This window comes from Medicago truncatula, chromosome 6 (genome assembly GCF_003473485.1).
Source record: "Medicago truncatula cultivar Jemalong A17 chromosome 6, MtrunA17r5.0-ANR, whole genome shotgun sequence".
Classification (NCBI taxonomy): Eukaryota; Viridiplantae; Streptophyta; class Magnoliopsida; order Fabales; family Fabaceae; genus Medicago; species Medicago truncatula.
In genome coordinates, this window is record NC_053047.1 from 2,221,617 (window position 1) to 2,338,037 (window position 116,421).

Sequence of the window (116,421 nt, forward strand, 5' to 3'; positions counted from 1 at the left end):
CGGGTGGCGGGGGAGCCTTATTTTTTCTTTTCTAAGTTAAATGTGATCATCAATGATGTTATTTTTTATATTATTTTCTTTCTTAATTCTCAAAATATACACCGAAATACTGACTTTGCCCTCTAGGGGGGTGTATTGGATTAGGATTTTAAAGGACAATTTTTGTTTAAAAAAATCTTGAGGATTTTAAAAGACTTTGCAAGATTTTGATGACTTTGATGATTTTAAAATACTATTAAGGATTTCAATGGATTTAATTCATAAGATTTTAAAGGATTTGAAATGATTTTATGGATTTCAAGAGATTTCAACAGATTTTATAAATTTTAAGAAATAATTGAAAAAAATATCATAACACACTCTCTTTCACAAAATCTCAATAAAAGACTCTTTTATTGATTTTATTTTATTTTTTACGGGAGAACTAGAGCTACAAAATCCAATAAAGACTCTTTAATTTATTTTATTTTATTTTTTACGGGAGAGCTAGAGAGAGAGAGAGTGAAGGAATAAGAGAGAGAGAGAGAGAGAGAGGTTTTTTACGGGAGAGCTAGAGAGAGGTTTTTTACGGGAGGGAGAGAGAGAGAGAGAGAGAGAGAGGGAAGGAAGGGGGAGAGAGAGAGAGAGAGAGAGAGAGAGAGAGAGAGAGAGAGGAAAAGAGAGAGTAAGAGAGAAGGGAGGAGAGAGAGAGATAGTAAAATTTTAAAAGAAAAAAAAATCCTAAGAAATCTCATGTTTTCATGAAAGACTTTTTCATGCTAAAATTTCACTAGAAAATCCCACAAAATCCATCAAAATCTTATTTATTAAACAATCCTTCGAAATTTGAATGATTTTCAATACCAGTAGACTTTTTTTAAGTGATCAAGAGTCTTGATTGAATACCACAAGACTTTTTTTAAATGACAAAGAATCTTGATTGAATAACACAAGACTTTTTTTAAATTGAAAAGAGTCTTGATTGAATACCACAAGACTTTTTCATGATAAAAAAGTCTTTTAAAATCCCTTAGAATCATGATCCAATACACCCCCTAAATCTCTCTCCAAAATCCGCAAGCCAAACATGCCCTAAAAACTTCACTATTCTTGATCAACATATTTGTGTTCTCTTCTCTCATCTTTTTTTTCAAATTCGATGAGTCAAATTGTGTGTTAAATGTATTTGACATAATTGTTCATTTTAACTATTTTCAACTCCAACAAGTTTGAATGTGTTAGGTCCAGTGTTTTAAAATCCGGACCGGTAATCGACCCAATCAATGTAGTGGGTCATCGGTCGGACCGCATGACTGCCGACCCAGTCTATATAAATTTTAGAAAAATATGCATGAGTAAAATTTTTTTTTTTTTTTGATAGATAGACGAAATGGCAAAGCCATTATAAAACTCACACACACAAGTGGAGGTACCGGGGTTCGAACCCCGGTTATGACATCCGACCTAACAATTTTGGCATTTTGCCAGTTGAGCTAGGATTTCTAGATCGCATGAGTAAAATTTAATATATAACTATAAATTTTCAGCATTGTTTCATTTTATTCCTAAAAATATTGTTTTCATTTTAATTCTCATATATTAAACTAAACTCTTAATATATATCAAATTCATAATAACAAGAATAAAATTAACAATATATTTTATCCACAGGAAAAAAATTAATAAAAAGAATTTCACAAAACATAATCAATAAAAAAAATTGTGTTGGCCGTTGTAATTGATCCAAGGAGAAGGCTATTGAATAAGAAAATCGAATTATATTTATATAATTGAATTAAATAGAACTAAAACAAACGCTGGCCTCACCGTATGGGTGAACATTAGCATGTTTTTGGTCTGCAGTTCCACTCTCTCTGTGGGAAATATCTTTGCTAATTTTGATAATTATGTATTCATCTGTTAAACCAGTCTGATTTGCACCGGGTGGGCTATATCGGGTCACCGGTTGAACCGTTAACCCACCCGGGTCACACCGGGCTGATTGCAGATCTGGTCCACTGACTGAACCGAACCGGACACCCTATCGATTTCCGGTCGGACCGATCTGATTGTCCGATTTGGTTAGAGTTTTAAAACACTGGTTACGTTTGGCTTATAAGTTCTGCTCGTTCGACCTCCCCTTGCACTTGGCTAACAAGTTCATCCTTTATTGATAATAAAACACAACTGATATGCTACACATAGGTAAAATTATGCGAACTTTGTTAACAAATATCACATGTTCATTGTTTGCATTTATTGTCTTCCCAATCATTTGTAATTATTTGTGGTTTATCAATTAGTATCATACAGCTTTCAATCTTAGTGCAAAATTTGAACCTGTATTTTTATATGGATTTCAAACTTCAATTGTACCATGTTTTTTTTTTTTTTTTTAAACTCTTAGTCTTACAATTTTATGTCCCAAAAGAAAACAATTAATTTGAAGTTTGAAATTCTATATGAAAACATGAGTGAATGATTAAAATGACATAAAAATATTAAATAAATAAATAAATCTTCATTTAAAATTAAATTAAAAGACCATAAAAGTAATTTTTTCAAAATCGTAAACTCAAAATACTCCAAAATTCTTTTGTCATTTTCTTACGTCAATTTACTGTAGGTCCATCAAAAAAGATAAATGTGGAAAAGAAATAGTGGCTCACTCTTGATGGTGGACTAGTTGATAATAACCCAACTTTCAATCATAGTGTAACATTTGAACCCGTGTTTTCGCATGAATTTCAAATATATGATTTTCTTTCTTTGTAAACTCTTACTCTTAAATATATTTTACATCCCCAAAAAAAATTAATTTGAAGATTGAAATTCTATACGAAAACATGGGTAAATAATTAAAATGACATAAAAAATATTAAATAAATAAATCGTCATTTAAAATTAAATCAAAAGACCATAAAAGTAATTTTGTAAAAATGGTAAGCTTAAAATACTCTAAAATTCTTCTGTCATTTTCTTATCTCAATTTACTGTAGGTCCATCAAAAAAGATAAATGGGAAAAAGAAATAGTAGCTCACTCCTAATGGTGGACTAGTTGATAATAACCCAACTTTTAATCATAGTGTAACATTTGAAACCGTGTTTTCTTATGAATTTCAAACTTCGAATCTACGATTTTCTTTCTTTATAAACTCTCACTCTTAAATATATTTAATGTCGCAAAAAAAGAATTGAAGATTGAAATTCTATATGAAAACATGGGTGAATAAATAAAATGACATAAAGAATATTAAATAAATAAATAAATCATCATTTAAAATTAAATTAAAAGACCATAAAAGTAATTTTGTCAAAATGGAAAATTCAAAATACTCCAAAATTCTTCTGTCATTTTCTTATATCAATTTATTGTAGGTCCATTGAAAAAGATAAATGTGGAAAAGAAATAGTAGCTCACTCCTAATGGTGGACTAGTTGATAATAACTCAACTTTCAATCATACTGTAACATTTGAACCTGAGTTTTCGTATGAATTTCAACCTTTAAATCTATGATTTTTTTCTTTATAAACTCTTACTCTTAAATATATTTTACGTCCCAAAAAAAAAACGATTAATTTGAAGATTGAAATTCTATATGAAAACATGGGTGAAGGATTAAAATGACAAAAAAAATTAAATAAATCGTCATTTAAAATTAAATTAAAAGACCACAAAAGTAATTTTGTCAAAATGGTAAACTCAAAATACTTCAAAATTCTTCTGTCATTTTCTTATCTCAATTTACTGTAGGTCCATCGAAAAAGATAAATGTGGAAAAGAAACAGTAACTCACTCCTAATGATGGACTAGTTGATAATAACCCAACTTTCAATCATAGTGTAATATTTGTATCCGTGTTTCAAATCTATGATTTTCTTTCTTTGTAAAGTCTTACTCTTAAATATATTTTGCACCAAAAAAATAAAATTAATTTGAAGATTGAAATTCTATATGAAAACATGGGTGAATCATTAAATATAAATATTATTAAATAAATAAATAAATTGTCATTTAAAATTAAATGATAAAAGTAATTTTGTCAAAATGGTAAACTCAAAATACTCCAATATTCTTTAGTCATTTTCTTATGTCAATTTACTGTAGGTCCATCGAAAAAGATAAATGTGGAAAAGAAACATTAGCTCACTCCTAGTAATGGACTAGTTGATAATAACCCAACTTTATCAATAATTTTCTTACTAGTCTTCCTTAAAAAAAAAAAAAAAAAAATTCTTACTAGTCTTCTATTGGTGGAGACTTTCCACCTTTCAATTTGTGTCCGACAATTATATATATCAGTTTGAAATCAAACTCTTGGTGGAAAAATTAATATTTTTTTTATGTCATTTTCGTTGTTTTAATCAATTTGTATGTAGATTTTCAAGATTCAATTCTATGTTTTTATTTTGATACGAGCTTTTAATTTTTAAATATATAGTCCATCATTCATATTTTATATGAATTTTAGATTATTTTTGTTGACAAAAGTAAACGATATTCATTCATTTAAATTGATAGAGTACATCGATGCAATACAAATTTAAATTCGCTAAAAACAAAAAAGATAAATTAGTGAACAAACTCACAATATCCATGTTAATAACATAAAACGGCAAAGTTTTTGTGCCTACAAATATGACTAATATGACTATATTCAAGTATCTAGAATACTCATGTCTCCGGATCTGCAACGTTGACAATGCCAAAGTCATTGTCATTGATCGGATCTGCACTTGCTCAAAGCTAATCTTTCAACCTGAATCAAATAAACACTGCACTAAGACGGGAAATAAAAAACAAATAGAGTCATTCAGAGACGACGAAATCACAAAAACAAACGAAAGAAAACAGAAAATATGTGAAATCACTTATTCAATTATGACAGAAGGGAAAACAACTCAGAGGGTTGATTTTTGGGTCAAAATCGATCCTAAATCACCCCTCTAACAAGAAAAAGAAGAAGAAGATAACGACTAAGGTTTGAGAAGGAGAGAAGAGAGATGATATGAATTTTAGAATTGACACTTAATATAATTCATATGTAGACATACCAAAAAGACAAAAATGACGTGAAAAAAAAACCGTTAAAGGACTATAAATATAAGTTTGCCATAATTAATGTTACCTACACCACATAAACATATTAAATATAATAAGCTTTTTTGTTTTCTTACTTAACTTTTAATCTCCATTTATATGTTGTATGTTTTTTACGTGAGGAAGTTGTAATTGTATTTTGTACACGTATGTCTCCACAAACAATTTCACGCCTCTCCATCTTTTTCTTTGTTTCAATCAAAACTTATAATTTTTAGATACTTTGAAGTTTAATTAGGTAACGGTATCCACAGGAAAAACAAATTTAGGATTTTAAATTATTTTAAAATCAATAAAAATAAAAGAATGGCATATCATTGACTGAATAAAAGTTACATACTCAACCAAATTCCATGAATACATCTATCTATCTATCTATCTATCTATATATATATATATATTAAGCTAATACTAATGGCACATCTATATCCACTAATCTCCTACAAATCACAACACAACCTCGTCTAACTATAATGGATTTTGTTCTTAGCAACCTAATAAACTCAACAACAATTGCACTCCTTTATTTCATTATTCCCCTATGTTTGTTTCTATTTGGATTCTCAAAATTTGTTCATAGCAAAACCAAAGAGGCACCAATAGCCGAAGGTGCATGGCCAATACTTGGTCACCTCTCACTTTTTAGTGGCACACAATCACCCCATAGGGTCTTAGGTACCTTAGCTGATAAATATGGACCATTATTCACCATCAAGCTTGGTTCTAAACGTGCTTTAATTCTCAACAATTGGGAAATGGCCAAGGAATGTTTTACTACACACGACATGGTCGTTTCGTCTCGTCCCAAGCTTGTTGCAACGAAACACTTGGGCTATAATGGAGCAATGTTTGGTTTTGGTCCGTATGGTCCTTATTGGCGCCAACTTCGCAAGATTGTAACCCTAGAGGTCCTCACAAATCGTCGAATCGAACAACAACAACATGTTCGTGTTTCTGAGGTTCGAGCATCGATTAAAGAGCTATTTGACGTCTGGTCTACCAAAAATAACGAGTCGTATTCATCAAACTACGTGTTAGTAGAGTTGGATCAATGGTTTACACATTTAACATTCAACATGGTTCTTCGAATGGTTGTTGGGAAAAGATATTTTGGTCTAATAACTAGTTCGGAGGAAGACGAATCTAAAATATGTGTGAAAGCTTTGAAGAAATTGATGCATTTGTTTGGGGTAATTACGGTGGGAGATGTTATTCCTTGCTTGAATTTTTGTGATTTTGGTGGTTATGTGAAGGCCATGAAAGAAACTTCCAAGGAGTTGGATAAGATTGTTGATGAGTGGTTGAAAGAGCATCGCCATGAAAGGACTAATTTGGTTGAAAAACTTGATGATCAAGGTAATCAAGATATCATGGATGTGTTGCTTTCATTGCTTGATGGAACAACCATCGAAGGGTTTGATGGTGATACCATAATCAAAGCCACGATATTGGTATGTATATTTTACTTGTGACCTCGCTATATTTGATAAAAGTGGTAAATAGATTAGATAATTTATAACTAAAAATTTATAGCAAAACTTAGTTATAATATATTTTCAAGGGTGCTTGCTTAGAGATTTAAAAGGAGAGTTCAATGGTGGACTTTCACCATTTTTAATAAAATAACGAATTTTGTTAAGAAAATAAATAAAGTGGGAGAGAAAACGATGAATTTTCAACTTCAAACATTTGTATTGAGTTCCATATTAGAAACACTCATATTTGTAATTTTTTTTGGGTGATGTCCGGATACGAACTCCAAACCTTGAATATATTATACATTGTCCTTACTAACTTAGCTAAACTCACAACGACATACTCATATTTTTAATTGTTTAGTGAATCACGCTTTCGACTAACAAGTGCTTTCACCTTTCAATATGGACCTTTTAAAAAATGTTTCAAAGCGGACCATTGAAGTTATAACCACACTTATTAGGATTTTTTTTTGGATTGTAAATGTTAGTATTTAGTTTAATACTTACTTCTTTTTCCGAAACATACTTATTAGGATATTTGCACTTAATTTGCAGACACTGTTTGCTGGAGGAAGTGACACAACCAGTGTCACCCTTACATGGGCACTATGTTTGCTATTGAACAATCCTCTTGTAATGGAAAAAGCAAAAGAAGAACTCGACGCTCAAATTGGCAAAGAGAGATGTGTATGTGAGTCAGATATAAATAAATTGACATACCTTCAAGCTATAGTCAAAGAAACACTACGATTATATCCACCCGCTCCTCTTTCAGGACCTCGTGAATTCTCGGAGAATTGTACTTTAGGAGGTTATCATGTTATAAAGGGAACTCGATTAATCACAAATCTTTGGAGGATTAACACGGATCCTAATATTTGGCCAGATCCATTAGAGTTCAAACCAGAAAGATTTCTTACCACTCATAAAGATGTTGATGTTAGGGGTAGTAATTTTGTGCTATTGCCATTTGGAAGTGGTAGAAGGATATGCCCTGGAATATCACTTGGACTTCAAATGCTGCATTTCATTCTAGCTAGTTTTTTGCATTCCTTTGATATCTTAAATCCAACCCCTGAACTTGTTGATATGAGTGAATCCTTTGGATTAACAAACACTAAAGCTACTCCTCTTAAGATTCTCATTAAACCACATTTGTCTATCAATTGTTATGAAATCATGTGATTTTGTTAGACAATATGTTATAGAATTATTAGTTTTAGTGTTTGTTTTAAGGAGTTATAATGTTTTGTTCGAATATTATAACATAATTTGATCAATATAGCCGATCCCACTTAATGGAATAAGACTTTGTTGTTGTTGTTGTTAATGTTGCATAGAACAATGTTTTGTTATAACCATATTAAAAGTAGTTTTACCATTCTAGCCTTTAGTATATAATTATTTAGCTTCTCTTGTAATGTTAAACTTTGAATTAATTAGATTAAAAACTCTAGCATCCTTTCTTCTTCATTTCACTTCTTCTTTATGGAGGTAGCCAAATAACCGCATTTAGTCAAAAGCGCTAAGAAAATCTTTCTATGAGAAGTCTATAATATCGCCCGGCGTGGCGTCCAACGACCCAGAAACGCTATAATCGGTTTGTGTATGACTTTTTTAATAGCGTTTTAGTTAAAAGCAATATTAAAGTGACACTATTGTTTATATAAAAATTGCAGTATTGTGTAAGCGAACAAAGAAACTCTTCCATGGACACAACCCTCAACGAAAAACACTTGAGCACACTCACATCAAATAAAAAAAATTAAATAAGAATAAAACTAGATAATGTTGATTGATGTGATTATATTATTTTTGTTTTAATTTTTTGATTTGATGTGAGTGTGCCCAAATATTTTTTATTTAGGGTTGATTATATTATTTTGTTTTAATTTTTCCATTTGACGTGAGTGTGCCCAAATATTTTTCATTTAGAGTTGTGAACATATAGTTCCTAGTTATATTATTTAATCTTTAATTTGGACATTTAAATTTGTTGGTCAACTTAGCATGGTTTGGTCCTTTTGTTGGGAAAAATGAAGAAGAGAACTATATGTGCTATAACAATTAACAAATCAAGGACCACAATCTCTCTAGGACTCTTTATGTGTTCAAATTTAGTGCAAATAACGTTTTGGTCCTTATCAAGGACCACATGTAGTAGTGCAATAACTGTTGGCCCCACCACGTGTGGGTATTGTTTCCAGCCAAAGACAATTACTACAAGTAATTGTAAATAGTCTTCTACCTATTTAATGCAAGGATGTATTTTTCTATAAATAGGAAAACTATGGTATAGCTTACGGTGGAGAGACATGGCTATAGTCTTCTATCTATTTAAAAGAAAATTATTTTCAATTAAATTCACTAAAAAATTATACACTACGCCTTTTTTTGTTTGAATAATGCTAGATTTTTTTTTGAAGAAAAATAATGCTAGATTTTTAATAATGCAAGTTTAACAAATACTACACCATTATTTGCGTGCTAAATAAAACACCATTATTTGCTGTATATTCTAATGTAAAATTTCACTTACAAAGAGAAACTCTTTGCTTTTCTTCTTCAATATTTATAACATACTCTAAATTAAAGAAATTGAGTGAAAAATTAAGTTTCAAAGGATTAAATTATGGAAAATGCTAGATATCAACGATGATTTTATAAGAAAGATTCAAGAATGACATGGCACAATAATCACCCTTAGATTTCAGTCTCATTTATTAACCTTTCATAAAAAAAAAATACATAACACCCACAACCCCATGATTTCCGGCCAAGCTGAGATTTTATTGGCTAACATTAATTTCAGGACAATTTCTTGATAAAATCTAAGGGTGATTATTCTGCCATGCCATTCTTAAAAAAATTTTGATAAAATCTTTCTTGATATATAACATTGCTCTTATGTTTCTCATATAATTTATTAAAGACAATTTTGTAAAACAACTCATAATATCTCTTTCCCACGTAAAATTAGTAGTTAACAGTGTCAACGCTAAAGAGTAGTTCACATTTATGCTAGAACCATTATGCATAGGAGTTTTATTCATTGATTTTTGGTAGTTTTCATTGGAGATCTTACTTAATGGTTTGTTGTAGTACGTGGCAATGAGTTGTCATGTGGTTAGATCTGAAACCCCTTTTTTTTCATCATTATAATTTTAATGTAACAATATTATCTGTTTGTTTATATATATATATATATATATATATATATATATATATATATATATTAAAGCACTAAGTATAAATCTAGGTTAAGGTAATTTTGTATGAAGAAACTGCCAAATTGTGGCAGTTGAACCACTAAAACACTCTTCATGTAGTCTGAATCACTGTTGTATTTGTTTATAGTCAAAGATACATACATTTATGACTTGCATGAAAATGAAAAAATAATGAGAAGACAAAGATAAAAGTTGTTTGGTGCCATACAAATTAAAGAGAGGCGTGCCACCCATATCAGCAGTAGTAGTACTACACCCATCTAATATACAAAAGTAAAATAGTTTTACATTATACACAAATGTATTTTTCATCTTTAAAACAATAAATTTAATCATATCTTATTTAATTAGATGATATTATTCATTTATCCAATGAACCAACATTGTTTTAGGGAAGAAACTAACATATGCAATAATTATTTCAATTATACTTTAGAATTTATGACAAAAATAATAATGTTTATGTTGAGATACTATAGTTTGTGTCAAGATAACTATAGTTTGTGCATTCTTCTTTATCATAAATGCAAGGTATAATATATTGAATTGGGAGTGATGAAAGTAGTATTAATTAATGTTATAATTGAAAAAAAGTAATTAATATTGTATTGAAAAGTGAAATTGGTCAATTTTTCTGGCACAATTTTTTTTTGCAAATGGTTCAGTTATTAAGGGACGGAGGAAGTAGTATTTTTCTTTTTTCCCAGTCTTTGCAGTTCCAAGGAACCTGATTATTAACCTCAAACTAATAATTTATTATTTTATTTTAATGTTTAAGGGATGTAACATTGGTGCTATTAAGACAGCACAGAAGGCCGTTAAATCTGCCCTTGGTTAGAGCTATTTTGACTTTTCTCATTTCTCTCTTTTCAATTACTTGCGATCAATGTTTATTTATTTGAAAATTTAAACCACCAAGAAGTAGCTTTGCATATACGTTTTTGCATATCTGTAATTGCCAGGGGGACATAGAATAGAAGTTTTATAAATTTTATCTTACTTTTGCAGATGAGGAGGGTGAAGAGAAGCTGTGATCTGAAGCTGGTTGCTACTACCATGTTGCATTTCATATTTTATCATTTTTGAAATTCTGTTTTATTAATTTGAATTTAACTACCTAGCAGATGCCCCACATTTGTTGGGGAATAAAAAACACCTTGATGTTGTGTGACCATCTATTTGAATCTATTTGCTTGATAATTTGATTTACTTTTTTCGGTTCAACAATATTTGTCTACAGTATTATTATTCATGAACACATGATCACTTCACATAATTCTACTTTTGACATGTCACAATTTTATGCTTCCTACAGCCTCAAGTATACAATACACAGTAGTGCACACACTATAGATAGACACAAACCTTTAACTGGTTACACAAAGATTGAAGCTCATAATTGTGTATATTTGATTTATAATCATCCCTTCTCTATCTTCCTTATGCTATATAAGCCCCACGCCCATCCTCTCTTATCAATTGAATCGTGACTACAATTCCTTCAACTTCTATTATATCACATAGAATTCCTTCAATTTATACTATGCCACTATTGAAACCCTCTTTGTCCATTGTTACTGCTCTAAGTGCGTGCATTCTTCACAAACCATCTTATTTTTATGTAATCACAACATCTTTAAATGTTGTATTTGCCATGACATGAAAAAATAAATTTCCTAAATATATACTACTCCATCCGTCTTAAATTATATGTTGTTTTGGAAGAAAAAATAAATTGTCCCAAACTATATGTTGTTTCCCATATAATTCAATAGTTTCACTTATATTTCACATATAATTTATTAAAGATAATTTTGTAAAACAACTCATAATATCTCTTTCCCACGTAAAATTAGTAGTTAACAGTGTCAACGCTAAAGAGTAGTTCACATTTATGCTAGAACCATTATGCATAGGAGTTTTATTCATTGATTTTTGGTAGTTTTCATTGGAGATCTTACTTAATAGTTTGTTGCAGTACGTGGCAATGAGTTGTCATGTGGTTAGATCCGAAACCCCTTTTTTCCATCATTATAATTCTAATGTAACAATATTATCTCTTTGTTTATATATATATATATATATATATATATATATATATATATATGTATGTATATATATATTAAAGCACTAAGTATAAATCTAGGTTAAGGTAATTTTGTATGAAGAAACTGCCAAATTGTGGCAGTTGAACCACTAAAACACTCTTCATGCAGTCTGAACCACTGTTGTATTTGTTTATAGTGAAAGAAACATACATTTATGACTTGCATGAAAATGGAAAAATAATGAGAAGGCAAAGATAAAAGTTGTTTGGTGCCATACAAATTAAAGAGAGGCGTGCCACCCATATCAGCAGTAGTAGTACTACACCCATCTAATATACAAAAGTAAAATAGTTTTACATTATACACAAATGTATTTTTCATCTTTAAAACAATAAATTTAATCATATCTTATTTAATTAGATGATGATATTATTCATTTATCCAATGAACCAACATTGTTTTAGGGAAGAAACTAACATATGCAATAATTATTTCAATTATACTTTAGAATTTATGACAAAAATAATAATGTTTATGTTGAGATACTATAGTTTGTGTCAAGATAACTATAGTTTGTGCATTCTTCTTTATCATAAATGCAAAGTAGAATATATTGAATTGAGAGTGATGAAAGTAGTATTAATTAGTGTTATAATTGAAGAAAGGTAATTAATATTGTATTGAAAAGTGAAATTGGTCAATTTTTCTGGCACAATATTTTTTTTGCAAATGGCTTAATTATTAAGGGACGGAGGAAGTAGTATTTTTCTTTTTTCCCAGTCTTTGCAGTTCCAAGGAACCTGATTATTAACCTCAAACTAATAATTTATTATTTTATTTTAATGTTTAAGGGATGTAACATTGGTGCTATTAAGACAGCACAGAAGGCCGTTAAATCTGCCCTTGGTTAGAGCTATTTTGACTTTTCTCATTTCTCTCTTTTCAATTACTTGCGATCAATGTTTATTTATTTGAAAATTTAAACCACCAAGAAGTAGCTTTGCATATACGTTTTTGCATATCTGTAATTGGCAGGGGGACATAGAATAGAATTTTTATAAATTTTATCTTACTTTTGCAGATGAGGAGGATGAAGAGAAGCTGTGATCTGAAGTTGTTTGCTACTACCATGTTGCATTTCATATTTTATCATTTTTGGAATTCTGTTTTATTAATTTGAATTTAACTACCTAGCAGATGCCCCACATTTGTTGGGGAATAAAAAACACCTTGATGTTGTGTGACCATCTATTTGAATCTGTTTGCTTGATAATTTGATTTACTTTTTTCGGTTCAACAATATTTATCTACAGTATTGTTATTCATCAACACAACATCACTTCACATAATTCTACTTTTGACATGTCACAATTTTATGCTTCCTACAGCCTCAAGTATACAATACACAGTAGTGCACACACTATAGATAGACACAAACCTTTAACTGGTTACACAAAGATTGAAGCTCACAATTGTGTATATTTGATTGATAATCATCCCTTCTCTATCTTCCTTATGCTATATAAGCCCCACGCCCATCCTCTCTTATCAATTGAATCGTGACTACAATTCTTTCAACTTCTATTATATCACATAGAATTCCTTCAATTTCTACTATGCCACTATTGAAACCCTCTTTGTCCATTGTTACTGCTCTAAGTGCGTGCATTCTTCACGAACCATCTTATTTTTATGTAATCACAACATCTTTAAATGTTGTATTTGCCATGACATGAAAAAATAAATTTCCTAAATATATACTACTCCATCCGTCTTAAATTATATGTTGTTTTGGAAGAAAAAATAAATTGTCCCAAACTATATGTTGTTTCCCACATAATTCAATAGTTTCACTTATATTTCACATATAATTTATTAAAGATAATTTTGTAAAACAACTCATAATATCTCTTTCCCACGTAAAATTAGTAGTTAATAGTTTCAACGCTAAAGAGTAGTTCACATTTATGCTAGAACAATTATGCATAGGAGTTTTATTCATTGATTTTTGGTAGTTTCCATTGGAGATCTTACTTAATGGTTTGTTGTAGTACGTGGCAATGAGTTGTCATGTGGTTAGATCTGAAACCCCTTTTTTTTCATCATTATAATTTTAATGTAACAATATTATCTGTTTGTTTATATATATATATATATATATATATATATATATATATATATATATATATTAAAGCACTAAGTATAAATCTAGGTTAAGGTAATTTTGTATGAAGAAACTGCCAAATTGTGGCAGTTGAACCACTAAAACACTCTTCATGTAGTCTGAATCACTGTTGTATTTGTTTATAGTCAAAGATACATACATTTATGACTTGCATGAAAATGAAAAAATAATGAGAAGACAAAGATAAAAGTTGTTTGGTGCCATACAAATTAAAGAGAGGCGTGCCACCCATATCAGCAGTAGTAGTACTACACCCATCTAATATACAAAAGTAAAATAGTTTTACATTATACACAAATGTATTTTTCATCTTTAAAACAATAAATTTAATCATATCTTATTTAATTAGATGATATTATTCATTTATCCAATGAACCAACATTGTTTTAGGGAAGAAATTAACATATGCAATAATTATTTCAATTATACTTTAGAATTTATGACAAAAATAATAATGTTTATGTTGAGATACTATAGTTTGTGTCAAGATAACTATAGTTTGTGCATTCTTCTTTATCATAAATGCAAGGTATAATATATTGAATTGGGAGTGATGAAAGTAGTATTAATTAATGTTATAATTGAAAAAAAGTAATTAATATTGTATTGAAAAGTGAAATTGGTCAATTTTTCTGGCACAATTTTTTTTTGCAAATGGTTCAGTTATTAAGGGACGGAGGAAGTAGTATTTTTCTTTTTTCCCAGTCTTTGCAGTTCCAAGGAACCTGATTATTAACCTCAAACTAATAATTTATTATTTTATTTTAATGTTTAAGGGATGTAACATTGGTGCTATTAAGACAGCACAGAAGGCCGTTAAATCTGCCCTTGGTTAGAGCTATTTTGACTTTTCTCATTTCTCTCTTTTCAATTACTTGCGATCAATGTTTATTTATTTGAAAATTTAAACCACCAAGAAGTAGCTTTGCATATACGTTTTTGCATATCTGTAATTGCCAGGGGGACATAGAATAGAAGTTTTATAAATTTTATCTTACTTTTGCAGATGAGGAGGGTGAAGAGAAGCTGTGATCTGAAGCTGGTTGCTACTACCATGTTGCATTTCATATTTTATCATTTTTGAAATTCTGTTTTATTAATTTGAATTTAACTACCTAGCAGATGCCCCACATTTGTTGGGGAATAAAAAACACCTTGATGTTGTGTGACCATCTATTTGAATCTATTTGCTTGATAATTTGATTTACTTTTTTCGGTTCAACAATATTTGTCTACAGTATTATTATTCATCAACACATGATCACTTCACATAATTCTACTTTTGACATGTCACAATTTTATGCTTCCTACAACCTCAAGTATACAATACACAATAGTGCACACACTATAGATAGACACAAACCTTTAACTGGTTACACAAAGATTGAAGCTCATAATTGTGTATATTTTATTTATAATCTTCCCTTCTCTATCTTCCTTATGCTATATAAGCCCCACGCCCATCCTCTCTTATCAATTGAATCGTGACTACAATTCCTTCAACTTCTATTATATCATATAGAATTCCTTCAATTTCTACTATGCCACTATTGAAACCCTCTTTGTCCATTGTTACTGCTCTAAGTGCGTGCATTCTTCACAAACCATCTTATTTTTATGTAATCACAACATCTTTAAATGTTGTATTTGCCATGACATGAAAAAATAAATTTCCTAAATATATACTACTCCATCCGTCTTAAATTATATGTTGTTTTGGAAGAAAAAAAAAATTGTCCCAAACTATATGTTGTTTCCCACATAACTCAATACTTTCACTTATATTTCTCATATAATTTATTAAAGATAATTTTGTAAAACAACTCATAATATCTCTTTTCCACGTAAAATTAGTAGTTAACAGTGTCAAACGCTAAAGAGTAGTTCACATTTATGCTAGAACAATTATGCTAGGAGTTTTATTCATTGATTTTTGGTAGTTTCCATTGGAGATCTTACTTAATGGTTTGTTGTAGTACGTGGCAATGAGTTGTCATGTGGTTAGATCCGAAACCCCTTTTTTCCATCATTATAATTCTAATGTAACACTATTTTATCATAACATAGACAATACCTATTGTGCAAATTTAGATCTAATGGAACTATATTTGATATTAGGTATTCACTCCCATTATCGTGATGATTGTGGCTCATGGCTCATGATGTCAAAATACTCATGGAGTAGGAATAATAGGATACAAATAGACATGAGTAGCAGTTTTTCAATGGAAAATTTCATAGCAAGAACAAACTTTGGATAAGTTATAAACTGACCAAACATATCTTTGATATTGATGTCAAATTTACCAAAACTATTGAACACTATGGTCACCCAAGCACCAAGATCTATGTTATAGAAATCACTAAGTGCATGTCATCCTTTTTTCAAAAAAATCATACCATTGATCCTTTTTACATCCTTGAAATAAAACGAAAGCATTAAACAAATTCAGTCATATTACTATATTCGTACTCGAAGGAAGAAAAATATAAATGCATACTTACATAATGAGCATCAAACTCATTTAATATGTCCTATATTTAACTCGCATATCATTGACAATCTTATGCAATTCGATAACAGGTTCCATATCTAAAGGATCTATAAAAAGAACAAAAGTAAATATTCAGTCAATCTATCAAGAAAATATAAGCCAAACCCAAGTTTCAATACATTTATAAAGGAGTTTGGGTGTTATTATTATAAGCTATGCCTGAGATGTGTCATCGCGGTTCCTGGAATAAAAATTCACACTTCAGAAAGACAAATCAAATTTTATCTTTGCACATATACTTGGTCGAAAACAACAGCTTGAGTCTTGAATGTATCAAAATAAAACTAAGATTTTTCTGATGTCCATATGCAATAAATTCACTGTTCACCACATAAGAAAATCTCATTGTAAAAAAACAAATTCAGTTTAAGCTACTGTATTATAGTCAATAAAAAGTTATCAGAAAATTTGAAGTTCTACTTAAATATGATGGTGATGTACAAATTGATGATAAAACCAATAAGAAAGTAGAGGATCATCTTGAGAAAATACACTTTGTACTCACCGGTTGTCTTTGAGCATGCATTTCAATCATTAGCCAACAGGCCTTCGATCAAATATCAGTTTGACCTTTGATTCCAATGTGAAATTATAAATACTTCACGTCTCAGCTAATGAAACTACAAAAATGATATCAAACACTTTAATCAATAACTTTTATTAGCGCCTAAGGAGCTAATATATGATACATACACACACACTCATATAGTGACTTCCACCACAACAGAAAGGCCAACTATCACAATTTAGTTGTCAATAATTAAGATGCAAATATATGTCTATCATGTACATTAAATAGGCATAAGTTTAAACATATGCAGAAGAACATGGGTGGTGAAAGTGAAATCCAAAGAGGCAATACATCAAACATGTAAAAGGGAAAGCAACTAAAAGTTGAACAACATAATTTTAAGAGTAACTTTTTTATCATCTTGTTTAAGCAATTCCTTCTATTGGAAATACTTAAATGAAGTTCTAAATAATTTTTTAAAAAAATGGCAGAAAAAGAAGTTTCACAAATCATATTTATTTTCCACTTACTTCATTCTTCCTTTAAGTGATATATGAAATTCAGTCTTAGTTTCTTGATAAAACATACATTCCAATAATAATAGTCATAAATTGGTTTATCTCATTCTTAATCCTAAACCTAGCCACTTTAACTCATACCAGGAAGTGTTATCAAATTTCCATACCAGTAATTCTTCTTTCAAGGTTGTACCATCATCACTTTGTATTGCTTCCAGTTTTGAAACCTGTAGAAGATCACAAACACACAAAATTAACTTATGCAACTTAATTTTACAATTACATTCTTTAAAGCTTATCACAACATGTATAGTTAGTTTAATACAAAAAATCAATGAGAGAGGAGAAGAGCAGTGAATGAGAGAGAAGATCGTTGATGAAAAGAAAAACCTTCCGCGACCGTGCCGATTCACTAAGAACTCCAACTTCTTCAAGCTCCTTTCCTATCAAATCGGAAAAATCAATCAAAACAACACCGGTGATACCAAAACCCTAATCACAAAATTAAAATCAATCAAAATGTAACGAAACTGAAAACGCATACAGAGGGATCGAAGCTCATATAAATGTTGTTGCATAGAAGCATTCTCCTTCAATAAAACTTGAAGATGCTTATTGCCTTGGTGAGGCTGGCCGGCGATGAAGAGAACACCCAACCCTAAGACATGAAGAGCCACACGAGAAACAATGAGAGAGAGAGAGAGGGAGAATTGAATAAAAATGTTGGAAAATGAAGAAAAAAAATAACGTGTGAGAAGAGAAGAGGCTTTTTTTAGAGAGGAACTGAAATGAGAGAGAAGAGAAGAGGGACTGAAAATTGATGACTTAAGAGAGAAAAATGGGCGTGAGAGAGCAAGAGCAAAATGCAAGGAAATAGGTTTGTTTGGTTCAGATGCTTTTGCATATAGGGAAGTGGGTAACTACATGTCTTGGAAAGAAGGGAGCACAATTCCAATAGGTGGGATATTTGAATTTCAAAATCTGCATTTAATTAGCCACATGAGCACACATTCCAAAAAGGTACATGATTTGAAATTAAAAAATGGCATTAAGTTAGGTTAAAGCATTAGTTTCCCGCTCAAAACATAGGATTAGGATTTTTGATGTTTTGTTTGCATTGTAGTTTAGGATTAGATAATAAGATAAGATACAAGACTTTAATAATGCATGTTTAACATATACTTTTTTTTTTTTTTGGTAGATAGACGAAATGGCAAAGTCATTATAAACTCACACACACACAAGTGGAGGTACCGGGGTTCGAACCCCGGTCATGACATCCGGCCTAACAATTTCGGCATTTTGCCAGTTGAGCTAGGACTTCTGGATCATGTTTAACATATACTACTACCCCATTATTTGCTATATTCTAATGTAAACATTTCACTTACAAATAGAAACTCTTTGTTTTTCTTCTCCAATATTTACAACATACTCTAATATAAAGAAATTGAGTGAAAATTTGCACCAGCCACGTAGTCTCACAAAGGACACACCCACATCAAGTTTCAAACGATTAATTACGGTACAACGTACCCAATGAAAAATTAAGATTCACAGTATATACTCATTATTACGCTATAGTCGTCACATTTACCACTTTTTTTTTAATTGCTATGGCTATCGTACTCGTGAGTAACCATAGTTGGTTTTTATGCTGAGCTGGATTTGTAACAAACTTATGTTCTAGAATATCTACTACCTCCATTTCTTAATTTATAATACTCTTTTAACTGAAAAATTGAAGCAAATATTAAAAAAAAATATTGGAATTGGAATATAGTACTATAATATCAGTAACGGAAACAAATTATTATTTTTTTAAAAGGAAAAACAAATAATTTATTCTAATGCTTAGAAGCATTTAGAAATCCTTAGGTTATAACAAACCCATCAATTTTACGGATAGCATTTGTGTGACAATAAGTTGGGTGACATTGATCAATCACAATGTCACAATGTTTGTGAAAGAGAGCGAAACATAAGCATTATGGTATTGTGATTATTCAATGTCACCTAACTCTATGTCACACAAGTGCTACCCCAATTTTACGTACTAGTGTGCGACCCTACTCTTTTACTCTACGTACGTGATAAAAAATGAGAAGAAATTTGTTTGGTAAAGTCCATTTAAACATATACATATAAATAGAAAAGGTATGAAAAAGAAAATGCTAAATTGCACTTTTGTATTTTGGTTTCTTAACTATTTAATTAGTATCGCTTTGGTCGCTTAATTAAAATTTGATTTATTTTGGTATCTTAACTTTCTCTCCTTACATATTTTGGTCCTTTCCGTTAGTTTTAATTCAAAAACGTTTGGTTTTCTTCATCTTCTTCATCTTCATATCATCTCAATCAACCTTCAACAACAAAAATCAAAGAAAAATTCCAGAAGAAAATGCATTTTTGGCTGTTTCTGGCACCTAGCACCCCCTCATATAAAGAGTTGTTTAAAGGTATAATTGGGATAATGAGAAAGTAAGTATATATATATATATATATTTGTATCGTGTTTGTTATATTTTTTAAATGATAAAGGAAAAAAACTCAGACATATATATATATATTCATAAGATATAATTTTAAGAAGAGTTCAAAAAATTAAGAAGGGGTAAAATTGAACTTTTGATAGACATTAAATTTGATAATTAGAGAATAGATGCTACATTGATATTTTTAAATGATAATTATTTTGAGACAATTATTTTTTTCTTCATAAAGTGACATTTAAAAATAGACAAAGAGAGTAATTAAAAAGGACCATAATTCATTAGCTTTGTGGGTCACATTAACTAGTGATTTTGTGGCTTTTTGTTTTGTTTTTGAAATTGTGATTTTTTTAGGGGAAACGGTGATTCTGAGTATTGTTAGATTTTTGTTTGTTTTGAAATTGTGATTTTGTGTATTGAGTTTAATGGCTAAGGCTAAGTTCACTGATTTATTTACCATGAAGTAGTTTTGTCGGCTGTGATGATGCTTCCTGAGCCCCCTCTCGATTTGTATTGTTAGTAGAGACTTAAAAAGGATTTTTGTCCTTCCTGAACCCTCTAAGTTTAATGATTTATGGGAAATGCATAAGTCCTTGGCCAAATTATATTTTTAGTCCCTTAATTTAATTTCAGGTAATAGTTTAGTCCTTTATCTTTTTTTCATTTCAATTTGGTCCTTTTTGTCCATTTTCATATGAATTTTTAAGCTTAAAATTCATGATTTTATTTTCTTATGGTCTTTCAGTCTTCAAATCTATTATCCTCTTCTATGTTTGCATAAGAATATTAGATTTGAAGCTTGAAAATGTATATGAAAAAGGACAAAAAGGATCAAATTGAAATGAAAAAAAGATAAAGGACCAAACTGTTACCTGAAATTAAGTTAAGGGACTAAAAGTGTAATTTTGCCTAAGACATTTAATGTATAAATTAATGAGTGAAAACTGAAAATAATCTGTTGTAAATATATATCGGACACATGTTGGCTGTGATGTAATAGATCCGTTCATGGACATTTGTAGACGCATAACATCAGAGCAATCAATTATATTTAAAGGACATTAAATGTTACATGACCAAACAATTACAGAGAAGATCTTCTACCTAACCTAATCAAAGAAATTAGGCTAAATATGGAGAGAAATCAATAACTCTTACAAGAGAAGAATAGTCTCTCTCTTTACGGTTGAATTCCATTTTTGATGATAGCACATTCCTTCCAATTTTTTGGCCTGTTGTTGTCAGGTTTGTCTCATTCTTTTCGTTTAAAGGGTCTTTTAATTTATCTTTTTCGCTTTTCTTGAGTTGTAGAAGATGTATTTAGTTTAGCGTTCCAAAATCCTTTAATGCTATTAGTTTTCTGATTTTAATTGCTCATGTTTATTTAGTTGATGAATTGTTATGTGTGTTGATATGGAATTGGAGATATGCACATTGCCTAAGATTCAATCTGGAACAATTTCTTAACTAAGAAAACTTCATATCTTCTATGTGGTTTAATCATGTTTAAAATACTATACCATTAATTGTTATTGATTTGTAAATTAGTAAATTCTTAATCCTTGTTTGTGTTTGTCCCCTTGCTAAATAGGGAAATCTTTTAATACATTTGTATTTTTTCCAGTTTATGTTATAGTCCAAAAATTGTTTATCTGCACCTATTTGGTTGTCAGAGTTGCCTCTGATGTTGTCTGGTTTGTTTTTACTGAAAAATTTATGTCATTTTAATGACTTTTATTATTATATTCATTGTTCGAATGATGTTTTCCCTCCCCACCGAGTTATGAATTTTATATGAGTAAATAGTCAATTTCCCCATTGAAATTGTAAGTTTCATCAATTACCCCCCTGAAATTAACAAAACTTCAATTACCCCCTTGAAATTTCACAACGTTAGTCAATTTACCCCCTTCGTCAAATTTTTCTGTTAGTGAACATGACGTTTTGCAAATACCCCCTGACGTTTTGCACTTATGTGCAAAATGCCCCCAAACTTAAAAATTTATATTATTTTTTTCTTAAAAACAAACAATTAATAGTTAAATATTAAAACTAACTATTAATTTTGGAATTTGGGAAAACTACATGCATATATACATCAAAATAGGCTTCAAAATGGGGAAAAATATGTATTTTTTAAAGTGACAATAATGGGATGATTTGTGAATTAATATTGGGGGTTGTGTAGTTTAAATGGTTTGAGCAAATTGTTGAAGGAGTTGGAGGAGTTAAAAGACTAAGATGGTGAAGGAGAAAATATAAATTTAAATCTGATTATTAATTTGTTTATAAACCTCTAAAAATAATAATTTGTCTATTAGAAATAACCATTATTGTCACTTTAAAAATACACATTTTTTCCTATTTTGATGTATATATGCATGTTGTTTTTCCAAACTCCAAAATTAATAGTTAGCTTTAATATTTAACTATTAATTGTTTGTTTTTAAGAAAAAAAATAATATAAATTTTTAAGTTTGGGGAGCATTTTGCACATAAGTGCAAAACTTCAGGGGGTTATTTGCAAAACGTCATGTTCACTAACAGAAAAATTTGACGGAGGGGGTAAATTGACTAACGTTGTGAAATTTCAGGGGGGTAATTGAAGTTTTGTTAATTTCAGGGGGTAATTGATGAAACTTACAATTTCAGGGGGGAAATTGACTATTTACTCAATTTTATATATATCACACAATGCTCATCTCATAGCCATTAGGTGCAGAATATGTTGCTATTTTGATTGGTATCTTGCTTTGATTGTGTTTCTTTGGTTCCATGATTTGAGAATGAGTAGGCATGCTGATTTTGTTGAAGACCAGATAATAACAAAATTGAATGATTTATGTTCTTCAAATGAGGAAGTAGTTTTAATTGTTATTGCTTGCTACTTTGGAGTTGAAGAGGGAATTGATATGTGGCTTTCTGAGAAGGAAACTATTTTCCTTCTTAGTGATTGTGTATCAATGATGGTTGCACATGATACTTGTGATGTGTTGATGTCATTGGTAGGTTTTATGCAATGCACATTGCAGGTTGCTGTTTTATTCAAGTGTTTTTTTGTGTTTTAATGTTTTGATTATTTTGGTTATGTTATGATTTTGTTTTTTACTAGGATGGAGGATCTTCTTTGTATCCTAATGAGATGGAAGATTTATTTGGTGAGGTATTTTGTGTGCTTGATAATTAGCTTTATCTAAAGATTGTTGGTTGACTTAAGCAGTTGTATTTTCATTTTAGGAACTGCCTCAACATGTTGAGGTTGCTCAAGTTGTTGAATCTCCTCATGATACATTTGATTTGTCTATCTCCAATGGTATATAAGTCAAGAAGGGGGGAGACTCCAGTGTTGTTGGAGGAGTTGTTGGTGGGGATGTAAAACAAAGCCGTAAGAGGAGATATAAGGAAGCTTTTGTAGTGGATGATGGCATGGAGTCACTTATTCAATTGATATATGGAAGGGTTGTTGAAAATGAATGACTTTTGTTTGTGGATGTCGTTTGTGTTATTGTACCTTGGATTAATCCCACGTGAAAGAAGTCGTGTGACACTTTTCAGTGTTCCTTGGAGCATGTCTCATTGCATTGTTGTTGTTAAGATGTACCATTATACTTATAATTCTGTGGTGGAAAGTTTGTTATCAATTACAATCACCTAAGATGCTAAAAAGGATAATATCATTTTTATAAATGATGAGATTATGCTTTTCTTATGAAGCGGTATTTCTTTTTCGGTTACGGTGGTATTTTCTAAGGGTGCTCTCACGTAGTGTGTATATATTAGGCTTAATTACATTTTTGGTCCTCGTGTTTTGGCCTACTCACGAAACTGGTCATGCCCTTTTAAAACAGAACAAAACGGTCCTTCAATTATCATTTTTGTTGCATTTTTCGTCCTACCCCCCATTTTATTCTCCAGAAACGCAGAGAAATGATAGTTTTAGGCGGTTTTAGACCTACCCCTATGCTCAACCATGAAATCAACAAGGAATAAAACATGTGGGCACAAGGAATCTATCTTTATATCTAATCCTAACAAATATGTTTACCCTAATTCCAACCCTAAACCTAATTGTTTTTGGCTCCAATGAATGTTGACCGTTGATTTCAATCAAAACACATCTCAGCCGTTGAGATCAAGCATAATGATCTGCTATTTACAATGCTTTCTATTGCATTGTAAATGACAAATAATGTCGTATATTTCCAATACATGGTGTTGATATCTATCTCATTGGAACCATTACTCTAACCTAACCCACCGGCCACCCCCTCTTTGCGATTCCTCAGCTCACTCCCACCGCCAAGAGTGTAGGGGAGCTCCACCGTAACACTGCCCTTTTTGACCAATTCCTCATACTAAAGTCTTTCAGCTAGCCGCAATTGTCCCTGATTTCGACCCCACAATGTCTTCTTCCTCTGATTCAGTCTCATCTTCTGACTCCATTTGAAATCTTGACATGCTCAGTCTCATCTATTGATACATCACTCATGTCAAGTATCAATTTACAGTGCATCTGATTTTGTTTAAATTTAATGATACTCACCGATTTCCGATAATGTGATTTGCAGCAGCGCTTAATTGAGTGTGGAGATTCATCGAAAACTGATGTGAAGTCAAAGGATGAAGAGATAACACCAACTAGCAAAGTTGTCGGCAAGAGACTATCTGACACTGTGGGATCAGAAATGGTCGAAGATGATGCTAGTCAAGTATCAACCAACAAACCAGTAGTCAAGTGCATCAAGACTGAGAAGGATTAGCATGAGTTGAGCAGCATGGCAAGCAACTGTTTATTTTTCTGCAGTGTGTTTTGATTTTTTTGCAGTTGGGTTGTTTTTAAGTATTTTGGATTTTGGTGTTGTAATTTTAAGCCCTTTTTGCTGAACCATGTTTTCGTATTTATATCAATCGATTTATAATATAATATATTGAGCGTTGCTCTATATGAAATTGTCAATGGTGAATTTATCCCTTTCAGGACTTAATATAAATTATAGATCAGTTATATAAGTTAAATGCTTTGCTAGGTTTTCACTGGAATCTTGACACATCATTGTCGTTACCCATTATACATTGTGCTGCCGTCTGTGAATCATTATCAACCTGATATGCTAGAGGTGGAATTACTCAATTATGTTTCACACATCAGTTGCAGTTCAAGTTTCTTCGTCATTTTGTAAGTTATTTTCAGTTTGGTTCAAGTGCAGATTACGTTTTGCTCAGTTTTTCGTGAACAATGAGCATGCTTACATACATAAAACCCATAACTTCTCAAGATTGTAAGTTGCACTGTGTTGATTCATTGCACCCTTATTTCTGTTGTGAAGGTGCATTTGGCAGCACCAAATCAGATAATTAAGTCTAGCAAATTGTAGTCGTGACAAAAATGGCTCTAAAGACTATTAAATAAAGTTCAAAATAGAATCAGTTTGTAGATGTGTAGCATATAGTTAGTTTTTTTGTGAATGATGTTATAAATTATAAATTAAATATAAATAATCGAAATAGGAAAATCCTATTGATGTTCCTCTCCACACTTTTTTCGTCAACTCTTTGTATTTAAACAAAAGCGATCTGATTAATCTCAGTGTTTGTAGTACGACTTTATGGTATATATCATTTCGCTTTTCAATTCTAAGTGTACTGATATACAACAGAAAATTTTAACTTATAAATCCCGTTGCATTGTTATCAACGTAGGTGCCATTTCAGATTTTTATGCATTTGATATAGCAGTACCTTTATTTGATATGCTTCTGTCAATAAATTAAAAAAAAAAATAGAGAACCATAATGATAAAAACTATAAAGTGTTAATGATCTAATTATCTAATTTGCAGTTCATATTAACGTCTTATAAGTGTAATTTAAGTTAGAGTCATGCTATATAGCACGATAAACCTTAGGCACGAATACACACGACAGATGGAACAACACGTAATTTGTTGGGCAATAAGAGATATAACACTTCACATGGCAAGATTCAACTCACATAACACTTTATCAACAACAAATATTCAATGTTGGGACTTATCCTGCACCGATTGCTAAAGTTCTATAGTCAATAAGACAAAACATGAGATAAGACAACATGAAGGCCATACTTAAGTGGTTTGGTGAAGTGGCAAAAAAATGAGCCTTAATGTGATTCCTCATAAACAAATCAATTACTTACACACTAAGTAAATGAATCATTTTAAAGTACATAAAAATTAAAAGAAAAGAAGTTTGGCATTGTCGTGCATTTGGATTGGTGCTCAATGTAATTAATAGTACAGGTGCCTTCTCTTTTCTTACAACTGTGGTTGTCCCCATATTAATTGTACACTATTAGGTAGGAATTAATTAGTAATAAACATGGTGATTGCATAAACACAACCACAAATGAGTGTATAAGGAAGTTTTCCCGAACATGTAACCATTTTATGATATTATGTGACTTTTTTAGTTATCACACTACAATTATGCATCGTAGTTTCTTTATGTTATATATATTTTTTTGCATTATATAAATATTCATAATGTATATGACCCGTACGGCAGCACAAGTAGATGTACTAGTTCTATTCAGCACACTAACCAAAAAAACCCTAATTTGAAACATATTTTAGAAATTAGGGTTTTTTTTGGTTAGTGTGTTGAATAAAGTGGATTCTTTGTACCCACATGCTTTATTCCTTGTTTATTTCATGGTTGAGCATAGGGGGAAGGTCTAAAACTGTCATTTCTCTGTGTTTTGGAGAATAAAATGAGGGGTAGGACGAAAAATGCAACAAAAATGATAATTGAAGGACCGTTTTGTTCTGTTTTAAAAAGGCAAGACTAGTTTCGTGAGTAGACCAAAACACGAAGACCAAAAGTGTAATTAAACTTATATATTATCATTCTATAGGTAAAGCCATCTATTTTTTCGTTTCATTAGTGAAATTTCGCCTTCAAAATAATTGTTCTCCCTCAGTCCCCTACTATGAATCACATAACACATAGTAGAAGACTTAAATATAAATTTCATAAGATTTTACTGAATTGATGCAAGAATGTTTACAAGAAATTGATCCCAAAAGAATTGGTGCAAATATATATCCAAGAAATTTATAACTGCCATGATTTTTGTTTTTGTTCGTGTGTCGTGGTGACCTTGAGTAGTCTGTGACCGACGGTAACTGCCATGGTTTTCATTTTTAGAATCGAAGATGAACATGATTTGTTTGTATTTTTTTATCATCGCGTTGAGTTTGTCAGTTTTGTACTGAGTGTCGCTTACACCCGTGCAACGCGCGGGCAGCACACTAGTATAAACTACATGAAAATTAAGATAACCATGAGACGAAGTTCCTCGTCGGTTCTCTCTTTCTTTGTTGCGCTGCTTTTACTTGTTGTTCCTCCAAAAATTTAACGCTACTTGAATTGGGTAGTATCATGGTGTGGTATATTCCTACTTTTAAAAAGATATTACTTCATTGCTTACACCTACACAAATTTAAACTATTATCCAAATTTTCAACTCTTAAAAAAAATATGTTGGCCCCAACGAAGCTAATTATGATATACCCAAAATAAAAGAAACAAACACATCAAAAAACAAACGGAGAAGAAGTAAATGAATTTTCCTAACACTACCATCGTTTTGTCAAGTCTCATAATAATAAATAAAAGAGTATGATAAAAGAATAATCTTGTTCAATGTTTTTATTACACTGCTATGACGTAACACTATAGCAGCCAATTTTATGACATCAAAACTTGATAATTTGTGTGTGATTTGATAAATATGGTGCAAGATAATGTACGCAAATTGATGAAAAATAATTTAATGCTGAGAAGAGAGTGATGGATTTGATTCCAAATTAAAAGAGTCAGACAAAATAATACTGCTTTAAACAAAGAGACTTGATTAAGATGGATTAAAAAACTATGCAATTGGACATGAAAACCCTTTATGCTATAGCTAGTGGATTCTATTAACAAATACAATTGGTTGTATTTCGCTCGCCACCTTTAAGAAATTTTTCTAGCTCGAGCGAAAATTAAAAGCATAAAAAATGAATGTTTGGATTCACTATTTTACAACTTTGAATAATTTTCACCTATACACATTTTTGTAGCTTTTTTTTACTGATGTGACACAACGACTATTATAGGATTAGATGATATTGCAGAATTAATCTTAAAACAACCATTTCCTAGCTACATCAATAAAATAAAAAACCTTTAAAATTGAGTGAAGGTAGAATATATTGAAAGTTATGAAATAAGTAGATTAAAAATTCAATTTTAAGAAGGGTTAAATAAGTATTTAGTCCGTACAAAATTATGAGCTTTTAAGTTTAATCACCCAAAAAAATTATTCACCTGTAGTCCCTATTTACTATTTTGAGGAATAGAAATATTCATTTTTAAAAAAAAGTTTTTAAAATAGAGACTTTCATTACAATTTGGAATATAATGGAGAACTAAAATTATAATTAAATTTAATATGAACAACACTTAAGGCTCGTAATTTTGTAGGGATTAAAAATATATTTAACAATTTAAAAATTAAAAAGATTAAAACCATAATTTAGTTGAAATAAAAGGACAAAAATCATTTAAACCTTTTAAATTTAGACAAAGTGAAACACAACTTCTACCAATAAAAAATCAGAAAGTGCTTGAAACAACCAAAAGAAAAGCAAGAGGTGTGAAGTAGTCGTAAGCAAATACCTCATGGTAAACAACTTATAGAATCTATTAGTAGTATAAGTTTAAAAGATGTAACGAAGCAAGTAGTATGAAGTGTTCGTAAGCAAATACATCATAATACATACATGGATACTATAGAATTATATTTTAAACATACTTGGCTCCTTCCCTGAGTGTGGGGATGAAAAATTCATCTGTTAGTTAATGAGTTTTATTAAAGATCAAATTATTCGAAAATATCTGAATTTAAGTTTTGGATAAAATATATTTTTTGTTAGACTATACATACCCCACGAGTCACGGCTGAACTCTGAATTATCGTGACTTCTTTTTCCAAGAACTTGAAGATTAACAAAAACAATTAACATTTGTCATTTGAAAGAGAAAAATAATTAAAACAAACACACCCTAAGGAAATTGGGAGGTATAAAGTTCTCATGAAGGTGCGAATAAAATAATTAATATTAATATCCACAAATATCGCTTTATTAGTCATTTCCATGAATAGTTTAAATATTAACCAAACACATTTTCTCACAGGAATAAAATTTCCATCGTTATATTCTCAGAAAAATTATCCCCAAAATTATATTTTGTAAACTTGAAACAAACACCCCCTAATTAAGTTTACACTAGAGATTATATGAGATGGAAATAAATTAATTTGATTCACCAGAGTTTACTGCAAGTGTGATGAAACATCGAATTATCAATGTAATCTTATGAGAACCGAAAAATTAACACACACAAAAATAAAACTTGTCATTTAAAGAAAAATCATAATTTAATTTATGGATGAAACATCAAAATTATCAATGTAATCTTCTTATGAGAACCAAAAAATTAACACACACAAAAATAAAACATTTGTCATTTAAAGAAAAATGAAAACTATAAATGCAAATAAATAGTGTTATTTCGTCTAAAAATAGATAAAAAAAAAAAAAAAGTTTGCTATAAATACCTTTATAGACACACTCTTTGCCCCTACAAAAACAAGTTGACCAAGAAGAGGTTTTAATCATCCATTAATTGATTTCAATATTTAAGGATGTCCCATGCAGCTTGCTTCAGTCATGATGCCAAATCTGACTTGCAAAGAAATCTTGCAGATTTCCACCCTTGCGTTTGGGGAGATTATTTCATTCAATATGATTCAGAATCTGTGGTATGTACATATTGCTATTTATTCCATTAAATCATAGATATTACAAACTGATTAGACTTAAATGATAAATGAGTTTCATATAAGAGCAAACTCTTTGGAAGAAGTCGAACTCAATTCCTAAATACAACAATTATTTATCATCCTTCAAAAAAAAAAAAAAAACAATTATTTATCATACTTTATTTATCTTCCGTTCAAACCCTAAATTAAACATCAAAAAGTTGAGCCCTTGGAAATGTCTTTTTTTGTTATCTCTATTTTTTCATCAATAAATGTCTTTTTATTGCTTCAAAATATAAATTCTCAAACACTTGCAGGAGCTTGATCAGAATATCTCAGCACAAATTGATGCACTAAAAAAGGAAGTGAGAAACATGTTTAATATCTCAAAAACTGAAAAGCCCTCAGAAAAAATTAACTTAATTGATTCGATATGTCGTTTGGGTGTGAGCTATCATTACGAAAATGAGATTGATGAAGTTATGCAATACATTCACAAGAGCTATGTTGAAAATGGAGAAATAACTCTTCAAGACAACCTTTGCACTCTTTCTGTTCTATTCAGGCTGTTGAGGCAACAAGGATTTCATGTGTCACCCAGTATGCATCAAACTAATTTACATTTGTTCTTTTGAATTAATTCATGGTCTACTTACAATAATTAATTGAAAAAATTGAGAAGCACACTTAGTTCACACACACAAAAAAAATTACTATACGCAAGAAAAATTCGTACTTTGTACATTCTAAGTCCTAAACCCTAAACCTAGTCTCTAATTTTTTGTCATCTCTAATTTTTTGGTGGTAACTCAAATATATAGATGTGTTCAACCAATTCAAGGATGAACAAGGAAACTTTAGTGAAAGACTTATCACAGATGTTGAGGGGATGTTAAGCTTGTATGAAGCCTCACATATGATGGTTCATGGAGAGGAGATCTTGGAAAAGGCATTGGCTTTTACTTCAACTCACCTCGAGTCCATTGTTACCCAATTGAGTCCTTTTCTTGCAGCACAAGTCAAACATAGCTTAAAGCAGGCTCTCCATAGGAACTTCCATAGGCTAGAGGCACGAAGGTACATTTCAATCTATGAGAAAGATCCTTCACACAATGAAACTCTACTCACTTTGGCAAAATTGGATTTCAATATTCTCCAATGTCTTCATCGAAAGGAATTCGGAAAAATTTGCAAGTAAGTACTTCAATAACACACGATCAAAATCCTTTGAAACGAAACAATATTAACAGGAATATTACTTACAAAATTAATCTGTTTATATAACTTTTTTGCTTTTGAACTTTATAGATGGTGGAAGGAAATCGATATCCCTAAAAACCTACCATATGTACGAGATAGGATTGTGGAAATGTGTTTTTGGGTCTTGGCTGTATATTTTGAGCCCCAATATTCTCAAGCAAGGATAAAATTGACAAAATTAGGTGCCTTATTATCGATCATTGATGATACATATGATGCATACGGAAGCATTGATGAACTCGAACTTTTTACCAAGGCAATTGAAAGGTTGATTAATGCATCATAGTTACATAAATTTTCTTCACATTTCTTTTTCCTTGCTTATAAAAAAAATTCATGGTTGTAATGAAAGTGTGGTTTTCAGGTGGGATATTAGCAGCATGGACGGTCTTCCTAACTACATGAAATTAATTTATATATCAGTCTTGAAGGTTTTGGAAGAAGTAGAAGAAGATATGACCAAAGAAGGAAGGCTATACACCCTTAAATACTATATAAAAGAAGTATGAGTTTGTTCTTTCTTTTAAATACTAATTATTAGCAAAAACTTATCATGAACGATATTCTGTTTCTACATAGTAATTGATAGGCAAATATAACTTATATTAGAAATTAATCTCAATTTTTTTTTTAGAAAAATATTTTATTATTTTAGTGATTTTGTAATAAAACTAATAAATAATTTTAGAATTGAGTGAATATGTAAAGGGGGCTGGTAATTCGAGTTCGGTCGTGAGGTAATTATAACTTGATCAAGAATTATTTCAAACAGGAATAAAACTTTGTTCTCCATATATAATCATTCGTCTTTTGAATCCTAATAAGGAAGAAAAACAGCAACATAACAACTAGCATATTAATATTATTTATAATTAAGAAAAAAAAAATACTTGTTTGAAGTATATTGGAAATCCCCCGGACAAACCTTGCTAAAAATCAGAAAGAGATGTACTCCTCAACAAAGTTGCTACTGCGAAATCCTAATTAATGAGATAGTAAGAGATCTCTTCCAACTTAATCAGATATTATGAGTTCAAATTCAACCCTAAAAATATGTCAGTATTAAATTTGTTCAGCTGGAAGAGCTTTGCAGAGATATCTGATTCACACAAACAATGACATCCGTCCGATCTTTTGATATGTTTTAAAATATAATTTTTTATTTTTTTTATATTGTGTTGATGACAGTTCCAAATGGTTGTCCAAGCTTATGTAACTGAAGCTAGATGGTTCAACAATAACTATGTACCAACGGTAGAAGAATACTTGCAAATATCAAAAATAACATGTTGTCATTCATTACTCACAACAAGTTCTTACATTGGCATGGGTGAGACAGCTACAGAGAACATTTTCAAGTGGGTATCTAATTGGCCAAAAATTGTTGATGCAATTTCTACTATTTGTAGACTAATGGATGAAATTGTGACCAGTGAGGTATTTATATATCACATCTATATCTAGATATATAGAAAATTTAAGCTTTATTTCTCTCTAATGTAAGTTTTTTACACAATAGAAATTGTTGCATTGATTTTTTTTTTTATTACATAGTTTGAACGTAAAAGAGGACATGTTTGCTCATTGCTGGATTGCTATATGAAGCAATATGGTATGTCAAGGGAAGCTGCTATTCAAGAATGCAAAAAGGAAATTGCAATTGCTTGGAAAGTTGTAAATTCGGAATGTCTTAGGCCAACCAAAGTTCCAATGCCGTTTCTAACCCGCGCTCTCAACCTTGCGCGTTTTATGGATGTAGTTTACAAAGATGAAGATAACTACACACGTTCTGAAGGACTAATGAAGTCATATATCAAAGCTGTTCTTGTTGATCCAGTTCCAATTTGATCATTAATTTTTATGTTTTGTGCTTTATGTTTCAAGTTTGAATTAGAAAAATGCATGTGTGCTTTATGTGCTGCTTGGTTCACAATATTTGAACAATTTATGCTATTTTGATGTAATATCTAGGCTTAATTATGCACTTTGGTCAAGTCTGTTGCAAACAGAAAGATATCTTATTTTGATGTAATATACGAACAAGTTATGTGTAATTTGAAACAGTTATGCACTATCTAGGGCAAGTTATGCTATTTCAAATTCTTGTTAATTAGATAACTTATTTGCTACCTAAATTGTGTACCAATCATGTCTAAATTTTAATTATACCAATCATGTCTAATTGCAGGTATATAATCATTCACGTAACAATTGTCACAAAATCAAAGAAATTGTAAATATTTCTACACATTTCGAACAACATCAATTTCATTAAACTTCAAAACCCCTACAATCCGATTCTGAATTAAATTGATGTCACTTTTCATACTGAATAATACCTTTATATGCATTGTGTACCAAATACCTTTTTAAGCATTATATTTGCAGATTCTTCTTCGAAGTAATCCATTATAGGTAAACCATATATACAATCAAAAAACAGTTATAGGCAACTCATTGTCATAATGCTCTTGGAATTGCACATATTAATTGCCAATTATTTAAACTTAATGGGATTTGAACGAAGAACACTTGTACTCCTGTTTATGTTATTTAATCTTTTATTTGGACATCTTGATTTGTTGGTCAACTTAGCATGGTTTGGTCCTTATTTGTTCGAAATTAAGAAAAATAAAAAGAGAAAAAAACACAAACAACAAAATCCAACTCCAAAGCACCATGGCAATAGCAGACAAAAAAATTAACATCAAACACACGAGTTTTTAACCCCATAAGCTTCTTTAAACATGAAAAATAAATAAAAATTAATGACCGTGCATCAACACTAGTTTTTAGTCATGTTTATTTCGTGTTTATGACAATTAGAGAGTCATCTGCTTGTAATTCATGGTGAAATTAGATCAAAACAGGAATAAGAGCCCAAAAGAAGAAAAGAGAAAAATATTCCTAAATATGAAGAATCGTGCCACGATGAGCAAAGATCGTGCCATGTTGCAAGGATGTGGAATTCAAGGATACTTTCTGGAAACTTCGTGGCACGATGAACTGTGAAACGTGCCGCGATGGTTTGATGAATTTGCAGTCACGTCAGATTAATGAAGTGATCGTGCCACGATTGTCCCGTAACGTGGCACGATGATGGGCTTTCTGAAACCCTAAAATTCTTTCTATATAAAGCCACTTGAGGCCAAGGATTAGGGTACTGATTATTACTTCAATTTTGAGCATAGAAGACACCAGGAGACTAAAGAACAAGCCATGAATCTCATACCAACTCATAGTTGGTTCGAATTTATGTATGTTTACTCTTGTTTATGCTTATGATCGTTTTGATATGAGTATCTAAACTCTTAGATTGATTGAGCCATGATGAACCTATTGTAATATATGGATCAGTAGTTGAAGCTCTCTTTATTATCAATATTATTCAGTCTTTATTCATAATTATTTGTGTTCATTGTTTTTCATATGATTATTTGCATGACTATTAACTCTAGATTCTTTCAATAACATAAATTGATCTTAGAAATTGAATGACTACTAACCCTAGCTTTTAATCCTGAAATAGTAATTCTATTTAATTCAACATAGGAACCTAGAGATAGGAAATTGAGGGTTATGACATATAAATTAACGTTCTGACATAGCTTTCGCAGTTATTCAATCGGTTTAATAGATTAAAAGGTTATAACTTATGAAATGGTTTTCAGTCAAGAGATTAATCAAAAGTACTTAGTTAATTTGTCGTAAAGATTGAATATTAATTGAGAATAAAGGGAGGTAGACTACTCATATAGAGCAATAGCAGATTCACCGGCTTAAAATTCTTTCTATATAATGTCAGTTGCGGCCAAGGATTAGGGTATTGATTATTACTTCAATTTTGAGCATAGAAGACAGCAGGAGACTGAAGAACAAGCCCTGAATCTCATACCAACTCATAGTTAGTTCGGATTTATGTATGTTTACTCTTGTTTATGCTTATGATCGTTTTGATATGAGTAGCTAAACTCTTAGATTGATTGAGCCATGATGAACCTATTGTAATATATGGATCAGTAGTTGAAGCTCTCTTTATTATCAATATTATTCATAATTATTTGTGTTCATTGCTTTTCATATGATTGTTTGCATGACTATTGATCCTAGCTTCTTTCAATAACATAAATTGATCTTAGGAATTGAATGACTACTAACACCAGCTTTTAATCATGAAATATCAATTCTGTTTAATTCAACGTAGGAACCTAGAGATAAGAAATTGAGGGTTATGACCTATGAATTAACGTTCTGACATAGCTTCCGCAGTTATTCAATCGATTTAAGAGATTAAAAGGTTATAACTTAGGAAATGGTTTTGAGTCAAGAGATTGATCAAAAGTACTTAGTTAATTTGTCGTAAAGATTGAATAGTAATTGAGAATAAAGGGAGGTAGACTACTCATATAGAGCAATAGCGGATTAACCGGCTTAATCATTCATCTCGAAGTAATTTTCTCTCGCATTTTATTTACTGTTTATTAAACCCAACTCTACTGCCTAGGGCAAACCAAATATCTTTTACGTATCATAAACGATAACGTCATTGCTATAATTGAGATTAATACAGTCCTTGTGGAATAATATTTATTACTACTTCGATAGTTTTTGGTACACTTGCCAAATATCTATCAAAAATCACAGGACCAAGTCCGATAAAATCTTCCATGGTGTAACCAAAGTCGTCTAATAATACTAAGAAACAACAATGATCACCACCAATGGTGAAAAACAGTTAAAAGGGAAAACCAACACAAGAAAGGAGAATACTTAGGTATCGTTCCCTACACACTATTCGCTCAGTTTTTCACATGAATGCACCTAAACATTGTCGTTTAAAAATGATTTGGATTAATGGCGGTTGGGCAGTTTTAATAATTTATTTTGTAACTAAAGTTATGAACCGGATGAACACTAGCTATTCGAAGAACTGCACATAAGTATTTTTGCAAGAGAAAACCTCTACCAAACAACCTAAAGAGAAGGTAAAACTAGTAATACAATATATATAAAAAAATTCAAATAGAAACGATTGTGGGGAGACAAGGATCAAAACGTTTTATATGTGCAAAAGCCATAAGCAAGCGTTATTTTTTATTATTAGCAAAGAAAGTAAATTTTACCCTTTTTGTTATTTGATTTTACCATTTTTTTTACCCTTTTTATTATACACGCAGGCCATCATCAGAAGACGGCGAAATAAAATTTCTGGTTTGAATGTGGAAAACATGGTGCACGAATGCAAGCACTCTCAAAAGGGAAGCCTCAAAGTTTTTTATGCATCTATCCCAATCAAATGATCCCTGTAAACCTCTCATATAGTTTACAACTGGATAATATTCCATCTCTTGGCATTAGCTTGATGGACCAGCTTCTCTTGCCTGTCACTATGGAAAGGATTAAAGATTCTATTTTCCCTATGCACTCTTACAAAGCCCTAGGACATGATGGATTTCAACCGATATTTTACAAAATTTGTTGGCATATTGTTGGGCATGATGTATGGGAAATGGTGTCTGCCTGTTTGGTGCTTTTTCTTCCGGCGTTATTGATCATACTCTTGTAGAGACCTTGGTTGTTCTCATCCTGAAAATTGATATTGCCAAGAGTTTCAAAGAGTTTCGTCCTATCGGCTTATGCAACGTGCTTTTAAAGACAATTTCAAAAGTTCTAGTTAGACGTATCATCAGACCTTTCTTGGATGATTTTATTGGTCCTCTTCACAGCTCTTTCATTCCCAATAGAGGTACTTCTGATAACACAATTATTGCTCAAGAGATTTCTCACTGTATGCGCAGGAAAAAAGGTAACAAATGATTTTTATTATTTATAGTGGACTTTGAGAAGACTTATGATTGGGTAGATTGGAATTTCCTAAGGTTAACCCTTTCGGAATTTGGGTTTCCTCCCTCCACAATTAATTTGATCATGAGTTGTATTACCTTTTCTTCACTTTCTTTTAAGTGGAATGGTGAAAAACTTGATAGTTTCAAACCGTAGAGGGGTTTACCACAAGAAGATCCACTCTACCTTATTTATTTATTCTTTGCTTGGAGTTATCTCTCATGATACAACATGTTACTAGCAACATCTGGAAGTCGATCAAAATTTCCCAAGAAGATGTGCTACAAGATTATTCCTTCCGGACTATAGTTTTGGACTAGGTACTTAAGATTTACATATATACTCGGCTACCTAAACCCCGATAATTTCAACTTAAGAAACATTTTTTTTGCACATTAACATTGATCATAAAAAAATAAAAAATAATTAATTTTTATATAAGGGATAAGCTGTTTTTATAAATTATCTTAAAAAACTTATTAAAATAAGCTAAAATCAGCTTATAAACAATGTTATAATGAGAAATGATAATTGTACAACCACTTTATTACAACTTTTTGATAACTTTCTCTTTCATACTTACATTATATTTTTATTCTCTTTTTTTTTTTTTTTCTCTCTCTCTCTCTCTATTGTTTTGGACTAATAAGAAGAGAGAAAATAAAAATTGTCATCAAAATTGTTTCAAATGATTGTACATATATCAGTACTCTTTTTCTTCAACGAAAGTCAATATAAACATGTTGTCTAGGGTTCTACGAAAGTTCCAAATTTCATTTATCATCTTTTACTAGAAATGACATAGTGTGTTTCGTCTTGTACTCTCGTCCCAAATGAGTGAAGCTGTCCTTGTCCTAATGTCAGTCACTGTATTTGATATTTTGATCATTGTTGTGTGGCTGTGATCCAACAAGAAAGGAGATTAGCTCAAAATATTCAACACTTATCAATTCAATAGATTATGCATGTCCATATGTGGAAAAGAAACAAGAGCATACTCAAAAATCAAATCAAATCATTTATAATATATGCCTTATTTCCACGTTTATAATTTTAAGAGAATGTTTTTTTCTTCTCTCCTTCTTCCTTCTGTTTTCACTCTTGTCCTCATTCTTCTTCATCTCTTCCTCTTATCGTTTTGTTTCTCTTTTCATGATTAAATGCTAACACTATTTAGCATTTTAGTAAAACTGAGGTTGCACTAGTAAAGCTAGAAACATTGCATAAATAAAGTCAAAAAATTAACTACTGATATTCAACATCCTATAAAGACGTATTACTTATCCAAATTGATTTTTTTTTTTTTTTTAAAAAGGCAACAAATTGATTTTATTTACCTACCATTGTTTGTTAAAATCTTGGCCACAATTGTTATTTACTTTAGGAATATTTCAACCACGAACAAAATTAATGCACATTATTTGACAAACAATTCTTCGTACCCGCCATTGCATGAATTGGAGCCATATAAAAAATAACGCAAAAAGGAAATCAATTCTCCATATAAAAAATTGGAGCCATTTCATAAATCTACTGACAAATAATCTTCTTTTAGGTATTATTTTCTCTACATACTTTTTTATTTTCTTCACGGGTAACTCTTGATTACAAAGAAAAAACATTAAATCAGAGAAAGTTTTATCTTCCGTAGTATGTAAAAATTAGATTTGGAGACACGAATGTAATGGAAGAGGTGGTGTGGGAGGAGAGAGAGATGAAAAATAGATTTGAAAGGATGAAAACAAACAATAACATAATTTAAAATAGGATCGGATGGAGTACTTAATTTAAAATGCTTAAAGAATGCCCCGATACCCAAGGCATCTACAAATGCCACCTCCTAAAGAGCACCACACAATTCCCACTCATAGCATCATCTCAAGAGACAATCAGTTGCCGCGGCAAAACTTTAATTTTCTCCACCAATTCTTTCGCCTTTTTAATTATATTTTTGAAAATACAATCATTTCTCACTTTCTAAATTATCAAAATAGCCACACTATCCGTATCCCTTTCCAACGTTCCCAATGAATAAACAAATTTTGGGGGCATGATAAAATTGTTACCAAACCACCACATCAAATTCAACCAAACATTAATTGACATATCACAATGTAAAAATAAACGCGCGAACGAGTCTCTTCCATCAACACACCAACCACAATTCTACCCATTATCCGGAGGTAAAACATTCCTTCTCGCTAGATTAACTCTTGTTGGAGTCCTATCAAGAAGTAGCTTACACAAGAAAGCTACCACTTCCGATGGCGCCGATGACTTCCAAATTTCACCAAAAACTCTCATTTCCTCTTCCGTACGCTCCTCCTCCCAAAGCAACAAGTCTTCCAATTTGTTATACATCGACTTCAACGAAAAATAATTCATCTTCCTCTAAACTCCAACTCCACTTATCAAGATATAGATGCCTCACAAAATTTCCTAAATCTTGCAATAAATTAATGAAAATATCGTTTTCCCAATCAAAATATTGACACCTCCAAACAAGGCCCCAACTCCACCGGTTATGTCATTATTCCACATCTCATCCACCGTTACCTCTTGTTGATTGAACATAGCAAAAAGTCTCGGATATTTATGTATGAACGGTACCTCCCCTTTCCACACCACCTTCCAAAAACTAATATTACATCTATTTCTAACTTTCTTAACCACCTCCGCATTAAACCATAAATGCCCCGCCCCACCTTCCAAATTAATAATGTCCTTCCATCAGCTCGAAGCATATCTAATCCAAGAATTTGTACCTCCCTCCAACAACCCATTTACTCTCTTTCCCTATTTCTCCTCCAAAACATTCTTCCAAAGGGCATTTTTTTTACTCAACAACCTTAATCTCCATTTAAGCAATAGACTCAAATTCACCAATTTAACATGTCTTACACCCAGCCCTTCATTTTCCTTCGGTTGACACACGCTCTTCCACTTAACCCAATTAATTTCCCTCCCTCCGGCCACACCCTTCAAAGAAACTTGTGTTGGATTCTAACAATCTTCCTCCCCATCTTTTTCAACATTTTACCACTCTAACGTCATTGTTTGTTTTTATTGTTTTGTTAATCATTTGAAATGAGTTGATGTTTTTTTTTTTTTTGAAACGAAATGAGTTGATGTTCTAACAGTTGGTTACATACAACTTTCAGTCCTTCTGTAAAAAAACAAAAAAAAAAAAAAAAAATCAATCCTAGTGCAAAGTTTGAACCCGTGTTTTCATATGGATTTCAAACTGCAAATATATGATTTTATTTACTTGTGAGCTTTTAGTCTTAAATATATTTTATATCCGAAAACAAACAATTAATTTGACGCCTAAAAATTCAATATAAAAATATGAGTGAATGATCAAAATGACATGAAAAAAATTTAAATAAATAAACTGTTATATGAAATTAAATTAAAAGACCACAATAATAATTTTGTCAAAATAGTAAACTATAAATTCTTGTCATTTTTTCTTTTGTCATTTTCCTCATCTCAAATTATTGTAGGTCCATCGAAAAAGCTACACGTGGAAAAGAAACTTAATAATGGAAACAGTAGTTTTGTCAAAAATAATGGAAATAGTAGCTCTATCTCTTTCTACTCTTTTCCTCTATCTATCATTCTCTCTATTTTTAAGTACTTAGATGAGTCATATATGTAAATATTATTTATTTATAATTTTATCTAATAACTATTTAATCACTTCAACAAAGTGTCTCACACCAATTGACCCACAAATCATCTATCAATAATTTTATATAATTATATTTTATTTATTTTATACCATTACACGTGATAGTTATCAAGTTTGAACCATACAATTGTCTTTCTTTATCATTAAAATATTGGAAGCATAGCAATTTTGGAGAGGGCCAATGGTAGTAATATTAATTTTATCTTCCTATAAATATTTTTTTTTTCACAAAATTTCACCTTCTACATATTGTTCTTTTGTTATCTTTTAATCTCCAATCATATTTGCATTTTCTTTTGTCAAATGGATCCCAACTAGTGGAACTCTACTATAATTATATGCAAACCCCAATCGATGATGGTTCTCGATATTTTCAATCTTTGACGTATCTACGACCACCACTCCTTAAAGTGACAGTTCTTAATATCCCAAATCTTTTATGTTTCAATCACCACCATTCCTTATCGAAAATGGTTTTAAAAATCCAAGATCTTTTATGGTTAATCAACACCATTCCCTACCGATGAGAGTTCTCAAAATCTACGACATTTTATTTTTCAATCACCTAACGCTGAACCGAAATCATCAATTAGATCCACTGTTGATTGTTCGAAGTCGTGAAGAAGGGCATAACCGATTGTTCAAATGACTACTTCTCTGAAAATCCTGTATACACGGAGGCTCAATTTTGACAAAGGTTATGTATGTGAAGACATGTGTTCCTTCACATCGTTGAAGCCCTTGGTAATCATGATGAGTACTTTCAGAAAACGAATGATATAGTGGGTAGAACATGACTTGAAGAAGTGCATCGTTGCTCTTAGTATACTAACATATATATATATATATAGATCACCAACTAACAGTGTGGATGACTATGTACGTATCTGTGAAAGCACAACATTGCCATGCTTAGACAGGTTCGCAATGGGTGCGGGCACAATTTTTGGTGATCGGTACATGAGAAGGCCAAACAATGAAGACATTGCAGTATACTACAAATAATATATTTGGTCTATACTATGACAATATTCATCATTTATTAAATAAATGTAAGAAGTCAAATATTACTTATAATTGAGATTGAAGGGAGTAAATTTTTAGGTAACTTGAAGATTAGTTGAATATCGATATCTACTAACAATTTATTTAAGATTTAAAATTATTTTAACATCAATAAAAATAAAAGTATGACATATCATGAAATTGAATGATTGAATAATAGTTACATACTCAACCTAAGTATATATATATATATATATATATATATATATATATATATATATATATTAAGCTAATACTCATGGCACATCTATATCCACCAATCTCCTACACAAACACAATACAACCTCATCTAACTATAATGGATTTGGTTCTTAGTAGCCTAATAAACGGCACAACTATTGCACTCCTTTATTTTATTCCCCTATGTTTGATTCTATTTGGATTCTCAAAAGTTGTTCATAGCAAAAATAAAGAGGCGCCAATAGCCGAAGGTGCATGGCCAATACTTGGTCATCTCTCACTTTTTCGTGGCACACAATCACCCCATAGAGTCTTAGGTACCTTAGCTGATAAATATGGACCATTATTCACCATCAAGCTTGGCACTAAACATGCTTTAATACTCAACAATTGGGAAATGGCCAAGGAATGTTTCACTACGAACGACACGGTCGTTTCGTCTCGTCCAAAGCTTGTTGCAACAGAACACTTGGGTTATAATGGAGCCATGTTTGGTCTTGCACCATATGGTCCTTATTGGCGCCAACTTCGCAAGATTGTAACCTTAGAGGTCCTCACAAATCGCCGAGTCAAACAACAACAACATGTTCGTGTTCCTGAAGTTCAAGCATCGATTAAAGAGCTCTTTAATGTTTGGACTAGCAAAAACAATGAGTCATATTCATCAAACTATGTGCTAGTAGAGTTGGATCAATGGTTTACACATTTAACGTTTAACATGGTTCTTCGAATGGTTGTTGGGAAAAGATATTTTGGTCTAACAACTAGTTCTGAGGAAGAAGAATCTAAAAGATGTGTCAATGCTTTGAAGAAATGGATGCATTTGTTAGGTGTAATCACAGTGGGAGATATTATTCCTTGCTTGAATTTTTTTGATTTTGGTGGTTATGTGAAGACCATGAAAGAAACTTCCAAGGAGTTGGACAAGATTTTTGATGAGTGGTTGAAGGAGCGTCGCCATAAAAGGACTTTGGTTGAAAACCTTGATGATCAAGGTAATCAAGACATCATGGATGTGTTACTTTCATTGCTTGATGGAACAACCATTGAAGGGTTTGACGGTGATACCATAATCAAAGCCACACTATTGGTATGTATTTTTATGATATTGAATTTTGTTTTGAACAGCATGATATTGAATATTTACTTGTGATCTCGCTATATTTGATAAAAATAGTAAATAAATTAGATAATTTATAACTAAAAATTGATCGTAAAACTTTGTGGGAGAGAAAAACGATGTGTTATTCTGCTAAAAAATGGTGAAATTTTCAACTACAAACATTTTTATCGAATTTGACGCAGGACGGAAGTAAGGGTTAGCAAGCGCTAAACCTAAAATAAACAGACAGGCTGCAAGCACAAATCTATCAAATAAGGGTTTCCGAAATCCACCAGAATTGAGAGAAAAGTCTCGATAATTTTATTGAATGAAAAAGATGCCTCTTAGGCTGCATAAGTTCTCTATAAATACTAAAATAAATTACAAAAACCCGTATTGGCCGGAAAAATAACAAACCGAAATAAAATAGAAAATTCTATAATATGCTGAAATATTAAAATGCGATTTCGGACGTTCAGACGACCTCGAATGACTAAAATAAGCCCTACATCTTGGCAAATCCAAGAATTTTGCTCGTGAGATATGAGGCTTTCCGAAAAGGTATAATTCGGGTCATTCTGACATCGGATACAAAATCTACACCATTTCAAGTGAGCATTTCTTGTGAGCCACTTCATCTTCAATATGCGCCGCCAGTTTGTCTACATCAGAATTCCATATTAAAAGGACCTTTTAATACGGGTTTTTAACTGTTTAGCAAATCACTCATTCGACTAACAAGTGCTTTTAATATGGAGCTTGTAATCTAAAAAAAAAAGGACCTTTTAATAAAATGTTTAAAGGTGGACAATTGAAGTTATAAATATACTTATTAGAATATATATTTATTGGATTGCAAATGTTAATAGTTAAATTAATATTTACTCATTCGTTCGAAGAATACTTATTAGAACATTTGTACTTAATTTGCAGACAATGTTTTCTGGAGGAAGTGACACAAGTAGTGTCACCCTTACATGGGCACTATGTTTGCTTTTGAATAATCCTCTTGTAATGGAAAAGGCAAAAGAAGAACTTGATGCTCAAGTTGGCAAAGAGAGATGTTTAAGCGAGTTTGATATAAATAAATTGATATACCTTCAAGCTATAGTCAAAGAAACACTAAGATTGTATCCACCGGGTCCTCTCTCCGGACCACGTGAATTCTCAAAGAATTGTAATTTAGGTGGTTATCAAGTTATAAAGGGAACTCGATTAATCACAAATCTTTGGAAGATTCAAACAGATCCTAGTGTTTGGCCAGATCCATTAGAGTTCAAACCAGAAAGGTTTTTTACCACTCATAAAGCTGTTGATGTTAGAGGTAATCATTTTGAACTATTACCATTTGGAAGTGGTAGAAGGAAATGTCCTGGAATATCGTTTGGACTTCAAATGCTGCATTTCACCCTAGCTAGTTTTTTGCATTCCTTTGATATCTTAAATCCAACACCTGATGCTGTTGATATGAGTGAAGCCTTTGGATCAACGAATTCCAAAGCTACTCCACTTGAGATTCTCATTAAACCACGTTTGTCTCACAATTGTTATGAGTTTATGTGATTTCATATTAATCGTATACATAATGATTGGTGTGATTTTTTATTCTCTCTATTGTTTTCGACCAATAAAAAGAGAGAAAAAGAAAATTATTACAAAAGTTGTCTCAAATGATTGTTTAAATATCACTACTTGAATGTTTATATATTCGAAGTACTAGTAACATATTGTCTTTTTAGTTGTGCTATATACAAGGAATAAACTCCTCATGAAGAATATCACAAACGACATTTACTCTATTTTTTTAAATAAAACATTTACTGTTGTTGAATTCACCATTTGCATATTTTTTTTATCAGTTTTTCTATCATGTTCAAATTTGTTCTTGTTAAAAAGTTTAAAAAGGTAAGTTTGCATTGCAATTTGTGCATTTATAGTTATTGTAAAAAAAAAAGGAAGGGTACCTAAAAAAACAATCCAATGAATGTTTCAGAAGTAATGGGAGATTCAACCCATTACTAAGAAAAATTAGAGCGATTGTTACTAAGAAAAAAGATGTTTGAAAAATGGTGTTTGCTTAATGGACAACTAGGAATTCAACCCGTGCATTGCACGTGTTTGTTAAAATACGGTTAAATGATAAAAAATTATTTAACTGACTAAAAAGCGGTAATCTTGATGCAATGCACTTATAATTTTTTCATTTAATCTCTCAAAAAAAAAAATCATTTAAGTACACTCAATTTTGGTTTAAAATGTTTTGTTATATATAGGGGGGGCATTTAAAACAACATTTGAAAGAAAAAATAATTAGCAATTCCTCTGGTTGTTTAAAAAAAGTTGAAGGTTTATTGACACTAAGAAAATTAATAGAGGTTTATAGAAATTTTTATCGCACAACCATAAATGCATTTTATTTGATAACTTTTGTATACTTTTCTTTTGTTATATAAGAAAAGTTGCATGTTTGTAAATTTTATTTTATTTTTAAAGAATATATTTGTTGTTTGTGAAAGACATGTAAAGGAATTAAAAGGCAGTTATATTTTACCTTATTTTTGGTTGAAAATGCAATTGCTCTATAATAACAAAAAAAGATTAAAAGGAATTTAAAAATAAAAAATAGGCTGACAAAAAAAAGTAAAGAAAACCCCAAAGTTTAAGGAATCATTCAGAGTGGCGGATCTTGCCCAAAAAATTAGAGGGAGCGACAAATACTAACTAAAATATTGTAATTTTTTTTTATCATGAGCTAGTCAAACTATAAATATTATAATTTTTTTGTCATCATGAGCTAGTTCAAACTATAAATATTATTTATGTACTAATTTTAGAATAAGAATCAAGAATTTATGTACTATAAATGTAAATTTAGAAATAAGAACTAAGAATTGATTCCAACCCTCTCTTATATGTTAGAAAGACTATTTGTTATTAGATCAGTGTCTGGTTGCACTCTAATTTTTTACATTATGTTATTCTTGTTTTTTTTTTTTTTACATTATGTTAAAAAAAAGTACGTAATTTGTATAGTTACTCAAAGCAAAACTGTAGCCACCTCTTTTCCTTTTCATCTCAAATAAAAATTGATAATAGTTACTCGAATTAAGTAATGTTTTGATTAAACTAAACTATGTATTAACATGAGAGGTGGAATAGAAGCAGAATGAGAGCATCTTCGACACAAACTGCATAATTTTTAATTTCATTGAAGCAAATATAATGATTAAAGACATATACTTACATGAGCCACCATTTTTCACAGGTTTTTGGGCGGTAAGAACACAATAGAAGCAACAACATTTGGTCTTCTTCTCCTAATTCACATGGAAAAATAGTTATATCCATACTAAACAATAGAAAATACTATAACTATAAGAAAGCAAGCTAGAAAAGTAGACTAACAAATGTTATGTCGATTCTCTAGTCAATGATAAAAATGTAGAGCAAAAATATTTGACCAATTTATATAATAGTAGATTAACAAATGTTACGTCAATTCACAAGTCAATGAGAAAGATATGTAGAGAAAAATATTTGACGAATCTATACAATAGATTAACTTAGCAAGAAAGATGACCAAAAATCAGAATATAAAATTGAAAATTACCACCGAAAGTTGTTTGGAGAAAGTGTTGATCAATGAAAACCAAATTTTACACTACAAACACTTGGCAGATCTATGCACAAAGAATATATATTGATTATGAATGTGACAATATATAGCACTTGATAAAACTATAACTGAAAATTAAAAAAAAAATAAAAGACTGTCATTAACCCCATGAGTGATTCCTTCAAAAAAAAACCCATGACTGATAAATCAAAGTGATTATTATTAAATTAATATTAATCTTAATTGTTTGTATTTATAAAAATATTGGTAGTATCGTGATCACTATTATAATTTTAAAAATTTGTTTGATGTTCATGTGGAGAAAATATGAAACCTATATTGTTTTTTACTTGATAGGGAAGTATGTATATAATGTAACATTTTTTTGGTAACTAAAATTTAATAACTAATTTATTTGAGATCTATCTATTTTAATTTATTTAATTTATAACTGCAATTTGATTGGTCTATAGAACTAAACAAAACAGATATTTGTTTGGTGTTAAGCTGTTCTGTGATGCTCGCTTTTGTTTAGTTGTAATTTTAGTACTTTGTATCATATTTTAAAGAAAGATTTTTATTCCTTTGCACACCTTATGCTAGAAAGGCCTTTGATGTGGTAATATATTTCATTTTAACTTCTTCAAAAAAAAGTATATAAGTCTTTTACGTGTTTCTTTAAAAAAAAGAGTCTTTTATATGAACATACGAAATTATCATAGCACATCAAAATCTTCTTAAAAATTGAGCATATGTAGAGTAACCGTTAAAACTCTTTGGCTTATATATTAATTGAGAGCAGTGAAAAGTTATCTTTATATTTATGTCACTTATACTCGCTCCGTTTTTAAATATAAGTAAAATTGACTTTTTAGGTTCATTCATTAAATAAATGAATCTAGAAAGTCAATTTTACTTATATTTAAAAACAGAGGGAGTACTTAATTGCACATTATTTCTAATCTATCTATCTATCTAGTACAACTATTAGATTAGATAGAATAAGAGAGTAGAAACGAAGTTTTTTAGAGGTGCCACATAGATACAATGGAAGACTAAGAATAGTTCATGATTTTAATTCAAAGATATATAGATAGATAGATGGTGTTTGAAGAGGAGAGGGAAGTGATAACTTTTTTGAACCAAAAAAAAAAAGGATATAAAGGTAATTACTCCAATTTTTCTACTATATATATATATATATATATATATATATATATATATATATATATATATATATCTATTTTTCCTTCAAAAAAAATACTCCTTTTTTTTTGTGATGACTGGTCTACTATTTATACTTAACGTGCCTTTTCGTATTTTTTGGTTCGTGATATCCGACATTTCTCTTCTTTTTATTTTATTTATTTATTACAATTCATACGTTTTCCATCAAATTATGTAAGTTTTCTATAAATTTGATGAGAGCTATATAATTTTTAATCAATAAAAGAGAATAGATTGTACTAAACCAACACAATGGAGTTAAGTACAAATACTCAGCCACGGATCTAGGCATTATGGAGTGGGGGCAACTGCCCCCACTACTCGTCCTGTTATATTTGTTAAGTCTTTGATATTTTAATGGTTGTATCCTCTTAAAATAATAGATTGTCCCATTAAATATAAATTTATACTTTATAAAATGGTTTCACTCATTAATTTTATAAAATCAAGTGTGTAAATGCATTTGATATGAAATTTTGAATAATTTCCACCATACTTTTTAAATATAAAGATAAGTAAAGAACAATTTTAACTTGTAGATGTTGAGGAGTCTTTAATTTTTCTAATATATAATAGGATAGTGATTATAATCTCGAGAATTTTGCTTAATGATCATGATGTTATTATTATATCATTTTTGAATTGCTAAAATTTTTCTATAAATATTTATCATATAAAATCTTGCACCCGCAAGTTAACATTTCTGGATCCTTCACTACAAATAATATTATACCCACGTCAAAAATAACTTGAATCGCCCAACAAAGAACACTTTTATCTCAAAATACAATCCACAGTGTTTGTAATCCACTCTCATAAAATAAACTTGGTAAATTTAAAACTTATCAACTTTGTGAAGCCGCACTGTCGTCCTCTATTGTTGGTAATGAACTTTGGATGCATCAATAATCTATTCTGCATTACTCTATGATCGTAAATTTAGAAGAGTGTTTGCATTGGTTCCATTTGGATAACATACCCGTAAGCCATTAAAATAGGAAACCTATTGTGAGACGGACGAATACCTTTTTTCCACACCGGGTCTAGTCCAGATCCGCCCCCTGTAATGGATTCTATTAACAAATACAATTTGGTTCAATTGGTTCAATTTGTGACAAATGTGAGTTACAAGTCTCCTATTTATCTAAAAATTGGAGATTGAACAATTATATATAAGTGATAGAATCAATAAACTCAATGCTTTAAAGTTTTGGATTAAAGTGTTGTGTCCAAACCCATAAACCCAATTGCTAACTACTCTATGGTTCATGTTCAATTTCATTGTATTATATGGTTCTTAGTTTGAAACAATGCATACACAATATGGATTGCATGCTAAAGGGCTACAAGGCATAGAATGTTCCTTTTCTAAACACAATTTTCAATCGGCAGATTGTTTCTCATATTACTAATACGTCGCTGCATCCTTCTGTCCGCGAAGACCAGCTCTTTTGGAAAAAAAGAAGATATTAGGAAGTATTATGCTCGTAGTGTTTATCGTTTGTGTATGGATGGATTACTTGACACGAATAATTTTAAGGTGAATGGTTCATGGGATTTGATTTAGAGACTCAAGATACCACCAAAAGCAGAGAAAAAAAAAATATGCAATGAGTTTGTAGGAATTGCCTCCCAACCCATGAGACTCCGAGATAAAGGAGTAAATTGTCCTACAAATTGTATCTTTTGTGATTCAGATAATGAAGATAGTTTTGATCTGTTTTTCAAGTATCCAAGCAACCATAATGTTTGGAGCATGTTTACGGCGCATCCAACAATTAACAACATTGTGAACAAAGAACATGAAAATTCGGGCATAATTTTCAAAGTTTTGAAGGTGTTATCAGTTGAAGACGCATCACTTTTCTCTTGCGTGCTTTGGAGCATATGAAAGTAGAAAAATAATAAAGTGTGAAATGAGATAGTTGATGTTCAATCCTTCGTGGTAGAGCATGGCAGGTCCATGCTTTATGAGTGGAAAATATCCCGAAAGGTGAGTCAGCCAACAACTACTATACCAACAAGTATAGGAAATGCGAAATGGTGTAGACCGAATGGATGATGGTTTAAATGCAACATTTATGATGGCATTTAGGATGCACAAATAATGAGATTTGTGTATCATACCCCAATAATATGTATGCATAGTACTCTATGGTGGAGAAAATAAATATATGGGACATTCTGGTTCGTTTGAAGGACTCCTTATAAGGATATATTAGGAATTAGTTGGTGATTTAATTTTAGTGATGCATCATTCTGAACGGGTGGGTATTATCGGAGAATCTACTAGTAGGGAAGCACCGGAGGCCATGTTCAAATATTAAAAAGGGCCTCCGATGAAATAACAAAATTTTTTAAGCAATAATAATCATCTATTAATTTACGTTGTAAATAACATAAAAATAGTCATTCTTATAAATTAAATTTTAAATTTGATAAAAAAAAAATGGTAATAGCATAATAGTTGTATATGTAATTGAGAATTTTATATTTCATTCAAATTCACACAAATGCTCGAGATTGAACCTCAAGATCAAAGACCTAAGTGCATTCTATTTTACCACCAAATCATTACAAGGTGTCTATTATTTTAAATACTTGACACTTTTGAAGGCTATATTAGAAAGAAAAAATGTTTGAGACTCCTAAAATTATGGGGCTCGACGTCGTAGCTCACCTTACGCTTGCTAAGAGATGGACCTGTCAAAACCCTATTAGTTTCAAGTACGTGGAAGATATTGTCTCTGCCCCACTCCGTTGTCATGCATATCTAGAATACTATTTAGCGAAATGAAGCATAGTCAAAAGGGGATATTAGAAAATTTTAGGTGAGTGGGGGAAAAGTTAAACTCGCTATCCTTTTCAGAATAGAAAGTGGATGAATTTTTAAAATAGGAAATTAAAAAGTGGATGTAAAGGATAATATTAGGGTTGAAAGTAAATGAATTTATAAAAGTAAAAAAAATAGTTGGGCGTCACAATAGTAATAAAATATTAATTTGATTAAAAATATATTTTACAAAAGCAACTTGATTCATGAATCTCCACCTTATTTTAAAGTACACTTACAATACCTGGTGCTATAACTTCGGTTCTAGAAAGAACAATATATTTGAAACAGCATTGCTAAACACAGCGAAGGGTGTTATAGCGAAATCATCCCGACATAAAAACCAACCAATTAAAAAATTGCTTTCAGGATGCTTTCGTAAAATTGAGATTCGCGTTATCTAACATTTTTCTATTTGAATTGATATTTTTTTATTTTAATTCACCAAAATCGATTTTTCATTATAATTGCCTATATTTAAAAGTTTTGATTTGTGACCTTAAAAAAAAAAAAAAAAATTGTGTGCGCCGTGTAGACTGGTGTAGTATTATTCAAATTGGTAGAATGAATCGAGAACAACATAAGTTCGTTGTCTCTACAACTGAAAAGGATAATATGCAAATAAATTTACAACACCCATGTTAATATATAAAAAAAGAAAAAGGAGGGTAAAATACACGTAACTGTACGATAACATCAAAAGTGAATAGAATAATCATGTTTCTATAATATTGACGTACGTTTACATTATTAATTGAATATGTAATTAATTATATCTTAACCAAACAAATACGGTCACCGAAATATGACGATAAATCAAACAAAAATGTCGCACTCATACATTAAAATCAATTATTTAGGGTGATTTCATACAAAAAATAATAATAATATTTACAACCAATATCTCTCGTAGAAAATAGATGACCAGTTGAATAGAGATGATGAGAGAGGGGCGGCTAAATATTAATATCATTATGTTTGGATTTTTAAATTAACCACCCACCAAAAGTGGATCTTTACCACATGGTAGTGTAGAATTTTATTTGGTGAAGAAGATTAATAGTTAAAAATTCATCTTTTAAGATGAATAAAGGAGAAATTTCGAATTCAAACGTCAACTCTTTCGTATTACGATGTATTATCTTTATAAATTGAGCTATGTTTACGAGAACCAGGCTAAGGAGCTGCAAATGAGACAGCTGCTTAATTTAATTAAAATTATTAATTTTTGTAGTACTTTTTTAAGTTTAAAAGACCTCAAAATTTGTTTTTGTAGTATTTCTTGTTATCTTTTTCGCGCGTACCCTACTTGCTCACCAAGTTTCACTCCGGTTTTTCCAAATAGCAAATATCATTCGGTACATCAAAAAGGTGTCTGAGTTATCAATCTTTTTTTCCTCTCTTCTCCCTCTGGTTTGAGCCATCAATCTATTATTTTCTTCTCTCTTTATTTAGCCACTTTCGATTTTGAGTGGTATACGTACCATATTTGAGTGGCCATACTAGTCATATTTTAGGATGTTATTCTCGAACTGTTTTCTACAAAACAATAGTAAATCGCAACAGTGAGTTGGTCTGTTTTATTCTAAAGTCATCGTGGTTGATAGTTTGTCTTATACAACTTTAAAAGATGTAGTGAAACGTCTAAGAGAGAGAGAGAGATCTAATCGTAACTCAATCCGATAATCTTTTCGATGGTGATTTTCAATTTCGAAAACAACACTTATATCATTCGGTACACCAAAAAGGCGTCTGAGTTATCAATCTTTTTTCTTCTCTTCTCCCTCTAGTTTGAGCCATCAAAGTATTATTTTTTTTCTCTCTTTATTCAATCATTTTCGATTTAGAGTGGTATAGGTACCATATTTGAGTGGCCATAATAGGCATATTTTTGGGTGTAATTCTCGAACCGTTTTCGATAATGCAATAGTAAATCACAAGAGTGAATTGAACTGTTTTATCATGGGGGCATGTGGTTGATAGTTGTCTTTCACAACTTTAAACGATGTCATCAAACGTCTTAAAAATGACTATCTAATCGTAACTCAATCCGATAATCTTAGCCGTGGTAATTTTCAAATTCCAAAACAACACTTAAAATCGTGTTCAAGATCAATTATAATTTACGTTATGTGAGGGAGATATATATTATTGGTTTTTGTACACATATTCACAAACACTTCACTTTCTCCATCCTTCCTTTCTTTCTTTTTCAAAAATATTATAATTTTTTCTATATTTATAAGCTAGCATTCAAGAGTAATACAACTCTAATTCTACTTCTATCCACCAACCTCGTACAAAACACAACACCATCTAGCTACAATGGATTTAGATTTAAGCAGTTTAATAAACGCCACAACAATTGCACTCCTAATTTCTCTAATTCCCCTATGTTTATTTCTATTTGGACTCTCAAAATTTTCTCACAGCAAAAACAAAGAAGCACCCATAGCTAAAGGTGCATGGCCAATACTTGGTCACCTCCCAATTTTTAGTGGCAAACAACCACCCCACAGAGTTTTAGGTCCATTAGCTGATAAATATGGACCAATATTCACTATCAAGCTTGGTTCTAAACATGCTTTAATACTTAACAATTGGGAAATTGCCAAGGAATGTTTCACTACACACGACATGGTTGTTTCGTCTCGTCCCAAGCTCATTTCAACCGAACACTTAGCCTATGGAGGAGCCGTATTTGGCTTTGGACCTTATGGTCCTTATTGGCGTGAACTTCGCAAAATTGTAACCTTAGAGATCCTCACCAATCGTCGAATTATTCAACAACAACATGTTCGTGTTTCTGAAGTTCAAACATCAATTAAAGAGCTCTTCGATGTTTGGTATAGCAAAAAGAAAGAGTCATATCCGTCAAACTATATGTTGGTGGATTTGAAGCAATGGTTTACACACCTAACATTTAATATGGTTCTTCGAATGGCTGTTGGGAAGAGATATTTCGGTGCAAAAACTATTGTTGAAGAAGCTCAAAGAAGTGTGAAAGCTTTGAAGGAGATTATGCGTTTGTTCGGGGTAATCACGGTGGGAGATGTTATTCCTTGTTTAAAATGGTTTGATTTTGGTGGTCATATGAAGGCCATGGATGAAACTTCTACGGAAATGGACGAAATTTTAGGTGAGTGGTTGAAGGAGCATCGCCATAAAAGGACTTTGACTGAAAAGGCTGATGATCAAGATCAAGACATCATGGATGTGTTAATTTCATTGCTTGATGGAAAAACCATGGAAGGGTTTGATTGTGATACCATAATCAAAGCAACAATATTGGTATGTATTTATCTTTTACTAAGATTTTGTATGATTAAGATAATTTAAACCAAAGATTTAAAGGCAAAGAAGTATTTCATATATTCAATTGTTTAGTGAAATCAGTTTTATATTCAACTAACATCTCAAAAAAATCATATTAATCACATCTTTTATTTCTATTAAGAAAACTTAATACTCATTAATAAAAAATAAAAAAAAAAGTAATTCTTCAAGTACTGGGTATTGTAAAATAATAATAAACAAATGGAATCTTTCATAACTATCTCTCTTTTTTTTACAAGATGTCATAACATATCCCAGCTAATATGAACTTTTTTGAAAATGGTTTTGCTAATGAGTATTCTAAGGAGCACTCTTAATGATTTTCAATTACAAAATTATTTATTGAAAATATCTAATACGTCAATTTTCGATGTATTGAATGTACAAGTTTTTATAAAAAAATTTACTATATAAATTTTTTAAATAGTGTCTTTAAAGTACTTATTAGCATTTTTCTTTTAAAAATTAGTCGATATTAAGTTTAAGGCTAATTGTTTATAGAAATGTATGCAAAATGAACGGTAAGCGTGCTTTTTCCATTTTGTGTGGCAAAATAAATCCTCTTAAAAACTACATATATTGATATAGGGGGGAGATGTTCTTACTAGTAAAGTTTCTAAAGTCAAAAGCCAGAAACATACCAAAACATGTTTGAAATTAACTTGATATTGCATGTTAAACGAATATTTTATGTGAAATGCTAACCGGTGCTCCCGGGGCACTGGTTAAGGATATGAAAAAGGAAATTATATAGTAGTTAATGTATTGAAATTGTGTAATTAATTTATAATAAAGTCAAAAATAGTTTCCTTTTATGGTAATAATTCCCTTTTATGATATGCTTAACCAGTACCCCGGAGACACCGGTTAGCATACCCATATTTTATTACTACTAGAAAAAACTCAATATTATTGTATACTGATAACAGTACAATAATAATAAAATTTGTAATAAATCCATGATCATCCACTAAAGCCATCCTTTAACTAATATCTAAGCATAAAATTATAAAGAAATATGGGACAAAGCTGTTCCAATATTTACTTTTCTATTCAAAAGTTAGAACATCAAGACCTAGGTTAAGACAAACGTACACATGCTCCTTTTGTAACAAGAATTGAACTCCTTTTTTCTTTCACAGATAAGATTTGAACTTTCCAAATATTGATATGAAACCTTAATTCGTACACATAAGTTTTCACTTTTTTTATTGATCTACATTGTTTAGCTTTATTTAAACATTAAATAATCACATCGACATACTTATATATATGATCATATTTATAATAACAAAATTGAACTTAATTTGCAGACATTATTTATCGGAGGAAGTGACACAAGTAGTGTTACTCTTACATGGGCAATATGTTTACTATTGAAAAATCCTCTTGTATTGAAAAAAGCAAAAGAAGAACTTGACACTCACGTTGGCAAAGAAAGGCTTGTAAACGAGTCGGATATTGGTAAGTTGGTATACCTTCAAGCTATAGTAAAAGAAACCCTAAGATTGCATCCACCAGGTCCTCTCGCCGCACCTCGTGAATTCTCAGAGAATTGCACTATTGGTGGTTACCATGTTAGAAAAGGAACTCGGTTAATGCTAAATCTTTGGAAGATTCAAACTGATCCTAGTGTTTGGTCAGATCCATTAGAGTTCAAACCAGAAAGGTTTCTTACCACTCATAAAGTTGTTGATGTTAGAGGTAATCATTTTGAACTACTACCATTTGGAAGTGGTAGAAGGAAGTGTCCTGCAATATCTTTTGGACTTCAAATTGTGCATTTCACTCTAGCAAGTTTTTTGCATTCCTTTGATATCTTAAATCCAACACCCGGACTTGTTGATATGACTGAAGAATTTGGATTAGCAAACACCAAAGCTACTCCACTTGAGATTCTCATTAAACCACACCTGTCTCTCAATTGTTATGAAATGTTGTGATTATTGTTAGAAAATATTTGTTAAACACCTCAGAGGTGTATATACACTTTGAGAGAGATACAGATATAAGAAAAAAAAATGATGTGATAAATGTAATAGGTTGATGATATGATAGAAAAAAGATATAGAGAAAATGATGTGTTGAATGAGTATATCAAAATTTAGGGAGTCTCTGAATGTCATTGTTGGTCTTTCTATAATTCTTGGTCTATTGTCAATTATCAAACTATTTATCCTATGTAATGTATTGTGTGGGTGTTTGTTTATTAATTTGATATTTGATAGAGAGAAGTAGAAAACTAGTATGTTCTAGAAATAAATGTACAGATACAAGCATAGTGATAGAGGAGCGTTGCAATGCGTTTTAGGGCAATCATAATGTCTGTACCACAATTTTTTTTTTTTATCAAAACCATGTTTTGGTATTCGACACATGTTAATATGAGAGACAAATACATATAATTACATTGAACTATGTTATTTTCATAAAACTTTATCTCGGTGTCAACGTGTATATGTTCATATCATATTTAATGTTCATGTCCCTCATGAGGCTTTAATTAATTTTTATTGGCTTAATTGGCCACTTTGGTCTCTTAATTAATATTTGCATATCATTTTCGTTCCATAATTCTTAAACCGTTCATATTGGTCCCTTATCTATATCGTTGTCGATCAATATGGTTTTATTCTATTAATTTTACCCTCAAATAATGTCTATGGTGGATCAACTTTAAAAGTGATCTACCATAAACATTATTATTATTATTATTATTATTTTTAATTTAATTTGTTTGATCTTTTTTTAAAAAGATGACCATTTGATTTCACATACCTATTTTATCTCACGGTAAGCCAACAACAATTAATTTGTTTTCACTTTCTTTATCTTCTTCCTTACTCTTGTTCATCGTTTTTAATATCACATTCATCAACGCAATCATCATCTTCATCATCTACCCAAAAAAAAATAAAAAAAAATTCAAAAACAACAATCATCAACAACAACATCACCATCATCTTGTCACTACACTTCCATCACCATCAACAACATCACCAAATCTAATCACCAAAATTCATCTACTCATTAACAACAAAGGATTTTTTGGGAATTAGGTAAAAAAATTGAAGCATAAGATTAACAAAAATAAACAGAAAGAAAAGGTGCAATTGAAGTGAAATAGGTGAAACGAAAAACCCAAAGATGAAGCTGAGGATTTTGTAATACCTTTAGTTGTACATTATTACTTTAATTTTCATGTCAAAAGAAGAAGAAAAAAAGATAAATATAGTATTGTAGTGGCATAATAGCTCAATTTCTTTACTAATTTGCGTAGATATTTTTTTTTTCTATAATATCAAAAATAAAAAATAGTTTATCTTACAAGTAGTGTTAGAATTGTTTGGATTGATTTGAATGAGAATCCATTGTATTAGCATATTGAGTAATCTCTACTTGACTTGGTGGAATATTAATTTTGATTTCTCACTCACCGGCCAAATGGTGCTATTAGTCATGAATAACGGTTAGTCTTATATATAAAAAGATTAATTATGAAGGTTTTTAATTAATATCAGCTTGATTGTATTGATCGATGGATCTTCTATATTGGAAAAAACTCATGTTATGTGCATGCACATAGGTTCTTCAATGGAAGCCATTAGAAAAAAGATTCTTCGACGGATATTAAACATTGTTAAACGACAGTAAAAATTTCATGCCAATGAGATGATTAAAAAAAAATCATGGCAGTTTAGGAAATGTTTTCCAATAGATATTACACCTATTGAAAGTAAATATAAAATTGCCCAAAGCATAATGTAGGGCCTATTTTAATTTGGTTAAAAACCGAGAAAATTGCTATTTAGGCATTTTGGATTGCTCACAAGTACCTCAAATTTCTAAAAATATTTCCATTTGTAGTTAACTACTGTTTATTGCTACATGGTGTTAGGAATCGTTCACTTTTTAATTCGGTAATTTTGATTAACTGAGCTAAAAAGGTCTACCTCATGTTTATATATGTCTGACCAAACTCCAAATCAAGACACTTTGTTAAATGTTTAACCAATCTAAAAGATCTACCTCATTGTTACAAATATGAGATATATGATGTTTATACTAGTAACTAACGGTTGGTAAGGAAATAAATATGGTGATCAATATGGCATAAGATTTCAACCATAAGAGCTAGTTTGGTTAGGTAAAAGTTAAATGTCTAAAATTCATGAAATAATTGCTAATTCAAAAGAGAAGACAAATAAGTTGAAGAGTTCTCTTTTTGCAAACATGATTACTTATGAGGATGAAGTTGATAACAAAGTGAAAAGGTGTTGTTGAGCAATAAATTTTATTGTACTAAGTTTTTTTATTTATTTGTCGTGTGTAGACTTTGCATTCAATAATTGAGTTAATTAATTTACCAAAAGATAATAATTGACTTGCTAATACTCATTTTCTATTCTAAGTTGTTAATAAAGTTAAAACTTTGAACAATTTAATTTTGGCTTAATTGCATTTTTCCCCCTATAGTTTTTCAATTGTACGATTTTGCATCCCATTGTTTAAAACGAGCGATTTTTCCCCCTATAGTTTTCCCCCTTTCTGATTTTATGGTTCCCATGACATTTAGTGCTGATGTGTCTGTTATTTATCAATTAATATGTGCCACGTGTGTAATTCCATTTTTTAAAAATAAAAAAAAAGGTATTTTTTCAGATTTTGAGAGAAGGATGCACGTGAAAATGATGGTATTTTTATCAATTAATCTGAAAAATACCATTTTTTTTACACACGTGGCACACATTAATTGATAAATAACAGACACATCAGCATTAAATGTCATGGGAACCATAAAATCATGAAGGGGAAAACTATAGGGGGCAAAATGGCTCGTTTTAAACAATGGGGTGCAAAATCGCACAATTGACAAACTATAGACGGGAAAAATGCAATTAAGCCTTTAATTTTAGTACCAACGTATGACTTTTTCCCTATTACCATCAACAAGTCTATTATATTTACGTGCATTGAGCAGCCTAGGATAAAATATTTGCGATAAACACTGAGATCATTGAAACATTGAAAATAAAAGGTGAGAGAGACTTTAAATAATTTAACACCATTTTTAAGTACTTTATTATAAATAGATTCTAGTTATACCAAACTAAATTTTGTCTATGTTTTGTTTGAGAGTGGGCTTTAAAACTTTACTTAGTAAAGTGGCTAGAATAAAATTTTACTTAGCCAATAGTAGTCTATATAAACATAACACTTAGGGGGCGTTTGTTTGACGGTTTAAAATTTCATTCCTGGGATTAACCTTTCCTGGGAAATAATAATGGGCATCTTATTCCTGAGTATTTTTAGAAAATTGTGTTTGGTAAATAATTGTCAGATTCATGGGAATTGTTTGTGATAGTGGGTATATGGGTAGTTATTTCCATTTTAGTACCATTTACATGGGAATCTTTTATTCCCGGCCACTTTCTTTGGGAATAAAATCATGGGTAAGTGGAAATTATTTTTTTCCTAGGAATTCTTTATTCCCGGGAGTTATTTTTTTTAACTTTGTAACAAACATAGGAATCTATAATTCCAACCTCCATATTCCTGGGAATAACTTTTTAAACCAGGAAACAAACACCCCCTTAAGGTACACTCTCACCCATTACTATAGCTATCTAATCTAATTAAATGGATTTAATCCATGATTACCTAACTAATGGCACTGCATTAGCAGCACTTATTTCTATAATCTTCATGTACTCTTTGTTTCTTCACAACCGTACCTCTAATGGTTCTAAGAGCAAAGAAGCTCCTATAGTGGCTGGTGCATGGCCAATACTTGGTCACCTCCCATTGTTAAAGGCTTCCAAAGCACCACATAGAACTTTAGGTGATTTAGCTGATAAATATGGACCCTTGTTCACCATCAAACTTGGTTCCAAAAATGCTTTGGTACTTAGCAATTCGGAAATGGCGAAGGAATGTTTCACCAAATTTGACGTTGCAATTTCCACTCGTCCTAAACTTGTTGCAACTGAACATTTGGCTTACAATGGAGCCATGTTAATTCTATGACCTTATGGTCCTTATTGGCGCCAAGTGCGTAAGATAGCATTGTCAGAGATCCTTGTTAATCGTCGTATTGAAAAACTACAAGAAATTTGTGTTTTGGAAGTTCAAACTTCGATTAAAGAGCTCTTCAATGTTTGGAAGAGTAATAACGAGTCCAACTATGTGTTAGTCGAGTTGAGGCAATGGTTTATTGAGTTGAATTTCAACATTGTACTTCCGATGATTGTTGGGAAGCGATATTTTGGTGCTATGAATGAGCTCGATGAGAAAGAAGCGCAAAAGTGTATCAAAGCTGTAGAGGAAATCTTGCGTTTGATGGGGCAATTCACGGTGGGAGATGCTATTCCTTGTTTAGAACGGTTTGATTTTGGTGGCCATGTGAAAGCTATGAAAAAAACTTCTAAGGAATTGGACATGATTTTAAATGAATGGTTGAAGGAGCGTCGTAATAGAACATTGAATGAAAAGGTTGATCGTGATCAAGATTTCATGGACGCATTGCTTTCACTGTTTGATGGAACAACAATTGAAGGGTTTTGATGCCGATACCACAATCAAAGCCACGATGTTGGTATGTATACTTTCATTATATTCGCTTTATCAATACAATTATTTTTTAAACTCGTATAGTGGAGGCAGGGCCATCCCTGGGTAATTGGAGGCTCGGCTCTCATATATAAATAGGCCCCTAATAAAATAAAAACATAATTTTTTTTAAAAGAGCAATTATCAATTTAAATTAAAAATAAGATCCGTAAAGATAAAAAAAAAAGTCATTATTGTAACTAACACAAAAAAATTGATATTCTAATCAATAATATAAAAATACAACTTCAAACGAACATCATTATCAATTTTCTAGGGTGTTATTTTCCTTAATTTGTACAAAGAAAAAAATAAAATATTTATAATGTTTTTTTAGAAAATAATTATAATGTTTTTTCTTTCAAATGAAAAATTATAATATTTGTTGTTAGTGCTTTATAATTTTATACGATAAGTATGAGGCAAAAATTATAAGAAGAAAACAATGATATTGTGCTTTTATTTTTAAATATATAATCCAATATATTAAGGACAATTTGGTTGAATTGGAGAGAAGATTAAGGAGCCTCAAATCCACAATAAATTATGTCCAAACTAAAAAGGCCTCTCATACTAAAAATAATTAATTAAAAAAGAAAAATTAATTAAAGAAAAACGGATCCGGGGTTAATTAAAGAGTAAAAAAGGAAAAAAAGTACTAATTTAAAAAATACCTACATTCAGAGTGTCGAACCTAGGAATTGGATACCACCAGTTCGTGCTAATACCGCTTGGCCATTTCAGTTTGACTTATTTATTTTTTTACGCCATTTGTATATATTAAATAATTACATGTATTATATTTTTAAAAAATAATATTTAGACCCCCAAATTTTAGAGGCTCGGCTCGCTAGAGCTGCTTGCGCCCCCTCGGGGCCGGCCCTGAGTGGAGGGCCAATGGAACAGAAAGAAAAACTCTATACGAACTTACCAAACACTTTGCTTCAATTGATACATGTTTGAATTTTATTTAAACTTACTCTTATACACATTTTTATAAAATTTTCACTTCATTTACAGTCACTAATTGCAGGAGGAATTGACACAAGTGCTATTACCCTTACTTGGGCAATATGTTTGTTACTGAAAAATCCTCATACATTGGAAAAAGCAAAAGCAGAACTTGACTTCCACGTTGGAAGAGATAAATGTGTAACAAAGTCGGATATAAACAAGTTGGTGTACCTTCAAGCGATAATCAAAGAAACCCTAAGATTATATCCAGTTGGTCCTCTCTCTGCACCTCGTGAGTTTACCGAAAATTGTAACATAGGTGGTTATGATGTCATAAAAGGAACTCGACTAATCTTAAATCTTTGGAAAATCCAAACAGACCATAATGTTTGGTCGGATCCATTAAAGTTTAAACCAGAAAGATTTCTTAACACTTATAAAGATGTTGATGTTCGAGGGTGTCACTTTGAGTTGTTACCATTTGGAAGTGGTAGAAGGATTTGTCCTGAAATATCTTTTGGACTAGAAATGATGCATTTAATTTTGGCTAATTTTTTGCATTCATTTGAAATCTTGTATTCATCGAGTGAGCCTATTGATATGACAGAAGTCTTTGGATTGACGGTCTCCAAAGCTACCCCACTTGAGATTCTGGTTAAACCATGTTTGTCTGTTAATTGCTACGAAACTATGTAAACAATGGAAGATTCAACCTATTGGCCATTATCAAACTATGTAAACCTTTGTGATCCATTTTCTGTTGTTTGTATAATTTTGTGATGTATCCATGGTCTTCTTGAATTTCTTTGAGTTTGGAAAATTATAATCATATATGAATTTATTTTGAATAAATACAAGAAATTTTATTTACCATTTTACGGGCAAGCATCAATTTTTATTCCCGTATCTTATTATAAGCATCTCTAACAAAAAAAATTATTCTACCTTACGTGACTTAACTCACGTATGTGTATAACCCAACGTGACTTAAGTCATATTGAAATACAACCAATATAACTTAAATTATGTTTCGAATACCGTGAGTTAACTTATGTCGGTAACAAACATGCAAAAAAATTTCTTTGCATATCAATATAACATGGTATAGTATAGAGAGAGTGCAATTAAATCTGGAAACAATTGAGCACCTTGACACATTTAAATTGGAAATTTTTATTTAATATTTTTACACATAATGTTGTAAAAATAGTATAGTAGAAGTATACATCATGCTGTTCATGCTGACATGCATGTGCATGTATCATGATGTTAAAGAAAAACAAACAAAATTGCTATTGAGTCACAGATAATACAGTAGTAGATAAAAACAAAAGGTGTGTGGCTTGTCAAATTCATCCTTAATGAGTTGACTCAACTGTCAAATTCATCCTTAATCATGTAGGAAGCTCTCAAATAAATTTTTGAGGTTATAAGTATTTCAGAAAGATCTTTGGATCTGTCAAATTTTCTTGATATCACTCTTTATGAAGGTACATTAAGGACTAAATTGATTGTAAATTGCAAAATATAAGGATCAAATTGTAGTAAATATAAGAACCTAATTGGTGCTTTCGAATAAAAATATAAGAACCTAATTGTTAGTGATTTGTTTAATATATGTACCAACTTGATAATTTAATAAAATCAAAAACATATTTTAAAATATTCATGATCCTATAGACCTATTTGAGAGCACTCAAAAGCCACGAATGGTGTGAGTGGTGGCGGCAACTATGAGGGAGGAATGAATTCTCTCAAGTGTAATTTTTTTTAATTTTTCTCTATTGTTACATTTCAACCACATATTCAATATTATCTTTTCAATATAATTTTATATCTCTTTTTAGCCCTTGTGTTTTGGTGGTATAGATGTAACAATTAAGAAAAGTTGATAGGATTTCACTTGAAAATTTATTTTAAAAAAACAAAATGTGCAAACAAAATAATATACATATTGCATATGCAATCTTAATATTTTCTATGTGAAGATGCACACCTTGAATTATGCAATCTGATCTAAATATTTTACTTTTTCATAATTTGAAGTTTTTATAGTTAAAAAAAAATCGAATCAATTAAGGAATGCGACATGAGATAAAATAATCAAGGGAAATGCTAACTTGTACTTTAAAGGCACAAATTAATGATTCAAGTATAGAAATAATTTATTGAAAAGTGTGCATTACATTTAATCGTTAACTTTTTATTCAATTAAAAGCACAAAATTCTAAAGAATATTTTTTCTTTTAGATTTTTTAACATGTGCTCTAAGAACACAAGTTAACACTACCTAATAATCAAATAAGATGAATGAATAAATATCTCAAGCATGGGCCATGTTGAATAATATAGAGTCACATGAATGTACGAACCATTAAATGTGTAACTACCAATGTCATGCCTCCACCGTGGAAGCACATTGCCATCTGAGTACGAGTTCATCATTGTCGTCCTTTGAAGGACATACTCACCGTTTCAAAATACATGTCACAAATCAATTATATAATGTGTACTATTTATATAATTTACTTTGACTATAATTTTTAACTAATATATAAATAAAAATGTTAGCATGTAAAATGTTGTTTGATTTGTCTTGATGAATATGTTTAAAATATCAAATTTTTTATTTTTTTCATTATATATAATTAAAGATATTAACGGTCAAAGTTGTGTATTGTCATGTGTGTAGTGGTTGACTGTGACATGTATTTTGAAACAAATGGAGTATGTGTCAAGCCACGACTAAACTGTCGGTTGTATATCGTTTGAAAGCATGTTTTCAACATTAGAATAGGTATGGGTTGATCCTCTCCTTTTGTCTCAAGTAGAAACATGAGGCTTCATAAAATACTTCTGGTCATACTTTTCCGAACGTTGTATATTAAATTTTATTCTTCTCCTTGATAAGGTAGACGAGATAGGGTTACTCTCGTATGTAGAACTACTTATAAGGTAAGAAAATGTACGTGATGAATTTCTAAGATTCATAGACGAAGTTGAAGTTTTTAGATGACAATTTAGGAAGAATAATTCTTTTATGTTTCAATTACCTCCGAGAGTGTAAGATCCCACTTTACTAAACTTGCATAGGCATACCAGACCTTGTAGGATTGATTACCCTGCATCTATAAAGCGTGTATAACCTTATTGTGATCAGCAGGTGAAAGTCAACAGTTGAAGCGACATAATAATCTCACAAACTCACACTACAAAAAAAAAAAAAAAAAAAAAACATGTTATTTCCGGCGGCTAAATAGAACCCTTATCTCAAAATGGGTTATTTCAAAGAATCCTAACCACAGCTAAAATTCTGGAATCAAATCAGGTTGCTCAATCACAACTGCTTTGCGCAATTAAATCAAATTTGCAAACTTCCTCAAATTTACTCGCTTTTATATATTTTATAGCATTTTATTTGTTGTTTTAATAAATAACGCTAGTTTCCGAGTTAAAACGACAACCTTAGTAGAGATGCTCTTACTTACTACTTTATTACTTGAAAACGGTTTGGTGCACTTGACAAATTTAGTCATCAGTGGAGTTTGTATTTGATATACATGCATATCTTGTTTCTGACTTGCCTGTCTCTATACGTTTTAAATATATATTATAAATAAACAGTTAAATTATTCACATTTACACATACAATAAATTTCCATGATAATAATAGTTTTCATTTGCATAATAATTGTTTTCATGCTACAAACTCAAATCTTCTATCCATCCCCACTAGGCCATCGGAGCTTTTCCTTACCTAATAAAATGGATTTGGTTCTTGATTTCCTATCTAGTGTCACTTCAGTAGCACTCTTTTCAATATTCTTGTTTTCTTTTTTGTTTCTTTATCGTTCCTACAAAGTTTCCCATAGCAAAGAGGCTCCTATAGTTCAAGGGGCATGGCCAATACTTGGTCACCTCCCACTATTAAGATCTTCACAATCACCTCATAGAACCTTAGGTGCATTGGCTGATAAATATGGACCCTTGTTCACTATTAAGCTTGGTTCCAAACGTGCTTTGGTTGTTAGCAATTGGGAAATGGCAAAGGAATGTTTCACAAAAATTGACTTGGCAATATCCAATCGCCCTAAACTTGAAGCAACTCAACATTTGGGTTACAATGGTGCCATGTTTGCGTTAGCACCCTATGGTTCTTGTTGGCGCCAAGTAAGGAAGATTGCAACTTCAGAGATCCTCAGCCATAGGCATGTCGAACAACAACAATATTTTCATACCTCAGAAGTTCAGGCGTGGATTAAAGAGCTCTTCAATGTTTGGTTTAGTAAAAAGAACGAGTCATCAAACTACGCGTTGGTGGAGTTAAAGCAATGGTTTACTCAATTAAGTTTCAACATTGTTCTTCCAGTGCTGGTTGGGAAACGATATTTTGGTGCTACGAATGTGGCGAACGAGGAAGAAGCGCAAAGATGTATAAAAGCTTTACAAGAGTTGATGCGATTGTTAGGGGTGTTCACAATAGGAGATGCCATTCCTTTTCTAAAATGGTTTGATTTTGGTGGCCATGTGAAGGCCATGAAAGCAACTTCTAAAGAATTGGACAAGATTTTAGGTGAGTTGTTGGAAGAGCGCCGCCATAAAAGGAGTTTGAGTAAGAAGATTGATCATGATCATCAAGACTTCATGGATGCCTTGCTTTCATTGCTTGATGAAACACCAATTGAAGGGTGTGATTCTGATACTACAATCAAAGCGACAATATTGGTATGTGCATACTTGCTATTTAAATCAAATATCCTTTTATGCCTCTGTTTGGCAAGGCCAATAAATTAGCTTATAGTGGATAGCTTATTAATTACTTTTTTTTCAATTATAATTCTAATTAATAATATTTTCATCATTCTCAATTCAATATTTTCCACTTTATTTTTATGACAAAGACATTTAAAATCATTTTTGTCTCTCTTTCACTTATAATTTTTTCTAATATATGTGAAATAATCAAATCACTCACTTAATTTGAGACGGAGAGAGTACTCTCTGACAATAGTTTACATTTTTATTCTAATAATTCTCAAGATTCAATGTCAAATTCCAAGCCCTTATTTTAAGCATAAATATAATCAAAGATTACTTGAGCGTAGCGCCCTTTCGATTAATAATAATTAAGAAAAAATATGATGTTTTATTAATAATAAAGAAAATTGTAGAGAGAGGTTTTATAACTACTCTCAAGAAAAGCTCTAACACAACTCAGATGGGAGTCCAAATCTAACCCTAAACGTAAAACTTATTTATTCTTTCATACCTAGATGTCTTATAAATAAATAAAAAGAACATTCTAATATTTAACCCTAATAGATCTCTTATATATTATTTAATCATAATGTGTCTTTTGAAATTCGTACTTCTTTTACAGACACTAATCGGGGGAGGAATTGAAACAACTAGCGTTACCCTTACATGGGCAATATGTTTGTTGCTTAGAAATCCTCTAATATTGAAAAAAGCAAAAGAAGAACTTGATGCTCAAGTTGGAAAAGAGAGGTGTGTAAGAAAGTCAGATATAGACAAGTTGGTGTACCTTCAAGCCATAGTCAAAGAAACACTAAGATTATATCCACCTGGCCCTTTATCTGTGCCTCGTGAATTCTCAGAGAATTGTAATTTAGGTGGATATGATGTAAGAAATGGAACACGATTAATTTTGAATCTTTGGAAGATTCACACTGATCCTAATGTTTGGTCAGATCCATTAGTATTCAAACCGGAGAGGTTTCTTACAACGCATAAAGATATTGATTTTAGAGGTAATCATTTTGAGCTATTACCATTTGGAGGTGGTAGAAGGATTTGTCCCGGAATATCATTAGGGCTTCAAATGCTGCATTTAACTTTGGCTAGTTTTTTGCATTCCTTTGAAATCTTAAATCCATCAAGTGAACCTATTGATATGAATGAAACTTTTGGATTAAGCAACACCAAAACAACTCCTCTTGAGATTCTTATAAAGCCACGTTTGTCTTCGAATTGTTATGAAATTATGTGACTTTGTGTTAGCATTATATTTATAATATTTTGTGTTTTGAAACTTTGTAATCCTTTGAGACTCATACTGTGTTAGTTGTGTAATCCTTTGTGATATTTGGTGTACTTCATTGTTGATATGTAATATAATTTGGATTAATGTGAAAGTTGTTGAATTTATCCTAATTCATTTACACATTTGGTTCCATGATTATAAGCTAACAAGTATCTTTAAAGTATTATTTTAGCATCTTAAAGTAGTAATTTTTACATGTTTCTGATTTGTATTTTCAAGGACAATTTTCTTTTAAAGTTTTTTAAACAATGCTCTTAAAACACTTGTTAACAAGATCCTTATAATATTTATATGAAAAATTTTAATAGAGGATTATTTTGTAGATGTCGAATTTTTACCTAGCTACCTGATCTCCTCACCACTAACCTATGAATTATGATCCATCCATTCCATTCCTAAAAATCCCCATTTTTTATTTTATCTTACCAACATACTAATCATCAAAGATGTTGAATCCAAACATGTTATAGTACCCTAATTTAATAAGTCCGACCCACTCAAACAGTTTCCGAAAAATGTCACAATTGTTGAATTTTGTAATATCTTCCTTCGATATAAAATTTCTTAAAATAAGTCTTAAAGTCACTAAAATAGAATGTCTATATTCATCAAACCCATTAGCCAGAGCTCGCATTCTGAAAATAACTTTTTTGACTTCAATAACTTCTTAAAAATACATGAAAATGATATTTTTTCGTCAATGATAGTTAACTACCGCTGATTTTGTCTTGCCGTAGTTAACTACTATTCTACATTTAAAACAAAAAATTAAAAATTAAAAATACTCTAGCGATAGTTAACTACCGTAGAGCATTAAAATTTACTACCTCCGTCCCTAAATATAGGAGTCTTTTGCAAAAATTGCAGAGATTAAGAAAGTTGGTTGTAGCATTAAATTTGTATATAATTACTATTATTTTTACAATTTTATCCTTAAGAGAAAGAGTTAATTTATGTTCTCAACATAATACTTTTTTTTTTTTTGAAGAAACAAAAATGGTATATATTAACAAAGGCGGTAAAACCTCCTAAGTACAAGATGTACTAAGAAGTCACCCCTCAAAGAGTCAAACAAATGTAATTATTACAATAAACCGGGTGCGTCGATACCTAAACAAAGCATAGGATCCGACCACCACCTTTGAGAACCGTACACAAATGTGGCTTTACTAGCTTTTAGCCACCATAAAGAGTGTAATTTTACTTTTTCTCATAAGCCTTCAATGGATGTTTGGGTATTATTAAAAAGTCTGTTGTTGCGTTCATTTCAAACCATCCACACACAAAGTAACCAAATGAGCTGCATAAAGGATCTACGCGTCCTCGTATGACCTGTACAAGTAATAAACTGAATAAAGTGGTCACTAAGATCATGGGGATCAGCTCCGGACACGCCAATCCATGCACAGGAAAAAGATGCAAAATAAATAAGGGTAGGTTGGTAAAGAAATAATTAGTGTACTTGAAAATATCAAAGGAGTCTTATAAAAAGTGACAAATTTTTTTCTCAAAAAGGTCTTATAATTAAGGACGAATGTAACAGTTATTTTCTACGCAATTACGCTGAATGCCTGTGTGCTCACTTTATATCATGTCGGCAGAGGCAACTTCTCCTCATTTGGAAAGAAAACAAAAAGGGTCAAGATTCCTCGCCCATTTTTATCTCAAGCATGGCCCATGTTGAATAATAGAGTCACATGCGTTCAATGTTGATATCTAAAAATTGCATATGTGAGAAAAAATAATAAATTATCAAAAAAATTGCAAATGTCTCTTGTAACATATTCGGAGAGTTATGTCATTTAGTTCGTGATTGAATTTGGGTCTTTAGGGATAATTTGTATGACACTGTTGATCATTTTTTTGTACAGTTTACTTATATGTCAGGCGGGTTGGGAGTTCGAATATCATTTATGCAATTCATTTGGCTTTTGTGTGTTTAGATTTTGTGGACTGAATTTAATAACAGACTGTTTAAAAATACGGTAAATACTCTTCATAAGTTGTCGGAAAATGTTAAAATCCACTCGTATTGGTGGATGGCTAGCGTGCCCTTTTGCTGGTCACGCAACTGAAAAAATGTGGTCACGCATACCATATATTTGGTTAACTGAAAAAGGTGGTCATGCATACCAATGTCTTCTATTTCTTCCACTTGCTCCTTCCTTTTTTTCAAAACCCTCCCCTCCCCTCCCCTCCAAACTCCCAAACAAAGCCTAAGATTAGTCTCTTAGGATTTATCAACGTTTAGCCATTAGTCTCTTCATCCCATTACTTCATCATAACTTTTCCTTACCTAATAAAATGGATTTGGTTCTTGATTTCCTAACTAGTGCCACTACACTAGCACTATTTTCAATACTCTTGTTTTATTGTTTGTTTCTTTATCGTTCCTACAAAGTTTCTCATAGCAAAGAGGATCCTATAGTTCAAGGGGCATGGCCAATACTTGGTCACCTCCCACTATTAAGATCTTCACAATCACCTCATAGAACCTTAGGTGCATTGGCTGATAAATATGGACCCTTGTTCACTATTAAGATTGGTTCCAAACGTGCTTTGGTTCTTAGCAATTGGGAAATGGCAAAGGAATGTTTCACCAAAATTGACTTGGCAATATCCACTCGCCCTAAAGGTGAAGCATATAAACATATGACTTACAATGGAGCTTTTCTTGGGTTTGCACCCAATGGTTCTTATTACCGTGAAATAAGAAAGATAGCAACTTCAGAAATGCTCACCAATCGGCGTGTTGAACAACAACAACATTTTCATATCTTAGAAGTGCAACGGTGGATTAAAGAGCTCTTCGATGTTTGGTTTAGTAAAAAGAATGAGTCATCAAACTACGTGTTGGTGGAGATGAAGCAATGGTTAACTCAATTGAGTTTCAATATTGTTCTTCCAATGCTGGTTGGGAAACAATATTTTGGTCATCCTACGAATGTGATCAACGAGGAAGAAGGGCAAAGATGTGTAAAAGCTTTAAAAAAGTTGATGCATTTGTTAGGGGTGTTCACAATAGGAGATGCCATTCCTTTACTAAAATGGTTTGATTTTGGTGGCCATGTGAAGGCCATGAAAGCAACTTCTAAAGAATTGGACAAGATTTTAGGTGATTTGTTGGAGGAGCACCGCCATAAAAGGAGTTTGGGTGCGAAGGAGGTTGATCGGAATCATCAAGACTTCATGGATGTGATGCTTTCATTGTTTGATGGAACAACAATTGAAGGATTTGATTCTGATACCATAATCAAAGCCACAGTATTGGTATGTACATACTAGCTATTCATCAAATCTCCTTTTAAATCTTTCCGATGAAAATATTAAATTTTACTTAGACATGACAACAAACCTAGGCATGGCAATGGGGCGGGGTGGGGACGGGTTTTACCTTCCTCATCCCCATATCCGATTCTCATATACTTACATGTTACCCTACTCATACCCAACGGGGATGAGAAATTGAATCTCATCCCCGTCCCCGACGGGTTCGGGTATCCCCGCCCCATCCCCGTCCCCGCATTGAATAATTTTTTAAATAAAAAATAGAAGTTTTTTAGCATCCCCAAGAGCAACATTGTAATACATTATCCAACAATAAGCTCACTTTAACATTTGTTAGACAAAATGATTTAGTTTATCCTTTAAATATCAATGGTAGTTTTTATTAACATGACAATTATCAAACAAAATAACATAACATATCCACATAAAGTAATTTTTTCCATTTGGGACGGGTTTGGGTATGGGTTCGGGGTGGGTACTTATATACCCGTTACCCGTCCCATACCCGTGTTTTGAGATCGGGGAAAACCCATACCCATACCCAAACCTAGTCAAAACGGGAAAAACCCATCAAATTGGGTTTGGTTCGGACGGGTAACCACGGATATGGGTTTTGTTGCCATGCCTAAACAAACCCGCTTCGCCAGACCCGTCCGCCCGCCCCGAATTTAACGGGAAAAAGCCGATTTAATTGGGTGCGGGTGTGGGGGAAATTTGGATTTTTAGTACCGGGGCGGGGGATGCTTACATCCACCCCGTACCCACCCCCGTCCCGCACCCGCTTTTTGAAATTTACTTTATTAAATTTTATAATCTTATTTCCATAAGCACCAAACTATTTTAATATATTATTACTCTTTAGAAACATATTTATTATAATTATTTTGCTCTTTGGAATAAAAATTTATTAGATCTTTAATTATTGATATAATTATTGTTTTTTGTTGCTATGAAAAAATGAAAAAATATGCATGTTTTAAATATTTTATAAAAAATAGAGTTTTCGCGGATGGGGGTGGGGGCGGGACCGGGAAACCCGTTCTCATTGGGAGCGAGATTGAGTGTTCAACTTTTACCTCTAATATGCTTTTGGGATGGGGACTGGTGCATGGGTAAACCCGCCCCCGCCCCGCTCCGTTGCCATGTCTAATTTTACTTCCTTCAAAAAGTTTTCTCCTTCAATGTCAAATTCCAAGATCTTGTTGTTTTATTAGGTTTCATTTTGATCATTTAAGTTATTTTAAGTTTTGTTTTGGTTCCATATTATGTTTTGTTTTATTTATGTCTCCTAATTACACACATTATACAATCTAATCATTACGTTTGGTTCTTAAGTTATTAATGTTGGACACCTTGGTCTCCTTAGATACAAATATTAAAACATTTTGAGCTTTGATAGGAAGGACTACTTCTTCCGTGCCAAAGTGAGTGGTCCATTTGTAAAAAAAAAAATTGTTTTGAAAATAAATTATCTATTTGACTTTTTAATGTAATATGAATTACGTTTAATTTTCAATTATACTCTTTGATTAATATTAATTGTATTACTCTTAATTCAACATCTTCCGATTTATATTAATGATAATTGTGAGTACATCAATACTTGTTAATGACACTCAAAATTTTTATTTTTTTTTTACTTATACAATTTTTTTAATATGTGTAAAATTTTTAAATGGGTCATTCATCGTGAGACTGAGGGAGTAACACATACACACTCTTCAATGAAAAAAGATGTTAAATTTTCTTATGGAATTCATACCTCATTGACAGAACTTAATCGCGGGAGGAGTTGACACAACCAGTGTTACCCTTACATGGGCAATATGTTTGTTACTTAGAAATCCTCTAATATTGGAAAAAGCAAAAGAAGAACTTGATACTCAAGTTGGAAAAGAGAGGTGTGTAAGAGAGACAGACATAGACAAGTTGGTGTATCTTCAAGCCATTGTCAAAGAAACCCTAAGATTATATCCAGCTGGCCCTTTATCGGCACCTCGTGAATTCTCAGAGAATTGCAATTTAGATGGATATGATGTAAGAAAAGGAACACGGTTAATTTTGAATCTTAGAAAGATTCACACTGATCCAAATATTTGGTCAAATCCATTGGAATTCAAACCAGAGCGGTTTCTTACTACCCATAAAGACGTTGATGTTAGAGGTCATCATTTTGAGCTATTACCATTTGGAGGTGGTAGAAGGATTTGCCCTGGAATGTCATTTGGCCTTCAAATGGTGCATTTAACTTTGGCTAGTTTTTTGCATTCCTTTGAAATCTTAAATCCATCAAGTGAACCTATTGATATGACTGAAACTTTTGGATTAACCAACACCAAAACAACTCCTCTTGAGATTCTTATTAAGCCACGTTTGTCTTCGAATTGCTATGAAATTATGTGATCTCTGTGCTAGCTTTATAATACTTTGTAATTTGTAATTTGTCTATTTTCAAACTATGTAATCCTTTCAGATCCATGTTGTGTTAGTTGTGGAATAATTTGTGATATTTTGGTGTACTTCATTTGGTTCAATTTCATGAAGGTTGAAAAGATTATGGCGATTAATTTATTCAAAAAATTATTTCTGCATTGTCATTTATCAATATGTAATATACTTTGGATTAATGTGAAAGTTGTTCATCCATATTCATTTACACATTTGTTTTCGTTAATGTGAATTTTTAAGGGGAAAAACTTTTTTTAGAGGTTAAAGGTCAAAATCTTGAAATCATATTTAACTCTAGCGTTGTTAAAAAAAATAAATTTTGCAAAAAAAAGATTTATATAATATATTATACACGACTATAAATTATTCGAGTAGGTCATTCGATTAGTATAATTGTCAATTGAATTTCCGGACCAAAATTGATAAACTTTACACACCATTGACCCTCCACTTTGGTGATTTTGTTTTATGGTACTTAGTTATAGAAGATGAATGATTAAGGTTATGGATTGGATGCTAAAGATATTGAAGTGAAAAGTGACAGAAAATAATAGAATTTTTTCATTTTTTGGGTTTGACTGTGAGTTTAGGATGAACAATTCAACCGTTTCTTCCCCTTTCATTTTTAGGTCTTATTTATTTATTTTTAATAGAATATATAATTTAACAAAATTTATTTTTATTTTAATTTGGACCTATATATCATAACATGCCACTATCAAATGTATATCAAACACATAAATAGATAAAATAATACAGTTTTTTTTTATCATGTGTGTATTTGTTTATCTTATCAGTATCGTATATTTATATATTTATCATATATTTTATCTATCATATGTTACTCACCAAACAAACTCGTGAAATGTTAATAAAACTTTACATTTATTTATGAGTTTGCAAAATACTGAGCTTTAATAGGTTGTCGGTTCAAAACTACTATGCACAGACAATCAATACAACACTAAAAATTGACACATTAGAATAATAAAAAGTAAAATAAAAAACAATTGTGATGTTGTATAACTACATTCTCTCACTTTTGAATGTTTCATTGATTGTCTATTGAAAGTTGTTTTGAACCTACAATACACCGCCTTTAAACTCTTAATTTATTCTGTCATAATTTGATTTTAACTCGCCCAAACTAAGTTGTTCTTTATCACAAGTTGTTTCGTTTGGGTTTGACAAGATACCACATAAGCTTAACTTAAATTGTAGAATTTCAATTAATTATTTTTATGAAAAAGCGGATTTCAATTAATTATAATATCGAGTCTGATTAAACTCGACCCAAAAAATGTAACAAAAAAAACTCGATTCAAAACAATGGTGTCAAAGTCATATTGTCAATTTCACGTACCCATACAAATCAAATAGTGGCAACTATGGCTGTTTGTGTTAGGGAATTCGAGAGAGCTTCGGGAATAACGATGTGTTAATGATATAGAAGATCAATGACCATAAGAGAATTAGATACAACATTTTTATCCAAAACATCGAAGCATTAGATATAAGAATTACTCTCTTAATATATCTAATATTTATCCCATATATAGTTGATATGAGACCAATAACTCTCACTTCCATTCAACAATATATATAACAAGAAAACTCTTAAACCTTGAGTATCCATTTGAAGTCTATAAAACTTGTTGAGATTTGTTAGTGGTGGGCTGACGGCAAAAAAAACAAAAGAAGAAAATTTTGAGAATTAGGATGTTGATAATTTTGCTTAAAATGCAACATAGACAGTTAAAAATTATATTAATTTAGATCAATTTGGCACAAAGAAATGTATATTTTCTTTTATTGAAGGTTGAAGTAATAAAATGCAAGATTGAGTAAAAAAGGAATGTCAAATGAAACTCAAAGAGATTAAATGATGGGATAAAAATTATGAGAGTAAAAGTGAGTGTAAAATTAACAACAAAGAGATGAAATAATGAGATAATAAAAAGCGTGTTTCAAATGACCAAAGTTTATATAAGAATTTTCATTAATTAGTTGTTTACATTTTTCCCTATAATGAAAATGGTAATTGATGAATTGGTTTACCAATACCAAAGATTTACAACTATCGGTCTAGGATGATAGTTAGTTATTCACTATTTTTAATGTTTTTTTTATGATATTTTGAGTTCATAAGCAAGTTTAAACAGCAAATAAAACAAGAAAAATAGAAGATTTTGAAGAAAGCAAAATCGTATCACGATTGTTGAAAATGTATCGAGATTTAGAGCACAGGACGAGGTTCATTCGACATTGGTTAAAACGTGTCATGATGGCTATTTCGTGACACGATTTTAGGGACATGTGGCATACTTTGAAGTGCTTAAGAGTGAAGCTGAAATTTTATCATGGCTTAATTATCATATAGCCACACTTACGGTATATGCTTGGCAATTGGAAAATAGTAAAATAAAAACAAATGGGCTTTAACCAAAGTTTCTGGTGTTGACCCGTATTGGAAGATAGATGGCATTGTGAGATATAAAAAGGCCAGCCGCACAACACACATTCATTCACGTTTTTGGCATTGACGGCTTGGCACAAGAACGTTTCGGCAATCACGTTTTCGGCAGAGAGGAAGGAAGCATATGGAAAAAGAACATCAACCGTAGTGATTGTGAAGTAACTGAAGAGTAAGCCGGTAACGACAGAACTCTATCGGTTTATTTTTTTTACTATGCTGTTTATTTCTTTTATGTCTAGCTAATTTCCAGAGATTTGGTATGGGATGATTCTAATGTATTGAAACATGTTGCTGTGAAACTCTATGACAATCTAGTTTTTATTTAATTCAATTGTTCTTAATGTTTTTTATATATTGACACCATATAAACGTGATTTCGTGAGAATTGATGACTACTGACGCTTTCAACTTAGACCTAATTGAATTGTTCTAATAAACATGGTTAGTCTATGAATGAATAATCGTTTATTAGTGATATTAGGTTAACGTATTTAACTCAAGGGATTGATTAGGACTATTTTGTTAACTATCGTGGAACTATCATTCATAAGAATATGTGCAGTATACCAACTAGGGGAACATAGATGATTCGAAAGAGATGATCTCAGCTCTCTCTCCTTATCTTTTTCAAAACTATCTTTATCATCTAGGGGAACATAGATGATTCGAAAGAGATGATCTCAACTCTCTCTCCTTATCTTTTCCAAAACTATCTTTATCATCTGTTTATTTAATTTTATGCAATCAAAACTACTTCCTCGGACACTAAAATAATTTACAAATCCTAGATATTAACCTTATTGCTAAATTGAGATTAACACAGTCTCTGTGGATACAAACAAACTTATAAATTTTATTACTTCGATAGTTTTAGTACACTTGCTAATAGTTTGTCGGTCTACGTGAACCTGCTAAATGAATCATTCAACTATCTTAATTCTTAAAAATTACGGTTAGGTTGATACTATGAATTACTAAGTTGTTTTGAAAATAAGCTTCATTGGTCAATCCTCTAATAACATTCCTTAGTAGATTTTATACTCTTAATATTTCAATTATATATTTACCTATCGCTTTCAATTGCAGAAAACCTCTATTTTTCTATAATAGATATGGGTCTCATGCAATCTCATAAACGCGATATGACAAGTGAAGTTAAACTTTCACCATAAAAAATTCAACAAGATCAAACACATAAAATAAGTACAATATAATATATTCACCTGTCACTTTCAATTGTTGAAAACCTCTATTTTTTGTAATAGATATGGGTCCGATGCAATCTCATAAACGCAATGTGCTAAGTGAAGTTAAACTTTTACCGTAAATTATTCAACAAGACCAAACACATAAAATAAGTATCATGTAATATTGTAAAGGCTAAAATATGGTTTTAGTCCCTGCAAATATGCCTTGTTTTGGTTATAGTCCCTGTAGTAAAAAAAAATTGTTTTTAGTCCCTGCAAATATACCTTGCAGGGATCTTTTTAAAAAACAAAATATTTTGCAGGGACCAAAAACTACAAAATGGGTTCAGTCATCATGTGTCACGTATGCAAATCATCACAAAAATGGGGTCAGCGGCTATTTTAAAAAACAAAAAATTTTGCAGGGACCAAAAACAAATTTTTTTTTTTTACAGGGACTAAAACCATATTTTAGCCTATTGTAAAATAATGGAAACCAAAGTTTAAATTTGTCAAACATTATTATAGCAGCTTGGTTCTTTGAAAACACTACAAAGCCTGATGAAATCATTGTAGAACTATAAACAGCAAGCATTCCTCCAATGACATCTCATAAGAGAATTATTCTTATAAAAGAAAATTAATTGATCCCTATGGGACCAAAATCAACATTGAAAACAACAAAAAGGAAAAATCAACTGCTACTGGAAAAACAAAATCAAATCCTAAGATGTTGTAACTCCCATAGTGAGCTTATACATGCCTTCCAATTTCCATTCTCAATGCTTCTCCTACTTCTGCAAAAACCACATCCAATCCAACACTTAATTTCTCTTCAAATTTCAAATTAAACTAATCGTACTAACCAATTCAAAACAACAACAAAAAAATACACATGCACGTACATATCTTGCCATTCTCAAGAGCATCAGGAACCTTGTAGGAATCAGCATTAACCTCGGACAACCACACACCAGGAAAAAGGGCCTACACAAATAATAAAATCAACATTATAATCAGAATATAAAATTAGGATTAGTACCAATTAATTAATCATTCAATTGAATCAACTTACATTCATTTTCTTCTGAACATTTTTAGATCTCCTTTTGGGCCTTCTGGGAGGCATTTGACCTGTCATCTTGATGAAATCTTCCTCAATCTCCTTCTTTGTCAACGACAAAGAAAACTTCATCGCCTTCTTCTCAGTAGAACCGCCACCTTTTAACGGCGACGATATGTTGGGGTTCTTCTCGTCAATCTTCAACCCTTTTCCAGCATCTCCAGGAACACCTTTCCTCGTCCTGAAATTCCAAGCTTTCTCTCCTGCAGCAGCCTTTGACGACCCTTCACCACCACTACCGACACCATTCTCTTTGTCCTTCTTCATAATGGCATCTCTAATCCTTCTACCTTCGACCTTCATATCAAGTGTCAACCTCTCCCGCATAGCATCAACCCCTTCATCATCACCGTAATCGATCTTTAGCATGCCCATCCTCTCCATTGCACTCTCCTGTGATGACACCATCTCCCTCTGCGATGATCCATCGCCATTTTCAGGGACCTTTTGACACCTGAGTTGACGCTGATAACCCCATTTCAAAGAAGAAGGAAAATTGAAGCTGTGAAGAGGAGCCTTCACTCTTTCACCTTCACCTTCGTCGGCACCAAAACCATTACCCATAGTAACATCTCTCTCCTTTTCTTTAGTAGAAAATACCATTTTCTCGGTAAATTCAGACGAAAGAGAAAATGTTATCTGGTTTTTGGTTTCATGTACATTTATATAGACGGTGGTGGTTCTAACGTTCGGCTTAGGTTTATGCTCTATTTGCTAAGATGCAATTTGGGTGGCTTTTATTTTTAATTTTTTATTTCCAATTCCTCGCTTTTTCCTTTTTAATTTACCTTTCCTTTTTTTTTAGTGGATGATTTATCATTTTTTTAATGATGCAATCACAACCGTTGGTTTTGAAACTTATATTGCCAGGTAAACAGTGGAAAATTGATTTACTGTATCAATAAAACTAATAAATTTTATTTTTATGGAATGATTTAATAATTTTTGATTTCATTTTACATACTTATCTCTTTACAATTAATAGTCAAAAATAGTTTTGACTAAACAATGATTAATATTAGTTTGAATTTTATAAATAAAAAATAACAAAAAACTTACACCATTTTTTAAAAATATATTGAGTAATATTAAAGAAATTAAGTATGTTTAATTCATCGAGGGGATGGTAGCTCAATTGTTTCTATACATATTAATTTGTATGCACTCACATGCATTCAATTAAAATAGCACTAAATCCACCTTAGTTCGGTGGTGTTGCTTTAAGATATTGGAATGTGTTTCTTTTAAGCTCTCATGTTTGTTATCTCTTGATATTAATTTTGGTGGACTAGTGCATATGGAGTTTTGCAAGTTCTAACTATAAATGGACAAATTTGCATGCGATAAAATTAAAATTCTTAGATTAGTCGGTGTTTAGGTCGGATATCGGATTTTAAAAAATTAATAATTAAATGGCTCTATATATTAACATTGAATATTTTCTTATGTGAAAGGGTATTTAGATAGACAAAATAAATCGATAGATTGAAAAATATGGAATTTTTTCTACCAGTTGTATGTACATGCATATGACGTTTTTATGATATATTTGATAAACTTTTAGGTATATAAATATATATCTTAATAGAACTTAAGGGTCTTAGATAGACAAAATTAACAACGAGATAGAAAAATATGGTAATATGTTTTGCCAGCTGTATGTGCACGCATATGCTATTTTTATGATATCTTACCTCAAATTTTAAAGTGATTTACATATAATCTTCTAAGTATATGGGTATGTATGTCTTAATAGAATTTAAGAATTTTAGATGGACAAAATTAATAGCGAGATTTAAAATATGGTAGTCTGTTTTGTCAGCTGTATGTACATGCATATGGTGTTTTTATGATATCTAATCAAAATTATTTATATCTAATCTTTTAATGTATGAATAGAATTTAAGAGTTTTAGATAGACAAAATTAACAATGAGAAAGAAACATATGGTTCTCTGTTTTGCAAGCTGTATGTACACGCATATGACATTTTATAAGATAAATACATTGCATAATTAAAATTATACAATTCAAAGACGATATCCTAAAAGTGAAAAGTTGTTTCTTTTAGAGCACCAACAAACTTGACCTGTTTCTATAAATGTAAAGTTGTTTCTTTGTTCGATAAGTTTTTGGACACTGAATGTAGACACTTATTTGACCTATAGTTCAAACTGTATTTCACTATGTTTTATAGATTAATTATTTTTGCCACATCCTATAACACTTGGTATCAAAATGTGCAAAAGTAATACTTTTTGAGTTGTTAAAATGTGAAATTATTATTTTTCACATAAAAATATTTATCATTGTATAGATAAGATATATAAGAGATTTACAGTTTTGGTCCCCCTACTATGATAAACCCGCAATTTTGCTCTCCTCATTTTTAATTTTGCAATTTTAGTACTCTAATTTGAATTATACAATTTTGTTCCTTATGTCAAATGTTCATCATATTTTTAGCAGAAACAATGATGTTATAGTCGGAGACTAATGTGACATTTATTATGTGGAACTTATGTGACAAAAGAGTGATGACGTGACACTTAATATATTGTGAGTCATCCTAATGTTGCATTTTTTGCGTGGAACTTACATGACATTTATTACATTGTTCTTATTTGGCTGCCACATATGAATCCTACATGGCTCTAAGAATTCACTTAAAAAATAAATTCTACAAAATGGTAGTATTGGGAGTTAAAAACTTAAGGATGGTAATGTGGACCGGCCCACTCTATTTAAGCACACTTTTCGTCCCGTCAAGAGGCACACTGTTAATTATTTTCATAAAAAAAAAAAAAATTATCATTTTTAGGGGGGTCTATTTATTATTTTCTTCTTATGTTATGTTTTGGACTTAGACTGCATTGTATAGCATATAATACAGAAGATTTCTCAGTGCACCTCTCACCATTGCTTACCCCATCGGGTCGTAATTTTCGATGGGTACATTTTTTCTTCAAATTAGGTGGATTGGGTTCTAGAACTGATGTTTATTTCTGCGAAATTTTGAGCAATTCAATGGGTGCATAGAGCAATTACCTATAATATATATAGTTTGTGCATCTAATTTTTATTGGGCTTAGGTTGGTTAAACAAGCTCAATTAGTTTATTTAACTTTCCTTTAAAAAAATAAAATAAAATAAGGCCATTATTATATAGTTCAAGTTGTTAAATGTTTGGTTAGTAGTAAATTAAGCTACTTAAGTTCAATCAATTTTTTAGGCTATATATAATTAATCATATCATTTTGAAATCCTTTGATGCTCGTGTTCCTGCTGATTTAAGTTTTCTTTCCGGTGGCTATTTTCCGTGGAGAGGTGTGTATAAACATTTAACACTTTTTTTAAGAATACATATTTGTAATGAAATGCGCCTAAAAGGCCCAAATCATTTATCATTTAGTTAGTCCAACAAGATAACTCATGAGAATTGTTTTTCTCCCTTTTATTTTTGTTCATTCACATGTCAAAATGAGTAAACTTACGTTAGGCATAATTAAGAAAATGAGCAATTTTGGCATGGAGAAGAACAGTTCTCGATAACTCATTAGGAACATGGCAAACAAGTCCAACAAAGGGACCAAATCCAAGATCATTCGCCTCGAAGCGATGTGAAACATATGATTGTTGTTGTGCACAAGTGTGAGTTATATGTCCCACATCGGTTAAAAGAGTAAAGGTTGAACACCTTATAAGTAAGAGGACCCATAAACCCATTGCCTTAAGGTTTTGGGTAAGAGTGTGGTGTCTTTCTTGCTTGAGTGGTTTTTCTAGCCTCGATGTGGAAGGTCCCCCGAGCTTCCCCAGTGACCCAACAGTGGTATCAGAGCCCCGGTTCGACGAAGGGTGCAACCGAGGTAGTCGGTCGTTGCGAAGAAAGTCGCAACAGCAGTACAAGCAGCAAGTGGCTCCTTGTGCAGGAACAATGATACAGGTAAACTAAGAGCTTCCGCTTGAAGGGGGAGCATGATGAATAAATGGACTCACATTTGGGGGAGTGTTGGTTTGCAAGTGTGAGTTATATGTCCCACATCGGATAAAATAGTAAAGGTTGAACACCTTATAAGTAAGAGGACCCATAAACCCATTACCTTAAGGTTTTAGGTAAGAATGTGGTGTCTCTCTTGCTTGAGTGGTTGTTCTAGCCTCGATGTGGACGGTCCCCCGAGCTTCTCTAGTGACCCAACAATGACAACATCTCATACACAATCTCAAGAGCCACCTCGTTTCTACTTCAAGAATGAGTAGAGCCCCGACGCACTCCATCGTCTGAAGTAGCTACAAACTGCTAGATAACTTGTTTCATTACTACTTATGATGACAGTCCGTCATTCGCTATTTTTAGAGTCTTTTTATATGTAGTTTGATCACATATTGGAGTTCACAAGGCAACTTATGCAGCAAAAGAGTAGGAAACTGAAGAAAATACAAAGAAGAGAATCGTGTCACAATTTGGTAAAAACGTGACACGATTTTAGAAGATCAAAATCAAGCTTCGACATTGAAGAAATCGGGTCACGATGGCATAATCGTGGCACGATCTGAGGAAACCCTAATTCAGTGATTTGCGATTCAAGGAGAATCGTGGCACGATTTACTTAAATCGTGGCACGATTTTAGGCGAAATTCTGTGCCTATTTAAGCTGAAGTCTATTCCAAAGACAGGTGTGACGATTTGGAGAGAGCAAAGTGCGATTTTGAGACCTAAAGACGGCTAGGAGGGCGATTTCTTCAACCTTCTATCAGTTTATGTATGTTTTAATTCCACTATTGATTATGCTATTTGTAAACTCAATTATGAGTAGCTAAATCTCTTAGAGATTAGGTCTAAGATGATTCTTTGTAACCCTAATTGAACCATGTTGTTGTGAAACTCTATTTATTGTGAATGACAATCTAGTTTTTATTCAATTCAATTATTCTTAATGCTTTTTATATCCTGATCAAATATAAACATGATTTAGTGAGAATGAATGACTACTGACCATAGCTTTCTACTTAGACAAAATTGAATTGTTCTAATAAACAGGGTTAGTCTAGGAATGGATAATCGTTTGTTAGTGATATTAGGTTAACGTTCTTAAAACCTTCAAAGATTATTAGACCACCTAAGGAATTACAGGCTGTAGTTTGAGAAGAGGGTCCTAACTCAAGGGATTGATTAGGACTATTTTGTTAACTATCGTGGAACTAGAAAATCATTCATAAGAATAGGTGCAGTATACCAATTAGGGGAACATAGATGATTTGAAAGACCTGATCTCATCTCTCTCTTATTCTTTCCAAAACTATCTTTATATTCTGTTTATTTAATTTTATGCAAACCAAAACTACTGCCTCAGGCACTAAAATAATTTACACATCTTAAATATTAACCTTATTGCTAAATTGAGATTAACAGTGTCCTCGTGGGAACGATATTTTTACTACTTCGATAGTATTTGGTACACTTGCCAAAATTCTATCAACTTACATGGAGCTATTTGAATTAGATAGGCACATTCTCCTATCTTGGATTCAATTACTCCAAACAACGAGAATAATTTAGAGTAGATCAAATGAAGCCCCCCCCCCCCCCCGTTATGATCACAAAGTTACTCATCCCACTTTTACTCATATCCCTATTTTATAGAATCTTACTTACTTGGACATTAGAGTGCCCTCTGCAGGTACACATCCCTCCACTTGGAGGAGTGTACGACCAGTCACGATGAATTTGTTCACCGACATGATGACTACATCCTCTGCTCAGGAAGTACACCTTGTTTGAGTTAAGTAAACCACCAAATTCGTCGCTAATCTTGTAGGACACTCAAATAAATTCACGAGGTTATAGTTATTCCGAAAAGATCTTTTCTCTATCAAATTTTGTTCATATTAGTTTTTCTGAACGTTAAGTACTAACTAAATTGATTGTAAATTGCTAAATATAGGATCAAATTCATAGTGAATGTGCAAGGACTTTTTTTTTTTTTGAAGAAAATATGTAAGGACTTTTATTTACTCACTTTATATGACTGAATATAGGGTGAGTAAATAAATAACAAGGGTAATTAATGTGGTTATTTTTTAATAAGTTGATTGTAAATGGCTGAAAAATCACATTAATGACCCTTATTATTTTTATTAATGACTTATATTACTAAAAATATTAATAAAAAATATACTCCTATTTTTTGGGGAAAAATATCAAAAAGTTTGCAAAATGTCTTGTATTACTCACAAGCCAATTTGGTAAAAAGAGATCTATAATTAGAGACAAATAGGGTAATTGAAAGTAGATTAGCCTTCTTGGTCTAATGTGAAAGGGAAAAAAAAATTAAGGTGTGCAAAAATAATAAAATTAAAATGGCATATGCAAATCTTAATATTTTAGGGCGTGAAGATGCACACCTTGAGCTATGCAATCTAAGCATTTTACTTTTGCATATTTAAATTTTTTATACTTGCAAAAATCAAATCTAATATTAAGGACTGCAACATGATCAAATGTTTGGTATAACTCATAGGTGGTGGGATATCAAAATTCAAATGAAATGAATGAATAAATATCTCAAGCATGGGCCATGTTGAATAATTTAGAGTCACATGAATGGACGAACCATAAAATATGTAACAACCAATGATATGCCTCCACATAAGTGGCAACACATTGCCATCTCAATACAACATCATCATTTTGATCCTTTGAAGGACATACGTGTCAAGCCACGACTGCACTGTCGGTTGTATATAGTTAGTTGAAGCATCTTTTCATCTCATAGAATAGATACCTCTTTTTTTATGTCTTCTTTTCCTTACTAGGTAACGACTTTTCGAATGTTTATGTTGGTAGTTTGTTCTTGTTTTTTCCACTACTATTGTAAACTTGTTACTCCCTCGGTTTCTTTTTAATCGGTTTATTTTGACTTTTTACATAAATCAAGACTATAAATACGTTTACTATTTTTGATACAACAAATTATCTTTTTCCTATAATAACCTTAATTATTTAATGCTTCATTTCATATATTTCTCTCTTTGCAATAAATATATAAGGGTAATATAGGTAAAGCCACATTTAATAATACATTGAACTTTGAAAACGACAGTTAATTGAAAACAAAATTTTTATGCAAAAGTGACAATTATAAAGGAACGGAGAGAGTATCATTTTAATTACGACTCAAATGATAAATAATTGTATTAGAAACATTTAACACTCTTTTATTTAATAAAATTATACGATCTCTTCATCAAAATAATCAGTTTTATGTGAACTTTATTGAATAAGAGTGTGAATATTGAAAAGAAACCGTTAAAATAATGGAATGAGAATGTGAACTATAATTCTCCATTTTTTAAGAATTTTAATGAGTTTAATGTGTCAAAAATTAAAGTAAGTGATCCACATGACATCCTATAAAAAATATATGTTTTAGATATTTTTAAAGATTATTTTTTAGAGAAGATATTTTTCAAAGATGTTTGTAAGATTTTGCCCAACTAACAATATTGATATTACCTTGACTCAATAAACAATATTGATATTATAAGATTAGATCTTCTTAAAAAAATATTACAAGGTTAGACATATTCATCTGATTTTAAACCGTGATTTTACAACTTTGTGTGTAAGTTTCAGATGATGTTTTTCACTTCATAAACTGATAAAAATAAATTTAAAGACGTTACAAAAAAAGTCTACGACATGGTAATGAATTTTCATTGGAAGATTGTCAATGCATAGTCATCATCAAATTCTTTTTTTAATATGTTGCACTGATATTTTTCTTTTTCATTTTTGCCTCTAAGATATTTTTCATTAGACGGTGTAAAATCAAGTCATATCTATATTTTAAACATTATTTATTAAAATTTAACATTATTTATTTTTTACTATTAATTGTTGTGGTTGTGTTAGAATATATCATAAGCATTGTTAAGTAGTGGTGAGTGGGTATCTTCTTCATTCATTCATTCATTCTTCACCTACCGAGACTGTATTGAAGAATATGGAGAAGATGAAATTCTCTCGGCAGGTGGAGTTGTGGCAGAACATCATGCATCCTGTTCGTAGGTTTTGGATTTCCATTGCCACACGTTTTGGAATTCGTAAAACTGGTAATAATTCAAAACATGTTTGGTCCTTTTTCTGTATTTTTGGTTACATAGTACATGTTTGGTTTTGATGTTTGCAAAATAGCATGTGCTGAGTTTTGCACGTTAATTGTAACATATTTTGATCCACTACGAGTTTGACAGAATCACAGGGAATTTGTGAATTATTGTAACATATTTGGATTCACACACTGTTTGATATTGTTAAAACTAACAAGAAGAATAGTTTTTATTAAGATAACAACAACCAATCGTGATTCTGATAAACTCATCGTCAATACAAATATATTATATCATTTTCAATGAATGCACTTTGAGTGATTAAAACTTTGAAATAAACATGTTAATTTGGACAAGAAATTCTTCCTTATAGTTCTGTCTAATTTTTTAAGATGGAGTTTCATTTTGATACACCGACGGTGTAAAGAATTTTTACAGCGTTAGAGAACCACGACTAATTACATGTTTGGCTATGGAAGTAGTTGTGGATAAAACCAAATATTTTGAGTGATTTGATGATTATGATTAATTCACAGTGAAGATTCTTTTTGGCCGGCAGTGTATAAGAATCAAATCCTTTTAAAGATTATTGATTCAGCCTTAAAATCTTGATTTTGAACATTATTTGTGGTGATGATTAGATAAAGCTTTTTAATTTAGTTCTAATGCGCGTTAATTGTAACGTGTTTGAATTGCTGGTGAGTTTGATAAAATTATGGTGAGATGTGATTTTGTTGAAGCTCAAGATTGTAGCTTCTGCTAAAATCGTGGTAGCGACCATGATTCCGCTAAATTCACTGTCAATTCATACATGCTGTATCATTTCAATGAATGACACTTTGAGTTACATTTCAATTCATACATGTTAATTTGGACATGAAATCGTTCCGATATAGCTCTCTGATAATGTTTGAAACAATATGTGCAGGACTAAAGAAGCTAAGAAATGATGTGAAATCTTGTGAATATGAAGATATTCGTGTGATGTGGGAGATGCTAAACAGAAATGAATCATTATCAGAGTTTGGTGGTGGTAATTCTCCAAACAAAATCAAGAAGATTCATTACTTGAAATTATTCAAATGGGCAAGGTGTGCTGCTCCATAAAATTCTCACTCCTAATCATGTGTGTGAATTTATTTCTCTTCACAGAAATTAGGGTTTTCTTGCTTCAATCATGAATAAAGAGAATAGGGTTTCATGTTGAACATGGTCTCTTCTCTCGTATGAATCAGCTCAATTGTTTCATAGTTGGTGCACATTGTGTGTGAGTGTTGTAAATTTCGGGGTACCGAGTTTGATTCCTACTGATGAAAAAAACTCGATCATTTTGTAAATATCAAATGTATCAACCAACTTGATGTAGCCACCCTTATCGTATATGAAAATAACTAAGTGAATCATCAATTTAGTCCTTGAAGTTGTTAGAATCAAGAATTTTGATCTTTGAAATTAACAAAATTCCAAAATGGTTTTTGAAATTAAAAATTCTCGATCACATTAGTGCATATAGAACCTTTTCGCACGAACTAAATTGTCTGACGCAAAATGACTAATGTGATCTGGGGGGAAATTTCGGTTACGATGATCATTTTAGAATTTCGTCAATTTCAAGGACTAAATTTTTCAAAGATCTACAATTTAAGGACTATATTTGTGATTCACTTGAAAATAATGTGTAGTTTTGTGGTGTGATTCATCATCTTGTTATGTTCAACTAGACCTTCATGTATTGCTTTTGTAGATCCATGTAATGTGTCTCAGATTTTACCTTTGTATCTCTTGGTTTTGTATCAGAAATAAACTATCTGCATTATGCAGAATATCTTACCTACTGTGTACTTGATAGAATTAAATCAAAAGAATTTCAGTTTTTTGCACTGTCGGTGTAAACGGTTTTACACTGCCACCGCATCACAACCAATTACGTGTGTGGCTTTCGAAGTGGTTATGATAAAAAGTCAAACGTTCTAATGATCAGACAGTTATGATTAATCGATAGTGTAAAAAGCTTTTTCACTAACCGTGTATATATGAATTAAATCCAAATTGAAAAGGTAAAATTGTACATAAAAAGGATAAGAATGTGTTAAATCTTATTTTTTTCTGTTTTCTATGGTAATTTTTTTTCAGTTTACCTTCTTACAAAAAGAACATCATACAATTACTGGTATATTAATATGATATAATGGTAACTTGTTCCACAAACTTTGTGATAAAATTACACTTGAAAACTATATCAGAAAAAAATAAAACTCAGTTTTAACTATCTGATTCACTCTTATTATAGTAATATTTACACAATAGTGTATACAACAATAAGCTAATTGAACTTAACCAAGCTAGAAGCCAATAGTAATTATCCAAACGCGCCTCGACCATATCATCAGAAAACCAACTTGGTGTTCCTTTTGAACTTGTATATACTTCAACAAGTGTAATCATCAATGCACTAACAAAGCTTCCAACTCCAAAAACACTTGTATACAATGCAATTCCCATTGTTCTCATATTCTTCGGAACTTCACCGTAGAAAAATTCTTGCATACCAACCACTGTGAAAATATCCGATATACCAAGAAGAATGTACTGTGGTAGTAACCAGAAAATGCTTATTGGTACTATTTCTGATAGTAATCCTTCACTTCTCATTTGTCGACCGATAGCAAGACGTTTCATTTCAACTAGTGCTGCGATAATCATCGCTATGATTGAGAGTACCATTCCGATTCCCATTCTTTGCATCACATTTATACCTTTTTCCTGTCGTGTTATCAGCTGCGCGAACGGTATGAAAATTCTGTTGTATAACGGCATCAATAGTATTATAGACAATGTTATAGCACTTTGGAGTGTGGCGGGTGGTATCTTGAAATTTGAACCTATGTTTCGCTTCATTGTCATGCCTTGTTTTGTGAAAAATGTTGCAGGTTGTTGGAAAATCACTGCAAACATGAGAAGCATTGTCCATATAGGCAATAGCTTAATCATAACCTTGACATTTGGTAGCAGACACATGCTGACTTTAGAATCCTTATTTATGACCTTAATGCTTTCACAGTTTTCGTGACAGAGTGGTCGCTCTTGAAGCCTGTTTCACAAGAAAAATAAATGTGTTTCTGTTAGCACTTCCCTATAGGTCATTTTAAGTCTCATTACGCGTACACCGTAACCATTTTTCTCACATTCTCTTACCAAAATACACAGGTCTTGTTATGTTACTAACGTGATAACCAAGTTGGTCACTTATCCTATGCATACTGGTTTCTCATCTCATACGTGTAATCTTGTCCTTTTCAGAATTAGGTTAAACAATGTGGCGAAAACAGTGAGCGAGAGAGAAGAGGAATAGGCTGTGTAGCCTAGAGGGAATCGTCATCCAATTTACGGAAATTTCAGAGGGAAATTCCCTCGATTCCTCTATTCTCTCTCGCACATTATTTTCCCTAAATCGTTAAGCATAATTCTGAAACGGACAAGATGTACACGTATGAGATGGAAAATTGTTACGCATAGGATAAGTGACAATCCCCTCTTCGTGCCATGTTAGTAACATGACAGATACATATGTGTCAAAAAGTGTAACGTTGTCCACGTAATGAGACTTAAAGGATCAATGCGAGACAAAAATAAACATAAATGACTAAGCTTATATAATTAAACAACTTAAAGGACTGCAAAATATACTTTTCATATAAACTATAAATAGTAATTTAGTAAATGTAAATTTATGTGTAAGAAAGTGTAACTTACTCTAGTTCCACATTTTCAGACTTGTCATTTGGTAGAGTAATTTCACAATGGAAGCATTTCAATGCAGATTCTTTAATACTTTTAAACATTTTCGTGAAAGGCTTTTTATCTTGAAGATCATCATCATCTTGTTCTTTATACGAATATATAGAGCTTCCACTAGAGAAAATCAAGATAGAAAGAAGCATCGAAATCGCAGGTATCGCAAACCCTATTACCCAACCAAATGTATCTTGGATGTAAGACATGACTGTTACACCCATTAGGCTTCCAGCACAAACACCAAAATACCACCATTGAAAGAAAAGTGCTTTTTTGTTGCTACTTGTATCATCTGTGTTACTACAAGGTAGTTCTTCATCTTCACCAAGTTGATCAGCTCCAAAGGCTTGTAGAGATGGATTATATCCACCTTGGCCTAATGAGATTAAATAGAGAGATAATGAAAGAAATGAAGATGACATTGATCTGTTTTTGTGATGCCATGATCTTGCTAGGGCTGTTGTTGTCAATGCTGCAAGTCCCTATAGGAAGAAAACACAAGAAAAAATGTCAATAACTAGTGAAGAAAAAGTTGAATATTCAAATTAACAGTAACTTTCTGTTTGGATTGACTTATTTAAGTTTATCTACAGAAACAGCATTTGCGAGCCTTTTTGAGAATATACAGAAACAGCTTAAAAAATGTCCATTCGTAGTTTTCAGCTTACTTTCATAAGCCCTCAAGGACTAGCTTATGATAACATCTTATATGAATTGTGTGTTTCTCAAATTAGTAGCATTGTCGTTGTGTCAGTGTCTGTGTCGTGTCTGATGTCCATGTCAGTATCCGTGCTTCATAGACAATATGTATAGAAAGATATCGGCAACTCAAAATTCTCTTTAATATGGTTTTACCTATTTGTTTTGGTGAATAAATTACCTTATAGACCTGAATATATCAGATCATGACATCATAATCATGGTTTCATGTCTATATAATTGGTTGGTAACTTCAGTTCATTCTACTGAGGGATTTTTGCAATTATTATATACTTTTAGCATATGGTGCTTAATTGAATAGCATAAAAAATAAGAAGTGCTTTACTTTTTCTCTAAGTAAAGTAAGATATGAAATTTTTATAATCATAGAGGCATTATTGCCTTATCTATTAACTATACTGTTATAGATATAGTGACAACTTTTATGTGTATGTGTTTACTTATGTTTGGCATCAATTTGGCTACTGTTGTTTGTAAACTATGAAGCACAGATTCAGATGCGGACACAATATGATACAGTAGCACAGACTCGGACGCGGACACGATATGATACAGTCTTTGCTTAGAGAAATTGAATAGTAGTAAAATGAAAAGTTATGGTAAAAATTTTCTTCTGTAGATTACATGAAAAAAAGTTTCATATTCTTTTTTAATCAAAATTTAGGTGGATATTCTGGTGAAATGTAGAATCTGACTTGGAAAAGTAACAAATTGTTCATTGATTGATAAGGGCACCTGAACTCTTCAAAAACCGTAGAAAACTTTAGTCTCATATATGCTTAAATATGAGTGGTTATGACTCAGACTCCAACAAAGGTTAATGGATCTCTTAATGCAAATACTATATAGTATATAGTATATACAAAGTAAGACATCTAAATTTCCAGCCACGTATATTAGTCATTGCAGATAAAGTTTGAGTTAAGCTTTATAACAAATATATTATAAAAAGAAAAAAGAAATGGAATAATGTTGGAATAATCATGAAAATTCTAATACTATACTATAATAAAATTAATGGATTTCCTAATGCTAATACTATAGTATTTGTATAAAGTAGTTGGTCAGCTAAATTTCCAGCCACGTGTAATATTCATTGCAGATAAAGTTTGAGTAAAGCTTTATAACAAATATATTATGATAAAAGAAAAAAAAATGAAATGATCTTGCAATGATTATAAAAATGCATTGTCTATCTTCACAATCAAGTAACCAACTATAAATTTAAAATAATTCTGTTTTTTAATGTTAGAACTTAGACGCCAAATATGTGTATGAGATATCAGTTTAGTGATATGAGTTTGACTCTGTAAAACCTTAAACGACTAAGTTCAAACTCGTCAAAGACGGTTGTAAGATGATCATTACTATAACTTTAGTTAATAATAATGCTAGAAATCAAATCAAATATATCTCTATAAAGTTAGATAATTAATGTTGCAAACATGTAAATGCAAAAGGAGGGAAGTATGTATTTGTGGAAGGTGACTCACCATAACATAGAGAAAAGATGAGGACATTATGGTGGAATATTTAGCCCAATAAGCATCAGCAATAGGTGCCACCAACAATGGCATTATGGAAGTGAATCCAACCCAACTATTTACCATCTTTGCTGCAGATGAATTGCTTAAGTCCACAACATCAGTTAGATAAGTTACCAAATTTGAAGCTACCCCTTTGAATGCAAACCTCTCTATACCTGCAATGACTGTTTCAAAGAGCACAAAAAAATGTAAAAATTTAATTTTTACCCTAAGAATGATATAATAGAATATCATAAATCAAAAGGGCATGGTTGAATTATGAATATGGCTCTCTTCTAGAGTTTTAAATCATGGTAATGGTTGTGTCGCGCTTCTAGATATTGAGAAGAATCGCGGTTAAATGAGACTGATGCAAGTTCAATAGGGACCAGGATTGCGTATAGTTAAATTCAACTACATGACATTGTAGTTGAATTCAACTGCAGGCAATTCAAATCCATTCAATTGCGGTATCAGGATGCAGATACATCAAAAACCATAATGTTGAAGCCGATATTATAGACGATGAAAATAAACCCTATTAAAGACTGCAGGCAATTCCTATATGTTTTTCAGCAGCAAATTACATATGATCAATGGAATTGAGATCATTTTTGTTTAAGGAACTTTTTCATCACAAATGGTTTTCTCAATCCAAATTCCAAGCATATGCTTTAATTCAACAATCATTGTCCTTAATCTTGATCAAAATTCATCCCTAATAAGGTTTGAAACATGAAAATACAACTACAAAGATAAACATAAATATATAAATATTCACATAGAATTTACCTATGAGAAGAATGCATGAATTGCTGAGCCTCTTGGTTTTCTGTCCACCAGCCATTATAAGAAGATACCAAATGCTTCTAGAAAAATGAAGCAACCAATATCCAAACCTACACTTTGAAATTGACTAAATGAGCCAAACTTAAGAGAGAATCAAAAACATAATTGATTGTGTTTCCACATGATCATGTTTTGATTGTTTTGATTTTTTTAACGTACTATATAATATTGGTATATTCACGAAGTTATTGTGAAGATAGCAATAGTACTAACTCTGTTACAACTTTGAGACCTTAAGTTTAGGCTTTAAATGGAATTGGAAATTGTATAGTACATATATAGCAACATTGATTTGTCTTTAGCAACCTTAATGGGACACTTCACTTTGTGCCATACCTAAAAGCGTGACCAAAAATATGTTACAAATGCATTTCGGTTATTAGCTTTATTATTATTGTAATTATTATACCTTTTTGATGTTGTTGTTGTTATTATGATTACTTATAGTCATCAGATAAATATGAAAAAAGTTTCAGTTTGAGAAATATGCTTAATTTATTTCAACAAAAAAAAAAATTGATATATATATATATATATATGTTATTTTGTGTAGTAATAAAAATAATTATAAGTGTAACTCAGTTGATAGCTACCAAAAATATTATTTGCAGGGACATAGATTCGAACTCGATATTCTTTACTCCTCCATAGTTTAATAAATGTACGATCTAATCATTAGACTATTCGAAAAAAAAATCGTGTTACCCATAGATGAATATAACATGTAACCAAAAACAAAAAGATGTGTACCATTGCATGCTTAACACATAAGATGCAAATATTTATGTCTCTAGATTTAGAACTCTTTCAAATTTTCTTGATCCATTTTTATATGATATTTTATAAATTTTGAACCGCTTCCTTAGTTCATTACTACAATATCATCTTTTTTTTACAATTCTCTACAATATCTTTAACCGTTCTGCATTTAGTTTTAGATATAAATAGCTATGATGTGAAGATAAATTAATTATTTTTTCTTAGGGATAAATAAATATTAGGTCAAATGCATCTAAAGGTCTTTTAAGTTTTTCGTTTATTCCAAAGTCGTCCTTTAAGTTTCAAAAGTCTCAAACACGTCCTTTTAGTTTTTGAATCATTTCAAACAAGTCCTTTTAGAGGATGATTGTGATGATTTAGATGATAGCAACAAATAGCATTATCCACCATTTGTCATGCCTAAAAAGATGACTAATTATAAGTGGGTGTTAGGAGCTATATTTGGTACCAAAGATGAGTTCAAGGAAGCAATTACCAACTATGTTATCTACAATAGGACTTGTTTGAAACGATTCAAAAACTAAAAGGATTTGTTTGGGACTTTTGAAACTTAAAGAACGACTTTTAGAAAAATAATAAACTTAATGGACCTTTAGATGCATTTGACCTAAATATTACAATCAACTTTCTGAATTATGGTAATTTATGACTGATGAATAGTACTGGAAGTGTTGACATATGTCCGTCATCTATTTGAAATTTTTACAATCAATGACCATCTAGACCCTCAATTTAAAATCAAACGGTTCATGTGAGTTGTGTAATTTTATGAATGTTAAGAATCTGAATCTATGTTTCTTTAAAAAAAAAAAAAAAAAAAAACTGAATCTATGTTGTCATAAACTTTTCACTGCCAATATTTACATGTACGTTATTATTTGTGGGGTTTTTTTTTCGGGATTCGAACTTTAAACCTTGTATATATTATGAATTATCCTTATCGATTGACAATGACGGAGTACCATATAGACCAAGGTGGGCCATGCCCACCCCAAAAAATAATTTTTTTTCCTATGTAGGAAAATATGAAAACACACTAACTTTTAAATAATTTACATGTTGGCTCACCTTGTCTTTTTTCATGCAAGTTTCAGCTGACTTTATACTACTTCATATTCTTATTTAATTTACCTAAGTCGCTGGTTTTAACTTTAATTTTACTACAAAAGGTTCAAGGTATTATGTATTCATCCTCTCTAAAAAAATTCTCTAGAATTTTGTCTTTTGAATATATGAGTATGTTATTAATTGATATATACACACCTCTCTCATGGTTGTCACAATATTATTGCTCCTTTATTTGCAAACAAAATTGGCTTTATAATCATTATTAAGCTAAATACCTCTCGTGGTCCTTTAAGTTATATGTTTATAACAGATTAGTCCTTTAAGTTTTCTTTGTTATCAATTAGTCCTTTAAGTTATTTTTTGTTACAAATTAGTCCTTTAAATCATAGAATATTTACACTATCATCCCTCTTTTCAGCCAACTTTGCTAAAAAGTGCTTATGACATCAAATATGATTACTTATACACATTTTCTTGTTTTTGTTTTTGAATTTCAAACCTAATTTTACATATAAATATTAATCAACAATATTATAAATCAAGTAATCGATCAATTTTGTTTTGAATCAAGACCGAATAACACACTTATAAGCTCTAGTTTTGAGAGCAATGAATTTGGACAAACCAACTTAACATTAAATATCCACATAAATACTTTTTGATTGAGTTTGATGAAATTAGGGTAATGGTGCAAATATTTTATGACTTAAAGGATCAATTTGTAACTAAAAAAACATAAAGGACTAACTTATTATAATCATGAAACTTAAAGGACCACAAATAGTATTTGACCTCATTATTATTACGTAATTTTGGTGGCCCACCCAAGGATTTTTCCTTGGCTCCGTCACTGCCGACTGAGCTAAGCTCATGGGGATATTTGTGGTAGTTAATACAAGTAAAACCTGTTACACTATAACAAAATGTTAAAAAATATATTAGTAAAAATAAACTTTGTGTTAAATTTGTCAAAACAAAAAATACTTTGTATTTTATTAAGTTCCTTGGTGCGTGTAATAATTTAAATGGGTTGGCGATTAATTCAGAAAATGTTAGAATGCGATCGGAAGGTTAAAGTTTGTCACTCGTATCGTGCAGATGTTCTAACAAATATGGAATGTAATAGTGAAGATTCTTGGTTTTTGCTTGAGTCTTACCCCGAGTAAGATTAGTCGGTTGTTATTACCTAATGTTAGTGGAGTTTCTACTCCTCGTCTAGTTGTTTTGTAGTTTTGTTTCCCCCCGCCCCCGGACTTAGGCTCTTTGTTTAAAAAAAAAAAAAAAAAGAACTTTGTATAAAATGGTCAAAGCTATGAAATATATTAGAGTATCATTAGCAAGATAATGATCAACTTAAACGTGATTGTGTAAAATTATATGTGATTAACATATAGCTAAAAAAGGAAAAAAAATGATCAACCTTTACACGTACAAAACTTCACAAGCAAAAAAAATGCAGTGGGGCTACAATAACCTAGGTTTTTTATTTCTCTATGCTTCATCACCTAACATTCAAAAACAGAAGGTAATGGAATTAAGCTTGTTTAAATGGTAGCCATTTGAGATTTGGGAAAGTAATTAAATCAAATATATACGTAAACATATTGACACATCATCTCAGTTATACACAGTTTCCATCACTTAAATAAGTTATTGGACTACTCCATCACCTATTATATGTTTTCATTCTAAAATCAGATTTTTTTTAAGAAATATAATTAAAATTGTAGTTATTAATTAAAAATAAATGTGACTATATAAAAAAATATATGTACACAAATAATAAATTGAAAATTTAATTACAATCTTAATATATAATTTTTTTATGTCATTATATCTATAATTTTTCACTTTTAAACTTTATCATGGAAATTAAAATGCATGTACCATCATGGTCAAACTATAAACAAATAAATTATGATTAGGCTTTGCTGCCTTTGTGCAATCGTAGTGTCCATTATCAACTTTATGTTTTGTCTTCTATCACAAGTAAAATCGTCTTTCTAGTCCTGTTTTGGCTTTTGGCCCTCTTTGTTTACCAAAAAAATTGCCTTTCTAATCCAACCTTTAATGATTTTTTAACTAGTTTTGGAGTTGACCAGTCATAACACTATGTGATCAATTTATCATTTTTGCTTTATTTCAAAATTTTGGATACTTTGGAAATTCAAGATATAACTCACCTTCATTTTTTAATTGTACCCTTTATATAATAAAGATTAAGATAATTTGTTTTAAAAGGATGATCACACAAAGGACAAAATTGTTAGGGCACACGCAAAACCTAAAACGGATATTACCTTCTATTCTGGACCGGCCAGAAGACCAATCCCATGATGACACGTGGATCGAAAGTCCACCTGACCAAGGTGTGTCGCCTGAGGGAGCACACCATCAGTGGTGCACGCCACCCCATTGAAGCACACCTCCGCACATCAGACACTGTACACATGTCCTCCAACGGCCTCCTGGTGAGGTATCATATATCATAGAGATGGTTATTCTTACACACGCCTATATAAGGGTGACTTAGCACCCTCAATGTATGATTCACTTTTCTCACCTTCCATCACATTTTCCATATTGACTTGAGCATTGAAGTGCTAACGTGCGAAGACATGTTGCCACTGTTGCTTTCATCAGTTCCTCATCGAACATATCATCTTCTAATCATGTGTAATTAATTCTTGATATATAATTATATTACCTCGAAAACGCAATTTGTGGATTTGAAGTTGGACATAAAGCTTGTAGCTTATAGTAGAATAGAGTTTGAATTAAAAAATGAGAAGGGTGTAGTCCAAACCTCTTCATAATGATTATTAGTAACACTTTGCTTTATAATAATTCTTTTCTTATCCAATTTGTTTATATTAAAAACATGACGTTTTAACCCTAGGGCATAAACCATAAAAAACTATTAAAATATGAGCAAGGAGCAAGAATATGTTAACCTTGAGGCAAGCATGTTACACACGCAGACACACAGTTTCCACAAGCAAGCACAAGATGAACACATAGTTAGAAAGAGAGTATGTGGGAGTATAAATAAACATGATTTTTTGCCTAACCACCCAATGAGCAGACACAATATAGCATTTGTGCAAATGATTTCTGTTTATGTGTACTTTTTTAGGGTTGGTGCTTCAGTGAGATGTACAGCACTTTGCTTAATTATGATAATAACAAAGCTGCCTAAGTGGGGAGTTACACATAGTAGGGTAACGAATACGTGTATATTTGAATCCGCCACCTGTACCTACCACGTGTAGCTGATGCGTGTTCAACAAGACTATCCAGAGGGAACGCTAACAATACGCATTTTTTTAACATTTATTATTTTACTACGTGAAACTCGTGTAATTTTTACTATTTTATGTGAGATCATTTACAAAATAATGGTAGATTTCACATGAATTTCATTCGGCAAGGAAATGAATGTCAAAATGAGTGTTGAGATCACTTTTGCTAACATTATGCAAAGTTGTTAAAACCTATGTTTTAGGGCTCGTTAGGAGAAGATATCATGGCTAAGAGGGATTTAAATATAGAGAGATTTTCCCGGAGTTGTGTTATTGGGACACATTTTTCTACATCGTAGTTGACTTCAGGTCAAATACATAGTAGGTTTGTGTGTGCATGAAAGCCAAAACAAGCTAAACAAAAACATATTCCAAGTGTATTGTATACGGCGGCGGTTGTCATCTTTTGTGTTTGCCAAATCATTTCTCATTTTGCAATCAAATATTTTAGTAGGTCTCATCTAAAAGGGATTTTACACTTATCTATTTTGAAGTTGAACTTAGACATGTACATGTTGGATTTGTAGAAATCTTTCGAATATGTTTGAAAATTGAATAGATAGGTTTAATAGTGTAATGGTTAAAAGATATGCCTTAGATTAGAAGGTTCTAGGTTTGGGTTCCACTTTAAATATTGAACAAAGATATTTGTAAGCACGTTCTGAATTCTAAGGGTTTTCCTACCTTATACTAGAGCTTCATTTTCTCGCACAAAGTTCTTTTATAAAAAAATTAAATTGAGATGACAAAATATTTTACATTATGATCTTAAAGTAAAAAGGTTAAAAACTTATTTTCTTAAATTGTTCTTCTCTTTATCTTTCCTTTCAAATTAATTTTCTTTCCCATTATATCTTATGTAAATAGTGCCCACGTGTTATGAGTTTTCTTTGTGTCCACTTACATGGCTATTGACAAAGAATTATACCCACATGGATTAGGGTCGTCCTACTGACCGACCACCCTCTCCCACTACCCCATCCACCACCCCAAGTATGATTATACAACAAGTTTGATTTTTCATCACAATATCAAGATTGTTATCTTTACACCATAGTCTATATAGTCTACTATATAATGTTTAAAATATATCTATAATTTTATTTTTCGTTGGTCAATAGACATATTAGTAAATATCATCTAAATCTCATACATACAAATGTAATATTTTGAGTTTGAATCTAGATGAAGATGTACAATCTACAACATTAAAAGTGACAATTGAGTTGAGGCAAAATACATCTTTATTTTACAAGTGATAAAAGTAAAGTTTACTACCGCACTTTTTTTTTTGATAGATAGACGAAATGACAAAGCCATTATAAACTCACATACATAAATGAAGATATCAGGATTCGAACCCCGGTCATGGCATCCGACCTAACAATTTCGTTATTTTGCTAGTTGACCTAGGACTTCTGAATACCACCGCACTTCTTTTACCATATAAATATTAGTTTTGAAGAAAAAATTACGTCTAAATATAAAACTTTTGTTTAAATTACTAGATGTAATAGTTGTTTTAATAGACAAATAGAGTTGATTAATTTTTATTTTTTTTTATAACCATATATTATTAGTGTGAAATATTTTGTTAATGTTTAGTCTTTGTTAGTGAACCTGATTAACAATCTTTAGTGGTTCTCTTCTCTCACCCGCATTTTTTCATCCACAAAACTGGAATTAAAGAACATTCAAGATTTTCGAATCCAATTTCACTTATACCAACGTAATATTGATATATATTTCATTAGCTTGTACATTATAATTAGAGTTGTCAAAATGAATTGTTGAACCCTAAATGGGACGGCCCTAACAAACCTCAAAATTTATCAGATCAAACCAAAAAGATATGTTTAAAAATAAACTCCAAAACGAACTAACGTAACTCTTGTTTTTTTTTTTTAATATTATAATTAACACTACTAAAATAACAAAAATTAGTAAGGAAAATTTAGAGAGCAAAAACGTGAAATTTCTCTCTGTTTCCGTCATTAAATTTTACAACCAAAGAATTTATGAGGAATTTTTATTTTTTCCGTCACTAATTTTCTTCTCTAATTGCTTTTCCAAAACACCTTAAAGTATGTATATTTTGGACCGTAGTTTGAATAAGCAGTACTACTTTTTCTCTTTACACTTGGTGTATGTCTATTTCGTTGTTAGACTCTTTAAATAAAAAATTTCCTGCTTGATATTTCAATTATCCCTAATTGATATTTCCTAATTAAAGATCCTCAATGGGTTTGTGGAGAGAAACTTGACTGCCACAGCATTATACCTTCTACTGTATGTTATTCCCTTAAATTCCTTAGTTGACACCTACGCAAGGAACACAATGTTTGCATGAGTGCGCTTACGCACTAGTCTTTGTTTTAAACCTAGAATTGGTTTCTACTAAAAATTGCTAGTAAGAACACTCGTTCAAATACTCTTTTTTTAGACTATTATTTTCTCTTGTCCTATGAGTTTACCGCACGTCTTATTCGATGTTAAAATCCAAAATATTTTAACGTATTTTGTAGGTTTTTATAGGGTGTTTATGTCATTCGAATTCTATAATCTAAACTGCATAAAGCGCGTGAGAAATCGATATGATAGAAAAGAATCTGTCCTTTTTTAACCTCTTTCAGTTATTGGTTGAATTCAAGAAGGCACTACTGTATTAAAAATCACACATAAAGTGATTATATAGATGGAACTCATAGAAAGTTGTTGAATTTACATAAAAGGAGAATGTTATAGTGAGTTAGTGACAGTTACTAACACTCCTTTATATCTGTTGAGGGCAGCATGGTTCCACGAAGAAGGATTAAATTGAAATTTAAACAATTCTATTTTTAAAGTTAATAATACCATTTTATTATTAAAGAAATAGCATATATTTTTTCAAAAGTATAATTACTATTATTGATGTGAATTTTTGTTGGATGTACATATGCAATCACATGTAAGATTTGCAATAGTTTAAGCCTAGGGCTTTAAATTATTTTTTGTGTTAAGCCTAAATAATAATAAATAAAATTATTCAAACGCCTGATTAACTAAAAAAATTACAGGCCTAGAATTCTAGCTATACTTGTTTCTTCAAATGGAATAGCCATGTGATGATTGAATAATAGTTCTTTTTTTTTCTTCCAAAAAGAGTTAAACTGTGTTGGGTCTTTGGTAGCTTACTAGAGTGTTGAGGGAGGTATTTACAAATCATCTACGAATAATGTTCTTACATTGATAACCGTAGTTGAAGTCACCTTATTACGAGGTACAAGTCAATTTTTTATCAATTGAACAAAATTGACAACGATAGTTGAAGTCATATTATTACGAGGTACAAGTCAATTTGTTACCAGTTGAACAAAACATTGAAGAATGGTTCATATTCTAACCGTACTGATCCCACTTATAAATATGTACATCTTAAAATAACTACATTACTTTAAATAACCCTAATTTTTTTTAGAATGCTAGAGAGTGCCCTTAAAGCATTGGTTAAGTAACCAAAACAAATACTCCCTCCGTCCCGCAATAAATGACCTGTTTGAAAATGTGCAATTTTGACCTAATTTACTTTGACCATATTTTTCTACTAATATACAAAGATAAATAATATCATATAAGATGTCGTTAGATTCGTCTCGATGAGTATTTTCAAAATATCAAATTTTCATAATTTTTTCCAATATATTATTCAAGATATTTAAACTTAAAATTACGCATTGGTATGCGTAATTGGGTCAACTGTGTCACTTATTAAGGGACGGAGGGAGTAACTTTTTAGAAAAAGTGATGTAATTATTACTTAATCAAAAGTCAAAACTTATATTTTCAAGATAAATTTTCTATTTATAGATTCCTTAATCATTTCCTGAGAACACCGGTTAGCAAGACTCTTTTTTCTCCCTTTGCATTGGCTCTTTCTTCAAATTGGAGGAAAAAAACAAAGCTATTTATTTTCCTAATTAAGCCAATATTAACTCACATTCATAAATACATCATCACTTTTTCTTTTATATATATGATCATGAATTGTATACATCATATCAAATCACATATTCTTGCAATTATCCAATACCACTACTTTGCTTTTTATTACTTACACGCCATTTGCACTTATGCACTACAACCAAATTATCTTGAGTAGTATTATCTACACTACACGTACGTGATGTAGTTTTCTAATTTTATATATTTCCCTTTCTTTGATACCATGATAGTACTATAACCCAACTCAAACCAAATGATAGTGTCACTAACAAACATTACGCAACCCTAGTCCTATTATTGCTTCTTCTTTTTCATTTTCTAAAGCAAAAGGTGGTTTCAAAATATAAAAGAAAAAGAGGCATAGTCCAAACATATACGTATACTATGTTTACAAGCAAATACTTTATTTCTTTAGTGCATCTAATCTTTGAGATGTTTTATCCACACACAAATAAAACAAACAAAAAAGAAACAAATTATCTTACATCATACATGGTATGGACATGACTATGATACGTGATAGAACTATAATTTTTTGCCAAACAGAAAAGTCATTAAAACAAAATGAGGCTTCATAGAAAATACGTGGGTGTATAACTCTTTAAAAACGAATTTCAAAGTTTTGTCCAATACATATCCCTCTTGCATGATACTATTGGCTTTGTTGCATGAATATTGTATATGGTGAGGATCCAAATCAAGACTCTAATTCAAAATCGGCTTTCGTAGATTGGCCAAATTATTGACTGTGATTTGATATAACATTTAGTGGCGGAGTCAGGAAAAAAAAAATGTTTGGGTGAACCTCTAAATTATGAAGCTTGATTTTTATAGTACAAAATGTTAATTTAAACAAGTTTTAGTTGACAGACAATCAATATACGGGAGGTTTGAAACCCTCACGAATCAGAAGGTTTGTAAACCTCCGCTAACCAGCCAAGCATAGAAACGACAAAAATCATGTATACTATTTGTGGAACGGCCGAAATCTAAAACAATTGAAAAATTGTTTAAAATCTTACAAAATTGACCTATAATTTTTAATTTTTCTGGGTGGGCCACTACACCGCTTTACAGAGATTTGGATGTGCCAAAAACAAAAAAAAAAAAATTCGTAAAATTGTTTAAAATCTCGCAGAATAGACCTATAATTGTTCATTTTTAATTTTTTTCAGGTGGGCTGTGGCCCACCCCAACCCATGAAGGGCTCCGCCCCTGATAATATTATATTTGATTTATACTAATTATTATTCGTCATTACAAAACTGATTTATAAGGTGATAGATTTTGATGTTTATAAACTCACTTTAGACTTTATCTTTATTTTACGTTAGACTTTGCTTTTTCCTATTAATGTGGTGAGATGAAGACATGAAGTAATGGCTTGTTTGGGACGGTCATAATACAAAGAGTAATGGAGGAAGCAATTTCATGGTTATAAGGCAAAGCAGACAAACATGGATGGAATGTGTGATGGGAAGGCTTTTGAGGACAGAAAGTGATGCCTACTAGTAAGATTTTTATCAAATAATTGTGAAGGGTATTATCAAGATATATGTTCATAAAGGAATTCATAGTCACAACATCTTTAATTTCCACTAAACAAGAACAAAAAGGAGGATAGGTTCTCATTTTGGAAATTTGATTTAAACTTAAAAAGATATTTTTCTTTTCAAATGGATACCAAAGAATCAGAATCTTTAGATTGATTCTCCATATTTGTATGTGTGATTGATCCCAGCATTGACCACTAAAGTTTTGGTACTAGGGTCTCAATGTTTCAATCATCAACATCACTATCTTTCCATACATCCTTAACTTTATATCTCCACATTCAAAGATTAGCTAGGAAAAAGAAGAGAGAAAGAACAAAAATTGAAATACATAATAACTTTTTTCTTTTAAGAAAGTATTGCTCAATGCTCATCACACTAATCAAATTATTATGACACTAATTATCTTCATGTGGGGAAGTATATATTTATTTATTTATTTATAAGGTGAAGAAATATAAGAAATTGGTGAAATCATTATCAAAGGTGAATTAACTAAAGCAAAGTATCAATAATGATAGTTAAAGATATAAAATGTGTACCTTATGAGTTCTTGGAAGAATGCACTCTTCTTGGATCCACAAAATTCAAGTTGGCATATCAAAGTAGATGTTGACAAATAAAGATCAAATCAATTGCATATAGTTGTTCTTTGGCTTCTTGGCACATTAAGATTTAGGGTCATCACAATTTTTGATGTACAAGAGAAAAACTTTGTTTAACTTGATGAATGGTGATAGTGATCAATGAATCTTTTTGTTACTAAAATATCTCCTAGGAATTCTGAAAGCATGTTGGAATGTTTCAAATTCAGAGATCTGTTTTAACATCTTCTCCAAAGTAAAAATTCCATTTTTTTGTGGTTTCATTCTACATGAAAATGTTGGCAAAATTTAGTAATTGTTGCCGTCTATTATTACGTTTGTTGTTTTTTCCCAAGAAAAAGAGAGTTTCTTGGCTATCCTCATCAAAATGAATATGTCGTATATACAATTGAATCAATAAGACAATAGATTGTCTTTATATATGATATGAAAGAATTTAATATAATATATCTAATCACATGGTAAATTAAATGGGACAATATTAATTAACGTGTGAAACTAAATATTACTCCCTTCTTCTCAAATTAGGTGTTCTTAAATTATTTGTCCATTTTATAATATCAATATAACATTTGTTTTGATTTTTTACATACAATACAACATATGTTATTATTTTTATTAAGATACTTTAACTACTTCACTAATATCATAAAGGTGTTTTAGTAAATGAAACTTTCTCTATTAAAATCAATGTTGCTATTCATTTTCTTAATAATTGCGTAAAACTCAAAAGAGACGCCGAATTTAAGACAGATGGAGTATAAAATAAATCATGTCTATAAAATTTGGTATTAATCTAAAGTAATTTGAGATGTCAACGAGATACATCAAAATTAACTTGCTTGATAAAAGTTCATAAGACGTTAATTTTGATATATTTCAGGGGGCATCCAAGCCAGGAAGGAAATTCACTATAATAGTATTAGTTTGAAATCCTATGTGAAAAACCTCTGGTTCACTACCTTCTCACCTAATCACTACCCGTGATATTTCTATCAAAGACTCTCTTAGATATGAGATCTCATCTCACTTCCTCTCAATCACACATCCCGTGATTACAAAGGATACAATCAAGAAATCAAGAAGGAGACACACTCCAATAAACAAAACATACTCTTTGCTTAAAAGCTTTAAAGTGATTCATAAATACAACTCAACTATCAGTTCAGCTCAATGCATCAAGGTGATACAAAAGTGTCTAACAAATAACAAGGACAGACTAAAATCCTAAATGACTCTATTCTCAATTGCGGCTTCAGTCGTCTTCTTTAAGTTTGAGTCTCTAACATGTTTAGGACATCTGGTCAAACGTTTTGCTAGAACATAATGTTTTAACAAAATGCAGCCAACACAATATAAAAACTCAAAAATATCAAATGGTTTCATCTTAATGTTAAAATTTAGGGTTAATTATGTTTTTTGTCCCCTTAAATATACCAATTGTTGATTTTAGCCCCCCTAAAATTTTCTATAAGCTTTTAGTCCCTCTAAAATTCTTCATTTATGAAATTGGTCCCTGCTGTTAACTTCTCTTTAATGTTGCTAACATGGGAACACCACATGTGCATACCAAATGACGTGGCAGTCCACGTGAATTTTTTTTACTTTGCTGACGTGGAATTTTTACTTTTTAAAAAAACAAGTAAAAAAAAATTTAATTTTTTTATTAAAAAATATATATATTTAAAATAAAAAAGATTTTTTTTCAAAAACTTAAATTAAGGTTCGGTACATTAATGTCATGTGAAAAGGTGTCAAGGATCAATTAAGGACTCAACCCCGGAGACACACGGAGGGTGGAATACATTTGGTATGAACGTCCAACGTTGGACGACGGGAGAATAACGTTCAGTCGACTAGAATTAACGAACGACGACGGCGCGAGGAGCATGTTCTCGATTTTTTGGCAGCACAACATGTTCCTGTGGATCGATATGTTTGTCACGTTGCTGAGATCGCCTGAAGATAATCTCAACAGTTCAGCCATAAGATTATGATTAGGTAGCATCATTATTATGTATTGTCTTTGCTTTGTTGGAATTTAAGTTTAATTCTTGTTAGTTTGCTGAAGATGTTGGTATTGAAGTGTCTTATACTTAGGGTAAAAGTCTGCAAGTCTGTTTGAAAACTCAAGAATGAAGAGAACACAACATGCATTATGCAAAATCAGCTATATAGGTTTTCACATCGAATTTCCTTGTATAAGATGAGTGAGACGTAAGGGAATGCACCTCTAAGATGTTGTTTTGTGCTTGATCATTATTTTGAGTTTTGAAACAGACTTTCAATAATTTAATTTAAACCCAACATCATGAAGATACCACATATATTTAGGGAGAATGGAATGTAATGTAGATCAAATTAAAACTAAATAAAATTGTGTATTTTTTTAATTGATTTTGTGTAATTGTGTCACTTTATTCAAATTTATTTATTCAATACTCAATTTTCATTCTAATTTACGTTGGGTTTAATTAGTCTTTATTCAAATTTATTTATTCAATACGCAATTTTTATTCAAATTCACGTTGAGTTTAATTAGTCTTTATTCAAATTTATTTATTTAATATGCAACTTTTATTCGAATTTGTTTATTCAAGACGCATTTTTTATTGGAATTCATGATATATATAATTAGTCTTTATTCGAATTTATTTACTTAATACGCAACTTTTATTTGAATTTATTTATTCAATACGCAATCATAAAATAAATGCAAATATAAACAAAAATAAAGGAACCAAAATAATAGACATAAAATCTCATTATATTAATATAATTGATACATTTACAATGGGGTAAAACTAAATCTGGGGTAAAAATAAAACCTTAAGAAAACCAACCTTTCTAGGGTAAAACTAAATCTGCTTCTTTTTACCCAAAAAGGTTGTCACCAATCATCTCAAGTTCAAAGCAACCTTTTGAAATTTTCAAAGATGTCTCTTTCTATGAAAGGTCAAGGAAATAACAATGTTGTTGTAGAAGGAAGAGGAGGAGAATGGGGAGGAAAGAATGTGACAAAATGGTGTGAGAAATGGTGAAGGTTGGAAGGGTACTTATAGGGGGTTTAGGGTAACATAGGTTTTAACTACACTAAATGCAGTAAAAAAAACGTGTAAAAAGACGTAAAAAAAATGTGTAAAATCAATTAAGAAAAGTCAAGAACTGTCCAAAAAAAACGTGTTCTTGGTCATGAAAACATAAAATAATACAACATATGTTTGATTATAACTAAATAAACAACATAAAAATACACATAAAAAATTAAAGGGTTAATATGTATTTACCCCCCTGTAATTTAGGCGAGTTCCGGTTTACCCCCCTATAAAAAAAAGTTTAGATTCCAACCCTGTAAAATAAGATTCTTTGATTTTAGCCGCTGACCTATGTGACTGTGCAGAATTGCTGACGTGGCGAGCTGATGTGTCATGCTGACTGTGCGTATCTGATTATGTGGCGTGATGACTGTATTTTTTTTTTATAAGGGTACACGTGGCATTTGTATTTTTTTAAAAAAATTATTAAAAAAAATAATAATTAAAATGAAAAAACAATTATTAAAAAATATAGAAAATTTAATAAAAAAAATCTGAAAAAAGTAAAAAATCTAGAAAATTTAAGAAAAAAATCACGAAAATAAAAAAAAAATAAGGGAAAAGTTAAAAAAAATAAAATATTCTGGAAAAAATTTATATATATCAAAATTTTCAAAAAAAAAAAAAATCGGAATTAAATTAAAATTATAAAAAATCAAAAATATAATATTATTTAGTTATTTTGATTATGAAAATTTATTTCTAGAATTTTATTTTATTCGAAAATATAATCTAGATGAATAACAAGATACAATGAATTTTGATTGACACCGGTATATAAGTCATGTTATACTATTGGATAACAAACCCTTAATTCTTAATTCTATTCTTCATGATCTAATGTTATGTTTTTTTAATTATTGAAATATTTTCCAATATTTTTATTTTTTGTATAAAAAATATAAAAAAAAACAAACTTTTTAATTTCGAAAGAAAAATCTGAACTTTTTTTTTAAAAAAATAAAATGTATTTTCTTATTATATTCATGAATTTCGAAATATATTAAGTTCCTGAATTTTCCAGAAACATAAATTTTTTGAAATATTTTTTTCTCTCATATTTTTAACTTTTTCCAGATTTTTTTTATTATTTTCTAGAACTTTTTAATTTTTTATTATTTTTTTCAATATTTTTCATTTTACCAGATTCCTTTTCATTTTTATTAAAATTTTCAGATATTTTTTTTTTATTAAATTTTCCATATTTTATTTTAATTAATTTTTTCGTTATTTTTTTAATTTTTCAGAATATTTTTCATTTTAATTCATTTTTCCAGAATTTATTTAATTTTTTATGTTTTTTTTTAAATCACAATTGTCACGTGTACCCTTTAAAAAAAATAAAAAATAAAAATATTATACAGTCAGCATCCATTACACATATGTGTCCGGTTTTTAAAAAAAAATTAAAATTAAAATAATTACACAGTGGCATGCCACATCAGCGTCTGGATGGGGTCAGGGATGTTTTGTGGAGAATCTTAATATTATAGAGGTGTTTTGTGAAGAATCTTCATATTATAAGGTTGGAATCTAAACTTTTATTTTTACAGGGGGGTAAACCGGAACTCGCCTAAATTACAGAGGGTAAAGACATATTAACCCAAAATTAAAAGCAAATCACAAAACCAACCTTATTAATAAGTGTGCAGAAAATAGAAGTAGAGAAAAATACTTGGAAATAAAAAATAGTGAAAATTGATTGAAATTGGAGGTGACTTTTTTTAAGGAGATATTAGAGATGAATTAGAATAGAAGAATGAGAGAGGAGCTGGTCTGATATATATATATATATATATATATCCTGCTGCTATTTGGATAAAAATTGGCAACGGCTTATAGTAACGGCTATTTGCATTAAAATAGTGACTAATAAGTTTCCAAAAAACTGTCAACTGCACTTTCCTTTCAAGTTTCAACGTTCTTTTCCAAAAAGCATTGAGAATTGTTGTTCACACGTTTGATAAGGCTGATAAACACGAGTAAAATACGTTTTTTCTCCCTCGGCAGTTAGCTACTGAAGAAAAATGAAACCGACGGCAGTTAACTGCTGAGGATTGAAACCGACGGCAGTTTTCCTCGATAGTTAACTGCTGAGGCTTCCTGAAGCCATAAAATAGCAGAACTTGCTACCTGTTTCAATGCCAAATCATAAAGTCAATCAAAGAAAATTACCAACATAATTGAAATTGAAAATATGATACGGAAACCAATAATTATCATAAAAATATGTCATCGAAATACCAACAAAGTAACAAATGTCATGAAAATACAACGGAACGAATAAAATGTCATGAAAATATACACCAAATCCTAAAAATCTATCCTAAACATAAAATACTACTGGTCCTGGTCCTGCTGATGTTGCTGGTGCCTCCTCCTCGGCCTCTAGCCTCGCCTCCTGGTCAAGATCGGCGCGATCTGCTCCGTAACATGGGTCATGGCCTGAAACCACTACTGAGGGCTCATGACCTCCTCCTGGCCTAACTGCGCATCAACGTTGGAACAGCGGCACTAACCATGTCATACCGCTCCCACTTATGTGCACTGATCTGCTCTTCATTTGCTGGCCTCGGAAGATCTCTTGGAAGAGGTGGCAAAATCTGAGGGTGAGACACCCTTGTGTACCATAACACATAGCCATCCGTCGTCCGTCATGTCTGCTCTCCTGCCTGCTCACCCCAATCGGCCGCCTTAAGCGTGTGAGTGCGGAAGTCGACGAATGCCTGCACAATCTGAGGCGGTGGCAGCTCTGCAACATCCGTCATAAGTCTAGGGACAGTCTGGATTATATGATTTTGTTTACCTGGGCTACACCATTGTGCCTCATGCCCTGCAGATGACTCTATGCGAGAGGTGGCATCCCGAGACCAGCACTTTTCACATGCCCTTGGGGGAGATGACTGTGACTTTGGATGATGTCGCATGTCTTATGCATCTTCAGATTGAGGGGCGGATGTTGAGCCATGGGAAGAAGATGTTGAGACATGAGTAGTGCCGCTCCCTCATGTCGCATAAGACATGCGACATCATCCAAAGTCACAGTCATCTCCCCCAAGGGCATGTGAAAAGTGCTGGTCTCGGGATGCCACCTCTCGCATAGAGTCATCTGCAGGGCATGAGGCACAGTGGCGTAGCCCAGGTAAACCAAATCATGTAATCCGCTTTCCCTAAGCCTATCCCAAAATCAATCCTGATTCCCATTTGAGCATCCGAGACTCAAGATCTTAGCCTCATGATTAATCGGTTTTACAACACGCAACTTACGAATCTGAAATAATAGAAAAATAAACATAGTTTAGACAATTTATACATTAAACAATGTAAACATTTAACTAAAGGTCATGGAGAGGGGGTCACGTATCGTTCACTGCTTGATCGTATTCAGTTTGATGACGAATGTTGGAGGTCGTACGAAGAGCACAGGGAGATCCAGGACTTTGAGTAGGTTTTCTGGTATTCAGGCTGGATTATATGCGGTGTACGTAGGGTCTACTGTCACTTGCTCGAGAGGGTTTTAAGGCAATACGGATACGTCTAGACCGTCCCTAAACATCCGACGGATGTTGTAGAGCTGCCACTACCTCAAATTGTGCAGACATTCGTCGACTTCCGCACTTACACGCTTAAGGCGGCCGATCGAGGTGAACAGGCAGGAGAGCAGAAATGGCAGATGGCTATGTGTTATGGTACACTAGGGTGTCTCACCCTCGGATTTTGCCACCTCTTCCAGGAGATCTTCCGAGGCCAGCAAATGAAGAGCAGATCATTGCACAGCAGTGGGAGCGGTATGAAGCGAGAAGCTCGCCGCACACCTATGACATGGTTAATGCCGTTGATGCGCAGTTAGGCCAGGAGGAGGTCATGAGCCCTCACCGGTGGTTTCAGACCATGACCCATGTTAGAGAGCAGATCGCGTCGATCTTGACCAGGAGGCGAGGCCAGAGTCCGAGGAGGAGGCACTAGCAGCATCAGCAGGACCAGTAGTATTTTATGTTTAGGATAGATTTTTAGGACTTGGTGTATATTTTCATAACATTTTGTTCGTTCCGTTGTATTTTAATGACATTTGTTACTTTGTTGGTATTTCGATGACATATTTTTATAACAATTGTTCGTTTTCGTATCATATTTTCAATTTTAATTATGTTGGTAATTTTCTTTGATTGACTTTATGATTTGGCATTGAAACAATGTGTTTACAATGTGTAAAAACACATGTAACAGGTTCTGCCATTTTATGGCTTCAGGAAGCCTCGACAATTAACTACCAAGGAAAAATGAAACTTTGACAGTTAACTGCAGCCGGATTTTTAATTCCACGTATTTTAAAATACCTCATATTTGGTTCCGAGTCGGGCCATCTTCTCTCAATTTTCATTTATTTATTTATTTTTAGTTTCCATCTTTTATTCAAATTCCTTTTTATTTAATTAACTCATTTTGTTTTATTTTTAGTCCTTCTATTTCTTTTATTATTTATTTTTTATGTCCAAAAAAAAATATATCAAAATTGTTTGTCCTAATCCATACCAGCTCATCATGTCCCCTTAATCCCAAGCCAAGGCAATTCTTGTCTGTCCTTTAACAAGTTTTAACAAGTTCCATGTCTCAATCCTGGCCTATAAATGCAACAAACAAACCAGTCAAAAAAACACACGAAGAACTTGCAAAAAAAACACACAAGAACAATTTTCCAACCTGCAAAAACACACACAACAATTTTTCCAGCAAACACAAAAAACACAGGGACCGAAACTCCAAAAAAACCAACAATTTTCACTCCACTTTTTTTTTTTCTTTTCTTTCACACACAATTTTCGATCCAAAAAGAACCTGCAAACAAGTTAACAGAAATACACAAAAAAAAAAAAAAAAACAGCCATTATTCATTGAATAATTTTCAAACCCAAAACCGCATAACACCAGAACAAGCATCACGACACCCAATTCAAACAACTATCTTTCAATATAAAAAACACAAACAAATTCTCATTTGCCACTTGACTTTTTATTTTAAAACTTTTTCAAAACTAATAAAAAACAAAAAAAAACAAGCATAAGATGCAGCTTCAACCCATTTTGAAAAGATTTAAGATTCGTGGGTTGGTTATATTTAGGAAAGGTATTAGCACCCTAAATATTCGTAGTACTCTACGAGAACCTCTTGATTTTATTTAACTTTTTGCGCTATAACTTGCTTGCATTTAAAGAGATGAAAATAGAATTAAATGATGAGTTGAAAAGAAAAAGAAAATTGATTTTAGTTGATTTGGAAGGACAAGTGTCATTTGCCTACGTACCCGTGAGGGATCAAAACCTCGTAGTTTGGGGTAGAAATTGACGTTTGATTGGTTTTGTGTTTTTTTATTAGTTTAGAAAAAGTTTTAAAATAAAAAGCCAAGTGGCAAATGAGAATTTGTTTGTGTTTTTTATATTGAAAGATAATAGGCTCAAAGTTGAATTAAAATTGATTTGAAATTTGATTAAGAAAAAAAATTAAGAAAAATCAAGGTTTATTATGAAAATATTTTTTGTGATTTTTGTTGTTTGAATGTTTTTGTTGTTTTTGAGTAATGAATGAAGATTAAACTAACGGAGCAATGAAAATAAGAAGCGCGTGAATTTTTGTAGTGACGTTGGGTTACCACAAAATCCCTAACTTAATTTTTTTGCATTTTTGATTTAGAGTTTATATTGGACCTAAATACATTCTAAATCTATGCAATAAGAATAAATGACGTAAGGTAAATATATGGATGATAACAAAAACAATAAAGAAATGAAATGCAAAAAAAAGGTAAAATAAATATGCAGAAGAAATTAAAAAAAACTCTAAATCTATGCAATAAAAATAAATGACATAAAATAAATATGTGACTGATAATAAACTTAAAACCATAAAGAAATGAAATGCAAAAGGGAAAAAATAAAATAATTGTGCAAAAGAAATTAAAATTCTAAATCTATGCAATAAAATAAATGACGAAAATTAAAAAATGCATGATGACATAATAAACATAAAGTAAAAGAATAAAATGCAAAAGAACGAATAAAAATGCAAGAGAAATTAAAAATGCATGGAAGAAACAAAAATAAAATGCAGAGGGGGTCAGCAAGAAATAACGGGGGGTGCAGGAATTAAAAGGTAACTGAAATGGACCTAAACACATACAGGGGCGTTGGGCCGGTTCATAGAGTGAACCGGTTTAATTAAATAAAAACCGATTCAAGGAGGCATATAAACAAGGGATTGCTGGTTTTATTTCATTTTTGCAAACACTCTTTCTCTCTCTCTTTTTCCAATTCTCTCGTCTCTCTCTTCAAAAGTTCTTCTTCTTTCTTTGAAAATTGATGAAGTTTCCGGTGGGTGTGGTAGAACACCACCATGAAACTCAGTTTTCGGCACGGCGGCTCCACCGTGCCGGAAACTTAAACTTATTGTTTTTTGAAAAAAAATTCTATTTTTTGAGTATCCTTTTCTCTACTTTTCTCGAATTCGTTTTCAAAATTCAAAAAAAATGAACGGAGGGCCTTAGATATGAGATTAGAAATACTACCTCCTTTTCTTCTTTGAGATCGCCGGTTCCTTTTGAGTTTTGGTTAGGTTTTGTGGTTTGAGTAATGCTGGCCGATTATGTTTTGTTGTGGATTCGTGATTGATTCGATTGGGTTTTGAGGGTTTGAGGTTGTAACATTTTGTGTTGTTTGAATTGGGTGTCGTGATGTTTGTTGGTCACGACACCCACAACATCCGAACACCTTTGGTGGTTGAATAACTTTGGCAGCAGGTGTGATAGCAGCAACGTGTTGATAAGTTGGATAAGTCTGCTAAGGCCTCCCATGGGCTACCATACTAACTTCTTGTTCTTTTTTTTCTCGAGAAGTGGTTCCCATATTTCTTGGTTCCACTGGTAGAAGCTCCATCCTTTACTAAACGTCCTTTTCAGATTCCTTCTTCCAACTGTACACCCATACCAACCATCTCAGCAAAGTTCTTGGGCGTACTTCCGACCATCTTCTCGTAGTATAACTGAGAGTTTTTAAGAAAATCTTGGTCATCTCTTTTTCTTCTATACGCGGGCTAACTTGGGTAGCAGTATCTCTCCATCGATGGGCATACTCTTTGAATGTTTCCTTGTTCTCTTGAGTCATAGCCTGAAGATCGCTTCGGTCTGGAGCCATATCCACATTATAATTGTACTGTTCTACAAAAACTTCACTTAGATCACAGAAGGTTTGGATCCTTGTTTTGTCTAGATTCGTGTACCATTTTGAGGCGGGACTAGCCAAACTCTCTTGAAAGTAGTAAATAAAGACCTGATCGTTCCGGGCATATGTAGACATCCTTCTTACATACATCTTCAGATGCTCTTCAGGACATGAGTTCCCTTTATACTTCTCGAAATATGGGACTTTGAACTTGTGGGGTATCTGGACATTCAGCACCAAACAGAGATCGTAAGCGGTCTTTCCAAATTTTTCTTTCCCACGGAGAGCTCTCATATCTCGCTGCAGTTCATCATACTTTTCCTGTAAGTCATTCACTCTATCACAGACCTCCATATTCCCTGAATGGAAGATGGGTTCTTCAATTTGTGGAACAGTGTGGATCATAGGTGCTGAGTAAGTCATGACAACTAGAGGAGCTCTTACAGGAGGCGGAGGGACGTGAGCCACGTATTGATGAGTAGGCATCTGAGCTTCACAAGCAATGGGACAGAGTATTTCGCCGGTAGTAAAAGGCGGGAACCAAGGCATGGAATGTTGTGGAGCAGAGTGTGTCGGAGTGTCGGCACATATTGTCCATTCAGAAATAGTAGAGGAAGAAGCTTCGACTTGAGTTCTGACAGGAGGAGGAGGAGGTACTTGTGCTTGTGCATGAGCCTGAGCCTGAGCTTGTGCTAGAACCTGAGCTTGAGCTTGTGCTTCCGCCATTGTCTTTATCACTTCAGCCATTTCGCGCATCTTAATCTGCATGGCTGCCACAAAATGAAGAACTCATCTTCCATTCAGGGAATATGGAGGTCTGTGATAGAGTGAATGACTTACAGGAAAAGTATGATGAACTGCAGCGAGATATGAGAGCTCTTCGTGGGAAATAAAAAATTTGGAAAGACCGCTTACGATCTCTGTTTGGTGCCGAATGTCCAGATACCCCACAAGTTCAAAGTCCCAGATTTCGAGAAGTATAAAGGGAACTCCTGTCCTGAAGAGCATTTGAAAATGTATGTAAGAAGGATGTCCACATATGCCCGAGACGATCAGGTCCTTATTTACTACTTTCAAGAGAGTTTGGCTAGTCCTGCCTCAAAATGCTACACAAATCTAGACAAAACAAGGATCCAAACCTTTCGTGATCTGTGTGAAGCTTTCGTAGAACAGTACAATTATAATGTGGATATGGCTCCAGACCGAAGCGATCTTCAGGCTATGACTCAAGATAACAAGGAAACATTCAAAGAGTATGCCCAGCGATGGAGAGATACCGCTGCCCAAGTTAGTCCGCGTATAGAAGAAAAAAAGATGACCAAGCTTTTCTTAAAAACTCTCAATCAGTTCTACTACGAGAAGATGGTCGGAAGTACGCCCAAGAACTTTGCTGAGATGGTTGGTATGGGTGTACAGTTGGAAGAAGGAGTGCGAGAAGGACGTTTAGTAAAGGGTGGAACTTCTACCTGTGGAACCAAGAAATATGGGAACCATTTCCCAAGAAAAAAAGAACAAGAAGTTAGTATGGTAGCCCATGGGAGGCCTCATCAGACTTATCCAACTTATCAAC

The 116,421-nt window shown here is 31.5% G+C and overlaps 9 protein-coding genes and 1 pseudogene across 9 annotated transcripts; 8 read left to right on the forward strand and 2 right to left on the reverse strand.

Annotated features, from left to right (window-relative positions):
- Positions 1 to 5,473: 5,473 nt before the first annotated feature.
- On the forward strand, positions 5,474 to 7,840 carry LOC11434428 (cytochrome P450 82A4). The gene is made up of 2 exons (XM_003618306.3): positions 5,474 to 6,533; positions 7,116 to 7,840. The coding sequence occupies exons 1-2, from the start codon at positions 5,556 to 5,558 to the stop codon at positions 7,743 to 7,745; spliced, it is 1,608 nt and encodes a 535-aa protein (XP_003618354.1). The 5' UTR covers positions 5,474 to 5,555; the 3' UTR covers positions 7,746 to 7,840.
- Positions 7,841 to 29,766: 21,926 nt separating this feature from the next.
- On the forward strand, positions 29,767 to 33,282 carry LOC11421083 (probable terpene synthase 2). The gene is made up of 7 exons (XM_003618309.4): positions 29,767 to 29,948; positions 30,266 to 30,548; positions 30,770 to 31,142; positions 31,257 to 31,475; positions 31,573 to 31,711; positions 32,397 to 32,645; positions 32,763 to 33,282. The coding sequence occupies exons 1-7, from the start codon at positions 29,832 to 29,834 to the stop codon at positions 33,054 to 33,056; spliced, it is 1,674 nt and encodes a 557-aa protein (XP_003618357.3). The 5' UTR covers positions 29,767 to 29,831; the 3' UTR covers positions 33,057 to 33,282.
- An 8,781-nt stretch (positions 33,283 to 42,063) lies between these two features.
- LOC11424804 (cytochrome P450 82A4) lies at positions 42,064 to 44,691 on the forward strand. Its single transcript, XM_003618313.3, has 2 exons — positions 42,064 to 43,081; positions 44,027 to 44,691. The coding sequence occupies exons 1-2, from the start codon at positions 42,110 to 42,112 to the stop codon at positions 44,654 to 44,656; spliced, it is 1,602 nt and encodes a 533-aa protein (XP_003618361.1). The 5' UTR covers positions 42,064 to 42,109; the 3' UTR covers positions 44,657 to 44,691.
- Positions 44,692 to 52,980: 8,289 nt separating this feature from the next.
- Positions 52,981 to 56,339, forward strand: LOC11425326 (cytochrome P450 82A3). The gene is made up of 2 exons (XM_003618315.4): positions 52,981 to 54,060; positions 55,419 to 56,339. The coding sequence occupies exons 1-2, from the start codon at positions 53,095 to 53,097 to the stop codon at positions 56,046 to 56,048; spliced, it is 1,596 nt and encodes a 531-aa protein (XP_003618363.1). The 5' UTR covers positions 52,981 to 53,094; the 3' UTR covers positions 56,049 to 56,339.
- A 2,993-nt stretch (positions 56,340 to 59,332) lies between these two features.
- On the forward strand, positions 59,333 to 62,469 carry LOC11421809 (cytochrome P450 82A4-like; annotated as a pseudogene).
- A 2,765-nt stretch (positions 62,470 to 65,234) lies between these two features.
- On the forward strand, positions 65,235 to 67,832 carry LOC11430951 (cytochrome P450 82A4). Its single transcript, XM_003618317.4, has 2 exons — positions 65,235 to 66,393; positions 67,049 to 67,832. Exons 1-2 carry the CDS (start codon positions 65,329 to 65,331, stop codon positions 67,676 to 67,678), a joined length of 1,695 nt encoding a protein of 564 aa, XP_003618365.4. The 5' UTR covers positions 65,235 to 65,328; the 3' UTR covers positions 67,679 to 67,832.
- Positions 67,833 to 69,996: 2,164 nt separating this feature from the next.
- LOC11429375 (cytochrome P450 82A3) lies at positions 69,997 to 73,602 on the forward strand. Its single transcript, XM_003618318.4, has 2 exons — positions 69,997 to 71,002; positions 72,794 to 73,602. Exons 1-2 carry the CDS (start codon positions 70,037 to 70,039, stop codon positions 73,421 to 73,423), a joined length of 1,596 nt encoding a protein of 531 aa, XP_003618366.2. The 5' UTR covers positions 69,997 to 70,036; the 3' UTR covers positions 73,424 to 73,602.
- Positions 73,603 to 77,884: 4,282 nt separating this feature from the next.
- LOC11429376 (uncharacterized) lies at positions 77,885 to 78,857 on the reverse strand. Its single transcript, XM_024785992.1, has 3 exons — positions 78,207 to 78,857; positions 78,046 to 78,118; positions 77,885 to 77,964 (listed from the first exon to the last, which is right to left on the reverse strand). The coding sequence occupies exons 1-3, from the start codon at positions 78,855 to 78,857 to the stop codon at positions 77,885 to 77,887; spliced, it is 804 nt and encodes a 267-aa protein (XP_024641760.1).
- A 7,300-nt stretch (positions 78,858 to 86,157) lies between these two features.
- On the forward strand, positions 86,158 to 88,242 carry LOC11434429 (uncharacterized). Its single transcript, XM_003618321.4, has 2 exons — positions 86,158 to 86,365; positions 87,291 to 88,242. The coding sequence occupies exons 1-2, from the start codon at positions 86,257 to 86,259 to the stop codon at positions 87,467 to 87,469; spliced, it is 288 nt and encodes a 95-aa protein (XP_003618369.1). The 5' UTR covers positions 86,158 to 86,256; the 3' UTR covers positions 87,470 to 88,242.
- Positions 88,243 to 88,518: 276 nt separating this feature from the next.
- On the reverse strand, positions 88,519 to 93,553 carry LOC11424100 (protein NRT1/ PTR FAMILY 5.8). The gene is made up of 4 exons (XM_003618322.4): positions 93,196 to 93,553; positions 92,371 to 92,588; positions 90,116 to 90,639; positions 88,519 to 89,453 (listed from the first exon to the last, which is right to left on the reverse strand). The coding sequence occupies exons 1-4, from the start codon at positions 93,248 to 93,250 to the stop codon at positions 88,625 to 88,627; spliced, it is 1,626 nt and encodes a 541-aa protein (XP_003618370.2). The 5' UTR covers positions 93,251 to 93,553; the 3' UTR covers positions 88,519 to 88,624.
- Between the last annotated feature and the right edge of the window lie 22,868 nt (positions 93,554 to 116,421).

What these genes read in the sequence shown, in the direction of transcription:
- LOC11425326 (XM_003618315.4), top strand. Translation starts at nt 53,095, where the DNA reads ATGGATTTAGATTTAAGCAGTTTAATAAACGCCACAACAATTGCACTC. An exon ending in TAATCAAAGCAACAATATTG is followed by an intron (nt 54,061 to 55,418) that starts GTATGTATTTAT and finishes CTTAATTTGCAG; the next exon opens with ACATTATTTATCGGAGGAAG.
- LOC11429375 (XM_003618318.4), top strand. Translation starts at nt 70,037, where the DNA reads ATGGATTTGGTTCTTGATTTCCTAACTAGTGCCACTACACTAGCACTA. An exon ending in TAATCAAAGCCACAGTATTG is followed by an intron (nt 71,003 to 72,793) that starts GTATGTACATAC and finishes CCTCATTGACAG; the next exon opens with AACTTAATCGCGGGAGGAGT.
- LOC11434428 (XM_003618306.3), top strand. Translation starts at nt 5,556, where the DNA reads ATGGATTTTGTTCTTAGCAACCTAATAAACTCAACAACAATTGCACTC. An exon ending in TAATCAAAGCCACGATATTG is followed by an intron (nt 6,534 to 7,115) that starts GTATGTATATTT and finishes CTTAATTTGCAG; the next exon opens with ACACTGTTTGCTGGAGGAAG.
- LOC11421083 (XM_003618309.4), top strand. Translation starts at nt 29,832, where the DNA reads ATGTCCCATGCAGCTTGCTTCAGTCATGATGCCAAATCTGACTTGCAA. An exon ending in AGGATTTCATGTGTCACCCA is followed by an intron (nt 30,549 to 30,769) that starts GTATGCATCAAA and finishes TCAAATATATAG; the next exon opens with ATGTGTTCAACCAATTCAAG. An exon ending in TTTACCAAGGCAATTGAAAG is followed by an intron (nt 31,476 to 31,572) that starts GTTGATTAATGC and finishes TGTGGTTTTCAG; the next exon opens with GTGGGATATTAGCAGCATGG.
- LOC11424804 (XM_003618313.3), top strand. Translation starts at nt 42,110, where the DNA reads ATGGATTTGGTTCTTAGTAGCCTAATAAACGGCACAACTATTGCACTC. An exon ending in TAATCAAAGCCACACTATTG is followed by an intron (nt 43,082 to 44,026) that starts GTATGTATTTTT and finishes CTTAATTTGCAG; the next exon opens with ACAATGTTTTCTGGAGGAAG.
- LOC11429376 (XM_024785992.1), bottom strand. Translation starts at nt 78,857, where the DNA reads ATGGTATTTTCTACTAAAGAAAAGGAGAGAGATGTTACTATGGGTAAT. An exon ending in ATGTTCAGAAGAAAATGAAT is followed by an intron (nt 78,119 to 78,206) that starts GTAAGTTGATTC and finishes TTATTTGTGTAG; the next exon opens with GCCCTTTTTCCTGGTGTGTG. An exon ending in TCCTGATGCTCTTGAGAATG is followed by an intron (nt 77,965 to 78,045) that starts GCAAGATATGTA and finishes TGAAATTTGAAG; the next exon opens with AGAAATTAAGTGTTGGATTG.
- LOC11434429 (XM_003618321.4), top strand. Translation starts at nt 86,257, where the DNA reads ATGGAGAAGATGAAATTCTCTCGGCAGGTGGAGTTGTGGCAGAACATC. An exon ending in TTTTGGAATTCGTAAAACTG is followed by an intron (nt 86,366 to 87,290) that starts GTAATAATTCAA and finishes CAATATGTGCAG; the next exon opens with GACTAAAGAAGCTAAGAAAT.
- LOC11430951 (XM_003618317.4), top strand. Translation starts at nt 65,329, where the DNA reads ATGATAATAATAGTTTTCATTTGCATAATAATTGTTTTCATGCTACAA. An exon ending in CAATCAAAGCGACAATATTG is followed by an intron (nt 66,394 to 67,048) that starts GTATGTGCATAC and finishes CTTCTTTTACAG; the next exon opens with ACACTAATCGGGGGAGGAAT.
- LOC11424100 (XM_003618322.4), bottom strand. Translation starts at nt 93,250, where the DNA reads ATGGCTGGTGGACAGAAAACCAAGAGGCTCAGCAATTCATGCATTCTT. An exon ending in TTCATGCATTCTTCTCATAG is followed by an intron (nt 92,589 to 93,195) that starts GTAAATTCTATG and finishes TCTTTGAAACAG; the next exon opens with TCATTGCAGGTATAGAGAGG. An exon ending in TCTGAAAATGTGGAACTAGA is followed by an intron (nt 89,454 to 90,115) that starts GTAAGTTACACT and finishes CTTGTGAAACAG; the next exon opens with GCTTCAAGAGCGACCACTCT.